The sequence below is a fragment of the Bos indicus x Bos taurus genome, chromosome 5, assembly GCF_003369695.1.
Source record: "Bos indicus x Bos taurus breed Angus x Brahman F1 hybrid chromosome 5, Bos_hybrid_MaternalHap_v2.0, whole genome shotgun sequence".
NCBI classification, from domain to species: domain Eukaryota; kingdom Metazoa; phylum Chordata; class Mammalia; order Artiodactyla; family Bovidae; genus Bos; species Bos indicus x Bos taurus.
Window position 1 is genome coordinate 43037010 of NC_040080.1, and position 144179 is coordinate 43181188.

At 38.4% G+C, this 144179-nt stretch overlaps 1 protein-coding gene, 1 non-coding gene and 1 pseudogene across 2 annotated transcripts; all 3 read right to left on the reverse strand.

The window, feature by feature from the left end:
• Positions 1 to 1799: 1799 nt before the first annotated feature.
• Positions 1800 to 5674, reverse strand: LOC113893442 (annotated as a pseudogene).
• Positions 5675 to 11371: 5697 nt separating this feature from the next.
• Positions 11372 to 11443, reverse strand: TRNAC-GCA. Its single transcript has one exon. It is a non-coding gene; the product is annotated as a tRNA-Cys (tRNA).
• A 7846-nt stretch (positions 11444 to 19289) lies between these two features.
• On the reverse strand, positions 19290 to 102591 carry PKP2 (plakophilin 2). The gene is made up of 13 exons (XM_027541701.1): positions 102258 to 102591; positions 87134 to 87246; positions 86066 to 86745; positions 76708 to 76843; positions 62335 to 62542; positions 53230 to 53407; positions 38718 to 38835; positions 37701 to 37865; positions 36661 to 36834; positions 29989 to 30142; positions 25724 to 25913; positions 23108 to 23195; positions 19290 to 22980 (listed from the first exon to the last, which is right to left on the reverse strand). The coding sequence occupies exons 1-13, from the start codon at positions 102469 to 102471 to the stop codon at positions 22912 to 22914; spliced, it is 2487 nt and encodes an 828-aa protein (XP_027397502.1). The 5' UTR covers positions 102472 to 102591; the 3' UTR covers positions 19290 to 22911.
• Between the last annotated feature and the right edge of the window lie 41588 nt (positions 102592 to 144179).

The window sequence follows — 144179 nt, forward strand, 5'->3', positions numbered from 1 at the left end:
GTTGAGGTGATCATAGCGATCACTCATTTTATTCTTTCCCTCAGTGATCAAAGTTCTGAATGTCTATTGTCTCAGGTCTAAAACCAGGTGTTTCACATATTTTCGTTTACTTTTCCAGTTGTTTACAGTGAAAGGACAAGTCTGCTAACAGTTATTCCATCTTTGTAGGATTAGAAATGCCTCCATAAATATTCTTGATTGAATGAATCATGTAATTTGAGAGGAAATATTAGAATATAATCTATGATTTTCTACCTAATTTCTTTTGTGGTCTCTCAGGTATTGAAGATGGCTCTTCCATTGGGGATAAAATGTTAAGAGATTCTTGTCCTTTTGATCTTTTCTCTGCAGCTGCTGGATCCCAAATCACCCTCAGAATGACACTAAGTTTCTTAAGATTAAAAAAAAAATGACTTTTAATTTCTCACTGCATACATGTAACCCTTCTTACTTCAAGCCTTAACTAACTTAATCCTTGATTTCTCTCTTTTTTTCCTTTGACTTTTGTTCTTTTGCTCACTCTTCTTATTCTCAGTCTTGTTTTCTCTCAGGGAATCTATTTTCCATCACCTTTTAATATTTATTTAAAGACATGCATTTACATTGATTTTTCTTTCTTTTTTTGTCTATGCTACATGGCTTACAGGATCTTTGTTCCTCAGCCAGGGATTGGACCTGGACCCTCAGCAGTAAAAGCACAGAGTTTTAACCACTGGACAGCCAGAAAATTCCCACACTTACACTAATTTTACAAAATATTGTTCCTGGAAAAATTGACAAGATATACATGCAAGTAAGAAAGAATGATTTCTTTTAGACATCACCTGGATTCAGCCCAAGATGGAAAGGACCTGGAAGCCACTCAAAGTCTTGGATAATTGCTAATTGGCTGGAATATTGGAAAATAACTTGGCATTTCCCACATGTAAAATATTTATATAAAAGAGACATGAATAGAAATAAAACATTTATTACTTTTCCCTAGAAAGGTGGATATTTTTATATTTTTTTCATTAAGATAAAATTTTATTTAAAAAGTGTTATCTTACACTGCAAAGATGTCCATTAAACCTTATAATTAAACATGCCAGAGAAGAACCATGTAATGAAAATGTCTACTTAACTCACCCAATCATTTCAAAATCATACTTTGCTGACCTCTATAACCCCATTTAAAAAATATTTTTTGTTTTAAGCAAAAGAAAAATAGACAGATACATGTTGGTAAATGCTAACTGCCCATATTCACATAGATACACAGTATAATCTCTGAGTCCAATATTCAGAGAAAGGAGTAAAAAAGCTAGAACTCTGTACACTACTATATAGGAGCTAGCACTCTCCAGCTTCCAACAGAACTGAGGGAGCAGAAGATTTTTCTGTTTTATCACAGAACATGGTGGTGTTGATCACATAAAGTTTTTATTGAGACTGGAAGGGATTAAAATGAATTTGGAACAGAAAGAGGGTAAAAAGTTTCTTTCAACTGAGTTCTGCTCAAGGTATCTACTCCCCAAAATAAGTTGTGGACCATGGTATAAAGGAGAAAAGAGACCTTAAAAACAGAACAACCAAGCACAAGAGGAGGAAAAAAAAAAAGGTTGCAACTTGCTTCCACAGACTGAAGAAAATTAAATAAGGAAGGGCTTCCTTGCAGCTCAGTCATTAAAGAATCTGCTTGCAGTGCAGGAGACCTGGGTTCGACCTCTGGGTCAGAAGATCCCCTGGAGAAGGGAATGGCAATCCACTCTAGTATTCTTGCCTGGAGAACTCCATGGACAGAGGAACCTGGTGGGCTGCAATCTGTGGGGTCACAAGGAGTTGGACATGACTGAGTGACTACTACTACTGGAATTCCATTTGTCTTCTCCTTCCACTTCCTTTCCTTCCTCCCACTCACCATCATCTTCATCTTCATGTTTATCCTCATCCACTTCAACAATATCTTCCAATCCTTCCTCTTCGTTATCATCTCCTTTTTCTTCTCCTTTCCGTTTCTCATCATCCTTGTCAGGAATCAAGTATTACTGTAATGGAGATTGGCCAAATATCATCTTTGGTGACCTCTCCTAACTCATCTGCACCTACATCAGAATGAACAGTAAACCAGGTGAAGAAACTCCCTGGTTTCTCATGCTGTCTCTTCCTGCTGGCTTTTTTCTGTGTTTGACTTGAACATTTCATCAGATTCTTTCTGGATTGCTGTTTGGTTTCAGTGGACTTTGAAGATGGATCACCACACTCATTCAGATGAAATTCTTTGAATAGAACTTTATTTTCAAGGTAAGCGTTTTCATCAAAATAAAAATCTATTCCATAACCTGATTTAATATCTTCAAATTCTGTCACTTCAGCTCTTGTCAAATAACGCAGTATCTCTTTGTCCTCCCCCCCAAACAGTACAGATACTTGTGGACGGTTAACAAATGTTGTCACCCTAAAATTTTGTATTTTGGCAATCAATTTTGACCTCTTCTGAAAAAATGTTTGGGAGAAGTTGTTATATTTCTGTTCTGCTTTGAAAATCTCCTCACCGGCTTGTTCATCAGGTCTGTTTTATTTTCTTCATCAGTATGTTCAATTGCTTCTTGCTGTTCTTTTCCTTCCTTAGGCAAGTTCAGAAAAGCAGATGTTTCCTTTGGCTTGGAGGCAGGAGTCAGTCTCAATTTCTTCAGTTTTTTCACTTGGGGTGGAAGTGAAGAATGGTGTTTGGGGTCTGTGCAACAAGAAAAGCCAAGAATCCACCCAAGGGAAGAGACACATATGAGGAGCTCTAAGAACTAGAAGGGTAACTCTTCACTGCATAATGAGGCCTATGATCTCAGCCACGTGGCCATTATTTCTTAGGATCAATGTAAAAACCTAATAGTCAAATTTGAGGCATTTAGATAGGTCCAGTTTTCTTCCAAAAGACAACCATTGTTATCAGTTTCTTTCACATCTTTTCAAATATACTGTATATAACACTGATAATGACGTTCTTCATCTTTCTTTTTTCATTTGACATTGTATCTTGGCAAAGTTGCTAGTCAGTACAGAAAGAGCAACACCATTATTCTTTTTTCATAGTCTAAGGAAAAGCTATAACCTAATTTGTTTTCTTTTTTAGTTGAAATATAATTGATATATAACTTTATATTAGTTTCAGGTGTACAACATGATGTTTTGATATTTGTATAATTTGTGGAATGATTACCACAATAAGTTAGCATCCAACACCATAGTTACAGGGCTTCCCTGGTGGTTCAGACAGTAAAGAATCCTGCAATGCGGGAGACCTGGGTTTAATCCCTGAGTTGGGAAGAACCCTGGTGGAGGCTATGGCAATCCATGCTAGTATTCTTGCCTGGAGAATCCCCATGGACAGTGGAGCCTCGCAGGCTACAGCCCATGGAGTCGCAAAGAGTTGGACATAACTGAGCGACTAAGCACACACCATAGTTACAAAGGTCTTTTTTTGTGTGATGAGAGCTCTTATGATCTACTTTCTTAGCAACTGTAACACATCCATTACAGTATTACTAACTGTAGCCACACAAGGAACATTACATTCTCATGACTTATTTATTATTATTATTTTTTTATTTGGCTGTGCTGTGTGTCATGCTGGATCTTAGTTCCCTGACCAGGGATTGAACCTGGTGATTGAACCATGATTCCCCTTCAGTGGAAGCATGGGGTCTTAACCACTGGACAGCCAAGGAAGTCCTGACATTTATTTTATAACTGGAAGTTTGTACTTTTTAACCCACTTCATCCATTTTGCCCACCCTCAACTGTGCCTCTGGCAACTATCAACCTGCTCTCTGTATCTATGCGCTTGGTTTTGTTTTTAATTCAACATATAAGTGAGATGATATGGAATTCATCTTTCTCTGACTCATTTTACTTAGTATAACGCCCTCTAGGTTCACCCATGTTGCTGTTGCCACAAATATCAAGATTTCATTCATTTTTTAAGCATAATTTTATTAATTTATTTGACCATGCCACAAAGCATGTGGGATCTTACTTTCCCAACCAGGAATCAAGCCTGTGCCCCTTGAAGTGGAAGCTCAGAGTCTTAACCACTGGACCATTAGGGAAGTCCCTTTTTAAAAAATGGCTGAATAATATTGTATCATATATATATATATATACCCCATTTTCTTTGTCATCTATTGATGGACAATTAGGTTGCTTTCATGGCTTGTCTGTTGTTTAATTTGTTTAACCAATACTTGCTGATGATCAATAGCATTAATCTTTAGACAGTATAAATTCTGCTGCATGAATCATCTTACACATGCTATTTTACATAGCACAAATACATCTGTAGTATGAATTCCTAGAAATTCAATTGCTAATCAGGGGATATGTAATTTTAACTTTTATAGTTATTGGCAATTTTTTCCAGGAATGTGAGATTGAATAATGGGTCCTTTACAATACTGCGTACAGTGCTTTATAGTTGTTTGAGAACTCATATATTCATTTGTTGAGCCAATTTACCTTTGTAAAATCACATAAAGCAGTATATGTGATGGAAATGTGAAATATACAATCTTTAAGACTAAAGCATTACGACTATTTTCAATAATAAATCCAATCAGCTCATGTTTGACAAATAAGTTTCTGGGTTTATTGCTTCCTTGTCCTGATGTGGGCACAGTGAGATAACAGAGATAAGCTATCCATCTAAACTCCACCCTAAACTGCAATGGCTCTGGCTTCAAAGTAACATTCACTTTAAGATAGAAGGGTAATGTTAGGTTTTACAACCCAAAAAGCAAAAATAAGTCATTTTCACTGGACTTCTTTGTTCAGATGAGAAACAAAACTTTGTTCTTCCAGGTGTGCATCTTTGGATAAAAACATATTCTTGTTAATGCCTCAAATGAAGTCAATGTACTTAGCAAACATACAGTTCAGCGTTCTCTCAAGTTGAAAGCATTTAGGGTGTAAATGAAGTCCTAATGGCAGAGAAGATGGCAACAGTATGTCCAGAGCTCTGAACTGAAAATATAGGAAGACTAAGGAATAGATTGTAGTTGCAATTATGGGGCAAGAAAGTTGGTGCTCTTACAATGGGGTTTGCATTATTTGTACTTTTACCCAAATGGTAAGGATTATTATAAATGTCATCTCTTTTATGGTTACATTTGTTCTATTAGAACTAAGACGGTTCTGCAGAAGACCAAGTCTTCTTTAAAGGGCATACTGAGAACCTTGCTTTGATAGCTGAACACATGGACTTAGCTGTATTCACCCACATATAATAGCAATTTAAAGTGACAGCAGAGGATAGAAAGACCCTGTTCTTGGGATAATGAGTCAACCCTGATGAATGTTACTTCTCAGTGGGTACCCTCTACTTTTTTAAAAGAGTCTGTGATGCTGATCCAAACAGGTCTAAACTCAATTCTACTCCTGTTTTTTCAGAGTTGGCTTAAGCCTTGTGTCAGCCTGCATCTTGCACCCCACAATAGGCTGCTTAATGCTGACCTCTTATCTATGATCCTAGTCTTAGGGGCTTTAATTCTTCACTCTGACCTGCTTACCCAGGGTTTGAATTTTGCAGGAACCTCAGATGAGGAGTAGCTTAACACTTGCTTTTGAATCTCTGCTTTTGCTGTTGGAAGTCAAGGTAACCATGTGCTTAGAGCTGGTGCATGCTGACCTCGGCAGCCTGCATCCTGTTCTAGCAGCTTTCCTGGCAGAGTTCTAATTAGAGTTCTTTTGAATCCGGGGAGCTATATAGTGCAGTTAAGAAGACAAACATGGTCTTGAATCTCAGCTTAAATTCTTTCTGGCTGTGACTTTGAGCAAGTTACTTAGCCATTTTGAGTTTTGCCTTTCTCATCTGTAATAAAGTGAGAATAGAGTCTATTTTCTGAGGTTTTATTGACAAGACTAGAAGCAGTAATATGCGATACACTTTTGGTAAAATACGGGCTATTATTTTATGCACTTTATTAGTTTATGCAGCCACCTTTGACCAGAGCCTGCTTTCTCCTTCCAATCACTGAGGGCTGTGACAGTCTTGATAACTTGTATGCCTCTAAGGAGATGAAGAGGAAGCATTCCTTTTTATTCTCTCCCAATATGACTCTTTCTCTTTATCAGTTCAGTTCGGTTCAGTTGCTCAGTAGTGTCTGACTGTTTGTGACCCCATGGACTACAGCATGCGAGGTCTCCCTGTCTATCAACAACTCCCGTAGTTTACCCAAACTCATGTCCATTGAATCGATGATGCCATCCAACCATCTCATTCTCTGTCATCACCTTCTCACCCACCTTCAATGTTTCCCAGAATCAGGGTCTTTTCAAATGAGTCAGCTCTTCACATCAGGTGGCCAAAGTATTGGAGTTTCAGATTCAACATCAGTTCCTCCAATGAACACTCAGGACTGATCCCCTTTAGGATAGGCTGGTTGGATCTCCTTGCAGTCCAAGGGACTCTCAAGAGTCTTCTCCAATACCACAGTTCAAAAGCATCAATTCTTTGGTGCTCAGCTTTCTTCACAGTCCAACTCTCACATCCATACATGACCACTGGAAAAACCATAGCCTTGACTAGATGGAACTTTGTTGGCAAAGTAATATCTCTGCTTTTGAATATGCTATCTTGTTTGGTCATAACTTTCCTTCCAAGGAGTAAGCGTCTTTTAATTTCACGGCTGCAGTCACCATCTGCAGTGATTTTGGAGCCCCCAAAAATAAAGTCTGACACTGTTTCCACTGTTGCCCATCTATTTGCCATGAAGTGATGGGGCCAGATGCCATGATCTTAGTTTTCTGAATGTTGAGCTTTAAGCCAACTTTTTCACTCTCCTCTTTCACTTTCATCAAGAGGCTTTTTAGTTCCTCTTCACTTTCTGCCATAAGGGTGGTGTCATCTGCATATCTGAGGTTATTGATATTTCTCCCAGCAATCTTGATTTCAGCTTGTGCTTCCTCCCGCCCAACATTTCTCATGATGTACTTTGCATATAAGTTAAATAAGCAGGTTGACAATATACAGCCTTGACGTACTCCTTTTGCTACTTGGAATTAGTCTGTTGTTCCATGTCCAGTTCTAACTGTTGTTTCTTGACCTGCATACAGGTTTCTCAAGAGGCAGGTCAGGTGGTCTGGTATTCCCATCTCTTTCAGAATTTTCCACAGTTCGTGATGATCCACAGAGTCAAAGGTTTTGGCATAATCAATAAAGCAGAAGTAGATGTTTTTCTGTAACTCTCTTGCTTTTTCCCAGGGGTTCCCTGGTGGCTCAGAGGTTAAAGCATCTGCCTGCAATGCAGGAGACCTGGATTTGATCATTGGGTTGGGAAGATACCCTGGAGAAGGAAATGGCAACCCACTCCAGTATTCTTGCCTGGAAAATCCCATGCACAGAGGAGCCTGGTGGACTATACTCCATGGGGTAGCAGAGTCAGACACGACTGAGCGACTTCACTTAATGCTTTTTCAATGATCCAGCGGATGTTGGCAATTTGATCTCTGGTTCCTCTGCCCTTTCTAAAACCAGCTTGAATATCTGGAAGTTCATGGTTCATGTATTGTTGAAGCCTGGCTTGGAGAATTTTGAGTATCACTTTACTGGCATGTGAGATGAGTGCAATTGTGCAGTAGTTGGAACATTCTTTGGCATTGCCTTTCTTTAGGGTTGCAATGAAAACTGACCTTTTCCAGTTTTCCAAATTTGCTGGCATATTGAGTGCAGCACTTTCTCAGCATCATTTTTCAGGATTTGAAATAGCTCGGCTGGAATTCCATCACCTCCACTAGCTTTCTTTGTAGTGATGCTTCCTAGGGCCCACTTGACTTCACATTCCACGGTGTCTGGCTGTAGGTGTGTGATCACACCATCGTGATCATCTGGGTTGTGAAGATCTTTTTTGTACAGTTCTTCTGTGTATTCTTGCCACCTCTTCTTAATATCTCCTGCTTCTGTTAGGTCCATACCATTTCTGTCCTTTATTGAGCTCATCTTTGCATGAAATGTTCCCTTGGTATCTCTAATTTTCTTGAAGAGATCTCTAGTCTTTTCCATTCTATTGTTTTCCTCTATTTCTTTGCACTGATCACTGAGGAAGGCTTTCTTATCTCTCCTTGCTATTCTTTGGAACTCTGCATTCCAATGGGTATATCTTTCATTTTCTCCTTTTCTTTTCACTTCTCTTCTTTTCACAGCTATTTTTAAGGCCTCTCAGAGAGCCATTTTGCTTTTTTGCACTTCTTTTTTTGGGGAATGGTCTTGATCCCTGTCTCCTGTATAATGTCACAAACTTCTGTCCACAGTTCATCATGTACTCTATCAGATCTAGTCCCTTAAATCTATTCCCCACTTCCACTGTATAATTGATCCTGATTAAAATGATTAAAAGTTTTCTCAAGTGCCATGTTGGGGTGTGGCTCAGTCAATCCTGTCATAAATTAAGAGAGATATCCTAGGGGAGGTCTCAGCCTGAATTCTCTTTTTAGTCCTAGAAATGGCCTTTAACAGGGGTCTTCCTGGCTAAGAAAATGCAAACTTTCAGCATGGAGCTCACATATGCATGTTCCTTATCATTATCTTTGTATTTCATAATACAGTATGAAGAGGGAAGCAAATTATAAATCATCTTTTCATTGTGAAATTCTTACATTGAGAAGGCCAATAAACATCAGTTAATGTACAGACCAAGAAAACTACCGATGACATCAGAATATGTTGTACAAAGGGTCATAAGGAAATGTAACGGGTTTATTTGCTAACACTGAGCTTCTTTGCTAACACTAAACTCTCCTCAAAAGGGGAGTTTTCTTTTTCTGAACCCAAGAAAAATACTAGATCGTTTGTTACTGTTTTTGGCAAAAACCTTTCAAGTCTGAGGACCATTATTAAGGCTACCTTCTGCCATTTCTTATAATGATTCTACTTTTCTCCAGTTTTATTGATCACTATTTAAGTTTTAGACATACAGAATCATGGTTTGATTTACATATATTGTGAAATATATTCAGCAAATATCCATTTTCTCATAAACATACAATACAAAGAAAAGAAAAAAAAGAAAGGAAAAATTTTATTTTTTTGATGAAAACTCATAGAATATACTCTTAACTTTTCTATATATCACATAGAAGTGTTAACTATAGTCATCATGTTATACATTATATCCACAATATTTATTTATAACTGGAAGTTTATACCTTTCTGCCACCTTCCTACACTTTCTCTCCCTTGAACCTCTACCTAAGGTACCCATAATTCTGGTTTCTTTTTCTATGAGTTTGCTTGTTCTTTTTAAAAAAGATTCCACACATAGATGAGATCATGCACTATTTTTGTCTGACTTATTTCACTCAGTATAATACCTTTACCATCTATCCATGTTGTTGCAAATGATAGGATTTCCTCATTTTCATGGATGAATAATATTTCATAGTATATGTGTATAGTATCTATATGTATCATGGCTTCTTTATCAATTCATCCAATGATGAATTAGGTTGCTTATCTGTCTTGGTTATTGTAAATAATGCTGCCATGAATATGGGGCAGCAGATAACTTTTTGAGCTAGTATTTTCATTTTCTTTGGATATATTCTCATTAGTAGAATTGCTGGCATACAGTAGTTCTATTTTTAATGTCTTGAGGATCCTCAATACTGTTTTATATATGAGCTATATCAATTTACATTCTCATCGACAGTGTACCGGGTTCCATTTTCTCCACATTCACACATTTGGTGATGGCCATTTTAACTGGAGAAGGGCATGGCAACCCACTCCAGTATTCTTGCCTGGAGAATCCCATGGACAGAGAAGCCTGGGGGGCTACAGTCCATAGGTTGCACAGAGTCAGACACAACTGAAGTGACTTAGCACTCACAGCCATTCTAACAGCCATGAGGTGACACTGCATAGTGGTTTCTTATTTTTCCAGTTTTATTGAAATATAACTGACATACAGTAAAAGTTAAGGTATGCTAACTGCTAAGTCACTGCAGTCGTGTCCGACTCTGTGTGACCCCATAGACGGCAATCCACCAGGCTCCCCCGTCCCTGGGATTCTCTAGGCAAGAACACTGGAGTGGGTTGCCATTTCCTTCTCCAATGCATGAAAGTGAAAAGTAAAAGTGAAGTCGCTCAGTCGTGTCTGACCCTCAGTGATCCCATGGACTTCAGCCTACCAGGCTCCTTCATCCATGGGGTTTTCCAGGCAAGAGTACTGGAGTGGGGTGCCATTGCCTTCTCCGAAGTTAAGGCATACAGAATACTAATTTGATTTATGTATATCATGAAGTGATATACATAATTTTATACATAAGTTTATACATAAGTTTAGTGAACATCCATCATCCCATAGAGGTACAAAATAGAGTAAAATAGAAAAATAGAAAAAAAATGTATTGTGATGAGAACTAGGGCTTATTCTCTTAGCAATTTTCATATATGACATTTAGCAATGTTAACCTATTTATGTTATAAATTATAACCTTTAGTTTCAGTTTAGTCGCTCAGTTGTGTCTGACTCTTCGCGACCCCATGAATCGCAGTGCGCCAGGCCTCCCTGTCCATCACTAACTCCCGGAGTTCACTCAGACTCACGTCCATCAAGTCAGTGATGCCATCCAGCCATCTCGTCCTCTGTCGTCCCCTTCTCCTCCTGCCCCCAATCCCTCCCAGCATCAGAGTCTTTTCCAATGAGTCAACTCTTCGCATCAGGTGGCCAAAGTATTCAAGTTTCAGCTTTAGCATCATTCCTTCCAAAGAAATCCCAGGGCTGATCTCCTTCAGAATGGACTGGTTGGATCTCCTTGCAGTCCAAGGGACTCTCAAGAGTCTTCTCCAATACCACAGTTCAAAAGCATCAATTCTTCAGGGCTCAGCTTTCTTCACAGTCCAACTCTCACATCCATACATGACCACTGGAAAAACCATAGCCTTGACTAGACGAACCTTTGTTGGCAAAGTAATGTCTCTGCTTTTCAATATGTTATCTAGGTCGGCCATAACTTTCCTTCTAAGGAGTAAGCATCTTTTAATTTCATGGCTGCAGGCACCAACCTTAGTACTTATTTATCTTGTATCTGGAAGTTTGTACCTTTGACTGCCTTCCTTCAATTCCCCTTTCTCCCACCCCTGCCTCTGGTAACCACAAATCTTTTTCTATGTTTGCTTTTGAAATATAATTGACTTACAACATTATGTTAGTTCTTAATACACAATATAATGATTCGGTATGTCTATTCACTTCACATTTCAAGTGAAGTGAAGTGAAGTCACTCAGTCATGTCCGACTCTTTGCGACCCCATGGACTGTAGCCTACAAGGCTCCTCTGTCCATGGGATTTTCCAGGCAAGAATACAGGAGTGGGTTGTCATTTCCTTCTTCAGGGGATTTTCCCAAGCCAGGGATCGAACCCAGGTCGCCTGCATTGCAGGCAGACACTCTACCGTCTGAGCCACCAGGGAAGCATTTCAAAGTGATCACCAAAATAAGTCTAGTTACAGTGTCACTGAAGATATTAAATAGTTATTGCCAATATTTCCTGCCGGGAGCTGGCATATTGCATATTGAGTGCATATTGCATATTGAGTGCAGCACTTTCCACAGCATCATCTTTCAGGATCTGGAATAGCTCAACTGGAATTCTATCACTGCCGGGAGCCAGCGTGAGGAACTCCGCCCATATGCAAAGGCGGGATCGAGCCTCAGGAGTCCCCCATCTACCCCCAAAACCAGAGTCTGCCAACTTTCTGCTTTGTGCTTTCACCTACACCTCTGACTTTACGGGGGACTGTCCCCCACTACCTCTCTGAAAAAAGAGTTAGCTTACAGCTCCAGTTAATAATTCCTGGGTGTGACAGTGTTTCAACCTACAAACTCCTTTGGAAATCCTCTAGCCTGCCTGAATAGGTTTTTCTAGCCACATGTGATTGTTCAGAGCCTCCCAACTGTGAGAGGCAGGAGATGTTCTAAACTGTCTAAACACAGATTCTTTTGAGTAGTTAAAAGATTGATTAGAAATTATATTGGTGAAGGGATTTTCACTTGTTGGGCCAATGTTTGCTGCTAAGTTTCCATATCCCTTACCTGCTGTGTCCCTGGCAGTGTATTGATTAATATAATTGCTGTAAGTAGTAGCTTTAATGTTTGTAACCTGGGACCCTTGAGTTAATTCTTTTTCTTGTTATAGCCCACCACACCTTTGCTCTGTAGGAATGCAACTTTATCTAATGCTTTTTGGAGGCTGGCGCCTGACTTTAGAATAATCACCTTTAGAGAAAAATAAGTTTCTTAAAATGTTAACAGGCCTCCGGGCCAGAAGATGATGCAAATCACCTAAGCTTTTGCATATGATAAGTTTGCAGGAAGAAAGCCTGGCTTACTGCAGGACTCTACCCCTTCCCCCATTATCCTCTATGCATAATTTAAGGTATAAAAACTACTTTGGAAAATAAAGTGCGGGCCTTGTTCACCGAAACTTGGTCTCCCCATGTCGTTCTTTCTCTTACCTTCTGGCTGAATTATTCAGCCTCTTTTCTTCACTGAATTTTCCTACTGAGCTATCCTTATTTCAGCCTCTTTTCTCCACTGAATTTCCTCACTGAGCTATCCTTATTCTATTACTCTTTATATCCTTAATTGACATTTAATTAAGCAATTGTTTCCTGATCCTCGCCGACGCCATCCCCGCTTCGAATTCCCTGGATCCACCGGGGCTGGACCCTGGCAATTTCCCACACTGTACATTTTATGCCCATGCCTTATGTCCTTTAAAACTGGAAGTTTGTACCTCTTATTTTAAAAATTATTCATTATTATTTAAATAATATTATAAAATAATTTATAATAATTATTTACATTATCTTTATAATATAAAATTTATATTATAATTATAAATTATTTATAAATAAATGTATTTAAATATGGGCTTCCCTAGTGGCTCAGAGGGTAAAGAATCTGCCTGCAATGCTGGAGACCTGGGTTCAATCCCTGGGTTGGGAAGATACCCTGGAGGAAGGCATGGCAACCCACTCCTGTATTCTTGCCTGGAGAATTCCATGGTCAAAGGAGCCTGGTGGGCTACAGTCCATGGGGTTGTAAAGAGTCCGACACAACTGAGTGACTAAGCAGACATATAAATATACATATTTTATATATGTATAAAAATATGTTTCTTAGGAGACATGTAAGGTGGTCTGGTATTCCCAAATAAATAAATACTGTGCAGAACTAGAAAGGTCAGTTTTCACTCCAGTCTCAAAGAAGGGCAATGAGAAAGAATATGCAAACTACTGCACAGTTGTGCTCATTTCACATGCTAGTAAGGTAATGCTCAAAATCCTTCAACTTAGGCTTCAACAGTACATGAACTGAGAACTTCCATACGTACAAGATGGGTTTAAAAAAGGCAGAGGAACCAGGGATCAAACTGCCAACATTTGTTGGATCATACATGGAGAAAGCAAGGGAATTTCAGAAAAACATCTACTTCTGCTCATTGATTTTGCTAAAGTATTTGACTGTGTGGATCACAACAGACTGGAAAATTCTTAAAGAGATAGGAATACTAGGCCATCTTATATGTCTCCTGAGCAAACTGTATGCGAGTCAAGAAGCAACAGTTAGAACTGGACATGGAACAACCAACTGGTTCCAAATTGGGATAGGTGAACAACAAGGCTGTATACTGTCACCCTGCTTATTTAACTTCTATGCAGAGTACATCATGCGAAATGCTGGGCTGGATGAATCACAAGCTGGAATCAGAAGACTGCTGAAACATTAACAACCTCAGACATGCAGATGATACCACTCTAATGGCAGAAAGTGAAGAGGAACTAAAGAGCCTCTTGATGAAGATGAAAGAGAGTGAAAAAGCTGGCTTAAAACTCAACATTCAAAAAACTAAGATCATGGCATCTGGTTCCATCACTTCATGGCATGGATAGGAAGAAGGGGAAAAAGTAGAAGCAATGACAGATTTTATTTCTTGGGCTCCAAAATCACTTTGGATAGTGAATGCAGCCATGAAATTAAAAGTCGCTCCTTGGAAGGAAAGCTATGACAAACCTAGAGAGCATATTAAAAAGCAGAGACATCACTTTGCCATCAAAGATCCATATAGTCAAAGCTATGTTTTTTCCAGTAGTCCTGTAAGAATGTGAGAGCTGGACCATAAAGAAGGTTGAGTGCTGAAGAACTGATGCTTTGGAATTGTGGTGCTAGAGAAGACTCTTGAGAGTTGCTTGGATTCCAAGGAGATCAAACCAGTCAATCCTAAAGGAATTCAACCCTGAACATTCATTGCAAGGACTGATGCTGAAGCTTCAATACTTTGGCCACTGGATGCAAAGAGCCAACTCATTGGAAAAGACCTTTATGCTAAGAAAGACTAAAGGCAGGAGAAGAGGGCGACAGAGGATGGGATGTTTAGATAGTATCACTGATTCAATGGACATGAATTTAAGCAAACTCTGGGAGATCATGGAGGACAGAGGAGCCTGGCGTGCTACAGTCCATGGGGTTGCAAAGAGTTAGACACAACTTAGTAACTGAACAACAACAATCACTGTTTTATTAAGTAGGAGCCAGACACTTGGAAACATCATGTTAGTTTATTTCCTCAACTATCTTATAATCAGTAAGTTTCAACTCCATTTTATCAATGACGTTAAAATTGACATTCAGAAAGTTAAAGTAACTCTCCAGAGTCACATAGTCATTGAGAAGTAAAGTCAGAATCGAAACCCAATTCTCTACTCAGCTAAACTAATGTCTCATTGAAGTAACTGGAAATTATCCAAACAGCTGATGCTGAAGCCAACTTTCTTCCAAGGTAATCTGCTCAATGAAGGTACAACTTGTGTTCCATAATTAGCAGTTAAAGATGAGGAATAGCAGCTGTCAAGAAAAGTAAGGAATGAAAAAAGAGGCACAGTAGTTTCTGAAATGACTTTATTCCACCCCTGTAGTTTAATTACACATCATCTTTTCTTGTTCTCCTTGAAATCATGATTATTGGTTTAACTGCAGTTCTAAGCTCACCTATCATTCTTTAACCATAAAATTTCATGAACTTTGTTCTGAATACAATGAAACAGCCATAGTTGATAATCTGTAGCCTTTGAAAGAACAGTTATCTTGAAAGTCAGATGAAATCAGTTTGCTAAAATTGTTGAATTCTTTTTGAGTGTCTCTACATAGGGCAGGCAATGTTGGTTGACTATTCTGCAGCCCCCTTTTTCCTTGCTCAATAAAACACTGATTTTGTTCAAGTAGTCACCATTCATGAGTCTTATGGAAGGTAGCCCCTGCCTTTGGTGAAATATGATTGGTTTAGTAAACGAATTGTAGTTTTATTTTTCTTACCATGAATTGAGTTAGGAATGGATGTGTGATTTAACACTGGATAGTATGAGTGATGTCTGATGAAAACTTCTCGGAAATTTTTCTTTATTTAAAAAAAATGCAAGAAAGGAATGTTTACTTTTCTGGCCTTTAAACATGGCTCTGTGAAGATGAGGTGTTTGGAATTGCTGTAACCATTTTGTCAAAATGAAGAAATCAACCTAGAGACAAAATCTAATACAGTGATAATGACCCAGCAGGCAGATGGAAGGAATCTGAGTTCTTGCTGACCGCAATGAATCACTAAATAACAAAATCTGAGCCTAAACCTGACATTTCTGTTTCTTAGGCAAAAAACATTTACTGTGTAAACCATTTTGAATTGAACTTTATTGTTACTCAGCTGCAAAATGAAGCATTTTAAGTGACAAACTGAAACAGGAGAAACACAACCTGAGATGAAGAGTTGGGTCACTTTAGATATGAGCCACCGAGAGTGAAAATATGTTACTATGCTATTAATATGTTCACGCCTAACCTTTAAAAAATCTGTTTTGACAATACCACTAAAATAGATTACTTCTATCTTTTAAATTTATGACTGCAAAAATCTCCAAGTCGAGCAAGGAGTAAAAGAAACAAGTTCCTGAGGAAAATAGTGTCAATTTTCAAAATACTAGTTTTCATGCACTCTTATTATCAGTTCAGTTCAGTCGCTCAGTCGTGTCCGATTTGACGACCCCATGAATCGCAGCACACCAGGCCTCCCTGTCCATTACCAACTCCTGGAGTTCACTCAGACTCACGTCCATCGAATCAGTGATGCCATCCAGCCATCTCATCCTCTGTCGTCCCCTTCTCCTCTTGCCCACAATCCCTCCCAGCATGAGAGTCTTTGCCAATGAGTCAACTCTTCGCATGAGATGGCCAAAGTACTGGAGTTTCAGCTTTAGCATCATTCCTTCCAAAGAAATCCCAGGGTTGATCTTCAGAATGGACTGGCTGGATCTCCTTGCAGTCCAAGGGACTCTCAAGAGTATTCTCCAACACCACAGTTCAAAAGCATCAATTCTTCAGCGCTCAGCCTTCTTCACAGTCCAACTCTCACATCCATACATGACCACTGGAAAAACCATAGCCTTGACTAGACGAACCTTTGTTGGCAAAGTAATGTCTCTGCTTTTGAATATGCTATCTAGGTTGGTCACAACTTTCCTTCCAAGGAGTAAGCGTCTTTTAATTTCATGGCTGCAGTCACCATCTGCAGTGATTTTGGAGCCCCCCAAAATAAAGTCTGACACTGTTTCCACTGTTTCCCCATCTATTTCCCATGAAGTAATGGGACCAGATGCCGTGATCTTCGTTTTCTGAATGTTGATTTTAAGCCAACTTTTTCACTCTCCACTTTCACTTTCATCAAGAGGCTTTTGAGTTCCTCTTCACTTTCTGCCATAAGGGTGGTATCATCTGCATATCTGAGGTTATTGATATTTCTCCCGGCAATCTTGATTCCAGCTTGTGTTTCTTCCAGTCCAGTGTTTCTCATGATGTACTCTGCATATAAGTTAAATAAGCAGGGTGACAATATACAGCCTTGGTGTACTCCTTTTCCTATTTGGAACTAGTCTGTTGTTCCATGTCCAGTTCTAACTGTTGCTTCCTGATCTGCATACAGATTTCTCAAGAGGCAGGTCAGGTGGTCTGGTATTCCCATCTCTTTCAGAATTTTCCACAGGTTATTGTGATCCACACAGTCAAAAGCTTTGGCATAGTCAATAAAGCAGAAATAGATGTTTTTCTGGAACTCTCTTGCTTTTTCCATGATCCAGCGGATGGCAATTTGATCTCTGGTTCCTCTGCCTTTTCTAAAACCAGCTTGGACATCTGGAAGTTCACGGTTCACATATTGCTGAAGCCTGGCTTGGAGAATTTTGAGCATTACTTTAGTAGCATGTGAGATGAGTGCAATTGTCTGGTAATTTGAGCATTCTTTGGCATTGCCTTTCTTTGGGATTGGAATGAAAACTGACCTTTTCCAGTCCTGTGGCCACTGCTGAGTTTTCCAAATTTGCTGGCATATTGAGTGCACCACTTTCACAGCATCATCTTTCAGTATTTGAAATAGCTTGGCTGGAATTCCATCACCTCCACTAGCTTTGTTCGTAGTAATGCTTTCTAAGGCCCACTTGACTTCACATTCCAGGATGTCTGGCTCTAGGTCAGTCATCACAGCATCGTGATTATCTGGGTCGTGAAGATCTTTTTTGTACAGTTCTTCTGTGTATTCTTGCCACCTCTTCTTAATATCTTCTGCTTCTGTTAGGTCCATACCATTTCTGTCCTTTATTGAGCCCATCTTTGCATGAAATGTTCCCTTGGTATCTCTAATTTTCTTGAAGAGATCTCTAGTCTTTCCCATTCTCTTGTTTTCCTCTATTTCTTTGCATTTATCGCTGAGGAAGGCTTTCCTATCTCTTCTTGCTATTCTTTGGAACTTTGTGTTCCAATGCATATATCTTTCCTTTTCTCCTTTGCTTTTCACTTCTCTTCTTTTCACGGGTATTTTTAAGGCCTCTCCAGACAGCCATTTTGCTTTTTTGCATTTCTTTTCCATGGGGATGGTCTTGATCCCTGTTTCCTGTACAGTGTCACAAACCTCAGTCCATAGTTCATCAGGCACTCTATCCAGAGCCAATACAATATTGTAAAGTAATCAGCCTCCAATTAAATTAAAAACAAACAAACAAACAAAGGTACATCTCACTGGTCCGCAGCTCTAGGAATAAGTGTTCAGTGTATGTGTGTTGAAAGATAGTCTAAATGAAAACGGAAATCCCTAACTTCTTTTAAACATAAGAAAACACCCTGCAGTGGTTCAAAGAAAATCTGCAACAGTTTGGACTCCATTTTAATTCAAAATAAAAATGCCAGATGTATGTTAGCAGCTTACAAGCAAAATTCAGGCTTCTGAGAGAATTAATTGCCTCTTGAAGTGGGTTCTTAGAAGGTCTGATCAGTCAAGATGAAGGAATGTCTGTGGCTGCCTCAATCTGTTTCTCTGGACTAATCTATATCTTCTGAGTTGTCTTTCCATCCACAGATGCAGCACTCCAGGTGGGAGTAAGACAAAATGTTCAGGAACTAATCCTAAATCTATTGAAATCACTGATTTTACTAAATCATGATTAGGCCCAGGTCTGATTTACCAGTAGTCCAGGCTTTAGCTGGATGAACTGGGCTAGACTGTTGTGTTGTTTAGTGGCTAAGTTGTGTCTGACTCTTTTGTGACCATATGGACTATAGTCCACCAGGCTCCTCTGTCCATAGGATTCTCCAGGCAAGAATACTGGAGTGGATTGCCATGTCCTTCTCCAGGGGATTTTTCCTGCCCAAGGATTGAACCTGTGTCTCCTGCATTGCAGGCGGATTCTTTACCACTGAGCCACCAGGGAAGCCTGGGCAGACTGCACATAAGATAAATGCCTTTTGTCCTCTTGACTATGGCTCAGATCACTGATGTCACAGTGTTTACAACAGAGGCACAGCTTCAAGAATCATCTAGGAAAAAAGGGGTTTATTGATTCAAAAAGATTGGTGACATGCAGCATACTCTATTCCTTCTTAGAGATTTCACAATGCATGCTGCATATTAGGGACTGAGAAATCTTATAATCTAGATCTTTTCAATCTTTGTATAACTGAGCCATCTTCTCACATTACATGTATAAATATCCTCAAAGAACCTGTGTTCTGAAGAACAGACTTTCACGAACACTTGTCTGGGCAATGTTTATCTTCCTCATTCTACCTGGCCTTCTGAGGGATGAGTCAAGTGTCTATGTGTGTATAAAATGGTTGACTGGGGGAAGATTGGGCTTTTATCTAAATCAACCTATCTAAAAAGAGAAATTCAAATAAGTAGATTAAAAAAGGAAAACAAAGGCCCATCCACACAGGAAACTCCAAATAATTTAGTCAGTGTTTATTGTGTAGATACTGTCAGGCATTAAGTGCTTTATAATTATGAAAATATTCAATCCTTAAAGCGATCCCATGAGGTAACTACCCCTATCATTCATGTATAACAGGGAAGCAAAGTATAACAGAGAAGGAAAGCTGAGGCTCAGAGAGAGTAAGGACCTTACCCCAACTAAGCCTAACCCTTACCCTCCCAGCAAGTGCAGCAATTGCAATTTGAGTTCAAGCTCGCTGGTCCTAGGATCAGTCCTCTTAACTGGCCAAGAGACAAACCAAAGAGAGCCCCCACATTTCCCCAGAGTGAAGACAGAGTCTTGCATTCTTGGCTCCCAGGGAACCCCCAGAGAGAAGCCATCTCACCTGGATTCACATGGCCCCTCTGCATTTTCCAACTAAGTCGCTTTGGAATGTAACGTAACCTTTCTCTGCTTCCGGTTATTTCACATGTAAAATGTAAAAAGAAAAGAAAAAAGTATATAGTTTTTTTATGAGGAGGCTGTGAGAAGTGCTCAACATATGTCCATTCTTGTTCAGTCAAAGATAGTCATACAAGCCTCCCCCTACTGACCCTAGTCTGTCCTCTACTCTGTCAGAGGAAGACCATGTCATCTTCTACACAGTGGTCTTTCAGATATTTAAAGACAGATAACATGACACTCTTCTTCCAGGCTGAATATTGCTGGTTTTTTAAAACTGTCTTCATGACTTTGAATGCTTCCCCCTTAACAAATTTTAAACAACTCTCATGCCAATGTGTGGTATTTTGATTTTTCTCTCCTGAATAGACCATAAAAAAGTTTTCCTTTTACTCATAGTCCTTAAAGGGTTGAAGTTTATTTCTTAAGAGATGAAACTGTCAGTATTACTATAAATAAAACATTAAAGTAGAATTTTATTTTGAAAAGTTTGTTTCCTTTTTAATGTATTTTCATTCCTATAACAAATACTTTAAAATGTAATTTACTGAATCTTAAGATGGGCCAGTTATAGGGTCATGTTGGGCATTAACTGAATGAATGATTGCACATTTTTCTTCTCTGTCCTCTTAATAAAAACTGAATCTTTTCTGATACAAGAAGATATTCTAAAGAGGACTTGACCAGATGTCCTCTAAATTCCCTCCCAATCCTCAGATTTTGTGATGTGAGGCTTCTTCTGCAATTTTTTTCAAAGTATATACATATTGAAGTCCTCACTCCGTGTGCTTTATTTAGAGGAAATTTCATTTGTAACTATAGTATGTAAATTGTATATACATGTTTTTATATATATCTCCCCTCCATTTCCTTCTTTATTCCAAAGAATTGCTTCTTTATAGGGTGATTAGATTGGTTTATGGTTTATCTACTCATGTTGCTTAATTTTCCCATTTGACACATTAATCCCCTCTTTATCCTGTCAGATAACCCTTTGGTTATTTCCATCATATAAACAATGTTTCCATTTAATAGAAATCCAGGGCAGCAACCTCCCCTATTCCAGAAAATCATGAAGAATTCTTGACACAGCAGCAAGGCCTTTAGATCTTTTAGCAGAAATAAATGCAGAGGTCCAGCTCAGTCCCTTTGATGACATGGACACAGTCTCGGACACACAGGAAAGAAAAGCTTTGTGTATGTAGCCCTGTGATCAAAGAGATGTTCAGCTGCATACAGACCTCCCTCAGATGTGTTCATAGACAGTAAAGTACTGAGGTTTTTGTAAACAAAGTAGGACATGGGGATCAAACATTAGTCTATATTCTCATGGCTGCAGACCCACTCAATTTACTAAAATCTAACAATATCTAGATTTGTATGTCTCTCCATCTTTAGTCACTAGCTACTCCCATCTTCCTTATGGGAAGTGTTTCTTGGTAAAGAATTTAGGACTAATTAGGGGAGAAATATAAGCAATTATATTTCTTATTAAACTCTTAGTAATTAAAGTTGAACTTTATAAGTCAAATACTCAAACATCATGTCAATCATACCACAGATACCAAGATACACAAATAAGTCACATATACCCAGCTACCAAGGCAGGCAATGCTATTTTGGCCTCATTTTGTGTTTAATATTATTGAAGGCTCTACTATGCCTTAAAAGCACAGAAATTTCTTAAATATACATTAATTATCTGGAGGAATAAATATACTCCAAATGCTTATCATCAGAATTTTGGAAAAAGAGATATAATTTCTCTCTTCAGCATTTTACAAATTGGTATCTAAATAATTTCATTTTTAAGTAGTAACCTTAGTCGTCTTCACTGAGCTTTTGAAATGGAAAAAATTTAAGTTCCAAATATAATAAAGACTTAAGTATACATTCAAATTGAAACTGGCAATTTATTTCCTATCACACTTTGCTGGCCAAAAGGAGCTGAAGGATTTTTTTCCTAGTTACTTACTAACTAACTATTATCAGATTCTTTTTAAAAAGAAAAATATAACAGAATTATGGTTAAGAAGGCTAATTCTATCTGAACAGTATTAATCACAGTCCAGTTAAAATAACACTTAATATAGACTCCAATAGATGATGCTGGCAACTTTTAAATGTTAGCATTTCTCATATCATTTCTGGATGGCCTAGACACATTATTTTCCTCAACATAACTTCATTATTTTTTTTCTCTAGTGTTTTCTTGACTTAAAATAATGGCTTAAGGAAGATCACATGAGATTTAGTGGTTCTGTACTATTTTTAAAATTTTGGGCAAAGTAGGCTGGTTGATAATGTAGTTCATTAAAATGAGCTGGGTTTTCACGGCCCTGGCTGGTCCAACAGATTGAGAGAGCTAGGTTCCTTTTGTAGCCAAACAGTAAAGTCCATTCTTCCACCAGCTCATTTCCTGGCTGATATCCAGGAAACCATATCGTGAATACTACTGTCAGGAGAAATTTGCATTTAATAGTGTTGTTAGAGGAGAAGTGTTTCCTTGAGTAAAAATCCTATTTATTATTTAGAGGGAACACCGAATTTCAAATTGTAGAAAAGATTTTTAAATTTTCTATGATCACGTCCTTTCAATTTCTTCTTATAGTCACGCATGCTCTGTGATCTAAATTTCTTACATTTATTGAAAAGCCGAGAAAAAAAATCCAAGAGGATAAAAACAAGCACAAAGTAAACAAACAGGCAGTGTTGCCATTATATTTTCTCCTGGACAACTCCACAAATATTTTTTGTTTCTGTTTCAACACTGCAGAACAATACACTCATGGCTCAATCGTGAAACAACACACATGTGAGTGACAAAACATGGAAATCAGAAAAGGAATATAAATGTAAGTCAAAATATAAAATCCTAGTGATACAACAGCTTTCTTCCTTATTTACTTAGTTAATGTCCATTCCATATAAATTCATATTTTAATTCCAGGAGGCCATGCACCATTAGCCCTGATTAAAAAGACCACTATTTGTAGAGGGTAAAATTGAGCCTGTTGCCAGTACCTACTGATGTCAAACTCACAAATGTCTTCTGGATTCAAGGACCATGGAAATAGAAAAGTATAGAAACAGGATATGGTTTTTTGAGGTTTCTTTAGCTGGGAAGTAGAAAAATAGGTGTTTTCCTTTGGGGCTTTTTGTAAATTTCTGAGAGCACTTTTTCACATTCCTCAGTCTTTCAGGGAGTGGTAGGCTTTGGTAGTCCGGCTGTTGACAAAATCTGTCTTCTTAAACTGAGCCTTTGGAATAAACAAACAGAAATGTGAAAGGTAACGTTTATACCCAAGACAATGTAAGTTTTAGTAACTTATCACCAGGGTCAAATCAAGTGGGACATTATTACCTGGCTCTTTTTAGCATTCTTACCTTCTTGTAGGCATTATGGAGCTCTGTATGGGTCCACAAAGAATATAGGAGAACAGAAGCAGCTTTACTTGCTTTGTTGGAAGCATAGCTGAAAGTAAGAAAAGCACATTTTTCCGTGATCAGTGAGAATGTGTGAGGCTTCTGGATGCTGCCCCTGGATGTTCTGTAAATCTTCTTTAATTGCTGTCGCTCAGGAGCCATCCATTAAGTCAGGCCACTCACCATGACAAGAGGTTAGGATGGAGAGCTTTAGGAGGCAGGAGCCACATGGGTGCTTTTGTTTTTTTTTCAAATCTTTTTAAACCACTAGCAAAGTGCTAACAAACAGTTATAAAGAAAATTCCTGATATTTATAAGGCATATATTCTTAAAAGTTTTATAAATCCTTGAATTTATAGAATAAAATTTATATTTGTATTTATATTTTTAGAAAATATTTGTCTATAATGCATATTTATAGAGAAACGCATGAAAGTATGATTGAAAAATATGTATAACTCAGACTTAGTGACTCCATGAATATAGGAATTATGTGTCTTTTTCAAATTAATAAATTCCTATTGGAGCATTTAAAATAGTTTAAAAATTTATGCTTTTTTGTATAACAAATGGAAAAAGTGTTCCTGTTATGAATCCGAGTCACCACTGATTTTGACACTGTGCTTACTTTTTTTTGGCCACACTGCACAGCATGTAGGAATTCTAGTTCTCTGACCAGGGATCAAACCCATGCTCCCTGCATTGAAAGTGTGGACGGCCAGGGATGTCCTCTTACTTTTTTTGTTTTAACTTTATTATTATGTGTTCTTAGTTTTTGATGTTCTTTTAAATTCATCTCAAAGTTCTAGTTTCTGGCTAAAGATCACTACTTTCATAGATATTTTTCTCTTCCATCACTTGAATTAGCACATGACTGTATTTTCTTCTTTGAACAAAGAAACAAAAGATTTTATTTTTCCTATCATAGGAATTTGTAAGTATGCAACCAAGAATAGAGAATGCAAAGATGTATGAAGAAGCCCATGTTGGGCTCATTCAGTATCTAGCTACCAGCATAATAGGGATGGTAAGTCAAATCAGCACTTCACAGATTCTTTAGTATCTCAGGGGCTTTTCAGAGTGACTTGCTAATAAATGAAGTATTAAGACATCCATGAAAGCTGTGGATCTCTAATATTTATTATTGAAAGTTCTTAAACTGCAAAGGTGTTATAAAGTCTGTTTGTAAGTTGGTTGCTTGGTACTTGGAACTCATTTACTCAAAGAGGGAATGTAATTGATGATTGGTTATCAGGCTAGTCTATAAATTATGGGTTAGCTATGCAACACTCTAGCAAGGAAGCAGACATAATGGTAGGGTGTCCTTGTTGGTTTTTTTTCTGAAATGGAACATGTGAGGACGAACTTACAAATGGATACTCAGCACAACAAAGAAGTAATAGAATAGCGCACCCCATAACTGGCTAAATACAAGAAATGTCCAAAAGTGATGGTATATTCCCATGTGCGTATTATCATGTCTGAATACTCATATAAAAAAGAGTCATATACTGTCTATGGAGGTTTGGTTAGAAGTTTAGATGACTATTTCCACAAAGGAAAGTCAAAGATGACTTTCCACAAAGGCAGAGAAACTGCCAAATGGGAACAGGTAAATATTTCCTGCTTTTGGGAAACTGACATTCTAACAGTGCTCTTTTTAATCATGTGACTCTGAATGGAGTCTCCCTTCCCTGTGAACTTTGCCAGAGGGAAATCACAGAGCAAAGGGGCTAAACTGGGTGGAGCTGTGGGAGAAGGGATGTGCTCATTCTAGGATACCACAGATCCCTATGCTAGCCCCTGTGCAGCCAAGCATACGTTTGTCTACTACAGGTCCCATTAGAAGTATGAGTCTGGATTATAATAACATTGGTTTTCTTTTATGGTTATTTACAAAACTAACTTTATTTAACAAGTCAAACAATTCAGAATTGTATAAAGAAAAAAAATAATAATCTTCATACCTCCTTGGAATCCCACCACTCTAAATTAACTAACAGTAATAATTAGTTACATTCTTCTTCATCTTTTTTTAAAAATGGAGAATAGTTAAAGACATAGAAACAAGGAGGTGAGATGACTTACATGCATTAAACTTTCTACTTTCAAAAGAGAGTAAGAGGTGGAAGAGATGTGATAAAGAAAACTGATGAAGCAAGAACTTCTTGTTATGCTGCCTCCTACTTCTCCTCCTGGGGTGACCCTGGTCTCACATAGTTAAGTGAGGATAAGGGCATTCCTTGTCCATAGGACTCCAATTTGCCTACATTCTTCTCTTCTTAAATCACAGCTGTGGCTCGGGGAAACAATTCATTAGGTCAATAAAATGCTGGAATGCATGCCTCAGATAAGTTATGAAGTTTGACTATTTTTGGATATTTCAGTAGAGAATGACCAACTATTTGGCTTAGAGGATTCAGGTTTTCACTTACCTGATCACCAAGGACTGGGCCACATGATCTGGCCCAGCTTTACAATCTTATTTTTTGGCCATAGTACTCAAAGACATTATTTATATATGGGATTGGTGGTGGGAAAAGGGGAGACATTGACAGGCAGTGCTAGAGGACTTACGTGTCACCTGCGCTTATGGTCATAATTTTCTGCAGGCCCCCAGTGTTTAGAAGATCCCGTGCATTCTGGTAACTATTTTGGATTATATTGTTCAGTGTGTAACAGGCAGAGGCTGTAGTTTCAATGAGAAGATCAGTACTTGGGACTGTGTCAGGAATTATGGAAACCAAATCAGGTAGAGTTTCTTTGGCTACAAATGTAAGAAAAAAGAACACTTGATTAAAAAGATTGTTTCTTAACCTTAGGATCTCAATAACATTTAAGAAGAAACATTTGGTTAATAAACATATGAAAGGATGCAACCATTTTAATATTCAAATTACCAAAAAAAAAAAAAGATTTTTAAAAAGATGATATTCTGTGCTCAGTGCACTGGAAATCTTTCCAGAAAGAAATCTGACAGAAATGTCAAATTTTTTTTTTAATGTTCACATTTTTTGATTCAGTATTTTCACTTTTGAGAATTCATCCTGAAGATACCACTTTAAAAACTGAAAAAGCAGAGATCTTTATATACTGTTATATAAAATGAAAAATTTACAAAGTCTAAACATCCCAGGAATATGACTATGATTAATTAAAACATATCTTCAAAGAATCTCATGTATCCCAAAACATATATATGAAGCATGTATAATAACAAGAAAATATGTGTTAATATTTCATGTGCAAATAACTGATATACTTAAAGGAAAACTCATACAGAAGAAACCTGAGAAGAAATATACTAAAATACTAATAGGACTTATTTTTCTACAGTACTGATGGTGATCTCAAAATATTCTTAAAAAATTATCTGTACTGTCCAAAGTTTCCTTAATGTGAAAATAACACCATTATTTAAAAAAAGATAAACTATTTAAAATTTGTTTTTTTACTACATATGTAAGATCCTGGTTACAGAGTTTTCATTTCGCTTTTTCTATTTTAACCAGAGGTTTTCTTTTTTCTCCACCTCTAATTACTTTGGACTCGCCTTGAAAGAGAGCATGTTCTATTGCTTTTGTTGTTTCTCACAGCTCTTTAATACAGTGCTATGTTTATCATGGTTGTACAAATACCAGTGCCTAACTTCATTGTTTCTTCATTTGAGTTTACATGGCACCTTGAACTGTACTTCTCTCTCTGATACATGCATGCATGCTCAGTCATATCTGACTCTTTGTGACCACATGACTATAACTCAACAGGCTCCTCTGTCCATGGAAATTTTCAGGAAAGAATACTGGTGTTGTGTGTGCTTAGTCGCTTGTCATATCTGACTCTTTGTGACCCACTGGACTTGTAGCCTGCCAGGTTCCTATGTCCAGTGGATTTTTCAGGCAAGAACAATTATTGGAGTGGATTGTCACTTCCTACTCCAGAGACCTTCCTTGCATCTCTTGCACTGGCAGGCAGGTTCTTTACCACTGTGCCACCTGGTAATCCCTCTCTCTAATACCAGACTGTAATTAGTCACATGCCTATCTGAATGCTAAATGGAGCCATGAGTTCCTTGAGGATAATTATTGTATTTATTTCTGGATTTCAACATTTATCACTATGCCTAAAAGAGAAACTCAATAAAAGGAAATGAACTGTATGTCTTCCTTTGATAATACCTGGAACTGATTGACAGGAAAAACATACCTTCTGCTCAAAGGCCTGAACACTTCCTTTTACACTGTTGTCTAAGCATCACAGCATAGTGTTGGAGCTCAGAGCTGAGTCTCTGAAGCTACACTTTTAAAATTTTAGTCCTGTCTCTGACACTTCATGGCTGTGTGGTCTGGGTAAGCTACGTAACCTCTTCTAAGCTACATTTTCCCAATATGTAAAATGGGATAATAATAGTATTTACTTCACAGGACTGTTTTGAGGGATTAAATGAGTTACTATGTGTGAACTATGTCACAGTTCCCTGCACACAGTAAGTTCTCCATAGATGTGAGCTATTACCAGAAGGCTTCCTCCTTTTAGAAAGATAAAACACAGAATGAAAAGCTTGAGAACCTGAATTTTCCTTTTGCTGAATTTAGGTTGACAGCATGAAAACAAGTGTGAGACAATGACACCAGAAAATGTCTAACTGATCTCTCTGCAGGGTGCAGCTATGGCTGGCTGAGACCAGGCTGCCCACGCTGAGCCGGAGGCCTGCTGAGAGAGCTTTACTTCTCCTGCCTCTGTATGACCATCAAGAAGGTCCAATTCTACAGATCAATTTTATGGTTGAAACTTTGGCTTATGTTTGAGGAGGAGTGAGAATTAGGGAAATTAGAATCTTTAACATTTTGTATCTTGTTTGTTTTTCTTAGAAAAGTAATATAACTGCTTACATCGACAAAGTTAAATATTACAATATAGTAAAAGGGTCATTCTGTCTTTATACACACAGACACACACCCCCTGTGGACCTGGGTAAATACATTCACTATGAGATAGTTAAAATTAAATCTTCAACAGTGAAATATAAAATTAAGGGCCCTATGATGATATTGGAGGGTCATAGCTCAATGTCATATTGTTGAGGGAGATTTTATTTAATGCTGGTGCTTTCACATACATTAGGTTGTTTGATCCCTGGAAAAACACTATTCATAGTGATTACTAATTTTACTCAGCTTAGGGCAGTTAAATGACTATCCAAGGTGACATGTGCCAAAGTAGCATTGGAAGACAGATCAGTGTCTTCTGCATGAGACGTTATTCTGTTGCCATGCTAAATTGCCTATCTTCAAGTTTTTAAGAAAATATAATTTTAAGTTGATTTCTGTAAATCAAAGTAAAATGTGATGACTTCATTCCAAGTTAACACATGGAAAGTTTTACTTGGCCTACAAATCTCAAGAAAAATAAAAAGCTTATCTTTCAAACTGATTTTTGTTTCTTCCTGGCTATTAATACTCTAAATCAAGACAGGTTATTTTACTCAAATTACATATTTGACATAATGCCAATATGGAATTCAAAAATTGCATTTATCTTACTGAAGCCTCTTCTTATGATGTCCATAAAACTTGGAGAGGTTTATCAGTGAAATCACCTTACGTAACTTGTGGGGCTACAGCTCTATTGTCCCAACAGCTGCAGGACCGTGGAACCTGAGACAATAGCATTTCTGCCCTGAAGGCACAGGCTCAGTGTGTAGAACACAGTTCTCACCAGCTGTGTTCTAAAGATGGAGTCAATCGTTCATTTGAGACAAAAAAAAAAAAAAAAAAAGGATAATACACCTGATTGAAGTACAGCACAAAAGTCCATAAAAGACAACAAGGAGAACACTTTCATGATTTTCAGACACTGCCTTTGGCAAAGTTTCTGTTAGATTTCACTGAAAATTTTCCAGGCTCTCTACATTTATAATGGGCACAAAACCATCGTATGAAACCTCCTGTTCAATGTTGTGCTGTTGGTTGTCTTTGAAAATGACATTATTAAAACACAACCACACTGTGTGAGTCTGTGTGTAGATTCCAAAGTAATCTAATTCATTAGAAATAAAAAAAATACTGAAATTTCTGAAAAATTGAATTTTAAGTAGTCTGAAATGACTAATTTATGGAACATTAGGAAACATGATTAATTTTAGCATTATCATCCTATTATCTCATTTTACAGCTTTTGACTTAATTCACAAACATTTACATATTCAGATATAAAGAAAATGAATAAAAAATTATGTTATTTGAAAGGGTAACATGTTATAATTTTTGTCAATAATACAGGCTTACAAAAAAGGGAGCAAATGTGTTTTATTGTATTTATTCTAAAACCTATGCCAAATCTGCTATATTCAGTGATTCAGTCTTTCTGTGATTATCTGTCCATCCATTTTTTCTAGTATAACAACGGCCAAGCTTCTTAAGTGAACAACCACTGTGTGTGTGTTTATTTAATGTTTTAGAAGGGTGGTGCTTAAGCAGATTACACAGAACATTCTGAAAGACATGGTTTAAAAAAGATGTCATCGGATGGCAGAGCTGAGGGCCAAGAAATATCATATATATTACCTATCTTGTTCATTTTTAGTATGGTTTAAAATTTCTCTTCAGTAGTAATTGGAACAAAAATGAAGTTGGATACTAAGAAAAATCATATTTGAAACCAGTGTGAAAGTATACTCTTGATGTCTCGGTACACAAAACCCAGTTCTATTTATCACATTTTGCTTTTTATTCACAAAACTCATCATTGTAAAAAGAATGGGATAAGGACAATGTTTTTGTTTTAGTGCATTTGTATTTTCAATACAGACACATTACATATAGAGACACATACTCACTTACCAATTTCATTCTGCAGAGAAAGATTCCGAGACAAATTCCTCAGCAGAGAGACGGCAGTCTTTTTCACACTTGGATCACCAACATGCAGCATCTTTCGTGTATGCTGAAGGCCATTTTCCTTCTGGACAACTGTCTGAGCTACTGATGTTGGCATCTGTTTTGTGAGACATGTCCTATAAATACTACTGTATTTCATTTCGGGGTAAAATTTCTAAGTTTCTATAGATTACTAGAGATTATAATATATAAGATGTTTATATAATATAAGATGTAAATATGTTTAAAAAGCTAGCTTCAAATTCTTATTGTTTTCAATTACTGGATAAAGATAGTTTATTTAGTATTTTAAAATAAAAATATTGGATTTGGTTAGCTACAATGTGTTTTGCATCAGTTTAGCTCAGACGGTAAAGTGTGTGCCTACAAAGCGGGAGACCTGGGTTTGATCCCTGGTTTGGGAAGATCCCCTGGAGAAGGAAATGGCAACCCACTCCAGTATTCATGCCTGGAAAATCCCATGGACCGAGGAGCCTGGTGGGCTACAGTCTATGGGGTTGCAAAGAGTCGGACACGACTGAATGACTTCACTTCGCTTCATAAATAAATAAAATGGGTCTGTCTTTCCCTTTCCTTTCTTTTTCATCATATTCTGCTTTTTACTCACATTTTCAGTTCATTGTTGTGAAAAGAAAAGAATGTTTTAGGATGAAATTTATACTAATGTCATAAAATTTATTACTTTTTTTTCCTTTTTCTGTTTTCTTAAACTATGTGTGTAATACAAAAATGCTTTCAACTTTGTGGCTCTGGTAGAACTTAGCTATAAAGCCAAGTGAACTGAGAAAAATTTTACAGGGAGATGTCTTTGATTACTATTTAAATGTATTTACTGACTGTTGGCTTATTCATCTTTTCTGTTTCTCTAGTTTAAACTTTGGCATTTTACATATTTTAATAAACTTATTCATTTCTAAAAAGCCAGTTTATTCTGAAAGATATATTGGACTTTAAAATAAAGGAGTATATGGCTAGTCAGATTACCTGTAACTCTATGCTCTGTAATGGGAGGCTGCATGTGCAAGTTTCTTGTTTCAGGTCTAAGTCCACCAAAAGCAACTCTTACTTGGAATAAGGTTGGTCACCTACTTTCACAGGTCTGAGTACCAAGTAGGCCCTACCTGGCATCAGCAAACCCCCAACAATACTGAGGCCTTAACTTGTGTCTGCAACTTTATGTATTTTTATTTGAAGCTAATATTAGGTCACCATGCCAAAAATCCATACATTCTTAACCATTCTTGAGGGTGTCTATCTCCTGTTTATCTTACCTAACACGGCTTGCTTCCCCTACCTCCTGCAGACTGTTCCCCTTATATTCTCCACTATACCTTCCAGAGAAGGAGTTAATATAGGAGCAAGGATAGGTTTCAGGGAGGGAACAGGAGGTCCTTAAAATTATTTTTGTTTATAATAATATTTCTCAAGGAAAGAATCTATCATTTTTATTAGATACTCAAAATATCCATGAGTATCTCATGGAAGTTTAATAATCACTATTTTGCAATGTTTATTCCAAAGTTACGCTCTTTCACTAATTTGCAAAACATTCCATTAGATTCTTTTCTCTTCTCTGAGAAAAATCCTTCCTGTGTAGGATTCTGTAAAACTCTTCCTCGAAGATGGAGGTATTCATCTCTCTTTCCAGTGGTCCATCTAAGTAACTACATCTTTCCTCATATGCAAAAGCTCTGCTCTTCTGAGTCACTGCCATTGAGCTCTATCACTCTCACAGCATTTTCTCTGTCACCTCAATGTCTAGTATATAAAAATGATTATGGAAACATGAATTCTGATTCATTGAAGGAAATGGGAGAGGCTGATGTGGAATGGCCTTTAGAATTTGTTCATTAAGGAAAATAAGCAATGAGATTTACCAAATAGAGATTTCATATTCCAGTTTTAGGGAATTTGTGAAAATGACTGCTATAACTGTTTACACATAGCAATTCTAGTTCATATTGTCCTGATTACTAATGAGGCTGAGCATCTTTACAAATGTTTAATGGCCATTTCTATATTATGTTTTGTGAAATGCCTGTTTAAATCTCTTGTTCATTTTCAATTTGGTTGTCTATCCTTTCATTGTTAAATTGATGAGTTTTTGTTTTTTAATATTTCCTAGATACCAACCTTTATTACTTTGTTACCGAAATCTTTTCCTCCTCTGTGCTTTGTCTTTTTACCATCTTTTGCTAGCATCCATTCAGTTCAGCCACTCAGTTGTGTCCTACTCTTTTTGACAGCATGCACTGCAGCACGCCAGGCCTCCCTGTCCATCACCAACTCCTGGAGTTTACTCAAACTCATGTCCATTGAGTCGGTGATGCCATCCAACCATCTCATCCTCTGCTGTCCCCTTCTCCTCCTGCCTTCAATCTTTCCCAGCATCAGGGTCTTTACAAATGAATCAGTTCTTCGCATCAGGTGGCCAAAGTATTGGAGTTTCAGCTTCAGCATCAGTCCTTCCAAATGAATATTCAGGACTGATTTCCATTAGGATGGACTGGTTGGATCTCCCTGCATTCTAAGAGACTCTCAAGAGTCTTCTCCAACACCACAGTTCAAAAGCATCAATTCTTCGGCGCTCAGCTTTCTTTATAATCCAACTCTCACAACCATACATGACTACTAGAAAAAACCATAGCTTTGAATGTATGGACTTTTTTCAGTAAAGTGATGTTTCTGCTTTTTAATATGCTATCTAGGCTGGTCATAGCTTTTCCTCCAAAGAGCAAATGTCTTTTAATTTCATGGCTGCAATCACCATCTGCAGTGATTTTGGAGCCCTGAAAAATAAAGTCTGTCACTGTTTCCACTGTTTCCCCATCTATTTGCCATGAAGTGATGGGACCAGATGCCATGATCTTAGTTTTCTGAATGTTGAGTTTTAAGCCAACTTTTTCACTCTCCTCTTTCACTTTCATCAAGAGGCTCTTAGTTCTTCTTCGCTTTCTGCCATAAGGGTGGTATCAGCTGCATATCTGAAGTTGTTGATATTTCTCCTGGCAATCTTGATTCCAGCTTATGCTTGTTTGCTAGCATAAGCTATTAATTTTTATGTAATCAATTCATGAAACTTTTACTTTATGTGCTTTTTATGTCTACTGTTAAGAAATCTTTCCCTATTTCAGGTCATGAATATATTCTATGTTAACATTTAGAATCTCTATTGTTGTATCCTCCACATTTAAATCACACTGCTGTTGGAACTAATTTGTGGCTTATGGTGTGATATAAGAAATATGTTTTGTTTTTTTTCAGTGGGTATCAAATTAAGTGCCTTTAGTGTTTTAGAAACTTGAAAACTGCTTATTTCAATGGATTTTAACTTTTACAATGTACTTTGAAATTTTACGTGTATACAACATAATGAGTTGATGTATTGATATACATTGTGAAGTAATTACCACAATAAGTGTAGATAACATCCATCATCACATATAGTCACAATTTTTTTCCTTCTGTGATGAGAACTTTTAACAAATACAGTATTGTTAACTATAGTCACCATGCTGTACACTACACCTCCAGGAGTTATTTATATTGTACTTTATACTTCACACTATATTTGGAGAATTTGCTAAATGGGCAAATTTTATCATCCCATCCCCTTTCCTTATATGTTTTGTGTCATTTAACTAATAAAGTTTACATTAAGGTATTCTTGCTGACAAGAAATTACTGTCATATTTTATATAAAAAATTCCATACTCTATCTTTTAGAAGCTATTCAGTCCGGTTCAGGTTCTTTGCCATCTAAGACACATGGCCATCAATTTTCAGTGATGTCTGTGTTATGAACACAGGTAGATGCACGAAATATTTTCTAGAACTATGTTTAATGGCCAGCTTTTCATGTTTTTCTGTTCAGTGATTCCTTTTATAAATTATAAAGCCAAGTATTTATCATATATCTAAACACAGAAAATCAGGGAATGCAATAATTAGAAAAGAAATACATATAAGTCAAAACTTTAATAAAAAGCATCTCACAACTTAAAAGAATAAAGAGTCCTCTTATCATTGTCTCATGCTGCTAATAATTTTCTCCTATAAATCTCTATTTAAATTCAACTCCAACAGCTTTGGGTACAGATTAATACCAGTTTAGTACAGGTCTCCTTTCAGAGGACCAGACTGGTCTAAGGTTAGGTATGATTTTAAATGCCTTCACATAATTAGAACAGTTGTGAACATATCTCCATTTCCTGGATTCCTTTTGACTTGGAACTCTCCTGGTATCTTAGATTTCTGTTTACTTATTTTTTTATCCCAGCTAGATTATTACCAAACACAGAGATTTTGTCTTATTCATCACTATATACTTAGCACTAGGCTAGTGCCTTTTAGTGCTGAAATACTGTTTAATAAATTAATAGAGGAATGAGAATCTAGGTAACAAACTACATATTCAGAATTTAAGTGGCATATTCCTGTATATTAGGTGGCAAATATTCTTGTTTTGATAGGAATATGGAAACACCTCTGAATGGTTTTGATTCCAACATAAAATTTAGAATGGAAGAGGCTAAAATCCATATTAAAGGATTAGCTCATATTGAACCACCCTCAGAGCACAGTGCGGAGAAGGCAATGGCACCCCACTCCAGTACTCTTGCCTGGAAAATCCCATGGATGGAAGAGCCTGGTAGGCTGCAGTCTAAGGGGTCGCTCAGAGTCAGACATGACTGAGCGACTTCACTTTCACTTTTCACTTTCATGCATTGGAAAAGGAAATGGCAACCCACTCCAGTGTTCTTGCCTGGAGAATCCCAGGGACGGGGGAGCCTGGTGAGCTGCCGTCTATGGGGTTGCACAGAGTCAGACATGACTGAAGCGAATTAGCAACAGCAGCAGAGCACAGTAAGCTTAAATCATAAATACACAGCAATGTAATTTCTGATCTTTTCTATTAATTTGACTGGTTGTTAGTTAATAAGAGAGCCTCTGTAGTTTGGGAAAATGAAAGAAGTGGTTTTGGGAAACCAAGCATGGGGAAGTGGAAAGATAAGATGATAAACTATGTCTCTCTGTCTGTCAGGGCTCCCTGGTCACTCCCAATTTCCTTCTCCTTGTGCACAAGTATGTTTTAAAGAATTTCAAAGAGATTAAAGTTTGGTTGTATTCTTAACCACAGTGCTAAAATTAAAGAAATACTGGTTTCAGTATTTCACAGTTTTATTCGAAGCTGAACAAGCTTTTGTATAAACACATAAAAGAATGAACATGTCTTCTCAAGTAAAGAACAAATAATATTTTTATTATGTACAAGAGTGCTTTCCTCTCTGATGGTGGATAATTAGGCTGGCCTTATAATGAACTATTGGAAGAGAGTTTACTCTAATCATTTTATGATCAAGGCAAAGAACACAAGCTTAGTTCAAATTATTAAATTTTTAGAATCCCTTACTATGTTGCAAATTACATGGGAGAAGGAACAAATTTTTACTCTTTTTTAAAATAATTTTTTAAGACTTCTCTGGTGGTCCAGTGATTAAGACTTTGCACTTCCAATGCAGAGGGTACAGGTTTGATCTCTGGTTGGGGAACTAAGATCCCACATGCCATGTGGGGTGGCCAAAGAATAAACAATAAATAAATAATTTTATTGGAGTATAGTTGATTTACAGTGCTGTGTTAATTTCTGCTATACAGCAAAGTGATTCAGGTATACATATATATACACATTCCTTTTCATATTCTTTTCCATTATGGTTTATCACAGGACCTTGTAAGTTTTTACTCTTTTTAATATTTTGATTTTGCTGGTGTAAAGTCAGTACATCTGAAAAGAGACGTAGCTCTTCATTTTGTAGTTGACTTTCTGGGACACAAAAGCACAGATGGCCTTTCCAACTTCAGTAGACATATGTTGTCTCTGCCTTCTGGCAGTCATTCTTCTTTTTGCTAACAACACTGACTTTTCCATTAGAGAGTCACTCTATATGGTACAAGTGGCAGTGACCGTTGCTCACTCAACCACATGCCCCTGAAATTCACATGTGAGCACACAACTCAGACTTGACCAGTTAGAACATCACAGACTCCTCGCCTCAGAAACTTGTTTGCAAATGGCTAAGTTCTTACAGCTATTGGGAAAATAGTAGCAATTTCTTTTCTTGTGGAGACACTGGGCTGGATGAAAGGTAAGCCTGAAATCACTGGTGGCTATCTTTGCTGTAATATGAGGATAGCCTTTGAGAAAGAAACCAACAGAAGAAAGAAAACAGAGGCCAGAGATAGAGAATCATAGTTACAATCCCTGGGGCACCAAAGTCCCACCAGGATAGAAGGAAAACCCACCCTGGACTTTTCAGTGATATGAGTCAAGAAATTCCTTTCTTTTGCCTAAGCCAGTTTAGGTAGGATTTTGAGACTTCTAACTGAAAGAGCTCTGACTAACACTGATAAATACTGAGTCTTTCACTTACAGTTTGACTTGGCTCTGCAGCAGCTGAGGCTGAAAGTCCTGGAAAGCCAAACTCTCTGGCAATTCCTGAGAAGTTTCTTGACTAAAGCGAGAAAACTGATGGTTTTACTTCACTATCATTTCTGAACTTAATGTAGGTGTATCTATAATGTCATTATTTTTAAAAGTAGCACGATACTCACTGGTCCACTTCCTGCTGTGAGATTCTGGAGAGCTCCCAAAGATGCTTCTTGAGTATAGTTTCGGACACTCTTGGCGATCAAGGACAAATACATTCGTATCACAATGGAGTGCCACAGCCACTCCACGCCCTTGGGGTTGCTCTTTTCCTCTGGCATTGGCATGTCCTGGTATTGCTAAACCACACACACAATGGAACCCAAAAGTAAAGACTTCAAGTGATTTCTACAATTCCATACCCAAACCAAGAGACCACAAGTATTGTCTTGTCTAGAGAGACTAATAAGACCTTAAACATTAAAAAGGCACACATGTATGATTTACAATCACTTAACTTTTAGCCCATGATGATTATTTTTCCTTCACCATGAGAGAGAATACAGAGAATTAAGCAAAGACTGTTCTAGAATATTTTTCAGGCTGCTGTTAAGCTAAAAGCTAAATTAGTCACAACTGCTCCGAAGATAAGAAAAACAGGCGTCTTCTCACAGAGTCTTGTGAAGTTGTCCAGGACAGCATCAGTATTCTAAATTTACCAAGTATTCTCTAAGTTCATCAACACTGTGGTACTCTGAGGAGTAGGAGAGATCACATTCCTTCAATTTTCATAAAATGCCAGTCTGGAAGGTGTCCTTCCTATGCGGTTTGCTTTTAGGATGTCTTGTTTGTTTTCTAGAACATTTAAAGCTGAATGTCTGGGCTTCTTTTAATGTTAAGATAATGCTATACCACTGGCCACACGGTATTAAGTTTACTTCCTAAACTGCGGGGCACAGAGCAGTATGGTTTGATGGCTAACAATGTAAATCTGGGGCCAGATTGCCTGGGATGGAATTCTATCTCCTCCACTAATTTGCTGATTATTTTGGAAAAATCAATTAACTTTTTTGTATCTCTGTTTCCTCATCAGTAAAGGAAGATATTAATACACACCTCATAGGACTGATACAAAGACTAAAGGAACTTAAAATAGAGCCTGACATACACTAAGTACTTAGAAACACACACGCACACTTATTCTTTCAAAGACTTCCCAATATACCTCTTTTACTTTTCTGCTTCGACTGCCAAAGCACCCAATACTTTTGTTGTTGTCAGCCTGGATATTCCGGTTTTGAATATAAATACTCTGGGAATATTTCTCTGGGAGCTCTGCCTCCAGCTGGTAGGAGAGGTTATGAAGAATGCACACACAGTTCTCTGTGGCCTGAGAAATAGGACATGAATATTGATTATATATATGTATATATAGGTAACTTCGCAGGTATCATATCACAACTTCTGAGGCTTTAGATCTTACAAGGTTAACTGGATGCAGCAGGGCATGCCTGGACTACAGGGTGCCTGGGGGAGTGACGTAAGTATGGCTAGAAAGGCTAGGGTTAAATCATAAGTGGTCACGAGCACAATGCTAAGAAATAGAGGCTGAATTTTTTAAAACATTGGTTTTTACAGTGTGCTCAGAATGATTTTGTATTTTAGGTATACTGCTTACCAGCCATGTGGAGTTGGAAAACAGGAGGAGATATTACTTATAGGGATCAATCAGGAGCTGACTACAATAATCAATACGAAAGATGCACAAATTAGGATAGCAGCAGTAGCATTAAAGAGGAGTGGTTAAACTAAAGAGTATTTCAGAAGTAGAATGCACATGATTTGTTGTCCAGTGGATGTGGCATGTGATGGAAGAGAGGAAGTCCTAGATTACTTAGATTTCTATTTTCATTTGGTAGATGGTAATAACTATTCAGAGGGATTATACAGAGGCGCAAGCTTGGGGATGAAGGAAGAGATGAATTTCATTGCTGAAAATGTACCATCTAAGCTCTTTCAAATATCTAGAGGTGTCAAACAGTTTGAAATTTGGGTCTGGAAAGTAGAAAGAAAAACCGGACTATATAGATTTTAAAATTTATGAGCATGTATGGGAAATCTTAAGCTCAACAAAGAGTTAATGAATAAAGCCAAACCCAAGCAGCTACTTCAAGAATACTCTGAAGTCTTAGTAGGACAAAATAAGTAATTTAATATGAGAGATATCTAACTCTTAAATCACCTTGTCATCTGGCTGGTAATCTGCAATGGTGCCTCTGACATAATGGACCAGTGAGTCAATCAGTCCATCACACCTCCTCATCACTTTTCTCCCTTCAGGGCCAGCTGAACTCATGTTTCTATTAGGAAAAACAAACAAACAATCAGTCATAAGGTTTAGGCTTAGGCTAAGATACACTTAGGATGTGTATCTAATAGGTTTTTGTTTCAAAGCTTTACTTTTGTTTCAAAGTTTCTTCCAAGGGAACACTGGAAAATTTGTCAAAGTATGGCAGAATTGTCCTAGACTCAAAAAATCACCAATTCCCTATAGTCATCAACTCTGGACACAACTTAATAAATATATTCATAACACATCATTGTGTAATATAAGCCTTCTGTCTACTTCATTCCAAGCAACAAGGTCAGAGCATTATTTACTTAATCTTCACCCTATTTTTGAAAGGGTATAAATATATGAGAAAAACATCTTACAGTTAAAAGTAGAATAAATGGCATATTAGCTATAGCAATACACTACATGTCCAAGTCTCAACTTATTCCATGCCTTAATTCTAATTAAACTAAAATTTCTTAAATTCTCTGGGCCTGAGTTTCCTCATTTGTAAATACAGAGTGTTAGACTATACCATTTGGAGGTTTTCCAGGCTTCAGCATAAACTGTTACTGACAAATATTAAACCAAATGCTCTAAAATGGGATGATTCTATAATTAAAATGACAGAGAGATGTCACGAAAAATGCAGTTTCACAGTGTATAAGATTTAAGTTACAAGCCTGACCTATAAACATCTTTGCACTTAGTCAATTTCTAATTTGGCTAAGCCACGACACCCTTCTATAAACAGTAACTAAATCTACAAGTGGAAGGTGCTTCCTTATAGACACTGAAGGTTATCAAATACAGTAAAGTAATATATTTAGGGATCATATTTCAGATTCAGATAATGTTTTTATGCTGGTATTACTATGTTCCTTTGCATTAATTTTTCTTGTCAACATTAACTATTTAAAAATATTTTTTTCCAAAAATGTTAACAGCTCTATAAACAAGAATGACAAAAGAACGATTTCAGGTTTTTAGAGTTTTGAGAACCACCCTTATTCTCTTTTGCTAACTTCATTGGCTAAGAGCTATTCCTATAAAATTTATCAGACCAGCTCCTTTCACTGTAGGCAGAACATTACAAAGCATATTCTTTTTGTGTATAATGTCTCAGTGTGATACTGAGCACTGAAAGAACTACAATTCTGAGAACTTTGGGGGTCATATTTTCTTCATCTTTAATATACGGCACTAAGTGATTTTAAAAAGCCTTTCTGTCCCCAAATACTGTTTTCAATACATATTGTCAAAGAACAAAAGTGCCTGGCATTGTATAAAGAACTGCAGGGAACAAGGAAGGAGTACCCAGCACTGCACCTGCTCCCATGGAAATCACATCTATATTCGGCTGTTTTACCCCGTGAAAATGCAGTTTCAGAATCCAACCTAATAGTTGAGGAGATAAGACAAGTACCCTAAAACTAAGCATGTACTAATAAGTTAATGGTTGCTGAAATAATACAATGAGTTTTTTAACAAAATCCCCTCTATGACTTTGGTTCTCATTTGATGTTTCTAATGTAATTATTCACTTCCTTATTTTCACTGTACTTGAAAGATTTTGATACTTTGTCCATTAAAAAAAAGATTATGAATTGGCTCATAGACTGTAAATAAAACCATTTTTTCCTATAATTTTTTTCTCAAGAAATGATTATTTGAACCAAGATCCTTTGTCTATTCTCTGAGGCCTTTAAGGTCATGGGATCTTAAGAAGCTTGACAAAACTGAAAAAGCATCTTTCACTGTCTCCTTATATTGCACACGGAGAAACCAAAGAGCTGAAGTTACTTTTACTGGTGAAATTAAGTTAGTGGTGAAGTCAGGATAGGAGAGCTGTTCTTTACTCTGTGCTGAGGGTGGCACCAGAGCAGAGCAAACCTTATCTAACATTCATTCAGTCTGCCATTTGTTTAGCAAGTACCGTATGTCCCCCAACTCCGAGACAGTGTTATCATATTTTAAAGCTTCCCTTTGACCTTTTCAACATCTGGCTTGGAGAATGGCAGTAGTTTTAAAATGGCTTTGACAAATCAAAAGGTCTTTCTTCCTAGCGAAGCCCCTTACACACCGTGCAGATGAATGACTCAGCTTTGTTTAACTTCAGCTGTTTATTTTGGGTGAGGATGGTAATTCAATTTGGCAGTACTTCCAGCTCACACACACTAACTGTTGTCTTGTAGTTTGGTATTATCCAGACTCTACTGGCTTGAAACGGGACTTATCAGGGGTTCCTGACAGCTGATACCTTTGCTGACAGAAAGTGCATGGAACACTACTACCTCAATATTTGTTCTTGCATATCAAAAATAGTTCCTACCTTACTCAGATACTCAGAAATATAAATGATAAGGGTGGATTATTTTACAGCAATACATCCATGAATAGAGGTCGCTAGTTAGAAAGGAATTTGCTATTGCACTCTGAAAATAATCAGTAATTATTAGGAAATTATTAAGAAATTCATCTTACAGTATTTTTTCAACAACTAATAGATAAATTTGTGGGAATGAGAGAATTTACATGGCTAATCTTAGGAAGAATCAATCCTTTTACACTGTGTCTCCTGAGTCCTGAGAAATACGTTTCACTGTTTCCTAGATGTAGCCCAATAGAGGTTTTTTTTTTTTTTTTTTTTTCCAATAGAGGTTTAATATGGAAAACTACCTCAAAACTGTTCACGAAATATATTAAAACAACTATCTTGTTGAAAAGTAAAAAAGACCATAAAAACCACAGTAGTTACTCGATAAAAGTTCATTATCAGAGTTACCAGTGAATATACTGGGTTGCCATTTCCTTCTCCAGGGGATCTTCCTGACCCAAGGATCAAACCCTGGTCTCCCACACTGCAGGCAGTCGCTTTACCTTCTGAGCCACCAGGGAAACCCAATGAATGTATTGGAAATGTTTAATTTAGTGTTTATGGTTTGAATTTGATTAAATGATGAATTTATTTCCCCTTGGTATAATTTAGCAGAAGTCTGAGTAAATATGTGAGCACCTTTCTGGAAATTAGAACTGTACCCTGTTATATATTAAAATTTAAGTATCAGGTCTTTGGGGCTAGAGGCTGGGGCCTCAGGAGGAGATGGGTAGAGAAGGATGTGAACTACTCTAAATATAAAGGCAGGGCTGGTTCATAGCTCTTCACCTCCACTGGGCCTGAGTAGGAGGAACCAGTGCAAACTTTAGCTGCTTGTGTTTGATATTAAGAAGAATTTTTTTGGTAATGTGACCTGTAAGGGGTGAGAAAAAAATAGAATCTGAATCTCTGTATGTCTCTAACCAAAACTTCACATAGGAGACTTCAGGTGATTTATCTGAAAGCAAATCAGTGATTCCTGATTCTCTCCAGGACCATTTATCTCACACATTCCTCAGTGTCACAATCAAAAGGAGGAAAAAAAAAAAAAACAGAAAACAAACACCCAGGACCTTGCTGGAATTAAAATAAAGAACTGTCTTTGTTAAGATTAATGACAATAAACTTTAAATTCATATGGCAAACCAAAATGTGAACAGTGTCAAATGATAAGAATAACTGCAATTTAGTGCATGTGCTAGACATTACTGTATACTTTGCAAATATTATGCTTTCACAAAATTCCTGAAATTAGGGTGTGCTGAATTTCATTCAGATTCCTGACCTATGACTATTCTTTAAAATCAGAATTACCCACTTCTAATGGGATTCTTAATGGCCCTTCCAAAAAAAGTTATCTGTGTGGGGCTATTGCAGGCAAGCTGTCAAATATAGTCTATCAGCATTGAAAGAAAGTTTGTTACAACACAGAACGTCCAAATGTCGTGTATTGACAACTGGAATTAAAGGCCGTAGTTAGCCACCAGGGCATGAGAATGGCAGGCAACAACAGGACAGGAGTGAATCTTTTCAAGACATTTCACCGACTGGTAATTCTAAGATGCAGAGATAAAAAAAACAAAAAACAAAAAACACGAGGGACTACTTCTGATAATAGGTGGTTTTCTACTAACACAAATTTACATGTGTGTTAATGTACCTATCTTAAAGGTCTAATCAGCATACTTAGTGATCACCACAATGGTTTTAAAAAAACTGTGGCCATATTTTCATTTTCACCAACAATTATAGGCTTCCTAATAACACGTTATAAATTGAATCCCAAGTGGTACCAGTCAATTTAAGAGCTTGGTCTGAGTCCATTCTAAGACCCAATAGGCACTTGATAAGACACTGGCTGATAAGGAGGCATCCTTCTTCCTGTTGATATTTGAGATTTAGGTCTGGGTTTTTGTTTAGCTCTCAGCTGATACATATCAAACAGTTGGGCCTTGTCTGTGATTAACCTAGAGAAAGCGGCAGAGGCAGCTTGTGGTTGCATAGAACAAAAGGGGAGCCTCACTTGAACTGGCAGAGGAACAGAAACTCTATGCCAAAAGAAGAGTTTGTCTGTTACTCTAAGTCAACATCAGATCCTGCAGGTATCCGCAAACATCAGCCAAAGTCAGCTGCTCATTCTGCAAACAGAAGCAACACTGGGAACAGAACAAAGCTGTACAACCTACATGTCTTGTTCCTTCCAGGACAAGGAACATCAACTTTACTAAAGATCTGTCTTACGAAAAAGGAAAATAGTTATTTGATAATAAGAGAAATTAGTACTCTCATTTAATTATCTAATTCTTAATTATTTGAGTAACTAAATAGGATTATGCACAGAGACAGACCAGATAAATCTTTTTGTCAGGAGTATTCAGAATAAGGGATAACTAAGCAAAGGTAAACAGAATGAAAAGCACAGTTAAGGAACCACAGATTCAGCAGAGTTCTGAAGTTTGATATCCAGGTATTATAAAAAATGAAATTCAAAAATACATGCTTTATTGTGCAGCAGCAGATATAATTGAATATATTAAAAATTTACATGGAGATATTCTTTTTCCAAAAAGTAGTTGGTATTGATATTACCAAAAAACTTGTCCTTAATCAAGAAGCTCATCAGGATTAAGGCTAATAATTATTGCTTTTCTTTCTAGAAGTACAGCTTGCTTCCTCTGATTACTCCCCACCCTAGCTAGATCTTCAGTGATAAGTGAAAATGGAATTTTCTTTTAAGACAGTTATAAATTTTAGTACAAATAACTATATTATACATTCATTAAAACACATTTATTAAACCATGACACATGTAGGAAAGAGTTAAGTTTTAATTCATTTGCAGGAGAAATGCATTACCAATTGCTTTTCTTCTTCAGCATAAAATACAATTAGGAAAAAGGAATATGTTTCATAATGTTTTGTCATTTTGTCCTATTATCCTAAACAAAATGGCAAATTCTGAAGTAGCCTTTACAATGCAGAAATGGTTGTGTGTGTTTTTTTTATTTTTATCTAATAATGGAGCATAGCTGATTAACAATATTGTATTAGTTTTAGGTTTACAGCAAAGTGATTCAGTTACATATACACATGCTGCTGCTAAGTCGCTTCAGTTGTGTCTGACTTTGTGTGACCCCATAGACGGCAGCCCACCAGGCTTCCCTGTCCCTGGGATTCTCCAGGCAAGAAAGAACACTGGAGTGGGTTGCCATTTCCTTCTCCAATGCAAGAAAGCAAAAAGTGAGTGAAGTCGCTCAGTCGTGTCCGACTCTTAGTGACCCTATGGACTGCAGCCCACCAGGCTCCTCCGTCCATGGATTTTCCAGGCAACAGTACCGGAGTGGGGTGCCATTGCCTTCTCTGATATATACACATGTATCTACTCTTTTTCAAATTCTTTTTCCATTTAGCTTATTACAGAATTGATCAGAATTCCTTGTGCTGTTGGTTATCTATCTTAAATGTAGCAGGGTGTATATGTCAATCCCAAACTTCCAATCTATCCCCTCCCCCCAACCACATACTGGTTCTCTAAGTCTGTGAGTCTTGGAAATAACTGGTAATCAGATGTGGAGATAAAATTAAGCAAATGGTTAACAAATAATAGGACTTCAGGAAAGCAACTTTTCAGACTTTTGTGAATTCATATTTTTATATGGCTATCCTGAAAAAGGACAGAGATGAACTAGTGATGAAATGATGAGGTATGATTGAGGAGACATTCATTCATACAGCTACTCATCCTTTACCACATGTGACTCTCCAGTAACATTTTCCCCAACTCCCAGGAAACATCAGTTAAGCAACTCAGTGCCTCCATGACAGTCCTTTCAGACCGCTTCTACACTTCTTATCAAATGGATTGTGGTTATCTCTTCTGGTGCCTTTCCCCCACTAAACCTGGAGTTCCTCCAGGGCAAAAATAGGTCCCATTCCCCTTTGAAATTTCAGAAATTTAAACAGTGCTTTGGATACAGCAGGCACTCGAGTACTGGACAGGGTTGGATAAGAGCAAGAGGAAAGACAGACCAAGTGGTAAAATCCCAAGAAGCATGGATTAGTTGCTTTTCTCAAATTTCTGATAACTGCTTCTATTATTGTGGAAGAGTCATTGGCACTTAATTTCTTCAACTGAAGAATGAGACTGCTAACAGCAGCTGCCTCAGAAGAGTCTGTGTTTGGCTTAAAGTGTCTTCCAGAACTTTGAATATTACTTCTCTTTGGGGTAAGCATTTCCCCCCCACTTTCTAGTCAGACAGCAGCCCATAGTCTTACACCTGTCCACTTAAGTGCCTGTCTGACCCCTGGAGGCAGGGGAAGGGGAGTGGGGAGAGTTCTGATTTGTAGCATTTGCAAATTTCTGTGGTGTAAATATTCCTACCATGGCTGATTTCAAGGGGGCAACATGATGCCACTGCATGTGGAGGTATGAAGAAATCCTAACAACTGCTTCTGACAGCTCTACCACAAATTGGAATGTACAATTTATTTTTCTTTTACTAAACTATTCATTATGCTATCATATTGTTTAAGAAAAAATTGCCACAGTCCATAGGGTCGCAAAAAGTCGCACATGACTGAAGTAACTTAGCATGCGTGCACATGGTGTAGTTGACAGTTTTCGAAGGATAACCCATGTGTGTTCTCCTATGTGAATGCCATCTCACAGTATGGCATTGGAGCTGGTAACAGCTCCAGGTGGGCCGAACTGAAGTCACTGTCACAAGTTCATTAACTAAACAAAGATTTTACCTGCAGAGCATATTCACTCTGACCCACTGCTACATAAAGACCTGGGTGGTCCCTCTCAGAACTGATCTCATCATCAAATTAATCAAGAGACAAAGTCACTGGTATGCAGAAGTTTTATTCTAAGGTAGATTGAAGGAATTTAGCCACACTAACCTAAGTCAACCACAATGTCAAAATACACTCAGGATGCTAATTCATTGTTGGTTCCACACTCAGCAGAGGAGACAATACCTCCAGTGAACTTGTAGAAATTATATTTGTTAACATTTATGACCTTTTTATGTAGTTAAGATTCATTTTTATCAGAGCTAGTCAACACCAGTCAAAATCTTTTTAGAGTAAGTTGGAGTCATAAAAACCATAATTCCTAAAGATATATGTACCCCAATGTTTTTTGCAGCACTATTTACAATAGTCAGGACATGGAAGAAACTTATATGTCCACTAACAGAAGAATGGATAAAGAAAATGTGGCACATATAATACAATGGAATATTACTCAGCCAAAAAAATGAATGAAATGGTGCAATTTGCAGAGACATGGATGGACACAGAGACTGTCACAGAATGAAGTCAGAAAGAGAAAAATAAATATTGTATATTAACACATATATGTGGAATCTGGGAAAATGGTACAGATGAACCTATTCGCAAAGCAGAAATATATGCACAGATGTAAAGAACAAATGTATGAACACCAAACGGGGAGAGACGGGGTAGGATGAACTGGGAGATTGGGCTTGACATATTTACACTACCATGTATAATACAGATAACTAATGAGAGCGTACTGTATAGCACAGGGAGCTCTATTCAGTGCCCTGTGGTGACCTAAACGGGAACGAAATACAAAAAAAAGAAAGTGGGTGTGTATATACATATAAATAGTTGATTCATTTTGCTGTATAGCAGAAAATAACACAGTATCGTAAAGTAACTATACTCCAATACAAATTTAAAAATTAAAAAGAAAAAAGAAGTAAGCAACTATTCACAAGACAGCTCTACCCTCATGGAAATCGAGTCTATTTGACTGAAGGTTCCCTATAGGTCTTTTCTTAGGTTCTAATTTACATCTCCTTACTGACTTTTATACCCATTGTGACATCTACCTGAAGTAGTCTACGAGGCCAACTCCTCTCTTGGAAAGACCTCCAACTTCATATGCTTTCGGTCTTTGTTAATAGGAAATTCAGTGCAGAGGTTCTACTTGCATAGTACTCTTTAAAAAAGACAATTACTGAAACACAGATATAATGCCCATAATAAGACAGAACATGACTGTACACTGGCATACCTGACTCTGTGGTTACGAGACTGTAAAGGGCAGAGGCTTAATCCACAGCAGAGCAGTTTGTAAACAGGTATATACAGTTTGTATACACTGATAAATGTCAGCATATCCAGGACAAGATGAAGAGCTCGGTTTTGGAGACAGGCTTCCTGGATGCGAATTCCAGCTTTGTCTCCTACTGGCTGTGTGATGTTGTGAAAATCACTTAACCTCTCTCAGCTCCACTTTCCCTATCCATAAAATGGGAAGGCCTACTTTACAAGGGTCACTCTGAGAATAAATTGAGGAAATTCTCACAAAGCATTTTGAACAGTTTTTACAACATAATATACAATAAATGTTAGCTATTATTATTATAAACTAGATATATAGATGAAATAAGAATAGATTATTTTAGTAAGCAAATACCATGATGCTCAATTTCCCAGTCTTTGTGTAATATTCTGCTTCTGAAAGTAGTTCAAACCAGTGGTTTGGATTGTCTTTGCAAACAGTTTAAAATGGTATCATTATGACGGGAGTAGATTTAGGATTAAATATATCTGAAAAATGTGCTTCATTCAAACCATGCAAGTCTGTTATTCCTTGTTCATAAAAGAAGACTACAGGAAGATTTGTAACCAATATCTTTGTCTTTAGATTTCTACCTTCCCAGCATACCTTTCATTTTGATATTATAATTTTTCTACGTCACACAGAACTTAATTTCTATTCTCCCCACATTATAAATTTTGCTTACAGAAGAAAAAAAATCAACTCATTAGCATGTTTTATAATGCCCCCAGTCTGGCCTTAGCTAATGTTTCTAACTTCTGTTTCATTACTTTCCATTACAAATTTGATACCTTGCCAGGCTTGATTATCCACCTAACTTATGATGGATTTTAATTTGCTCATTCATTCATTTACCCATTTCACTCAAATACTTTTCACTTGCTTACTATGTGTCAGAAACCTTGCTAGGTGCTAGGAATTAGAGATTAAAACAATGCATAGGCTTAGCTCTTAAGAGTTCACAATCTAATAAAAAAAGGTATGTAAATAACTTCCAATAAAAACAGTAATGGATGCAAAATCTGTACACAGGTGATTTACCTGTAAAAATTCCCATTTGAATTCTTAAAAACAAGTAATGGTGTTTGTCTGAGGAGGCACAAAAATGTTTTATAGAAAAGATGAACTCTATCTTTAGTGTTAGATGATTAGGAGCATTTAATGGGAAGTATTTAATGGAAATGTTTTTTATTTATATTTATTTATTTATTTTATATATTTTATTTATATTTATTTATCCATTATAAATAGATAATGGAAAATGTTTCCCAGGAAATAAAATTGAACAAAGCCTTGACTATATGAAATTACCTATAATATCTAAGGAAAGCAAGTATTTTGTAGTTTGCTTGTACTTTGATGTATGTTTGGAAAAACATGAAGTAAGACTTTAAAGAAGTTTGTAGACAGACCCAGAAAGGTTGCATATGCTGTAACTGAGGAAGGTGTCTTCTATTTTTGCTTTATTTTCCCAGCAAGTGTTCCCTTCCCTCTTGCTACTTTAACAAACCTTGTTGTCATCGTTGCCATGAAGCAAGTATCTGATTCAGGTCTGTCCAATCCAGGGGACAGAGGCTCAAATGATATGCACTTTTCAGAAGCAGGGCCAGGGTTAAACCTTCCCTGAGACTGACATTTGAAGAAAGAAGTGTACTTTTTCTGTTGGGTGGCCTGTGGTTTAGGGATCTGCTATGTGGAGAAGGCTTGTTTGCATTTTTAGACAATGAGCCCAGTAGTCTTCAAAGAAGAGTAAGCAGAGATGGTATGTACAGACATATCCTGTTTTATTGTGCTTTGCTTTATTGAGTTTTATAGACATTACAAGTATTTTTTAACAAATTGAAGGTTTGTGGCAACTCTGTGTTGTTAGATGATGGTTAGCATTTTTAGTAATTAAATATTTCTTTTAATCTTTATTTATTTTATGCCATGTGTAGCACGTGGGATCTTAGTTCCCCAACCAGGGATTGAATCTGGGCCCTCTGCTTTGGGAGCATGAGTCTTAACCACTGGAATGCCAGGGACGTCCCAGTAGTAAAGTATTTTTAAATTAAGGTATATATACTGATTTTTTCAAGACATACTGCCATTGCATACTCTCGCCTGGAAAATTCCATGGATCGAAGAGCCTGGTAGGCTGCAGTCCATGGAGTTGCTAAGAGTTGGACACGACTGAGCGACTTCACTTTCACTTTTCACTTTCATGCATTGGAGAAGGAGATGGCAACCCACTCCAGTGTTCTTGCCTGGAGAATCCCAGGGACGCGGGAGCCTGGTGGGCTGCCGTCTCTGGGGTTGCACAGAGTCGGACACGACTGAAGCGACGTAGCAGTAGCAGTATAATATAAACATACTTATATATGCACTTGGGAAACAAAAAAATTTGTGTGACTTGCTTCATTGCAATATTCACTTTATTGCAGGGGTGTGGAACCGAATTTACAATATATCTGAGGTATGCCTGTCAACAGGAGATTGAGTCCTAGGGATGCTGAATTTCTGTCCCAGTCCTTGAGGCCATGGCTCCTGGTGTACTTCTTTCACTTCCACAAGTGACTGTTAACATCTCAGCCACATGAATCACTTGGTTTAAGGAAGCTTGGAAGTCCCAGCCATGACAATCAAAGAAGAAAAAGAAATATAAGGAATCCAGATTGGAAAAGAAGTAAAATGGTCACTTTCGCAGATGACGTGATACTACACATAGAAATCCTAAAGATGCCATCAGAAAACTACTATAGCTAATCAATGGATTTAGTAAAGTCATAGGATACAAAATTATTACACAGAAATCCCTTGCATTTCTATAAACTAACAATGAAAAATCAGAAGGAGAAACTAAGGAAACAATCCTGTTCATCAATGCAACAAAAAGAATAGAATACCTAGGAATAAAACCTAGCTAAGGAGACAAAAGATGTGTATGGAGAAAACTATAAGATACTGATAAACAGATGGAGAGATATATCATGTTCTTGGATTTGAAGAATCAATATTATGAAAATGACTATACTACCCAAAGCAATCTACAGACTTAATGCAATCCCTATAAAATTACCAATGGCATTTTTCACAGAACTAGAAAACTTTTTTTTAACAATCTGTATGGAAACACAAGAGACCCCGAATAGCCAAAGTAATCTTGAGAAAGAAAAATGGAGCTAGAGGAATCACACTCCCTGACTTCAGACTATACTATAAAGCTACAGTGATCAAGATAGCATGATACTGGCAAAAAAGCAGAAATACAGATCAATGGAATACGATAAAGCCCAGAGATAAACCCACACACCTATGGTCACCTTATCTTTAACAAAGGAGGCAAGAATATACAATGGAGAAAAGACAGCATCTTCAATAAATGGTGCTGGGAAAACTGGACAGCTACATGTAAAAGAATGAAGTTATAACACTTCCTAATACCATACCAAAAATAAACTCAAAATGGATTAAAAACCTAAGTGAAAGACCAGACACCATAAAACTCTTAGAGGAAAACAGGCAGAATACTCTTTGACATAAATTGAGCAAGATCCTTTCTCCACCGCCTTAGCAGAGCAAAGGCAGTCATAAACAAGATGAAAAGATGACCCTTAGATTAGGAGAAAGTATCTGCAAACAAAGCAACTGACAAAGCATTAATCTTCAAAATACAAAAGCTTCTCAAGCAGCTCAAAATCAAAAAAACAAGCAAATCAAAAAGTGGGTAGAAGACTTAAACAGACATTTCTCCAAAGAAGACATACAGATGGCCAGCAAACACACGGAAAGATGCTCAACAAGGCTCATTATTTGAGAAATGCAAATCAAAACTACAATGAAGTTGGTCAGAATGGCTATCATCAAAAATTCTGCAAACTGGAGAGGGTGTGGAGAAAAGGGAACCCTCATGTACTGTTGATGGGAATGTAAATTGATACAGCCATTATAGGGAACAGTATGGAGGTTCCTTAAAAAACAAAAAATACCATATGACCTTGCAATCCCACTACTAGGCATATACCCTCAGAAAACCATAATTGAAAAAAATACACGTACCCCAATGTTCACTGCAGGACTATTTACAATAGCCAGGACATGGAAGCAATCTAAATGCCCACTGACAGATGAGTGGATAAAAAGATGTGGTACATATATACAGTGGAATATTACTCAGCCACAAAAAGGAATGAAACTGGATCATTTGCAGGGATGTGGATGAACCTAGAGTCTGTCATACAAAGTGAAGTAAGTCAGAAAGAGAAAAACAAATACCACATATTAATGTATACATATGGAATCTAGAAAAATGGTACTGATGAACATATTTACAGGGCAGGAATAGAGACATAGATGTAGAGAATGGATTTGTGGACACAGTAGGGGAAGGAGAGGGTGGTACGAATTGAGAGAGTAGCATTGACACATATACACTGCCATATTTACACTATCTGTGAAACAGACAGCTAGTGGGAAGCTGCTATATATAGCACAGGGAGCTCAGCTCAGTGCTGTGATGACCTAGAGGGGTGTGAAGGTGATTCACACTGTGATACTGCAGAAACTAACAGAACATTGTAAAACAATTATATTCTAATTAAAATAAATAAGCAAAAAGATTTAAAAAAGGAAGTTTGAATTGTGTACCTGCCATGTACACAATGAAGTGAAACAGTCCTAACCTAATCTGCCACACTAAGAACTCTGCTGCATGTGGTAAGGCAATGAGAGCTATAGAAAATTTTGCTGTAACATATTTCATTGCATTCTAGTTTATTTGCTCATCTGCATCCCTGCTAGATTAAAGGTTTCTTAAGAATTTTCTCATTCATCTTTGAAAAACTCTCAGTGGCTAACATAATTCTTCATGAAAACCTGGTATTTGATATGTAGTACTCTGTAATTATGGGCTTTCTAGGTGGAGCTAGTGGTTAAGAATCTGCCTGCTACTGCAGGAGACACACGAGATGTGGGTTCGATTCCTGGGATGGGAGGATCCCCTGGAGGAGGAAATGGCAACCCACTCCACAGCTCTTGCCTGGGAAATCCCATGGACAGAGGAGCCTGGAAGGCTACGGTCCACGGGGCCACAAAGAATTGGAAACGACTGAGCACGTGTGCATGCACACACAGTGTGATTAATTATGGAGATAAGATAAATATCTTACCATAATAAATTCCCTCCGTTATCATCCAAACAGATTCCCTCAAAATGTGAACTGTGAAACTAGAGAAAAGACCAAAAGGCAAAATATATCCCAGCTTCTTCTGGGCTGCCTAATTTTGATTACATATCTGTTTGGTTTCTTTTAATCTTTAGACATAAAGGACAATGATTATTTTCAAATATATGTAAGAAAGCCTGAGACACACACTTCTAGAGGAGTTAAGACTAACATTTCCTCTTCCTTCATGCATTTCTATTTCCTCCTGGTTTAGTTGGCACCTGACAGTCCAGGGCAGAAAACATTTCAAGCACCTTTTTCATCCCAATATTTAGAAATGCTGATCAAACTAACTTCTTTTGTAGCTATTCTTGTGGCAAGATAATCTATCCCTTTAGGTTTTGTTGCCTATTTAAAAACACCAGGTTCAAAACTATTTTTTTTTAACCATGTCATTAAATTATATTTTTGTCAACTGAAAAATAGCATGCAGACTGACTTAAATCCTGTGAGATAGGGAATTCCAGTCTGCACGGACTTGTAGGTGTTCAGATTGGATTTCCAGTTTACCTATCGGAAATTATATGCTCTCTTTCCTGAGCTACTGTGGGTACCTTTGGGAATCAAACATATCAGGAAAAACAGTACTCTTTTCTATATTGTGCTTCTAGTACTTAAGAGTGATCTTTATAATTTTTAACTGTATTTCCAGGTAATTGGGTAGAGTTTAAGACAGATCTGGATGCAGTATTTAGAGTCAACAGAGAAAATGTTGAGGGAGATGTAGACTGGCGTTACCTTAGGCATCCTGTGACATTGTAGAATATATCAAAATCAAGCAAACCATTTGCTTTCGGGTAGTCTCCTTCTGGCCATCCCGAAAAGGGGATGATGATATTCTCAGTGAGGATAAGCAAGGCTTCTGTTATCATGAGATTCTTAAGTTTGTCATTAGAGGATAAATTCCACAGCAAACCTAGAAAAGTAAAGAGTACCATCAAAACAGTGCAGGGCTAGGTCAAAATGACTGCTGAAAAGGTCAATTAAGACCATCACCCTTAGATCCATGGCTGGTTACAAAAAAAAACAAGGTGGGGGAGATGGTCCTTTTCACAAGGGAAAGAACTGGTTTAGACATCATTAGATGCCAATGGAAGCTATCCCATAAGAAAAATTAAAATATATATAAAACAAAGAGAACTTACAATGTGAAACTATACATATTTAAATTAATCAAGAACATAAATGAATGCCAAAAATTGTTAGTACTATTCTCTTAAAAGATCCTACCACAAAGCTGACCTCATTAGGATAATAAATTTTGGGCTCATCAACAGGAAAGCTTGAAACGATCCTACTATAATTAAGAGTTCAACATTTTAAGACTCATATTTTTCTCCCTTAGATACATATCTAAGAATATCTCTGCCTGCCTCCTGCTTCCCTACTACCCACAACTCCCACCTGACATTCGCTTTCCGATAACAGCAGGAAAAGCCTGTAGAAAGCCTTTGCCTATGCCTATCAAGAGTAGGCCGATCAATATCACCAATGAATATTTATTAACTCCTACCCAATGGTAAACTTTATGTCCTCCCAGAACTTATGCTAGCTCTGCTGCTGCTGCTAAGTCGCTTCAGTTGTGTCCGACTCTGTGTGACCCCATAGATGGCAGCCCACCAGGTTCCTTTGTCCCTGGGATTCACTAGGCAAGAATACTGGAGTGGGTTGCCATTTCCTTTTCCAATGCATGCATGCATGCTAAGTCCCTTCGGTTGTGTCCGACTTGTGTGACCCGGTGGACAGCAGCCCACAGGCTCTCTTGTCCACGGGATTCTCTAGGCAAGAATACTGGAGTGGGTTGCCATTTCCTTCTCTGATGCTAGTGCTACCTCATCTTATATTAGAGTTTAGCAGAGAAGGAGAGATAAGAGTATTTACTCTACTTGCCAACTTGCAGGGGCTAAGCATTGGTCTAAGACTGGTACCACATTTACTCACTTAACTTTCCTGTCCTCTTGAATCCCCTCAACCTCCAATTAAAAAGAAAGGCCGTATCAGCCAACTCAGGAAGAAATTAAGATAACAGAATACTGTACTTCCAGGGACATCCACAGGGACTGAAGCTGGGTATTGAGAGAGAATACAAAGTTGCATGCATTTACATTTAGGATTTGTTTTTCTCACAAATTTGGTGCTCAAATACCTCTGATTCAGTGGAAGGACTATATACCTACTGCTTGCTATTCCAGTGACTCCCAGCAGGTGTCAAGTTCCTGTGCCATCTTTCATTCTTCAGTAAATTACTATAACTCACTATCATCCAAGAAAGCAGAAAGAGAGAAGGGACAGAAAGAGAATTTTCTTCCTATTCATGCCCCACTGCCCAGTCAGTAATTTTGACTTCTTAAATGTATTGCTTTGTCTGCATGAAGAACAGAGGAAGCACAGATATATACAGGGCAGCCACTTTATGAATAAAGCAAACATGGTGGTCTCAGCTAAATTATGTGGTGATATTACCTCCCCTGATATCAATTACAGAAATACTAGCTTGTGATTAAAGCTTAGTAGTTAATCAACCATACTTGTATCTGGCCATTCAATTAGAGCATTCTAGGCCTGATGTAGTCTTTTGGGCCTTAAACAGTTTACTTTGCTGCTGCTAAGTCGCTTCAGTCGTGTCTGACTCTGTGCGACCCCATAGACAGCAGCCCACCAGGCTCTCCGGTCCCTGGGATTCTCCAGGCAAGAACACTGGAGTGGGTTGCCATTTCCTTCTCCAATGCATGAAAGTGAAAAGTGAAAGTGAAGTCGCTCAGTCGTGTCCGACCCTCAGCGACCCCATGGACTGCAGCCTACCAGGCTCCTCCGTCCATGGGATTTGCCAGGCAAGAGTACTGGAGTGGGGTGCCATTGCCTTCTCCAAACAGTTTACTTTAGCTGTGTACAAGTAACTAATTTTTTATTTAAATCACCAAATATCCACCACAGCTTACACCTAGCTTCCATTAGACAAAGCAATACGGGGTCTAGTGTTTCATGAGGACTAGAATTCTGGCTGATGAGGTCTTTTCCTGATCAAACTGGCATTTGGGGTTAGCAGTGTCACTCAGCCACAGGCTTTGCAACACAATGACTTCATTGGTCACACCTCATATTAAGAGGCCCTGGAAAGGGAGAGACAGAATAAAATTCCAGAAAACTAAGGTGGCTGAAAACAACTGAAGGGCAGGTCTGAGGTTGAGTTTTGGTTACTAAGCTGCAAAAGAAAGCTGAAGAGAAAAGAGAGAAAAGAAAATAAAAGCTTCCTGTTCTAAATAAGCAAACAAATTAACAGTCTCTGCCTGCCAGAAGCTTAAAAATGTGAAGCATAATGGCATTTCCTCTTTTTAAAAAGGACCACACAGAGCACTCAAAGGAAAAGTACACTTTACAATAAAAACCAGAGAGGATTAATTTGAACAAAGGGAATGGAATTTTCTTCCAACAGTCAATGTCCTTTGTAGTTTGGCATGCTATATTATTACTAGAGAAGTATATCGTTTGGGGAATTGCAGTATAATTTTTGAATTTTTAATGTAAGATATTATACAGAAATGTCATGCTTGCCAAATTTCTGTATGATACAAAGCTAGGAAAGAGCTTAAATGTTCACTAGAGATTCAGGATTGTACATCCTTACACACACCATAACACACACATACATACAAAATCAGTAAATGACCAATTACCAATTGGGAAAAGGTATATGACAATACAGGACAAAGGTTAAATACCATTAATATACAAAGTTCTTATAAATTTTTAAAAATTAAATTATTAGTAGGAAAATTAACCCAAAGCTCAGTTGTGTCTGATTCTTTGCGACCCCATGGACTATACAGTCCATGGAATTCTTCAGGCCAGAATACTGGAGTGGGTAGCCGGTCTGTTCTCCAGGGGATCTTCCCAACCCAGGTATCAAACCCAGGTCTCCTGCATTGCAGGCAGATTCTTTACCAGCTGAGCCACAAGGGAAGCCCAACCCAAAGCGAAAAGCATCTAATCCACATAAGAACGCAGGCTCTCTAGTAACTAAAAAAAAATGCATTATTTAACAACTACATATCATTTTCTGTGGTTACAGGAGGCAAAACCAGAGCAATGAGTGGAAATTCTGAGAAAGGAGATTTTGGCTCAGTGAAAGCATAAACTTCTAAAAGAACTTTGAAGAAGACAGAAAGATCTGCTTGTAAGATCCAGCATTATCACTGGAGCCAACAAAAATGAGCTCATCTTTTATGAAAATATCAACAAGGTGCTTTATCTCAAAACTAGAGTATTAGAAGAGACTAGCAGCAGCAGCAGCAGTGGCAAATTAGAATCACGTACTCTTGGGCCACACTTGCAGTTTTTTTTAGGCATACTCCTAATAAAAATTACTAAGCCTGACTCTCAGGATGGATTCCAGGAATTTCCATTTTAAAAATGATTCACATTTTTGGCATTGGGAAATTAATGGTTTAGATAACCCTGAATAGATGTCTCTTTCAATGATTACATTCTGTATTCCCTGATACTGCATTATATTTGGGGTTTAGATTTTCATTTGCTTTAACTTTGGGTCAGTTTATTCACAGTGCCTTCATTTCTATTATTACAGTTCTTTATTGTAGGTGTACTGTCTGTAATTTTCTGTCACTAAGCTCTCTTTCTAGCCAAAAATAAAGGAACAGGATTCTGGTAAGGGGTATAATTTGAATAATTAGCAATTTTAAGTGAGAGAATGATAACTGCATTATTGAGAAACTTGTTGCCAACTGATATTTACAAAATACAGTTACTGAATAAAGGGATCTAATAGATATTAAACCCCAGTTTTATTAATATTGCCCTTAGGACTAGAAATATAGCTAAACAAATCTGTATAATGTTAATAGCAAAACTTGTAAATTTTATGATTAAATCTTCAAGGAGCAGCAGGAGAAGTGATTCTTTTCAAATTTATATTTCAAAATGATCACAGAACAGGAGGAATGTGTTTCTGTAATTTCCCTTACATGGATCATTCCTTCTTTAACCTAACTTTTGTAAAACTTATTAGGAATATCATATTATAACAAACGTCATTTATTTAAAAATAAATCTCAAGAGAAAGAAATTAAAGAAGGCAAAATGGTTGTCTGAGGAGGATTTACAAAAAGCTGAGAAAAGAAGAGAAGTGAAAGGCAAGAGAGGAAGGGAAAGATATACCCCACTGAATGCAGAGCTCCAAAGAATAGCAAGGAGAGATAAGAAAGCCTTCTTAAGTGGACAATGCAAAGAAATAGAGGAAAACAATAGAATGGGAAAGACTAGAGATCTCTTCAAGAAAATCAGAGACACCAAGGGAACATTTCATACAAAGACAGGCAAAATAAAGAACAGAAAAATTGAGGACATAACTGAAGCAGAAGATATTAAGAAGAGGTGGCAAGAATACACAGAACGGTACAAAAAAGGTGTTAATGACCTGGAGAACCAAGATGGTGCGGTCATCTCACCTAGAGCCAAACATCCTGGAGTGTGAAGTCAAGTAGGCCTTAGGAAGCATAACTACCAAAAAAGCTACTGGAGGTGATGGAGTATCAGCTGAGCTATTTCTAATCCTAAAAGATGATGCTGTTAAAGTGCTGCCCTCAATATGCCAGCACATTTGGAAAACTCAGCAGTGGCCACAGGACTAGAAAAGGACAGTTTTCATTCCAATCCCAAAGAAGGGCAATGCCAAAGAATGTTCAAACTACTGTACAACTGCACTTATTTCATATGCTAGTAAGGTAATGCTCAAAATCCTTTAGCCAGACTTTTAACAGGATGTGAACTGAGAATTTCCAGATGTTCAAGCTAGATTTAGAAAAGACAGAGGAACCAGAGATCAAATTGCCAACATCTACTGGATCACCGGAGAAGGCAACGGCACCCCACTCCAGTACTCTTGCCTGGCAAATCCCATGGACGGAGGAGCCTGGTAGGCTGCAGTCCATGGGGTCGCTAAGAGTTGGGCACGAATGAGTGATTTCACTTTCACTTTTCACTTTAATGCATTGGAGAAGGAAATGGCAACCCACTCCAGTATTCTTGCCTGGAGAATCCCAGGGACAGAGGAGCCCAGTGGGCTGCCATCTGTGGGGTTGCACAGAGTCGGACACGACTGAAGCGACTTAGCAGCAGCGGCACTGGATCACAGAAAAAGCAAGAATTCCAGAAAAACATCTACTCTGCTTTACTGATTATGCCAAAGCCTCTGACTGTGTGGATCACAACAAACTGTGGAAAATTCTTCAAGAGATGGGAATACCAGACCACCTGACCTGCCTCCTGAGAAACCTGTATATAGGTCAAAAAGCAATAGTTAGAACTGAACATGGAATAACGGACTAGTTCCAAATTGGGAAAGGAGTATGTCAAGGCTGTATACGGTTACCCTGCTTATTTAAATTCTATGCAGAGTACATCATGCAAAATGCCAGGCTGGATGAATAACAAGCTGGAATCAAGACTGCTGGGAAAAATATCAATAACCTCAGATATGCAGATGGCACCACCCTAATGGTTGAAAGTGAAGAGGAACTAAAGGGCCTCTTGATGAAGATGAAAAAGAGTGAAAAAGCTGGTTTAAAACTCAACATTCAAATAACTAAGATCATGGCATCTGGTCCCATCAGTTCATGGCAAATAGATGGGGGAAAAAAGGAAACAGTGACAGACTTATTTTCATGGGCTCCAAAATCACTGTGGATTGTTGACTGCAGCCATGAAATTAAAAGACACTCCCTCCTTGGAAGAAAAGCTGTGACAAACCTAGACAGCATATTGAAAAGCAGAGACATCACTTTGCTGACAAAGGTCCATATAGTCAAAGCTATGGTTCTTCCAGTAGTCATGTAGGGATGTGAGAGTTGGACCATAAAGAAAGTTTGCATGCTGAAGAATTGATGCTTTCCATCTGTAGGACTGGAGAAGACTCTTGACAGTCCCTTGGACAGCAATGAGATTAAACTAGTCAGTCCTAAAGGAAATCAACCCTGAATATTCACTGGAAGGACTGATGTTGAAACTGAAGCTTCAATACCTGATGCGAAGAGCTGACTCATTGGAAAAGATTCTGATGCTGAGAAAGATTGAAGGCAAGAGGAGAAGGGGGCAACAGAGGATGAGATGGTTGGATGGCATCACTGATTCAATGGAGATGATTTTGAGCAAACTCCAGGAGATAGTCAATTGCTGCCAAAGGGAGCAACTTTGGACACTTTGATACAGCAAAACACTCAGATAATACTGGACTCACATTTAGGCTTTGTTGTTTTGCTAGCTGTGCAACGTTGGGCAACTTATGTAACCCCCTGAGTCTTACTGGTCATATGTAAATAGTCAATAATACCATGCCTTATGGAGCTGTCAGGCAGAACAGAGGTAAAAAATGGAAAGTTCAAGGTTATGACTAGGCATAGATGTTAAGGAATCTGCCTGTAATGCTGGAGACTTGGGTTTGATCCCTGGTTTGGGAATGATTCCCTCGACAAACGGAATGGCTACTCACTCTAGTATTCTTGCCTGGAGAATTCTATGGACAGAGGAATCTGCTAAGCTAGAGTCCATGGGATCGCAAAAAGTCAGACATGACTGAGCCCATAATAGAGGCTCAATAAAAAAAAAGATGTTTACAAAACAGACAAGAAAAGATTCATATATATGGCTACTCACTTTATGTTTCTAAACAAAGATATAAACGTGTCTAAATTAACAATTTATTTTTGAGGCCCACAAAGCACTTATTTAGCACTTCTATTAATAAAGCTAAAGGAGGTTATTTAGTAGTGTGACTCACTCAGCTGTGTCCGACTCTTTGGTACCCCATGGAGAGTATCTCACCAGGCTTCTCTGTCCATGGAATTCTCCAGGCAAGAACACTGGCGTGGGTTGCCATTCCCTTCTCCAGGGGATTTTCCTGACTCAGGGTCCAAAACCAGGTCTCCTGCATTGCAGGCAGATTTTTTACCAACTGAGCCACCAGGGAAGCCGGTTATTTAGTAGGATTTGTATCAAACATTCAAGTATCAACTTAGTTAAATGAATATGTAACAAGCACTTGCTGGGAGGGATGTTTGGCTTATACTAGAAACTCTGGGAATTGTACAAATTCCATTTATCAGCTCTGTAGATTATCTCAAGAAGCCTGAATGATTTCTATGGCATCAATACCACAGAATATTCTCTGTTCTTAGTTTCCTTCTTCCTACACAAAAGAAGAGGACGTTCACAAACAACAGATTATTTCCTTTACAAACACTTCCTCCTAAGTTTTCTGGCTATCATGCACCCTAACCTTGAACATTTTATTACTGAAGATTCCTCTAGATGAACAGCAGCTTCTTTGCTCTACTAGTGATTTTCACTATGCTGGGAATAACTTTCATTCTCTTTCAAAACACTAGTCCAAAGTCTATACCTCTTTTAAGGTCCACAATGAAACATATCTCCTTCATGAAGTCCTTTCTGACTGTGTATGTATCTGATTCTCTTTTGTGTTCACTACTGTAGTTTAATGAAGAAAATGTTAGGTTCTAAACGTGAGGTCTGTTTTTTGTTTTTCTTTTAAGGCCAACCACTGTATAACTGTTCATTCTTTAGTAGATGGAAAATAAAATTCACAACCTCTCTAGTCTGTGATGTGCCTTGCTTGACACTTGAAGGCTGCTCTCTAAATGTTGGCTGAATGAATGAATGAATAAGTGAGATTACTCTTAATTTCTGAGGTACTTTAATATAAGTTACGGATATGAAAGGAAATCTCTCATAAGACATGACAGCATGCTGGCAGAAGGGTAGTATGCTGCAACTCTTCATACAGTTTTATACAATTACAAAACTTCATGTAGTTTTATAAAATTAAACTATGTCAAGATAGAAAAATGTGATATTTTGAGATACAAATGGGTAGAGAAGATATAATGACAACATTTTTATAGGAAAAAAGACAACTGTTGTATAATAAAAGATAGCCGAAGTGCAACAGATATTCAGTTCAATTTAAACAATACTTATGGAGCACCTCTTTTCGATAAGTATGAACACTGTCAACTATATCACTAAGAAAAACTTTCATATATTAAAAAGGGTTAACTTCTTTGGACTTAACTTCTTCATCTGTAAAACTGAGATTTAGTACCCAGTACCTCAAAATAGCTCAAAACTAAGGTTTTTGTGAGAATAAATTAAAAATTTCTACTACCTAGGACACTGAAGATACTTAGAAGTTTCCCCAAGATAATACTACTGATGATTATACTCAGTAATGGTTTCTTACATTCTTTGTAATGAGTTCAGGGAGCTTCAGCAGAGAGCTGATGAATCATTTTCAATGAGTTATTTTCTATCATATGCACTATTCCTTTAAACAAAATTAAGCCACGTTTCTCCATGCTTCAAGAATTATTAAAAGCATTACTTTATTTCTGATTAGTTTTCCAACCCACACACAGAAAAGAGATATTTATTTTTCCAAATCAGTATTTAAATAGAAATATGAAATGGAGAACTGAAAAACATATCTAGTCATGTTTTCTTTTTAGGAGGTCAAGGGACAGGGAAGTTACGAAGCTGGTATTGACAGGGGTCCAGGTGATAAAAGGTGCATAGAATTTTTAATTAAAAATATTAACCAAAAGCTCCAGAAAAATTTCCCCTTTAGAAAAAAAGGAATTCAGACTTGACTTGAATCTGGGGTCTAAGCCAGCAGTAATAATGTTCCTTAAAAGCCATCTCACAGATAACAATGAGCCCATCCGTCATTTGCTTCAGGAAACTTCAGAAAAACAAATGACATTAACACATCTGGCTGGGGTGCACTATGCTACCCCTGTTAATAGTAAGCATTACCTGTTATTTGCTTCTTAGTCTCCAAGTCTCTGGTTTGCTTTAACACCTGGAGCAGCCGAGGCACTCCACTGAGTTCAGCTACCTCCAATTTATTGTCATTATCTTCAAACACCAAGTTTCTCAAGGCCCCACACACGGCTCGCTGGATATCTTCATTCTGAACTTTTAGGAGCTGTAGAAGCTTGGGGATGCCATGAAGCTGATAAACCTGGGAAGTAGATGCATATTTCAGATACTTTTTAATTTTTATTTGATAGTAAAGATATTCAATGTAATATGAATGAACAGATGAAGTTCATTGAATTTGCTGATAACTACCACCAATTAATGTGTGGTGCAACCTGACACTCCAGTGTACAACACACCCCAGCTCTAAGGCAGTAACTCTCATCAAGGGCTCAGGATAAATCTGTGAAGACTGAAACCCAGAAGAAAACTGAAGGGCAAAGTTAAGTAATAAAGGGTGAATAAATGATAGTTAAGTGGATGTTGTTGCTGTTTAGGCAGTCATGTCTAACTCTTTTGGGACCCCGTGGGACTATAGCCCACCAGGGTCCTCTGTCCAAGGGATTTTCTAGGCAAGAATTCTAGAGTGGGTTGCCATTTCCTTCTCCAGGGGATCTTCCTGACCCTGGGACTGAACCTGAGCCTCCTGTATTGTATGCAGATTCTTTACCACTGAGCCACCTGGGAAGCCCAATTAAGGGGACAGAAAAGCCTTAATCACAATAAAGATGAAGAGAACTAGGAATCCAAGAAGTAGAGAAGGTTTTATGGAAGAATACCATATTACACGAATTTGTTTTCCAGGACAGAGCTATACAGTCAATATATACAATGGAAATCACCTCCATCAGTAGTAGAAATAAAAATTCATTTTTCATTTACCACGGCCATTGTAGTAGCAATGCAAACCAACCCTAAATGCAATTTTTTTTTTTTGAGATATAAATGACATAACATTTATGTTAGTTTCAGGTGTAGAACATAATGATTCAATATCTGTATATAATAAGTCTATTACCACCACACATAATTGGACTTCCCTGATGGCTCAATTGTTAAAGAATCCGCCTGCAATGCGGAAGATCTGGGTTCAATACCTGGGTTGGGAAGATCTCCTGGAGAAGGGAACTCCAGTATTCTGGCCCGGAGAATTCCATGGACAGAGAAGCCTGGCAGGCTACACAGTCGATGGGGTTGCAAAGAGACAAACAGGACTAAGCAACTTTCACTTTCACCACACAGAGTTACAAATGTTTTTCTTTTGATAAGAACTCTTAAGATCTATTTTCTTAGCAACTTTCTATTGTTATCATGCTGTACATTACATTCCCATGACATTTATTTTATAATTAGAAGAATGCAAGCTATTTTTATAATCAATTGTTTTGGCTATTTAAAAACATTTAAATAAGTTATGCAAGCATTTTAAGTAAATAACATAACTTTGTAATTTTTAATATGCTATTTAAAAAATATTTCTTCTATACAAATATGCAAGAAAGGGCATGCTATTGGAGAAGGAACCTGAGGGTAAGAACTAGGAAAAAGAAAAAATGATGGCTTTGATTCTGAAACCTAAGGCTGTTTAAGAAGAGGCCAAATAATGACATTCTGAACAGGGTGACTTTGTGTTTTAGGCTACAAACATTGAAAGAAATCAGGAGGTGGATGCAGTATTGCTGAAGAGAAATGTTAAGTTACAGACTGAGGGCTTGCTTTCTCAGAGGCTTCCACTAGCATCTGATTAAAACTTTTTAGTTGGTAAGACCTTTTGGTAAGGATCTCAGTCATTTTTACTGTCTTAATGCAGAAATTTATAGGAATTAAGTTGCTGTGAATACATTTCCCCTTAGGATAAATTTCATCACTTTATGAATGATGTCCTAACTGCACAACCATTTCCAAACAGGAGAGACCTGCACACTTGGCTTGGTGGCGCATTTCACATTTTCTATGTATCTGATAGGCAGATAAACAGAATTTAAGACACCGTCTTCCAGTCTTACATCTTCCTTTGTCACGACTGGGGAGAGATTAGCAAGTCAGGAATAAAAGTCAAGGCTGTGAGATAATCTAGTAAAAATAATAACCACAATAATAAAACAAAAAATAACAACTCTTCCTCCTATGTCTATCATTAGGAGGTATTGGCATAGTATTAAAAATTTTATATATTAACATATACATTATCTAAGCAATAGGTTGCAAGAACCTTAAAAGGCTAGTACTCTTTGGGTCCCTTTAAGGCAATAAAGAACACTTCCACTTTTGACTCCCTTCCGAGGGAATAGTCAACTTGGGAGACTGGCTACAGCAATTTTGTTGGGTTATGTCTAAAATCATTCTAATGTGTTTGTAAGAAAATGCTAATGATAGCTATCAATTAGATCTGGACCAGCAGATCATCTATTTGATCATCTATTTCAAAAGCAGAAAGGCAAAACTTACTTGAAAACAGCCGATAACTCTTGTGTTTCCCTAATTCTGTCAATAGTTTTTATGATGGCTGAATTCCTATTCTATAAACTCCTTAAACGGTAGATTAACTATGGAGATATTTCATTTCTTAATTTATAACTTACAAGTTGCCTTCTTCAAAATATGATGTGAAATGGCTTACTGGCCCAATTTCATTTCTACCTGTGATGATAGCATGGGTCAGAAGTGGCTAGTGGAAACCTCCACTGCCTTGTCCGGGTGGAATGAATGGCTGGCTTCTGCTCACATCCCTCTGGCCCATTCCATTACCCTGTCACCTTTATCCCCTTGGCTTTCAGCACTTGCTCCAGTCTAGAAAGAAGAAACTTCAGACACACCATACTTGGATAAATGCTGAAATCCAGCTACAGCTTTGCTCACTGGAGAATGTGCCTCCCTAGTGTTTGGCACCTACCTCACATTTAAAAATAGATTTTAGCTATTTTTACCAATTTTATCAATTAAATGAATATAAGTCATATCAAGTGCAAGAAGCTGATGACATTCTGTGTATTGCCTGTAACTTGGACAGCTGGTAATGACTCCTATACACATTTGTTGTTGTTGTTGTTTAGTTGCTAAGTTGTGTTTGACTCTTTGTGAACCCATGAACTGCAGCCCATCAGACTCCTCTGTCCATGGGATTTCCTAGGCAAGAATTCCTAGGCAATTAATACCACTCCAGTATTAATTGCCATTTCCTTCTCCAGGGTATCTTCCCAACCCAGGAATTGAACCCATGACTCCTGCTTGGCAGGTGAATTCTTTATTGCTGAGCCACCTGGGAAGCTCTATACACGTTAGGTCCAATGTTAAATGCACTGTTCCTGCCCCTTTGAATTCAGGGAAACAGGCAGGACCAGAGAAGTTGCATATGTTTATTTTACACTGTATCCTCAGGGGGGAAAAAATACTTTGGGGAAAGGAAAAAAAAAAACAGAATTACACGAACATTTCAGAACTTCAAAAAAAACTTCATTTGAAATGGTTTCTAAATATATGAAAGGGCAGAACTGCATACTAGAATTTTAACTTTCTCCTTGATTATTCTGATTCTCTTCCCTGAAAACTCTTAAAGACTTAAATGATGAGGGTTTCTGATAGCAAATAAGTAGAGGGAACAGACAAATTCTCTTGGTATAAGGGCTTCCTCATGCCCTGGTGCCTTCACTCTCAATTCCTTTCCTGTCTGAAATGCTCTGCCATTCTGCCTTTCTGTTGGCGAAGTCCCACTTATCCTGCATAACCAGCTCAAATATTACCTCCCTCCGCAAAGTGCCACTCTTTCTTTCCCTCTCATTACAATTAATCACTCCTTGTAAACTGGCATAACCTTTCAGGAAGGCAATTGTCTATATGTGTTAAAAACTTCAAACATACTCACTTTTAGTAAACTTCATTAGGAAATAATTTGAAATGCATTTACAGATTAACATGATAATAGTAACTACATTATTTATAATACCAAGAAATAAGAAACCATAAAAGTCCAATGATGGGGGAAGACTGGCTAATAGTTAACTGTCACATATTCATATACTGAGGTATCCACAGAGGAGGCAGAGCAATGCCTGAACTGACAGGGATTTTATTGGTCATATAGTTCCCTCATCAGTTAAATGGGATTATATAAGACTGGCAATTGTGTGCTAGGCCCACAGTAGTTCTCAACATATAGTAGTTACTACTATTATGATGACTATGCCACCTATAAAAAAATATATATTTTGCCATGCAGTGGCATGTGAGATCTTAGTTCCCCGGCCAGGAATCGAATCCATGTCCCTGCAGTGGAAGCATGGCATCCAAACTACTGGACCGCTAGGGAATTCTGTTGAAAAAATACCTTTAATGTTATAAGAAGATGATTCATGCAATGTTACTGAAAAAAAGTTGAATATCTATGCATTTCTGCTCACAGATACAAGGAAGGGAATGTGACTAGGGAGTTTGGGAGAAATGGTGGGATTATAATGTATGAATGGGGATTTCTACTTTGTATTTTTTTTGAATAGCAAGCATGTATTTATGCATGCTTTTAAAAAACAAAACAAAAAATTCTCATAAAAAAGCTACATATTCAATTTGATGACAGCTATGTATATGCATGCATTAAAAAATGAGAGTAAAACCAAAATAATAACAATAGATGGACTGTGGGTTTTTTTCTTTCTTAATTTCCTTCTAAAACATTTTTTCTTTTTTAATTTCTCAAATTTCTTATAATAAACTTATAAAAAGATTTTGCAAAAGAGTTATGGCAGTCACTGCTTCAGTGATGAGATTTGAAGTAGCCATGGAAATAAAACCAGCCTAAGAAGGGTCTTACAGAATAAATTATGGGATTTGTTCTTTATAGTATAGGCAAGCAGGACAGATATTGGAAAGGTCTCCTGGATGCTATGAAGAGACTGGGCTTAGGTGTGGATAAGAATGGAGGCAGAGAGGCTAATTAGGAGTCAGCTGTATTAACAAAGATGATGGTGACAGGGATCAGCATGGTGGCACTGAATAGGGAGAGAAAGTGTAGGTAGATTCCAGACATGTGTAAGCAGCATTAACAGGACCTAAAGACTGCATGAGTATGAGAGGTAAGGAAAAAAGAAGGTTCAAAGTCTGTCCATATTTTGGTATCAAACTACCTGAGTGAATTACCACTCAGAGAGGAGAGAGCTATTATTTCAGGGCAAGTGTTATATGATTATCTAACTGCATTCTCACAACAACTCAGTAGTAGGGCTATTATTTTCAGTTTAAAGGTAGGAAAGCTGAGGTTGAGACTGGTAAAGTATAGGTAATTAGGGTACTGGGATTCAGACTCAGCCCCTAGCTACTCTTGAGAGTCAATGCTTGAACATCTCAACTCAGCAGAAAGAACAAGTTTAGAAGGAGGACTGGGAAGTTGAGAAAATGCAGCAAAGACGATGTGTTCTTTTTTAGATGAGCTGGTATTGAGTACAGCAGGATGCCTAGGAAATAGACATGTGGTTTGGAACCTGGGGAAAGACTGGAGATGCTGTGAGTCGTTAGCACTAAGATCACATTAGTGGAAGTCAGAGGAGTGGATGAGGTCGGTCAGGAGATGGTGTCAAATAAGAAAAGCCCCAGGAAAGCATCTAATAAACATAAACATTTAAGGTACAGGTTGAGGATAATTTTTTTTTTTTTTTAAATAGAGGAAACCTGAAGGAGCCAGAGAGATGGAAAAAGAGCCAGGAGACTCTGGGCCAAAAGAAGAAAGTTTCAAAAAGGAATGAGGAATTGATGGTGTTAAATGCTGAAACTTATATAAAATAATAACTGAAAAGTTGTCAGTGGTCTTAAAAGTTTTTAATTTAAAATATTGACCTTTATATCCAAATTGTTGTTGTTTTTAGTAAATACATTAAAAAAACTATATTATCATTCTTAATATTAATGGGGTTTTGTGAATGCCCTTGGGTTATATTGTCACAATTGTTAGATTTCCTATCAAGCATGTATGTGTTTAGGTTTCATATAGTTTTCATGTTTCATTATTCTCAAAACCTGTCTTTGTTTTAGCTTTATCGCACTGAATAAGAGCTAAGAAGGAAAGCACAGGTTTAATCTTACATGTAAGCAGAATGATATTTATAGTCAAGTTAGTAGTTTAAGAGAGTGGAAATCTAGCCCAACTTGGGTAACAAGAGAATATTTCATGTAATCCCACATTATAAAATGAAAGCATGTATAAAATTGCTCAGTTTTAAAAATTGGGAATAAAAAAAGATTTGTGTATAAAGAGGGTTTATTACTAAATATACTATTTTTTAAAAACAATCCTTATTTTTTTCCATGGAATAAACATAGACAAAGGGTCAGTGAGAAATACCCAAGACTTATATAACTTTTAAAAGTAAAAATATATGGAATAGATCTTTTGAAACAATACATAATAGATATCATGAAGAAAAAGACTGGCAAATTTACTTCATAAGAATTTAAAATCATGCATAATGAAAGATATCATAAGAAAAGTCAGGAAACAACACTGTCACATAGGTAGCAATGGGCTAATGTGCATAATAAAGAACTCTTACAACTCATTAAGAAACAGGCAAATGTCTTAGAAAAATAACGTAAGTTAAACAATGACAATCGACTGAATAAATATGAAGTCAAAAAATATAAAAGGTGCTCATCTTCATGAATAATTAATGACATGCAAGTGGAGAAAAAAAAACAGTGGAAGCTCTGACTTACTACTCAATCTGTAGGATTAATCACATGCTCTTTCTCCTCTGTGAAATCCAGATTTTGAGTACTGTCAAACTGGCAGGTTAGTATATGTTGGCCTTTGGACTCTTATTTATTCTGTTTACCAAGAGCAAATTAGGTATGTTACCCAATGCATTTATGCCAACTGTACTTGTTACTGTAATTATGTAATTTATTTACCTATTCTATGTAATTTATTTACCTATTCTGAAAAAGCTCTGTCTCTCTGAAAGCTAATTTGAATGCTTTAGAAAGACTAGATAAAGGTGAAGAGCTTTGAAAAGATCTGTAATTGGTTGTAACTGGAAGAAATTAACCTAAAAGGCTAGGTAAAAATATAAGAATCTAGAAGGATATGAACTCCAATGAATTAGGGCCATTAGGTTCTCATTTTACTCCAAAAAATCTAAAAATGGCAAATGAAACATAATGGGCATAGTTTATATATGAAAAACAACGACAAACTCTGTGTGTTTATAATTTTTTTAAAGGATTTTCTCTGTAATTCTGATAACCTGATCAGTGATTGTCTTGATTTCAAAAAGAGGAAAATTTATAATATAAAGAAATACCTTTCTTTCTGCTTATCAGATTAGCAAAAATGAACGAAGAAGGATCATATCTTGTGATAATGGTGCATGTAAATAGGCACTTTGACACCATGTTGGTGGGAGGGTACATTTGTATAATTTAGGGGAAGATTTATAGCAAGTTATTTGTCAAAATTAAAAATGATTCACCAGTAATGAGGACTGGATTTACCTAGCACTTAAATGGTTTTAAAAACCAGACAAAATATATAATTGTTTCAATAGCTGGACATGAGGCAGGGATGGACAGTGATCCCTAGGAGACGGCGAACAAGGAAGGAGAGCGCTAGTGCTGCCTCAGACCACAGTCTTGAGAGACCCCAGGCTGTGGCGTTGTAAGGGAAGTCTTAGGTGGAATTCAGCAAGCAGAGCTGAGAAGGAGAGTGACGAGTACAAGAAGAAAAGGAAGGATGAGTACTAGTAAGAAAAGGATTGCGCAAAGGAGAACTCCTGAGATCTGCAGAGGGTCCCCATTTAGTATTCAGCAGAGTATTTACCGGTTTTATCTTTGTGAGGAAACTGCCTGAGGCCAGGCAAGTAACTGCCTAAATAAAGTTACTGCTTCTCAGGCTCATAAAGGCCTGTGAACGGTGCCTATTCTCACCAGCCAGCCAGATAGACAAGGTTAGTCAAAGAGCTATTTTAACTGTCTTGCATATGTTGAGAAACATGTTAAGTATAGACACAGAAGATATAAAAAAAGACTAAAATTGGACTTCTAGATATGAAAACTATAATTTACAAAATAAAAAGTACCCTGAATGAAATAATGGCATATTCAACAATGCAGAAGAAAAGGTCAGTAAACTTAAAGCATAGAAACTGAATTTACCCAAAAAGAAACATACAGGAAAAACAACTAAAAAAGAAAAACAGAGTACACATGAACTGTGGTACAACTTCAAGCAGCCTAATATATATGTAATATATGTAATGGCAGTTCTCAAAGGCAGGACAGAAGATTTCCTAAATAAAATTTCAAAATTTGATGAAAAGTAGAAATCCACAATTTTGAGAAGTTTAATGAACTCCAAACCACAAGAATGGTCTAGTGGTTTTCCCTACTTTATTCAAATTAAGTCTGAACTTGGCAATAAAGAGTTCATGATCTGAGCCATAGTCAGCTCCCGGTCTTGTTTTTGCTGACTGTATAGAGCTTCTCCTTCTTTGGCTGCAAAGAATATAGTCATTGTGATTTTGGTGCAGACCATCTGGTGATGTCCATATGTGGAGTCTTCTCTTGTGTTCTTGGAAGAGGGTATTTGCTATGACCAGTGCGTTCTCTTGGCAAAACTCTATTAGCCTTTGCCCTGCTTCATTGTACTCCAAGGCCAAATTTGCCTGTTACTCCAGGTATTTCTTGACTTCCTACTTTTGCATTCCAGTCCCCTATAATGAAAGTGAAGTTGCTCAGTCATGTCCGACCCTCAGCAATCCCATGGACTGCAGCCTTCCAGGCTCCTCCATCCATGGGATTTTCCAGGCAAGAGTACTGGAGTGGGGTGCCATTGCCTTCTCTGCTATAATGAAAAGGATATCTATTTTGGGTGTTAGTTCTAAAAGGTATTGTAGGTCTTCATAGAACCGTTGAATTTCAGCTTCTTCAGTATTACTGGTAGGGGCATAGACTTGGATTACTGTGATATTGAATGGTTTGCCTTGAAAACGAACAAAGATCATTCTGTCATTTTTGAGATTGCATCCAAGTACTGCATTTCAGACTCTTTTGTTGACCATGATGGCTACTCCATTTCTTCTAAGGGATTCCTGCCCACAGTAGTAGATAATAATGCTCATCTAAGTTAAATTCACCCATTCCGGTCCATCTTAGTTTGCTGATTCCTAGATTATCAACGTTCATCCTTGCCATCTCCTGTTTGACCACTTCCAATTGGCTTTGATTCATAGACCTAATATTCCAGGTTCCTATGCAATACTCCTCTTTCCAGCATCGGACCTTGCTTCTATCACCAGTCACATCCACAACTGGGTGTTGTTTTTGCTTTGGCTCCATCCCTTCATTCTTTCTGGAGTTATTTCTCCACTGATCTCCAGTAGCATATTGGGTACCTCCTGACCTGGGGAGTTCATCTTTCAGTGTCCTATCTTTTTGCCTTTTCATACTGTTCATGGGGTTCTCAAGGCAAGAATACTGAAGTGGTTTGCCATTCCCTTCTCCAGTGGACCACATTCTGCCAGACCTCTCCATCATGACCAGTCCGTCTTGGTGGCCCCACACAGTATGGTTAGTTTCATTGAGGTTTGTGATATTGTACAGGAGACAGGGAACAAGACCATCACCAAGAAAAAGAAATGCAAAAAAGCGAAATGGCTTACAAAAAGGTGTGAAAAGAAGACAAGCAAAAAGCAAAGGACAGAAGGAAAGATATACCCATTTGAATGCAGAGTTCCAAAGAATAGCAAGGAGATATAAGAAAGCCTTCCCCAGTGATCAGTGCAGGCATCACTGACTCGATGGACGTGAGTTTGAGTGAACTCCAGGAGTTGGTGATGGATAGGGAGGCCTGGTGTGCTGCAATTCATGGGCTCTCAAAGAGTTGGACACGACTGAGTGACTGAATTGAAGTGAACTGAGAACTACCATATGATGCAGCAATTCTATGTATTTATCCTAAGGAAACAAAAACACTAACTCAAAAAGATATATGAATCCCCATGTTCACTACAACATTGTTTATAATAGAGACATGGAAACAACCTAAGTATCCACTGATGAATGAGTAGATACAGGAGTTGTGGTGTTATGTGTGTATACATGTATATAGTCCATATATACACAGAATATTATTCAGCTATAAAAAGGAAGCAATTGTGGTCACGGCAACAACATGGATGGACCTTAAAGGCAGTATGTGAAGTGAAATAAGTCAGGACAGACAAACACCCTATGATCTCACTCACATCTGGAATCTAAGAAACAAACAAAACAAAAAGAAAATCATAGGTCTATACAGAGAACAGGTTGGCAGTTGCCAGAGGTTGGGGAGGGGGTTTGAGGTGGGGTACACTGGGTGAAGGGGGTCAAAGGTACAAATTTACAGCTGTAAAATCAATAGTTCCAGGGATGTTATATACAGCCTGATGACTATAGTTAATAATATGGTACTGCGTATTTGAAAGTTGCTAGACAGTAGATTTTAAAACTTCTCATGACAAAAAAAAATCTCATAACTATGTGTGGTGATGAATGGTAACCAGATTTATTGTGGTGGTCACTGTACAATACATTCATATATTGTATCATTATATTATATGTCTAAAACTAATATGTTATATGCCAATTATATTTCAATTAAAAAAAAACACAAAAGACAAAACAAAAAGCAGGAAAAACTGTTATTAAGAATATTAAAGTATAAGCCTTTCCCTTTCTTCCAAAAAAAGAAAAGAAAAACAACAAAAATCCCCCAAATTAAATTCCTCAAAAAAAAAAAAAAAACAACTAAAAAACCTTATAGGTAAAAATCATACTTAAGAATGAAAGCACAACTGAATGCTTTCCCTTATGATCAGGAACAGGACAACATATCCACTCTTCTTTTTAACACTGTACTGGAGGTTCTAGCCAGCACAAAATAAAAGATTGGAAAGGAAAAAAAAAAACCTGTCTTTATTTGTAGATGGTATGATCTTCTATGTAGGAATATGATGAATCTACAAATATGTTACAAGAGCTAATAAGTAAATTTAGTAATAACACACATACAAAATCAACAGATAAAAATGAACTGAATTTCTATCTACTATCATGAAACTATCAAAAATTAAAAAACCATGACCATTTATAAAAGCATCTAGAAATATGGACTTTAAGGACAGATCTGACAAAAGACATGAAAGATCTCTAGAGTAAAAAGTAAAAAACACTGCTGAGAGAAACTAAAGACCAACATAAGTGGTAAAATATACCATGTGCAGAGGTCAGAAGACTTGCTTAGATGTCAGTTCTCCACAGATTGATCTATAGATTCAATGCAACCTCAAAACAAAATCCCAACAGTTGGTTTTAAAATATGGAAATTGACAAGTTTATTTCTAAAATTCAAATGCAACTGCAAAAAAACCTATAACAGCCAAAATAATTTGAAAAAGAACAAAGTCAGAGGACTAGCAGTACCTAATTTCAAGACTTAATATAAAACTATAGTAATTGAGACAGTATGGTATTTGTATAAAGACAGGGGTCAATGGGATAGAATGCATAGTCCAGAATTAAACTCATGTATATGATTAATTCCTTTTCAACAGAAGTGCAAAAATAACTCTGTATCAAAAGGATAATCTTTTTGACAAATCCTGCCTAAACAACTGCATATATTGATATATATGTTTTAACGAAAGGAACTTTGGTAAACATCTTGCAATATATACAAAGATTAACCACAAACAGACTATTCAACTATAAAGTCTTATACTTATAAAAACTTCTGGAAGAAATAGGAGATTATTTTTGTGACCTTTGAGAACAGAAAGATTTCTTGGATACACCATGAGAAGTGTGATCCACGAGGAAAAAACTGATAAATTATACTCCATCAAAATTTAAAACTGTTGAAAGAATGAAAAAACAAAACACAACTGAGTGAAAATATTTCCAAATCATACATATGAAAAAAGACTTATATCCAGAATCTATAAAGAAATATCAAAATTCAATAATAAGAAAACAGAAGACCCAAATAAAAAAACAGGCAAAAGATCTGAAAACATTTCACCAAAGATGGTATCAATATATAGATAACAAGCAAATGAAAAGATGCTCAACATCAGTCATTAGGAAAATGCAAATTAAAACCACAGTGAAAAACTACTACAAACCTATTGCCTCTAATTAAGACTGACCATATCCAGTGTTAGGACACAGGGGAACCAGAACTCTCATACATTGCTAATGGGAATGTAAAATGGTATAGTTACTTTGTAAAACAGTTTGGCAAATCCTTAAAAGTCGAACAACTACAATATCATCCAGGTATTCTACTCCAAGGTATTTACCTCAGAGAAATTAAAACATCTGTTTGTAAACATATGTTCATAGCAGCTTTATTTGTAATAGCCAAAACTCAAATGCCCATTGACAGGTAAGTGGATAAACACATTATGGTAACCACAAAACAAAATACTACTCAGCCACACACACCCACACCCACACCCATACCTTTTGATACATACAACCTTAAAAGATTTAAGCTGAATAAAAGAATTCAGACCAAAAAAATGCATATTTACTCTATGATACCATTTATATACAATTCTAGAAAATTCAACTAATCTATAGTAACAGAAAGCAGATCATTAACTGTGGGTTGTGGAGGGGTGGGATGTACTGATTACCAAGGGGCACAAGCAAACTTTGGAGGTAATGAATTTGCTCACTGTATTGATTGTGATGATGGTTTCACTGTATCAAAACATGTATCAAAAATTTTGTCATTTTTAACCTTAATAAAACTGTTAAAAAACTGAACAAACAAAATTAGTGCATTCATACAAGAGAAATCTATGTAGCAGTTTTAATTAACACACACACAAACATATATATGGAATCTAGAAAGATGGGACTGATGAACCTATTTGCAGGGCAGCAAAGGAGACACAGACATAAAAAACACACTTGAGGACACAGTAGAGGAGGGTGAGGGTGGGATGAATTGAGAGTTAACACTGAAACATATACACTACCATATGGAAAATACACAAGGAGCTCAAATCCAGTGCTCTGTGACAACCTAGAGGGGTGGGATGGGGTGGGAAGCATGTTTAACAGGGAGAGGACATGTGTATACTTACGGCTGATTCACGTTGATGTATAGCAGAAACCAACACAATATTGTAAAGTGATTATCCTCCAATTAAAAAGAAATAAATTAAAAAAAAAATCTATGTAGGTAGCAGTTTTAAAGAATGAAGGTAGGGCTAATACATGCTGAAGATTTTCAAGATATAGTGTTAAATTAAAACAAAGTACTGAGTATTGTAAGTAACCTGTTATTTGTGATTTTATTTTAAAACAAAAAGGATATTTAATCCACCCATCCAATAACTGCTTCTACATGCATAAACTATCTCTGATACCTTAAAATTGATGTGAGAGACAGAGAGAGAGGTGGGGAGGAGGAGGATAGAGAATGGGAGGTTGAGAGAAAAAGAGGGAGATGGAGGCCTAGACTGGGGTTTGGAGTAGGAGAAAAACTTCTTTTCACTATGTACCTTTTTAAACTATGATTTTTCCCCCCCTACAAATGTACCATTTAAAACAAAGTGACCTATTGATTCTATCTTGGAGTATCTGTCCTATACCAACACTGGTGGAAATGCCAAAAGATATATGTATAAAGCTATTCATTGAGTCACTGTTGTAATGTTAAAGAAACTGTTTAAGGAAAATAAAAACTTAGAACACATTGCTCACATTTAATATATTTTTTAAATATAGAAAACAATAGCCTAAAATGTACACTCATTTTCTCTCTCTCCCCTCTTCTCTCAAAAAAATCTGAAAGTACACAGACTGCTATAAACAATTATCTCTGGAGATGGTTCTAAAAGGAGAGGTCAGACAAAGAAAGGAGAGGTACATGTAGTCATTTTTGTTCTAATTTTCTGGATTGCAGAAAATTTTTTTGGTAATCAGTGTATATTTCCTTTTAGATTAAAAGGTCTCAATAAAAGATTATTTTTAATTATTTAATTACTTTAAAAAATAAGCTATGATTGACATGAAAAAAATGAAAGTTAAAGTCACTCAGTCATGTCCGACTCTTTGGGACCCCATGGACTATACAGTCCATGGAATTTTCCAGACCAGAATACTGGAGCGGGTAGCCGTTCCCTTCTCCAGGGGCTCTTCCCAACCCAGGGTTCAAACCCAGGTTTCCCACATTGCAGGCGGATTCTTTACCAGCTGATTCACCCGGGAAGCCCACAAATAATTCAATAATTTCAAATATTAAATTAAATTTGGTTTCAGTTTGCAGGGTCACCATCATAGATGTGAAAGTATGCTTGTTTTGCACTAGACTTGAGATGATATACTCACCCTTTTCCGTGCTTCAGATTTCTGGAAGCACTCATGCTGTATGAAAGTAGCTGCAATAGGAATCTTGGACGGTGGCGTGCGGTCTGCCTCAAGCATACTCACTGCTCGCTCCAGAGTCATCTCCGTGTCTACATTCCTAGACAAACAATCACAGATTCAGCAAGATTCCAAACCTGCTCCCTCCTGCCTGTCAACTTGATCCTCCAGGGGATAACCTGCCTAATATCAGGAAGCACCTAGAACATCTGAGCCTTGGATCCTGTTTAGGCAAAGGAAAAATTAGCTTCTGAGGTCAGAAGGTACAGGAATCCAGCAGCAGAAACACTCTACTTCTGGTAAGACTAGCTTCTGAGGACACTACTGAATTGAGAAGAAACTTCCCTCTATTTAAGATACATATATGTCTCACATGAAATATAAATGTATCTGACATGAAATTGAAAAGAAATTTGGTCACAGAAATTAACAATTATCCATACCTTGGTAATCTCATACCTGAAAGTTAAATACCTTCCCTCAAAAATTATTAGATTTTTCTCACAGCTGCTCAAAATCTGTTATTATACCTGAGAATAAGTTTTAAAAGAAGCATTCTAAAAGTGCTACTATTTAATGAATATATAGTATATAAACGGTATAAGACAGGAAAACTGAGTTTGGTTAAAATAGGTTATGACAGAATCCAATAGGAAAGATAATGATTAAATGCAATAATATTAATAAAAAGCCCCTTTTAAATACAATTTAATAAACATTCTGTTACCATTGTAAAGACATTCAGCTACAGTCTAAGTAACATACTTTGTCCTCTACTAATTGCAAATGCATGTATTGATGAAATCGGATATAGTCTGATACTGAGAAGATAATTTATAGAGAATAAATAAAATTGCTATGAATAAAACAATAACTCCCAAATGCCTCACAAAAGTGGCATTAATTCTCCTTCCCCTTTTATTTCCGCCTGGAGGGTGACTAAGTTTAGGCAGCCTATTACCAAGGTGTATTTGTACTTCCTTTTTTATTTTTTAAATTTTATTTATTTTAAAGACGCTTGCTCCTTGGAAGGAAAGCTATGACAAACTTAGACAGCATATTAAAAAGCAGAGGCATTACTTTGCCTACAAAGGTCTGTACAGTCAAAGCTATGGTTTTTCCAGCAGTCATGTATGATGTGAGAGTTGGACCATAAAGAAGTCTGAGTGCCAAAGAATTGATGCTTTTGAACTGTGGTGCTGAATAAGACTCTTGAGAGTCCCTTGAACTGCAAGGAGATCAAATGAGTCAATTCCAAAGAAAATCAAACTTGAATATTCATTGGAAGGACTGACGCTAAAGGTGAAGCTCTAATACTGTGACCACCTGATTGGAAAAGCCCACTCATAGAAAAGACCCTGATGCTGGGAAAGATTGAAGGCAAAAGGAGAAGAGGGGGGCAGAGAATGAGATGGTTAGGACAGCATCACTGATTCAATGGACATGAATTTGAGCAAACTCCCGGAGATACTGAAGAACCAGGAAGCCTGGCATACTGCAGTCCATGGGGCCACAAAGAGTCTGACATGACTTAGCGACTGAACAACAACAACAACAAAGAATCCCCTCAGAGAAACCACACTGAGCATGGCAACACCTCAGGACTGCGGCTAAAGACATGCCTTAAAAGTAACCTAGGATTCTCTTGGGTGTCAACGAGGATCACACCTGATTCATTAACAGAGACTTCTAAGACATTATGGGAGGGTATTTTCCAGCATCTGCTAGCAAGCATGGTGAAGAAATTCTCTCTTATATCAGGCTAACCCACCAATACATGCACCTATGTACCAACGGAGCATTTTTATGTTGTGAGGGGCATGTCTGTGTGTGAATGGGCGTGGCACAGGTGAGAGGATAAGAGTAACGGGCCTCATGACTAAAAACTAATTCCCACTGCTTCTAAAACACATGTTCAAACACAGAAGTGTTACGTCATGAGTATAAGGGTATTAAAAATGAAGCAGTCCTGGCATCTATACTGAGAATTATATAATGATCTCATATTTTAAACTTTTATGCCTCAGGAGTCAATTTAATTGGTAAAAATGTAGGCTATTACCATTAAAACTAGAATCTGAATCACTTTTATTTAACATAAACTCCCTTTTAAAAAGAGATGGAAATATTTCACAGGCATGGACTCCAATTACTTTACAGGGAAATCAAAAGTCAAAAAAATTGTAAGTCTTTCACCATCTACCACTATAGGTGTTTAAACTGATGAGACAGCATTCATAAGCTAAGAATAACCTTCTGTTTAATACTTCTTTTTTTAAGATTTAGCCATTAATCCATTTCATAAGTCATAAATGACTCAGGAAAGTTTGAATTTCCCAACAAAATTTCCCATCCAAACCAAAATTTCCCAACCAACAAATAATTCCATTACTCTAATCCTTTATTTTCCTGAACATGATTCACAAAGAAGTTCTTCATTCACTGCCAGCCAACCTAATGCTACTTCAGTTTATCACTAAAAACAATTCCCAAACAGAACAAAGACTTCCTCAACAAGAACGTCTGCCACAGCTGTCAGGGCATCAATTTTCTCTTTTGTTACTGTCTGTAAAGTCTAACCGTATAGCACAGCATATGTTCTGACCTCAGTCTGGCTCCGTCTCTTGCCATCCTCCACCCCATCTCCTCTCCCTCCCCTAATGGACTAACTCTTCCTCCAATCACACTCGACTTTTAACCCTTCTCTAATTGCTGCATGCCCTTCACAAGCCACTCTCTCTGATGTTTCTAGGAAACCCACCCTTCTACCTATTTCTTTTCATTCTTCAAGACTCAATTCAAATATCATCCCTTCTGTATTCTTATCCCCAGCTAAAGCTATTCCTTTCCTCCTCTATTCTCTCTTTACCCAATGGAATTGGAGTCTGCCCACCCAATACACAGTGAAGCCTATCTAATGACACTGGGTTGTGCTGAAGGAAACTACAGTGTTTGTTATAGGACACCAAGCAAGGAGAAAGGGCAGCTCATGCTCAAAAAACAGGATGGCTGTCAGGACAGGATATTTAAAAGGAAAACTAGGGGTGAGGGTTGCAGGGTGCCTAATCAGCTTGTGGATATTCTTCTCATTGATTCCTAGTGGGGTAACAGAATGATGTTCCAGGAATCAACACTCAGCCTTCCAGTTCCAACCAGTATGGGGTCAAGGTGCTGGTGGTGAGCATGTAGTCACCATCCACCATGATTAGGGGTCCTAATTTCTGCAAAACAACTCTAAGATACATGTCAGATTGTTATATCCTCAGGGTGAACCAGGAGTCCTGTGACTCGTGTTCTAATCATTAACTGCTTAAGCTCTTGCTCTTTGGGTCTTAGAGAAAGCCTAGGAGACTAAAGCCTTTCTTCAAACAAGAAACGGGGGACATGGAGGGAATTTTGTACCCAGGCAAGGCCCTGTAGGCTCCTTTTTGGTCTCCTTCAATCTCTCTCTCTTCCTCCCTACTTTCTTCTCTGCCTCCCTTTCTTCCCTCCTCATTCCCTTTCTGCTCACTTACAAAACATTTCTTGAAGCCTATAGAAATGTGGCTTGGAAGAAAGGGTTGGGGAGGGAAGGATCAGGACGAGCAGTTGTTCCTGGGTTCCATTATCAACTGAATGTATTCTCCAATAGTGAGTCTTTTCAAGCACTTTAGTTAATATGTTAATATGATGTCAATACATTCATCATAAAATGTAAACAGGAAGCAATGTAAAGTATTATTGGTCAGAATATGAGTAATTATAGGAAAAAATTAAAAACATGTACTTTTTTTTTTGGTATGCAATCCCTCAGCAACCACATTCCTGACAATAACAACACAGCCCTACCCCACGCTGGTTCACAGGTATCAGAACAGCTCTGAAGGTCAAGCAAACACCAGATGATGAATGAAGAGCTCCCCTGTGTTGTCAGATGCTTAGGAAATGCAAACCCTCCTACCTCACAAAGATTTTAGGTGTGATGAAAGCACTGCTTTACAAAGGTGACTTTAGAGTGGATATGAGCTTCTAGAGACAGTTTTGAGGGCATTACAAAAGTCTTAGCTGAAGCAATAAAGTTGTGAACTGGACTGTTAAAAATGGAAAGAAAGATATAGTTGAAAGAGACCTGAATAATCAAAGAACTAAAGAAGCAGGTAACTAAGAGGATGTGAAGGGAAGTTAATGTGACATCTTTTCTGTTCTGTGCTGCTCTACATCACAAACTTGACTGGCGATCATACCAGAGACACAGTCACTCACCTTTGTCTCCCTCTAGCAATGCAAAAGCATCACTCTTTTGTTCTCTGAATTCCTACAGACACTAGTACAATCTAGTACTTGATGTGTCTTATTTTTTTCTTTATAGACCTTCTCTAGACCTTCATATATCCCATTAAATTTTTATCTCTATGGTGCTTACTGAAGTGCTGGGTACAGCGGAGCACCCTAAGATTCATTTGCTGAACCACCAGTCCGTTACATGTACAGAAATCATATTTTCATAAAACCGATTACAGTGTTTTACTTAGTGATTTCTTAACTCTTTTTCAATAGTCTATGATTTAGAGCAGCTGTTGACTACCTATCTTCTACTCCAGTGTTTTGATTTTCAGCTACATTAGAAACTGACCAGCCATTCTTCTTTTAGAAACAAAGACCCATTGTTTAATACCTTCTGTCATTATGCAGGATTACAGTTTTAGAGAGTATAGTTTTATTCCTATTCCATAGGAATGTTCCACAAATGTGAAAGAACACTTCTTCACACATGGGACTTTGTGAAAAAATCGAATTCCAAATATAGGCACTAGATAGAGCTTGAAATGTGAGATACTGCAAGGCACAGGAGAGCAGAGCATGTGTTCTCAGGGGCAGCCTGGGGAACTGAAATGAACCATGGAACACATCAAAGGAGGAAGAGAATCAGATATGGATGCCACCTTGATCATTATAGGAAATATCCCTGACCCCATTTCCTTCCCATACATAGCAGCATTTTTAAGAAGTGGTTATTTCTATGATTTCTGTTCTCTAGGATGGCAACTTTGGGAATCATTAAGAATAGACTTCTTGCCCTTTATTTTAAATTTCTTGATCCCAAGTATTTATTCTATTCCTGGAACATGATTAATTATTGTAATAAAATTTTCTCTATTAAAACAATAACTCAAAATTAGAGGGAGAGCAGACAGGTAAATGAATAACCACAATGTATTATTCTGTAGTACAGACACCCACACAGTGCAACTATCTGGAGCACCTAGTTGGCGAGGCAAGTGGTCAGGTGGTAACTGAGATAAATCTAGAATCACGATTCAGTTCAGTTCAGTTCAGTCGTTCAGTCGTGTCCGACTCTTTGCGACCCCATGAATTGCAGCATGCCAGGCCTCCCTGTCCATCACCAACTCCCAGAGTTCACTCAGACTCACGTCCATCGAGTCGGTGATGCCATCCAGCCATGATTAGCCAGCCAAAAAATAGCTACAGGGAAGAAATAGATTAGATAGGTAGATAAGAAAAGAAGGAAGGAAGAGGGAAAGAAAGGAAGGAAAGAAGAAAAGAAGGCACAAAGATAAAAAGAAATAAAATAAGTGAATCAATACTTATTCCAAAGAAGGGCAATGCCAAAGAATGTTCAAACTACTATACAATTCTGCTGATTTCACATGCTAGCAAGGTAATGTTCAACATCCTTCAAGTTAGGCTTCAACTATACGTGAACCGAGTATTTCTAGATATAAAAGCTGGATTTAGAAGAGGCAGAGGAACCAGAGATCAAATTGCCAACATCTGTTGGATCATAGAAAAAGCAAGAGAGTTCCAAAAAAACATCTACTTCTACTTCATTGACTGTGATAAAGCCTTTGTGTAGATCACAACAAACTGTGGAAAATTCTTCGAGATGGGAATAACAGACCACCTTACCTGCCTCCTGAGAAACCTGTATGCAGGTCAAGAAGCAACAGTTAGAACTGGACATGGAACAATGGACTGGTTCAAAATTGGGAATATACATCAAGGTTGTATATTGTCACCCTGCATATTTAACTTATATGCAGGGTACATCATGAGAAATGCTGGGCTGGATGAATCACAAGCTGGAATCAAGATTGCAGGGAGAAATATCAGTAACCTCAGAAATGCAGATGATACCATTCTAATGGCAGAAAGCACAAAGGAACTAAAGAGACTCTTGATGAGGATGAAAGAGGAGAGTGAAAAAGCTGGCTTAAAACTCAACATTCAAAAAACTAAGATTGTGGCATCTGGTCCAATCACTTCATGGCAAATAGAAGGGAAAAAAAATGGAAGCAGAGACAGATTTCATTTTCTGGTTCCAAAATCACTGTGACTGCAGCCATGAAATTAAAAGACACTTCCTCCCTGGAAGAAAAGCTATGACAAACCTAGACAGCGTATTAAAAAGCACGGACATCCATTTGCTGACAAAGGTCCATATAGTCAAAGCTATGGTTTTCCAGTAGTCATGTATGGATGTGAGAGTTGGATCATAAAGAAGACTGAGCACCAAAGAATTGATGCTTTTGAACTGTGGTGCTGGAAAAGACTCCTGAGAGTCTCCTGGACAGCAAGGAGGATCAAACCAGTCAACCCTTAAGGAAATCAACCCTGAATATTCACTGGAAGGACTGATGCTGAAGCTGAAGCTTTAATACTTCAGCCACCTGATGTAAAGAGCCATCTCACTGGAAAAGACCGTGAAGCTGGGAAAGATTGATGGCAGGAGGAGAAGGGGGGTGAATAGAGGATGAGATGGTTGAATGGCATCACTGACTCAATGGACATGAGTTAGAGCAATCCCTGGGAGATAGTGAAGGGCAGGGAAGCCTGGCATGTTGTAGTCCATGGGGTTGCAAATAGTCGGACACAACTTAGCAATTGAACAACAACAAGAAAAGCAAGAGGTTCAAGGTGGTTTGAGTGTTCAGGCGTGTTTTTGGGGATGATGATGATGAAGGGTAAAAAAGAGTAGAAAGAGATCAGACTAGCAGAGGTCTAACTAGCAGGTTAGCAGAGGTGGAAACATGGGCTTTGCATGCCATGCTAAAAAGCACAAAGGTTTGGTGGAATTATGGGAAGATTATAAGTTGTGGAGAGGAGTCATCAGAGTTTGGAAGATCCTTCTAACAGTTTTAGAGAATGATTGACAGCAAGACCAGAGGCAGAGAGACCTATGGCAATAGAGACAGAAAGAGGGTAAAAATTTACAACCCATTAAGGAATTAAAAATAATAGCTTGGTGATATGTGACTATGAAGGGAAAAGACAAGAATGACTCCCAGGTTTATAAATGACAGGACTTTAGTATGAGGAGATGGTCAGGAATAGAAGGTAGGGAAGAGCTGATAAATTTAATTTTGAACATACTGAGTCCATGAGGTTCTTAGAAATACACACAAATTTAGAGTTGAGGATAGAGGACAGAGATGAAAATGAAACACTGGGAATCACAGGATGTAAGTGCAATATGCAGGGCTTCTTTAGAAGAGCACCAAGACCAAAACAGAAGGGTTGATGAAGATGACTTCCTTGCTGCTGCTGCTAAGTCACTTCAGTCGTGTCCAACTCTATACGACCCCATAGACGGCAGCCCACCAGGCCCCGCCATCCCTGGGATTGGAGAATCCCACTGGAGTGGGTTGCCATTTCCTCCTCCAATGCATGAAAGTGAAAAGTCAAAGTGAAGTCGCTCAGTCATGTCCGACCTCATGGACTGCAGCCTACCAGGCTCCTCCGTCCATGGGATTTTCCAAGCAAGAGTACTGGAGTGGGTTGCCGTTGCCTTCTCTGGATGACTTCCTTGGGCATGCAAAAAAGTCCTTGCAGGGAAGACTAAGACATGGCTAGAAGAAACCAGGAGAAGCTGGTGTCCCGACAACCCAGGGAAGAGAGAATTTCAATTTATTAAATGCTGCCCACAGACTAATATAGGTGCTAATTACGTGTCTGCTTCAGATGTAGCATTAGGGCAGTCTTTGGTAGATCTGTGGGGAGCCTATTTCAGAAATGTTGGAGACTAAATTCATACTGCAGTGAGTGGATGACAGACTGGGAAGTGACAAGGTGGTGGAAGCAGGAGGACAGAGAGGGAAGAAGAGAAGAGTGCCAGCTGTGGAGAACGTGAAGCAACAGTTCTGTTACTGTTAGAATCATTTCATTAAAACTGACCAAGCACAAATCTTACTATATAGTAGGCATTTAATACATCTTGAATTATCAATTTAAAAGAATTGATCAGCTTTTCCCTCCATAAATAATTACCTCATGCATTTTTCTTTTTATAAGTGTGTCCATATTGACAAAGATCTACTTTCTAAAAAAATGTTATGTCTCATATTCAATTTTGTTTTATAAAAAATATTTCTTGCTTCAAGATTAGATTAGCCCCAAAATCTTTTCTCACCGGTGCCTACCTAATCAATGAGTATACTGCACAATTTCACTTAAAGGGATGATTAAAGGTAATAATTTCCATTAACCAACTTCACAGTTTAAAAAAAAAATCAAATATTTAATGTTTTACCATAATGATACATCATTATTTTAGTAGTTACTAATGTAATCAATCATCCATCCATTTCTCAATTTTTCTCTTAGTGAGTTCCTCAGTTTACAAAATTTGTGCTCCAGCATTAAACTTGATGAAAGTTAAGTTCCAAACACTAGATTAGTCAAGCCATAACGTAAACAGGAGAGGCAAAGGAATGACTTTGAAACTTCAAGTATTTTAATTATTCAGTACTACAAAACAAAAACTCTGATACATCCCTTATACTACAGTCAAATAATATTGAATAAAAGTATCAGGTATATCAAAGGAAAAGAGACATTTAGCAATTAGTTGCCTCTGATTAGCTCTTCCTTTTTTGGTAGTGTTATCAAAATAGCATTTGTGGTTCACTTTTAACACCGAGAATAAACATTTTTGCCTTTTTCCTTCCTTTATTTCAAGGAATGATTGAGAAAAATGCATGTAATTATCCATTTCTTCGTCTACTTTGGAGTTAGCTCCATTCAAAGCAGATTTTCACATAACCAAGGGGTCAGGCCTCCCTTTAGCCATCATCTAATTTGAAACAGATGGACTAAAAGCCACATTTCTCCGCAGAGCTGCCATACAAGCAGGTAGCTTGGCCCCTGTCCCTGAGGTAAATAGCTAATCTGTCAATTAGGCAGCTGCCTGAGAAGTCATTATTTTAATCACTTATCTCTGGAAGTCTTTCTCTGCAGCCCCAGAAGCGCCAGCTCACGCAGTTGAGGGCTGTGGGAACAGAATGTGCTGGCACTGACAGCGCTGCAGATTGAGAAGGGGACTCACCCAGACTGGGCCTCGGTGAAAGTGCTTCTCTCGGCGGCGAGCATGATCCCACTTCCTCCTGCCGCCACCTGGCCCACGGTCATGTGCGGCCTCCTCCCGCCCGCCTCGGCTTCCCTCAGTGTGCGGGTGCTGTGGAAGGAGCTCTGATGCCAGGACGACCGCTCTGCCCGGCCGTGCGTGCCTGGCGGCATGGGCGCCGGCCTGGCCTGCCCCGCGGCGAGTCCCGCAGTCACGTAGTTCTCCTTCTCTAGGAGGTTGCCCAGGCTGTGGCTGGTCCCAGGCCTGGGATAGGTGAGCACTACAGGGTGGACAGGGGCGCCGTCAAAATCGGCTTCGTTCACAGACCCGTACTGGTAGCGCCTGTTGTAGGTGTCGTAGTGACGCTGCCTGCCCACCGCCCCGGAGTGGCTGAAACCTACAATTTCTGAGCGGGCGTAGCGAGGTGGCACGAGAAGCGTGGACCTCCTGCTCTCTTGGTGCCGCAAGGTGTGGCCGGCCTGGCTTCTCTGGCTGTAATGGTGCTCGCTGTGTGCGTACTGAGCCCTCTCAGGGCTGCTGTCTGGGGAAATCTCAAGTCTCCTTAGAGGCTGCCTGAAGAACCTTTCCTCCACCGACTTCTGGGAGCTGTACTGCGAAGTTCCTCTTCCCCAGCGACCTTCATAAGTGGGGGCTGTGCCTGTCTGCACAAAAGAGAAATAAAATTTAAATGAGGCATGAATCAGTTTTCATCTTTGTTGAAGATTAATTATCCTAGGACTATTACACAAGATGTTGGTTTCTCTAAATCACACAGAGAAGTCGACTCCTTTCTGGGTAAAGTCTGTTTTTAACAAGACTTGGTTGTCTAGTTATTTGTAATCAATCATCCATCCATCAAAACCATACCAGGATTTGATACGGTTTAAAGTTTCCAGTTTTCCATGATGTCCACACAAAACCAATCTTCTTATAATACATTTAGGAAATGGTAATACTTGAGAATGGTACACATTAAAAAACAACCCACAGAAGTTTAAAAATGTTTACTTGGTATTCTAATAACTATGGTTATATTCTTTGGTATCCTACCTTGAGCAAGTCATAGGTTTTAGTAACAGGGGAACGCACACCAGCAAAATCATTTTCAACCAAGTGTAGATTGTAGACATATTCAGGAACACTGCTAGTTCGGTGAAGATTTCCTGAAAGCAAGCATATAATAAAATAAGTGGGCCAATCAGTGGTGGTGGTGGTTTAGTCGCTAAGTAGTGACCGACTCTTGCGACCCCATGGACTGTAGCCTGCCAGGCTCCTCTGTCCATGGGATTCTCCAGGCAAGAATATATAACAATAGTATATTTTAAATTTAAGTAATTAAAGTCAGTGAGAAGTATTAGATCTATGTTAGTGTTTTTCAGTGTCAGGCTAACATGGGGCTTCCCAGGTGACGAAATGGTAAAGAATCTGCCTGCTAATGCAGGAGATGCAAGAGATGTGGGTTCGATCCATGGGTTGGGAGGATCCCCTGGAGTAGGAAATGGCAACCCACTCCAGTATTCTTGCCAGAAAGTTCCATGGATGGAAGAGCCTGGCAGGCTAGAGTCCATGGGGTTGCAGAATCAGACACAACTGAGCATGCATGCAATACAATGCAAGGTTAATATGACCCTTGGATGTGGCAATCAATCACAAGTTCTGGCAACATCCTTCACAAGCTCTTCAAAATAAAAGCTGAATTAAAAATAAAATTAAAACTTTTTTTTGAGGAAAGGGAAGAAAGGAGAGAGGAGCTTTTCACAAAAATCTAAATGTTTATTACAATGCTGAAGAATTTGGAAATCACTCAGTTGGCTTACATGGTCTATACTATAAAAGCTCAGTTTCTGTAAGTTAAGAGGAATACCCAAGGCCGGAACTCTGAAGTTTCCTGAGAGAATGTAGGTGAGGCAACAAATATAATGGGTCAATGTGGTCAGACAAAACATGGGTCAGTTTGAAAAATGCCAACTCTGGGCCTGGGGCATTAGGCAATGTGAGAGTTAGGCAGGCGAGGGAATCCACTTCCACACCAAAAAAGAACTGGTGACTGGTTCTTAGTTTGGGGTTTAACAGATAGCCTGTTCCTGCAAATGCTGCACAGGAGACAAGCCCTTCCTGCTCAGGTCTGTGGGGACTACAGGGACTCTCAAGTAAATTTGTTGTTGTTTAGTTGCTAAGTTGTGTCAGACTCTAACTGAGGCACATCTTAAAATACTCCTCTTTGAGCTTCAAATGTCTTAAAAAGCTTCCAGTTTTTTAATCAGTTCTTTTGTAATCTCCCACTGCTTTACAAAAAAATAAAAATAAAAAAGCCAAAAAACTAAACAAAATAATAAAATATCTCTAAAACTTAGGTAATTTCTAATTTCCTAATGTTAACCAAAATTACTGTCACGTAGCATTCTTTTAGAAATTAGAGGAAAAATAAAATACTCAATTAACTCTTCTAGTCACGAGTTCAGACACTCGTGAAAGATGTTGGTAATAAAATAACACAGGTAGACCCTTTCCAATACAACTGGAACATACCAACATATTTTCCCAATAAATTGTTAGAGTCTAACATGCTGGGAGGGATTTGGGGCAAGAGGAGAAGGGGACGACAGAGGATGAGATGGCTGGATGGCATCACTGACTCGATGGACGTGAGTCTCAGTGAACTCCGGGAGTTGGTGATAGACAGGGAGGCCTGGCGTGCTGCGATTCATGGGGTCGCAGAGTCGGACACAACTGAGCGACTGATCTGATCTGATCTGATCTGAACAATATATTCACAAGTTATTTTGAGGGAGAGGTGGAATGGAGAGTGTTGTTGTCAAAAAGCTAAAAATGTAAGAATCCATCCCAGATTATTTTTGTACATGTATTTTATTTCCTGGAGCCAAATAATCTGGCTAGTAAACATGTTTCAGGCCTCAAGGGGTCCTGGGGAAGACAGTACAGGCTTGTAAATATCACCCTAAAGATCAGGGGAGTTGAACAAAGGCAGACAGCTGTTTCCAGGGGCTTGATTTCTTCTCAAGGGTTAGCACAAGGTCAGGCAGCCTTTTAATTTTTAACTTCAATGTCAGAAGAACCCTAGAACCTGGACACTGAAAGGAATCTTCTGTACGACCCCATTTCAAAAGCTGTGAGAGGCTTAAGTACTCAGCTCTCAGTGTCTTCCTGAGGTTCCTGCTCAGGCTGTCTGTAGTCCCCAACTCAGGTCTCACTGTTCCTTCTCTCGCCCCTACCCCACCCTCCACTACACGGGAGATAATGTGCAAGGAGGAGTCCCACCCATGTGGGAGAGGAGGCTAAATGTTTGACTTAGATTCTTAACTCAACATTGTTGCTGTGGGTGGTAAGGCTTTTTAAAGCAACATAGATTAACACCTTAAACTGCAAGATTACTTTTAAGGAACTCAAATTATTTTATTTTATACTTTGTGATACACAGTTGGCTATTATCAAATCCCTTTAAAAGAGGGAAACTTAAATTCAGTTCAGTTGCTCAGTTGTGTCTGACTCTTTGCCACCCCATGGATTGCAGCATGCCAGGCTTCCCTGTTCATCACCAACTCCAGGAGCTTACTCAAACTCATGTCCATCCAGTTGGTGATGCCATCCAACCATCTCATCCTCTGTCGTCCCCTTCTCCTTCCACCTTCAATCTTTCCTGGCATCAGGTTCTTTTCCAATGAGTCAGTTCTTTGCATCAGGTGGCCAAAGTATTGGAGTTTCAGCTTCAGTATCAGTCCTTCCAATGAATATTCAGGACTGATTTCCTTTAGGATTGACTGGTTTAATCTCCTTGCAGTCAAAGGGACTCTCTCAAGAGTCCCAACATCACAGTTCAAAAGCTTCAGTTCTTTGGCGCTCAGCTTTCTTTATGGTACAACATCCGTACATGCCTACTGGAAGAACCATAGCTTTGACTAGACGGACATTTGTTGGCAAAGTAAATGTCTCTGCTTTTTAATATGCTGTCTAGGTTGGTCATAACTTTTCTTCCAAGGAGCAAGAGTCTTAATTTCATGGCTGCAGTAACCCACCATCTGCAGTCATTTTGGAGACCCCAAAATAAAGTCTGTCACTATTTCCATTGTTTCCCCATCTATTTGACAGGAGTTGATGGGACCGGACGCCATGATCTTAGTTTTAGATTCAGTTTAGATCTTAGATTCAGTTTTCTGAATGTTGAGTTGTAAGCCAACTTTTTCACTCTCCTCTTTCACTGTCATAAAGAGGCTCTTTAGTTCTTCTTTGCTTTCTGCCATAAGGGTGGTGTCATCTGCATATCTGAGGTTATTGATATTTCTCCCAACAATTTGATTCCAGCTTATGCTTCATCCAGCCCATCATTTTGCATGTTATACTCTGCATGTAAGTTAAATAAGCAGGGTGACGATATACAATTTGGAACCAGTCTGTTGTTCCATGTTCAGTTCTAACTGTTGCTTCTTGACCTGTATACATATCTCTCAAGAGGCAGGTCAGGTGGTCTGGTATTCCATCTCTTGAAGAATTTTCTACAGTCTGTTGTGATCCATACAGTCAAAGGCTTTGGCATAGTCAATAGAGCAGAAATAGATGTTTTTCTGGAACTCTCTTGCTTTTTTGATGATCCAGCGAATGTTGGCAATTTGATCTCTGGTTCCTCTGCTTTTTCTAAATCCAGCTTGAACACCTGGAATTTCATGGTTCATATACTGCTAAAGCCTGGCTTGGAGAATTTTGAGCATTACTTGGCTAGTGTGTGAGATGAGTGCAATTGTGCAGTAGTTTGAACATTTTTTGGCATTGCCTTTCTTTAGGATTGGAATGAAAACTGATCTTTTCCAGTCCTGTGGCCACTGCTGAGTTTTCCAAATTTGCTGGCATATTGAGTGCAGCACTTTCATAGCATCATCTTTTAGGATTTGAAATAGCTCAACTGGAATTCTATCACCTCCACTAGCTTTGTTCATAGTGATGTTTCCTAGGGCCCACTTGATTTCACATTTCAGGATGTTTGGCTCTAGGTGAGTGATCACACCATCGTGGTTATCTGGGTCATGATGATCTTTTTTGTATAGTTCTTCTGTGTATTCCTGCCACCTCTTCTTAATATCTTCTGCTTCTGTTAGGTCCATACCATTTCTGTCCTTTATTGTGCCCATTTTTGCATGAAATGTTCCCTCAAATTTTCTTGAAGAGATCTCTAGTCTTTCCCATTCTATTATTTTCCTCTATTTCTTTGCATTGATCACTGAGGAAGGCTTCTTCTCTCTCCTTGCTATTCTTTGGAACTCTGGATTCAAATGGGTATATCTTTCCTTTTCTCCTTTGCTTTTTGCTTCTCTTCTTTTCACAGCTATTTGTAAGGCTCTCTCAGAAAACCATTTTGCCTTTTTGCATTTCTTTTTCTTGGGGATGGTCTTCATCACTGCCTCTTGTACAATGTCACAAACCTCCATCCATAGTTCTTAAGGCACTCTATCAGATCTAATCCCTTGAATCTGTCACTTCCACTTTATAATCATAAGGGATTTGATTTAGGTCATACCTGAATGGTCTAGTGGTTTTCCCTACATTTGTCAATTTAAGTCTGAATTTTGCAATAAGGAGTTCATGATCTGAGACATAGTCAGCTCCCAGTCTTGTTTGCTGACCGTATAGAGCTTCTCCATCTTTGGCTGCAAAGAATATAATCAATCTGATTTTGGTGTTGACCATCTGGTGATGTCCATGTGTAGAGTCTTCTCTTGTGTTGTTAGAAGAGGGCGTTTGCTCAAAGCCAACTTAAATTACTTGCTTTAAATTGCAAAGAGACTTAATATCAGGTTTGAACTCTGGGTTCATCCTTTCCACTGATCTTTACTATTGATTCTACTATTTGATTGCATTGTGGCTCTTCTGAAACTGTCATTTATCAAAACCCTGGAGGAATTATCATCAGTTTTTTATGAGAACTAAAGCAATCATTCTCTTTCCTCTAGAACCTTTACCTGGACAACTCCAAATACTCTGTAAGTTTTTTATTTGCTGACATAAATCCTTATAAAGAAGTTCTTCTGTTTTCAGATGAATGGAGACTGATTTACTGGTTCCCAAAATAACTACAAGGTAGTTGGTAACAGGTAGTTGGTAATCTAATAAAATAAGATTAGACTTTAAACCACAGACTCTCTTCCTGTGCAAGAAAAATTGTAACTCTTGATATTCAAACTGCAGGATGGCTCAATAGATAGTTTCTCTGGTTAAAAGGCCAATCTTAAACAATAAATAATGCACATTAATTTGCCTAGGCAGTCATGAGTTTGAGATCAGTATAGGGGACTAATGAATTAGCAGCTGTGATCTAAGATTTTAAAGATATTTTGAACTGGCTGGAATTAAACAAATCTCTTTAAGGCAAGTCATTATTTTCTGTTCACGCAGAGGATAAAACACATAAAAATATGACTACTGAACATATAACTCAGCCATGCCCTTCCCCAAAAATAGAAATAAGAAAGCAACAAAAACATATTATACATACAGGTACATACTGCTTTAAATAAATCCAACATAAAAATTTGTATTTTCTAACATGGAAAATTAGGTCATGCCTTTATTTCAAAGGACTTGTTTACATCACAAAAGGACATGGGTATCTTCTTTAAACTGAAATAATCTGTCTGAGGCCCCCAACTCTACCACTTTCTGTGTATCTTGACAAATTATCTACATTTATTTCCCATAATTCCACCTATTAACAGAGTTGGTGAGAGACATTTACCCAAGAAAGCATATATTCAATGCTTTTAAAATTGTAAAGCAACATGCAAAAATGAGATAAGGCTTTAAAAACAGAATTTGGATAACAAAATTTGTATTTCACACATTTTCATGAATTAATCTGTTGTAGAAAGAGGGATAAACTGGTTTGCATGCTTTAATTCACACTGTATTGTATCTAAGAGTTTTTATTCAGGTATTGAATTTGGCATTTTCCTGGTTATTTTGATTGACCCAGCCATTGAGGATGATCACAATGACATTATTGTGGTTTTAAATAGTCATTCATATGATGTGCTTTTGCTTTTTCCTAAAAAGGCAATGATTTATAGGCACTATTTCAAATTAATACCGACTCAGGCAACATTATCCAAACTGTTTCTTCTAAGAACACTGCAGACATCTATGGAGCCCAATTTAAGGAAAATGAAGGAGGAAGTTACAGAACTCAGTCCTCCTCAAATAAGAAGCAATTCAGATCAAAGCAGTTGCGGGGGCAGGGTAGGAGGGTGAGAGTTGGGGCGGTTGGTTTTGATTCCAAATGGCTTAGAGGATTGCAGAGGTGTAGACCTCACAGGAAATGTAATTTTCTCTCTTTTCAATTCTGAATGTTAATCTGAATGATGTGATCCCTAAGCAGCTGTTCATGGGAAAATATCTTGGTTTCTGGTCATCTATGCAAGTATTGTCTAAGATAATGAAATACTCTTAGAGTTAAAAACTGAAAATTAATTTCTATAATCAGTTCTTTCTTTGTAGCTTTTGTGACCAGCTTTATTACCTAATTGGTTTAATTTAATAATTTACTTATATATATTACATATATATAAATATCCAATTGGTTAAATTTAATACATTGATTTGTATATATTATAGATAAATAAATCTAATACATTTATTATGTTGAAGGACAGGATAGCCTAGTGTGCTGCAGTTCATGGGGTCGCAGAGTTGGATATGACTTAGCGACTGAACAACAACAATATATTTATGAAATTAAATTGACAAGCCTCTAATTATGACTCTATTACCTGTATCTGGGACATTAAAAAAAAATCAAACACAGCTTCCTTTATGGCAAGCATTAACAGGTGATACAGTTGCTAAACAAACACCTTTAAATAACTTGTGTTTATTAGAGAGATGAGAGTAGCATTCACATTCAGAAAAGCATCTTTTTTTCAAGCCTCCAGCACTCTCTGCTGCTGCTAAGTCGCTTCAGTCGTGTCCGACTCTGTGCGACCCCATAGACGGCAGCCCACCAGGCTCCCCCGTCCCTGGGATTCTCCAGGAAAGAACACTGGAGTGGGTTGCCATTTCCTTCTCCAATGCATGAAAGTGAAAAGTGAAAAGTGAAAGTGAAGTCATGTCCGACTCCTAGCAACCCCATGGACTGCAGCCTACCAGGCCCCTCCGTCCATGGGATTTTCCAGGCAAGAGCTAAGCATGGTTGAAAAACTGATTTGGTTCACATTCAGCTCTAAAAGAAGAATGTAGAGATGGCAGTATAAGAAATTCCCATGAAAACAGGTACTCATGGAAATCAGTATGTGTTCACTACCGGTGTTGATTTAAATGCTACAATTTATTGTGCTCAATCACAAACAGTTGCCTTCACTGTGTGAATTCACAATGGGCTTTTTGATGGAAAGAGACTAGACTCTGGAAGTCTAAAAGCTATCACCTTCTTCTCTTTGGTCTTTTCATAGCAACCTCTGGGTAACAACATCTCTCTTTCTCCACATACCTTAAAAAGGATTTAACTACATGACGTCTTGAAACTTATTAGAAGGAATCTGTATAGCAATTCATATTTAAAAAGCTCCTTAAAATCATTTACTAACAAAGGTAGGTACTAAAAGAAAACACAAAATGGGACCCTTCAAGAACCAAATGGACTTCCCTGGTGGCTTGGATGGTAAAGAGCCTGCCTGCCAACGCAGGAGACATTAACAGACTCAGCTTCAATCCCTGGGTTGGAATGATCTTCTGGAGAAGGGAATGGCTACCCACTCCAGTATTCTTGTCTGGAGAATTCCATGGACAGAGGAACCTGGTGGGCTACAGTCCATGGGATTGCAAAGAGTTGGACACAACTGAGTGACTAACTCTTTCAGTTTCACTAAGAACCATACATCAGTATTCCTGAGTTAGTGAAGAACTTTTCTTTGTCTGTGTGGTCATGTAACACAGAATTCATTTCCCCTGAGTTAACATTAAAAAAAATTATTTCTTTTACCTTCTGTTTTTACTTTCTAAGAAAAATATATTCATGAAAACCACAGTTCCACAAACCTGTATACAACTCAGGTAAGCACTTGCTCAGGCTGGAAAATGAGTGTAATTTGTTGGTTGAAAAAACTATGGTGAAGAATTGTTTTAAAGAAGACTAGAGTCTATTAATGTCTTGCATTATGAAAAAGTTAACAAAATGTGGTGGTGCTGTAAATGAGCAGTTAAGAAAGCTCACATGATCAACCATGAGGAACAACTCAGTGTATTGAGTATACAGTTGGAAAGTACTGGCTATGAGTTCTTACCAAGTGGAATATGCCAGGAGTCAGTGTTGGCAGTACAGTGGTGACCACAGCCTGCTTCAAAGTTGAATATGCCAGAGACAGACCAACAATCCTGGCAGAAAGGGCCCTGAACTCCAAGTGCCACTGTGTCACTAGTCAATGGCTATCACCCACTAATATACTAACCAGCCACCAGAAGTCCTTATTTTTTAGGAGTCCCTTTATGTAGTTTATGATATCAGTTTATGACATTTTGGAGGTATTCCTCAAATTATTGCTTTAGATAACCACAAAACACACATTTAAAAGTTCCTTCTACACTGCAGGCATCTATATCATATACTTTGAGTAGCCATAATATGTGATTATAAAATTTGTGATTATAAACTGGTAATTTAGCATATTAGTAAAATACTAAGTTGATACATCCTGGAATTTTTTAAATCTATAGGAATTTTTTAAATCTATAGGAATTCCTATAATTTATCACCATACTTTGGCATTCCTGCCAATTCATTTGCTGAGATATCTCATAATGATTACTCATAAAATTTTAGAACTGCAATGACAAATAACACATTATACTCACAATGATGCAACTAATAGTCAAATAGATGAATTTATAGAACTTTTTCCTTTAAAAAACTCTACAAGTTTTGGTAGTAACTCTTAAATCATGATATTTCCACTGCCTCTCACTTGCCAGTGCTAACCTCTTCTCTCCCAGCTGATTCATAACTTCTGTCCCTTCTTTAAATCCACCAAATCTGCCAAATGTATTTTCAGAAAACCCTGCATATTTTATGTTTCTCCCCTATTGAAACATCTTGTTTGACTCACAGTGATCAAATCTTTAACTTGGATCTTTAACTCGACACTATGAGGTGGAGGGATGAGGGAAAGCTGCCTATACAGGGGAACAAACTGAGCTGAGTTTTCAGGGGCATTTAAGAGTTAAGCCAGCCAAGAGAAGGGAAGGGGGAATCAGAGTAGTAGTAGGGAGAGGAACTGAGCAAGATAAATTGCTGGCGTTTGGTTGTGTGCCAGAATAGTGGTGATAGGACCAAGTTTGAGAAGATGCAGGCATCAGAGCACAGAGAACTTGAAATGCCATGCTGAATAAGGAATTTCATTCCTGTAGAGAACAGCAAGAAACTGAAGGCATTTAAATCAGGAAATGGAGCGCTGAGATTAGAAAGTTTACTACCTAGGTGGAGAATGAATTGGAGTAAGGCCAGTATAAGCAGGAAGAGGTCTTATGTTCCAAGTAAATTTTTACCTTCTTAACATAGAATCCATCTTTTACTACCATTTCTGGCAGTCCTACATCAGCACTTGACATGTTAGTGGATGATCAGTCAATATTTCCTTGTACATTCAAAATATCCTAGTTACACATATTCAATCTGCATTTAATCCTTCCTGTGGATCACCACAGTGGAGCCAAAATGGGAGGATGACAGTTGCATATACGCTTTTGTCTTAGAGTGGATAGAAGGTGCTCAAATATTTCCTATTGTTTCTCTGTCATTCTGGAAATAAAGAGAGAAGAAAAAAATTTCCCCGAAATGTAGGCAGACTCTTTCTAAGTCATTAGAAAAGTGGACTATGTTCATTGTGGCAAGGTTGATTCTACATTTGCATAATATATATTTACTGTCATTCTCTTATCTTTTTGGTGTGTCTATTTATCTGTAATATTTTGATATTCTATAATAAGTTCCTATGATCTGTCAAGAAAAATTTAAATTTATATTCCTCCTTCAAAAGAAAAGGTCATCAAGATACAATAATTACGATGTGATCTTCCTCACCACCATCCTGTGACCATACTAGTGAGATTTAAAGATTTAGTGGGAATAATTTATTAAGCTTCTAGTGAGTAGTATTTTCTTCTGGATATCAAGGAGTTGCAGAACTTTGGTTATGATGCTTGGGCCAATTAATACTTTTAAGCCTAAAGCTGACTATTCCAAGAACACAAGTATGTGAATTCTTTTAATGGTAATAGCAAACTGTGTTTTCAAATGCTCAAGTTCTTTTTTCTGAATATGCATTTTCATTTAAGTCTACATATTGAATGGGCTCCTTGGCTCATCTTTAAGCACTTTTCTTAATAACAGAGCAACTGTTTTTATGTCCTATATCCGGTCACAATTAATGGAATTATACAAAAGATACACAATAGATTTTTCAGTAATTCTATTATAAGAGGACCTGAAATTCTGCTTATTGTTCTTATCCTAATAAGTCAGGGGATGGTTCACTCTAATACAAAGATTAAATATTCTATTAATTGTAATTCTACTAATTGTCTATTCCCATTTGCAACACTCTTTTTACTATTTACTCTCCCAGGAGTATGATATTTATGTCTTCATACATTTGTGTACATGCACAAAATAGCTGGAGTCCAACATTTACCTCAGAATTGTATAATTTAAAATTCTTGAATATCATCTGAGATAGTACCAAATGATCTTGTTATAGACAATATTAATCAAGTCTGATATATAAATTCCAGAGGTTTTAGCAACATATTTGTTATTTGTATTTCATTATTATCAAAGATATGCTTGTTCTCTCAGAAAATTTTTTAAAAAGTTTTTAATAATTTCCATTGATCAGACCAGAAATTCAATTTGAATGTAAAATTAATGTTTGAAGATAATATGTATAGCCTTATTTTAATACATAGGAAAAAAATTTAAAGCTGATATACAAAACAGTTAGGAGAAGGTGAACAGCATATGCCTAGAATATCTATCTCAAGTGAGCTACCCTCTGTTCTCATGACTGGAACTTACTAACACAGGACATAAATAACATTAATGCAGTCTTTAAAAAGTCTAAGTGAACAGCTGTATTCTCTTAAGGTAATTTCTGATACCTTATCTGGGACATAGAGCAATGTACTTTTATAATCAAACACTGTTAAATATCAATTGACTCTGAAGCATTGCTACTCATGCCCTCACTCAAGACCTTGTCCATAAAAGATGTGTTTTCACCATTATCTAGGGATGAGGAGTTAATTTTTTTTGTAATCACCATGTTGTTAACATTCTATTTCCTTTGACTAATTATAATTGGAAGAATTTCTGGAAAAAAATAAAAACACCTTTTTTAATCCTTGCAATTGATCTGCTAGACACTAGGCTATATTATATATTAGGCAGACAAGGAAGTACATTAAATCAGGTGGCACTACTGATACTTTACATTCACAGCAACACGGCCATGTTCCTGCCACCCCACCATCTAACTTTTTTTCCTTCTCTCCAGAATTCTCCCACTTTGTAAAGGACTAGTCGCCTTGCTTCCAGAATTGCTTCATTCCTGGAATTCCTTTTTTGGCAACAAATAATTCACACAGGATTTAAACAATGTCCAATAACCCTCACCTTCAACCCCAGCCCCAATAATACCTATTAATTGCCTTTTTTGCTACCTTAGCCAATTTTCAGTCCTTTCCCCCAAAATCCTTCTGATCACAGATATTCAAAACATCTTGGCAAGGAAAACAATTTAAGTAAACAGCATGCCTTTGGTTGATTTCCAAAGTTGCAAATTTTATTAGGATATTGTTCATTGTGTTTATAAGTATTACATATGGTAACTTAAAACATGACTTCCTTACCCAGGCACCCAAGGGGGAACTGTTATAATAAGTAAAGTAGTCGTATTTTCAAGGTAAATGTAATAAATAGGATATGGACACTTAAAATTCTTCTCTTTGCTAATATAATAATGTACTTGCAATTCATAAATGAGTTCTAACTTTTATAAAAAAATTAAAATTTTCTACAATACAGACTCATCTTAGAATGCTGCTATAGACCTCAGTTGTCTCCCCAAACCCCAAGAGTTACAGCCAATTTTAAAATGTTCAACACAATTTAAAAATAACATAAAAAGTTAGAGTAATTTACAATGAAAACCACTCACTTATATAAAGGCATTAGAGAGAAGCTGACAAGTTAAAGAACCCTGCAGGGTATTTATCAACAAATCGGTCATATTTATCTCATCTCTGCTTTCAGTAGATTATCTGCTGCTTCAATCTTACAGGTATGTCAACAATTCAGAATTCTCCAGGGCCCTGGAGCTAAAAGCAGTTAACATTAGGGTCACTTCTTCCTGGAATTTATGTTGATACAGGATTCTTTCCAGACCACCACAGTTTCAACAATCCCCTGACTGTTTCAACTTTAGAGACAGGACAGTAACACTGAAACAACACTCACAACCCTAAGAAGCCCCCAGACTTTTTCAAAGAATTTTAACAATATACACAAACCACCCCTGGTAATTGTCCCATAGTATGTTAATGCTAAATTCCTCTGAAGCTAATTTCCTCTTTGAGTCTCAGAAGCTTTGTTCCTTAGTTGGACTCAAGCAGTTACAGCAGAAGCATCATGACAGGGCCCTTTGTTCTACCATATCAATTCTGTGAACTGTGTAATATTCATGCTGTTCCCCCTTGAACACTTTTCCTTCAACCCATTACCTATGTCCAATCTTACTGATTTTTTGAGACCTAAAATCCCAATTCCTCCAAAAAACTTTCCAAAATTCCCTCCAGATAACAGTCTAACTCATACTTTTAAACTCCATAATTTGTAGGCTGTTCTTCCTTTGGGTAGCTTGCCATTTTTTATTTGATAAACACATTTTTTAGAGACCATTTTCCTTCTACAGACTTTGAACTCCTTGCTTGAAAGCAAAAAGAGTGTATGTTTAGTTCAGCACCTGCACAATGCCCTGAATGAAGACTAGACACAACAGAAAAGTTCTTGAATTCACCACACAACATGAATGCACCATTTTCAAGAGAACAAATCATGTGTGGGTTTGGGACTAAGCGTCCAAGAAATGTTGAGAGACTGACAGACTTTTCATATGTGAAATGGATCCTTGTATCTATCTCATATAACTATTTGAAGGATATAATAAAATGCAAATGTAATCTTGAACAGGGTTAGGCACATAGTAGATGCTCAGCAACGCTCCCTTTCCTTTTGTTCATTTCCTGTATTTACTGAATAGTTGATGTCTGGTTGCTCTTCCTTGCCATTCTCAAAGGGTAGGAAAAACATTTCATGAGCCTTCCTTGTGTTCCCCTATGCAGAAGCAGCTAGTCTGGCTCTAGTTTAGCACTGGATCTGCACAAACTAAAGGGGTATAACGATCTCAGTGGTCAAAAACTGGCCTCAGTTGTCCTGGGGTCTTTAGTCAGATTCCTAAATGTAAATTACGTTCTTTTTTTCCATGTGCTATGGCAGTTCTGTGTCACTGAGATGTCTCTGCTCTCTCAGAACTGTAACAATTATATTTAAAGGAAAAATGGGAATGGACCATAGACAGGCTTGGATCTAATAAAAATCCTACTTTGTATTAATTACCAAAAAGCTTAACAATGTAACTGATGAGTAGTTTAAAAATTAAGGCTTGGGAGTTTTTCTGCTACTTACTATCTGTGGGAAATTAAGTGTTACTTAACTGCTTAGTAAAGCAACCTACCTCACAAGCACTTTTTTTCCCTCCCCTGGAAACATGAATAACATAATGAATACACACCACAAAGTCCAATTCTTGGCACATAGTAGGCATACAATTAAATCAACTCTAATCATTAAACAGCTTCTCTTTACCTTTCAAGTATGTAAATATTGATTGCCTGACCCTTTAAAATTATTTTACACAAATGGAAAACAATACAGCCTCTCAGTTTCTGCTATTTTAGATCTCTGATCTGATCTGCAAGCATTTTTCTTTTTCCTAATCAATTCTACATTTGTCATTTCTCAAGTTAACTTCCTAGAGAAACAGTTCAACATTGCATAAAACAACTGGTAACCCAACTTAACTGTTTCTTTCCTCTTCTCTTTTCCACAATAAGCCTAGAATACTTTTATATTAAAAAATTAAAACAACTAATAAAATAATTACTGGGGGGCTCTGATCATAATGACTTTTAGCCAGAGAGAAAAGGTATTTCAGGTTTTCTAATTTTCAGAACTGGTTTGCCATCTTCTCCCCCTTCCACTTCCTTGACTATCAATTACTAATATAATTAAAAAACAAAACAAAACCAAACCTTGTTCACTTCCAAAGTTTAATTTTTTTGGAAATAACAGCGCTGTGTTCACGAGTGCGTTGGCGGGGCACAGCAAGCAAGGCAGGGGGTACTGCTGCTGGCCGGGTCAAAGTCCCCTTCTTTCTCCTCCTCCTAGTCAACCCGCGGGGTGGTGTGATGGCTCCCCAGCCCAAAGTCTCCTACCTTTCACTTCCTCGATGAAACCACTCGCTCCATACACTGGGTGGAGTGCCCCGAAGTATCTGGGAAAGGCCCACAATCCCAATTTATAGGTTGTAGGAGAGCCAATACTTCCAGGTTTTCTTTTTAAAAATATCTATGGAGGTCACAGATCCTTTAAAATTTTTAATAAAAGCTAGGGGCGCTTTCTCCCAGAAAAAAGTGATCATATCAAATTTCTGCACAGAATTTCAAAGCGTTTACAAATTCCTGGAACCTCCAGATGAAGTCCCCTGGGGTGGGGGGTGGGGTGCCTAGGGGAGTAGGTTAAGGAAGGGGTGAAAATCTTGGACTGAATTCTTTTCAAATATATATATACACACGTATATGCATTTAATATACGTAGATACATACATAATAAATCTGAGTAAGACGTTATTTTAAGAAAGAGTGCTTTTCCAAAGTAAGCTGGTCTGAGTCTGGAGGCGCGACTGGCCGTACAATGGGCCGGCAACCAACAGGTGTGCAGAACACCGGGTCCTGCACCCTCAGGAAGAAGCAAGAGGAAGCCACTGGGCGCTGGGGTGAACGGGGGTTAGGGGAGGGATAAAGGGCAGGATGAGGGCGGTGTAGGGGGCAGCGGGGCTCCACTTACCGTTGCCCGCGAAACTGCGGCCCTTCCGGGCCAGGGTCTGCTGCACCTGCTCCTGGATCCGCAGGCTCTTGACCGCCTGGCCGCTGCTCCCCGCCAGCTTCAGCTTGGCCTCGGAGGGCAAAGCCAGGCTGGAGCTGTCCAGCTGCCCCAGGATCTGCTGGCCCAGGACTGTCCGGATGTAGCCGCACTCCGCCGAAGAGCCGGGAGCAGCCATGAGGCCGGAGCTGGGGACCAAGCCGCTTGCCTGCCGCGAGACCTGCGGGAGAAGCTGCGGCGGAGCCTCGGGCACCAGTGCAAGCCCCGCCCCACCGCCCCAGCCCCTCCTCCGGCCCCGCCTCCGCGCCGGTGAGAGGCCCGAGCTGAGGAGAGCTGGGGTTCTGGAGGCCGGAGCTGGGTCTCAGGCCGGAGAGGGGCGTGGCTCTAGCGCGCCTAGCAGTCGGCTACGGAGCTGGGGCCCAGCGGACCTCGCGCGCCGACACCTGGCGAGTTGAACTGCTTGCTCCCAAGGAAGCTGGTGAGGGGCGCGGTCCGCCGTGGGGCGTGCACGCTCTGCGAGTCACCTCGGATCCTGCGGGCCGGGGCCGCACCCCGCTCTCTATGTCTCGCCCGGCCTCCGCCTAGCCCTCGAGAAGGATGTGATTTCCGTCTGACTGCCGGGGCCGACCTGCAGGCACTTGCTCCCTGGAGGGTCAGTGCTGTTCTTGGGCCGAGGTCTGCCTCTGGGATCTCCGAGGGAGTAGTCTGTCTGGTTCGTCAGGCTCTGTCAGACTGTTCGAAACATTTCCTGGATCTGAGATGAGAAGGGCTATTTGATCAGGCATCAAAAGGCAGTAGGAGAGAAATGTGCCGAGAAGACGACCTGTGTAAAATAATGACTTTTTAAAATAGTTTTTTTTCCCCCTTAGTACAGTTTCAGGGACTATGTCCTTTTTGCGCAGATGCAGTCCCGGAAACATATGTTCTTCCTTACTGAGAGTTTCTGTTTTTTCTTGCACATACACAAATTGTACCCAGTACACTCTTGCTCACCCACTCCTCTCTTATGAACACTCCCACACAGAGAAGCTCCGATAAGAGAGCAAGCAAGCTTTCAATAGCTGATACTTTTAAAGTCCTTTTTGTGATAGGGGTCCCATCCCTTCCATAGGAATCCCATGGAAGGAGTCTATGACTCTTCAGTCGTGTATTCCACAATGTATTGCTATTAGTTGTGTTTCACACTTCGTTAACTACAGGGAACATGATGAGCTAAACTCAACAGAAAGAGCCCTTGACCTTAAAGCTTTCAAATTAAGTCACTCATCCTGCTTTCCCTCTTTGGACTTGAGAGGCAGAAGGAAAAACATCTATCCCCAGTAATAAGGTAAATTCCATTTGATTACTTGGGATTCTATGTCCACTCTCCCTCAAATCACTCAGTTATTACAGAAACTCACTTATTCAGTTTTCTGGTGGCTAGAGAACAGAGCTTCTCCTGGCTCCATTTTCCTACGGCATATCCTTCTGTCTCTACACGCACACTTAAAGCACACTACAAGTCCTTCCATGGGATTTTCCAGGCAATAGTACTGGAGTGGATTGCCATTTCCTTCTCCAGGGGACCTTCCCAACCCAGGGATCGAACCTAGGTCCCCCACATTGTAGACAGAAGCTTTACCGTCTGAGCCACCAGGGAAGTCCTATCCTAGTAGGACTAGCCTTAAAGTAGATTATGTTTTGGGAGGGCTTCCCAGGTGGCGCTATTGGTAAAGAACCTGCCTGCCAACGCAGGAAGATGTAAGAGACATGGGTTTGATCCCTGGTTTGGGACAATCCCCTGGAGTAGGACATGGCAACCCACTCCAGTATTCTTTCCTGGAGAATCCCATGGACAGAGGAGCCTGGCACGCTACAGTCCATAGCGTCGCAAAGAGTTGGACACAACCCAAGTGACTTAGCACACAGGTACGTATACCTTGTGAAGAACTTAATTATATAGCCAGATGTAAATATCCAAACCTGATGCTGAGATTCAGCTGAAGAAGAGAGGGGTGAACTGAAGGGGAAGTGATGATGGAGACTTCCAACATCGAATTTCCCTCCTGTCCCCTTCTTCTTCCTCCCCCCACCGCCCACCTGGTAGCCTCCTCTGGCAGCTCTGTAAATGCTGCTTTGAAAGATAATTTACGTACCTGTCCCACAGGGTCAGCTGGGCCATTCCTTGGTTTTTGTGCCTAATAAAGTCAGCTCTGCCTCCATATAGATCCTTCAGTGGGGGAGTGGAGAGGAATGTTTCTCATTTATTTATTTGATTGGTCCAAACTTCATTTACTTTCTTCCTCTCAAATTGATTTTTTTTTTCAAGTATGATGTTGTAGTTGACTAGCCTAATATCCTATTGAGAATGTAGAAATCTTGGTAATGGGTAGTTGGGTGATTTGACAGGATGGTTAAAAACACCAAGTTGTGAATGAGGCATATCTGGGTTCAAATCTTAGCTTGTCCTTTTATAGTGTAGCCTTAAGCAAGTGTCTTTACATTTTTAAGCCTTAATACTCTTACCTATAAAGTGGGAGTAATAAAAGTACCCACCATGAAGTGCTGCTGTGAGAATTAAATAAGTGGTTCATAAGAAAAACCCAGTGAATCATTGTTCAATACTCTTTAACAAACATCCCACTGAGTTCCACTTTTGTATTCCTCACCTCCTTCAGGTCTTTGTTCATATATTAACTTATCATTTGGGTGAGATGCTTTGTTTCTCTGTCTCTCTCTCTCACACACACATGTGCTTGCACACACAGAGTCACTCATTATCTCCCTTCTCTGCTTCATTTTCCTTCACAGCACTTATTTTCATACATATGCTTTATATTTATAACTGTGGATTATTATTTTCCAACTGGAATGTAAACTCCTTGAAAACAGTTTCTTTGTTTTGTTTATAGTTGTCTCCAAGACCTAGAATAGTGCACATAGTAGATAATAGAGATATGTTGAATGAATGAATGAATCATGTATAAAAGCACTTAGTATAATTACGTGGTATATAATGAGTGTTCAACAACTGTTAGTATTCTAGGTATTCTATTAGTTAGCTATGTAATAGTCCCTGTAAATAAAAAACAACTAAAATGAGGTCATTTTGAATACTTTCAGAATTCAATGATTCATTAGAATAATTCCTTTGAAAATAAGACAAACATATAAAATAATTGAAAGAATATCTATGGAGATGAGAACCCTATTGCAACATCAATAATTAATTATAGGGTAAAGGAATGCAGACTCTGGCACTGTGCTCCAAGACAGTCTTAAATGTGCTTCTATTCCAGGAGAGTGCAGGCCCTTTCATGTTCTTTGTATTTCCTGGGAAAGTTGCCTAGGTGACTTCCTAAATTGTGAGCAATCTCTGTGAGATAACTATTAAATGTAGTTTCTACCCAACAAATTGAAGCATGGAAATTAAATGCTATGAATACTTTTGTGGTATATGGGTGTTCTACAATCTGCTACTATTTAGTATTTAGGTTCAGTTTTGAAAACTCTTCCATCTCTTCTGTTTTTCATTTACCAACAGAATCTGATAAAAGAAAAAAAGTAAAACCGCAGGAAGATTGAAGTGGACTATAAATAACAGATAACAATTATGAGGCTACAGGTTCCATCAAAGAAACCTATGATAAGGATTCAAAAATTCTTTAGTTTTAAACTTGCATTTTATTTGATTTACATACTATAGCCTTAAAACACTACTCTTTTATAGTTTTCAAAACTATAGTTAGGTCTTCCTCAGCATAATCTTTACTGTTTTTAACCGTAAATAAATTCCAATATGCAAAAATCCAGAAAGTAAGACTAAACACCGTATATCTTCTATGGCAGAAATAAAATTTTCATAGAGAACCTCAGTGGCACCCAAACTCTTTGGTTCAGATTTAAAAAATAAACTCTAACACATTTTCATCAATGTCTTCTCTTGTGAAATATTTTCCTGTTACTGTTTGTAGGCTACTGATATCTATTGCTTAAAACATATTTTCCCAAATCCCCTGGTGATCCAGTGGTTAGGACTTGATGTTTTCAATGCCATGGGCTTGGGTTTGATCTCTGGACAGGGAACTAAGATCCCTGCAAGCTGCCCAGCACAGATTAAATAAACAAATAAGTAAAACATTTCCTAAATTAGTGTAAGAGACCCAGCAGATAGAAAATGTAATATAAACCATGGGTTTTAGCAAATGGATATGCTGCCAAGGCAATGGTAGCAGGCTTATCAGTAGCCACATGCATTGAGGCTGAATCAGAAGAGGAGAAGGAAGCTCTGAACATGTAAGTGTTGAACACCACACTTTGAAGGGGACTTTCAATAACAGTGAGGGTTAGACTATTTATCTTTAATGCAGATGTTCATTTTTATCTGTTATTTTGGATATATTATGAGTGTGTTTATTTTTAAAAGACACCAAATATGGTGTGGGAGATGGAAACCAGGTGGATAACCATGAGGGCTAGCAATGAGCAATTTGTTCATGCAAAACAGTTCCTTTCATGACTGTTTTTCATGTATGCTTTTGGTACATCAGTTAAAATATTATGTTCTTGGTGGATGACTCCAGCTGCTACATAATGTTGTCAGATCTTTTGTCTCATGGCCAGAGAAGCTGAAGGGAGGGAACAACTTCGTGGATTTTCATTATACATTCTTGGCTTCATATGAGATGAATATTAAGATTCTTTCTCTCTGCCACAGAACCTAGCGATGAGATTTTTAGTAAGTGCTCAATAAATAATTAATTGAATGTAACCTCTCATCTATAGGCATTTTGATTAATTAGCTTGCCTCTGATTGGACCCAGGTTCAGCTGAGCAAAAGGATCCTGAAGGTGGTGGCCTGACATGAAACAAAAATTTCAGAGTGACTTGAGTGCCTAAGGAAGCACAATGTTTAGTGCTTTTTAAACATGAATGTATCAAAGAAATTTGGTAGAATTGACTTTTTGTAACTTTGTGGAGAATCTAGTGCCTTTGTATCATGCATTGTGTAAATTTTAAAAATTATTGCACTATACACTTTTTGAAGTGCTTGAAAATTATTTGAGTATAAGATGTTGATTGATATATGAATATACATATTCAATTACAAATAAATTATCTGTATTTAAAGAAATATTTATTTATTTATTTTTGGCTGCACTGGGTCTTCATTGCAGCACACAGGCTCTTTAACTGTGGTGCATGGGCCTGAGACATGTGGAGCCTTTGCTTCCTAATCAGGGATCGAACCTGTCTTCCCTGATTTGGAAGGCAGATTCTTAACCACTGGACCACCAAGGAAGTCCAAAATTTTCTGTGCTTTACATTTATCTCCTTTTCCCATGCACATTACTATGTTTTTGCAATTCCAGAAACTGAAGTATTATATTCCATGTAGAAAAATAATACTGGCTTGGATTTAAAATCCTCATCACTTACCTTTTTCTCTTTCATAAACATTGTCATGGAATGATATTTTAAAACGTTCTTATAGAATGTGTGTGTGGGTGCATGAGTGCATGCTTCATCATTCAGTTGTGTTTGACTCTTTGCAACCCCATGGACTTGTAGCCTGCCAGGCTCCTCTATCCATGGGATTTCCCAGGCAAGAATACTGGAGTGGCTTGCCATTCCCTTCTCCAGGCCATTGTCCTGAATAGTAAAGTGATGTAAATAGGTTCTTGAGGCCAGACAGAGCTTGATTTTATTTGTTGCTTTATTTTTTTTTAAAGTTTATTTATTTTAATTGGAGGTTAATTACTTTACAATATTGTATTGGTTTTGCCATACATCAACATGAATCCGCCACGGGTGTACACGTGTTCCCGATCCTGAACCCCCCTCCCACCTCCCTCCCTGTACCATCCCTCTGGGTCATCCCAGTGCACCAGCCCCAAGCATCCTGCATTCTGCATCGAACCTGGACTAATGATTCATTTCTTATATGATATTATACATGTTTCAATGCCATTCTCCCAAATCATCCCACCCTCTCCCTCTCCCACAGAGTCCAAAAGACTGTTCTATACATCAGTGTCTCTTTTGCTGTCTCGCATACAGGGTTATTGTTACCATCTTTCTAAATTCCATATATATGCGTTAGTATACTGTATTGGTGTTTTTCTTTCTGGCTTACTTCACTCTGTATAATAGGCTCCACTTTCATCCACCTCATTAGAACTGATTCAAATGTATTCTTTTTAATGGCTGAGTAATACTCCATTGTGTATATGTACCACTGCTTTCTTATCCATTCATCTGCTGATGGACATCTAGATTGCTTCCATGTCCTGGCTATTATAAACAGTGCTGCGATGAACATTGGGGTACATGTGTCTCTTTCAATTCTGGTTTCCTCAGTGTGTATGCCCAGCAGTGGGATTGCTGGATCATAAGGCAGTTCTATTTCCAGTTTTTTAAGGAATCTCCACACTGTTCTCCATTGTGGCTGTACTAGTTTGCATTCCCACCAACAGTGTACTGGGTGACCTTGAACAAGCTGCTCAAGTTTACTGAGCTTCCAGTTCTTTATTTGTATTGTGGTGTCTTTGGCCACACAGGGTTGTTGAGATCAATTAGGTACTAAATAAAACACTTAGCTTTTCTAAGCCATGTTTAGGGTATCATTTATCAATGATTGATCTCATAATTTTTGTTGACTCCACAATTCTTATATGGGTTTTGTCTGGGTTCATTCATGTAGCTGAAGTCAGCTGGTGGCTTGACTGGGGCTGGTTGGACGGTGTCGGACGGCCATTCTCATGAAACTGAGGCCTGTACTTCTATGGCTGGAAAAACTAGGATGATTGCCTCTCTCTTTCCATGTGGCCTCTTATTCTCCAGGTGGCTGGTTTGGTTCTCTTGCTAGAGAGCAAGAGCAGAAGCAATAGACCTTTTAGGCCTAGGATCTCACACCTGTCCAGTGTCATTTGACCACATTCTGTTTGTTAAAGCAAGTCACAAGACCAGCCCAGATTCAAAGGGTGAAGAGTCACTTCTTAAGAGAGAGATCACAAAGTTTTATTGTGGCCAACTTTGCAGACTAACATCCTTACTGCTCAATAAATGGTAGCTGCCATTATTATCATTATTGTTTAGAACTGGCTTATGTCTTGAGGGTTGACAGAATTGTTGTCAGGATTGTTATTACCTTTTGATGGCTGGAGAAATGAATCTAAAGAAAGCACCTGTGATTAGTGGATATGTGTAGCTCTCTGTCTATTATATCAGCGCAGTTTAAACTCTATTAAGAGGAAGCTTGGCTACCCTTAGAAATCAAGTGCTGTTAATCCAGACTTATTTCACTGGATTTGAAGGATTCCCTGTTGGTCCTCTGCTGGTTCAAAAGTGGATGAAGTTCCAGTTTGTTCACCATCTCAGTGATGTCACTGGTGCTCCAGTGATCTTCATTTTGGATTATATGTAGAGTATACTTAATTATTAAAAATGAAATATTGAATCTCAAAAGTGATTAATAGCATTATTTTATTGTGGCACTCCTACTTATAATGATAAAAGAAAAATACATAACACTTTTACAATAGTAAGAAGGACAGTATACTATTCACTTGGAATATTGTTGCTGTGATCCAAAAGAACAATATTTACCAAGAGAACATGTGGATAAGAAAAGAGAGTCAACTGTTAGTCCAACCCCATTTCACATTGCTTTTCCATTATTGTCACAGCCCATTCATACTGCTATACAAAATACTATGAAATAGGTAGAATAACAAACATTTATTTCTTAAGTTCTATCTGGGAAGTCCAAGATCAAGATACCAGAAGACTCAGTGCTTGTTGAGAACACACTTCCTAGATCATAGATGGTATCTCCTCATTGCATGCTCACACTGCAGACAGGGAAAGGATCTCTCTGGGGTCTGTTTTATGAAAACACTAATCTCATTCATGACTTCACCTCCATGACCTAAGCACCTCCAAAAGGCCTTACCTCCTAATACTATCACAATGGACATTAGGTTTCAACATATGAATTTTAGGGGGACATTTAAACCATAGCAATTGTGTTCTGTTGTCTTTTATTAGGTTGGAAGCATGGACTGCAATTTAAAAATTCTTCAGGTGAGGTTGAATGATGTAGTATCCTTTTTCTTTCTTTGTGAAATACACTTGTGCATTAGCTTTTTCCTCTTCCTGAAAGACACTTTCTCACATCTTCTTTAACAACATCATCTTTTAGGATTTGAAATAGCTCAGCTGGAATTCCATCACCTCCACTAGCTTTGTTCATAATTACACTTCTTAAGGCCCACTTGAATTCACGTTTCAAAATGTTGGCTCTAGGTGAGTGATCACACCATCGTGGTTATCTGGGTCATTAAGACCTTTTTTGTATAGTTCTTCTGTACATTTTTGCCACCTCTTCTTAATATCTTCTGCTTTAGTTAGGTCCATACTGCTTCTGTTCTTTATTGTGCCCATCTTTGCATACCACGTTCCCTTGGTATCTCCAATTTTCTTGAAGACATCTCTAGTCCTTCCCATTCTATTGTTTTAATCTGTTTCTTTACTTTGATCACTTAGAAATGCTATCTTATCTCTCCTTGCTGTTCTTTGGAGCTCTGCATTCAAATGGATGTATCTTTCCTTTTTTCCTTTGCCTTTCGCTTCTCTTCTTTTCTCAGCTATTTGTAAGGCCTCCTCAGACAACCATTTTGCCTTTTTGCATTTCTTTTTCTTGGGGATGGTTTTGATCACCACCTCCTGTACAATGTCATGAACGTCCATCCATAGTTCTTCAGGCATTCTGTCTGTTAGATCTAATCCCTTGAATCTATTTGTCACTTTCACTGTATAATCATAAAGGATTTGATTGTCATACCTTAATGGTCTCATGGTTTTCCCTTCATTCTTCAATTTAAGTCTGAATTTTGCAGTAAGGAGTTCATGATCTGAGCCACAGTCAGCTTCCGGTCTTGTTTTTGCTGACTGTATAGAGCTTCTCTGTCTTTGACTGCAAAGAATATAGCCAATCTGCTTTTGGTATTGACCATCTGGTGATGTCCATGTGTAGAGTCATATCTTGTGTTGTTGGAAGAGGGTGTTTGCTATGACCAGTGTGTTTTCTTGGCAGAACTCTGTTAGCCTTTGCCCTGCTTCATTTTGTACTCAAAGACCAAACTTGCCTATTACTCCAGGTCTCTCTTGACTTCCTACTTTTGTATTCCAGTCCCCTATGATGAAAAGGACACCTTTTTTTTTTTTGGTGTAAGTTCTAGAAGGTCTTGTAGGTCATCACAAAACCATTCAACATCAGCTTCTTCAGGATTAGGTGGTTGGGACATAGACTTGGATTACTGTGATATTGAATGATTTGCCTTGGAAATGAACAGATATCATCTGTTGTTTTTGAGATTGCACCCAAGTTTGCATTTCGGACTCTTGTTGACTATGAGGGTTACTCCATTATTTCTGAGGGATTCTTGCCCACAGTAGTAGATACAATGATCATCTGAATTAAATTTGCCCATTTTGGTCCATTTTGGTGCACTTATTCCTAAAATGTCAATGTTCACTCTTGCCATCTCCTGTTTTACCACTTCCAATTTACCTTGATTCATGGACCTAACACTCCAGGTTCCTATGCAATATTGTTCTTTACAGCATCAGACTTTACTTTCACTACCAGACACATCCACAAGTGTCTAATGTTTCCTCTTTGACTTAGCCTCCTCATTCTTCCTGGAGCTATTTCTCCTCTCTTCTCCAGTAGCATATTGGGCACCTACTGACTTGGGGATCTGGCCATCGAACCAAAGTCAAATAAGAATTCTAGTGATGGCCCTATGAGACAGAAGAAATGGTAAGAAAGCAGTCCCTCTGAAGTTGTGACTGTAGCAATAGCTTCTGATATAATGGTTCAGAATGATTTGCCAGGTGTTTTGATTGACCCTGCTAACATTTCAGTGTTGTAGCTTTCAGCAGAAATATCAAGCTTTCGGGTCATAAATAACAAATCAATTGACTCAAATCAAATTTCCACATTATTAGGAAAGCACATAAATGAGGAAATTATCCCATTAACAACTGGTTGCATAAGGGATTAAGAGAGCTTTAACTTCCGGGTATTTTAAGATCTTTTACATCAACCTCTCTCTACCAAGCTCAGTTTACCTCACAAGTATGGGACTCTCTAGCACAAACATTCTGAAGTAGCCAAGCTCAAATTCTCACTCAAATCACTCAAGTAGAGTGATCACACTCTAAAAATTGATGGTGCTCATTCTCTAATTTTCAGTGGCTGCCTAGTTTATTTCTACCCATCTTTTAAGGTCCAATTCATGCTTCCTCTTCTTAGCAAAGCTGATTTCATTTGCCCTTTTGGGTTTCCCCTTACTCCACCCACTAGGCTCTTTAGAATCATTTGTTTTTGCTCCTGAGAAATACAGATGGCATTTTTAAGAGCTCAAATGTATTCCTGAATATGTAATATACTTAAGATAAAAATTAAGGGATAAAAAAGTAAATAGTAATGGTATGAGATATAAAGAAATATAGCATAATAACTCAGAACTTAGCTTCTGGAATTAGATAAACCTGGATTATTTTTCATACTCTTCCAATTAACACTTATTTAACCTTGGTCATATTTTAGACTTCTCTAAGCCTTCAGTTCAGTTCAGTCACTCAATCCTGCTGACTATTTGTGACCCCATGTACTGCAGCATGCCAGCCTTTCCTGTTCATCACCAATTCCCAGAGCTTACTCAAACTCATGTCTGTTGAATTGGTGATACCATCCAGCCACCTCATCCTGTGTCATCCCCTTCTCCTCCCACCTTCAATCCTTCCCAGCATCAGGGTCCTTTCAAATGAGTCAGCTCTTCGCATCAGGTGGGCAAATTATTGGGGCTTCAGCTTCAGCATCAGTCCTTCCAATGAATATTCAAGACTGATTACCTTTAAGATGAACTGGTTGGATCTCCTTGAAGTCCAAGGGACTCTCAAGAGTCTTCTGCAACACCACAGTTCAAAAGCATCAATTCTTCATGTTCAGCTTTCTTTACAGTCCAACTCTCACATCCATACATGACTACTAGAAAAACCATAGCTTTGACTAGATGGACCTTTGTTGGCAAAGTAATGTCTTCGCTGTCTAGGTTGGTCATAGCTTTTCTTCCAAGCAGCAAGCGTCTTTTAATTTCATGGCTGCAGTCACCATCTGCAGTGATTTTGGAGCTCAGAAATAAAGTATCTCAGTTTCCACTGTTTCCCAATCTATTTGCCATGTAGTGATGGGATTGGATGCCTTGATCTTAGTTTTTTGAATGTTGAATTTTAAGCCAGCTTTTTCACTCTCCTCTTTCACATTTATCAAGAGGCTCCTCAGTTCCTCTTCGCTTTCTGCCATAAGTGTGGTGTCTGTCATCTGCATATCTCAGATTATTGATATTTCTCCCAGCAATCTTGACTCCAGCTTGTGCTAATCCAGTCCAGCATTTCACATGATGTACTCTGCATAGAAGCTAAATAAGCGAGGTGACAATATACAACCTTGATGTACTTCTTTCTCAATTTAGAACCAGTCTGTTGTTCCATATCCAGTTCTAACTGTTGCTTCTTGACATGCATACAGATTTCTCAGGAGGCAGGTAAGGTGGTCTGGTATTCTCATCTCTTTTGGAATTTTCACAGTCTGTTTGTGATCCACACAGTTAAAGACTTTGGCGTAGTCAATAAAGCAGAAGTAGATGTTCTTCTGGAATTCTCTTGCTTTTTCTATGATGCAACAGATGTTGGCAATTTAATCTCTGGTTTCTCTGCCTTTTCTAAATCCAACTTGAACATCTGGAAGTTCATAGTTCACATACTGTTGAAGCCTAGCTTGGAGAATTTTGACCACTGCTTTGATAGGATTTGAGATGAGTGCAATTGTATGGTAATTTGAACATTCTTTGGCATTGCCTTTCTTTGGAATTGTAATGAAAATGCCTTTTCCAGTCCTGTGGCCACTGCTGAATTTTGCCGGCATATTGAGTGCAGCACTAGTAGCATCATCTTTTAGGATTTGAAATAGCTCAGCTGGAATTCCATCACCCCCACTAGCTTTTTACAAAAAGATACTTCCTAAGGCCCACTTGACTTTGCACTCCTAGATGTCTGGCTCTAGGTGAGTGATTACACCATCATACTTATCTGAGTCAAGAAGATCTTTTTTGTATAGTTCTGTGTATTCTTGCCACTTTTTCTAAAATCTTCTGCTTCTGTTAGGTCCATACCTATCAGACATTAGATCCATACCTATTTATTGTGCCCATCTTTGCATGACAGGTTCCCTTGGTATCTCTAATTTTCTTGAAGAGATCTCTAGTCTTTCCCATTCTGTTGTTTTCATTTGTTTCTTTGCATTGATCACTTTGGAAGGCTTTCTTATCTCTCCTGGCTATTCTTTGGAACTCTGCATTCAGATGGGTATATCTTTCCTTTTCTCCTTTGCCTTTACCTTCTCTTCTTTTCTCAGCTATTTGTAAGGCCTCCTCAGACAACCATTTTGCCTTTTTGCATTTCTTTTTCTTGGGGGTGGTTTTGATCACCACCTCCTGTACAATGTCATGAACTTCTGTCCATAGTTCTTCAGGCATTCTGTCTGTCAGATCTAATCCCTTGAATCTATTTGTCACTTTCATGGTATAATCATAAGGGATTTGATTTAGGTCATACCTGAATGGTCTCATGGTTTTCCTTACTTTCTTCAATTTAAGTCTGAATTTTGCAACAAGGAGTTCATGATCTGAGCCACAGTCAGCTCCCAATCTTATTTTTGCTGACTGTATAGAGCTTCTCCATCTCTGACTGCAAAGAAAATAACCAATCTGATTTTGGTATTGACCACCTGGTGATGTCCATGTGTAGAATCATCTGTTGTATTGTTTGGAGAGGGTGTTTTGTATGACCAGTGTATTCCCTTCCAAAACTCTGCTAGCCTTTGCCTTGTTTCGTTTTGTACTCCAAGGCCAATCTTGCCTATTACTTTAGGTATTTCTTGACTTTCTACTTTTGCATTCCAGTCCCCTATGATGAAAAGGACATCTTTCTTGGGTGTTAGTTCTAAAGGATCTTGTAGGTCATCACAGAGCCATTCAACTTCGGCTTCTTTGGATTAGTGGTTTGGGGCACAGACTTGGACTATTGTGATAGTGAATGGTTTCACTTGTAAACAAACAGAGATCATTCTGTCATTTTTGAGATTGCACCCAAGTACTGCATTTTGGACTCTTTTGTTGGAATTCTTGCCAACAGTAGTAGATATAAAGGTCATCTGAATTAAATTTGACCATTTCAGTCCATTTTTGTTCACTTATTTCTAAAATGTCTATGTTCAATCTTTCCATCTCCTGTTTGACCACTTCCAAGTTACCTGATTCATGGGCCTAACATTCCAGTTTCCTATGCAATATTGTCCTTTGCAACATCGGACTTTATTTCCATCACCAGTCACATCCACAACTGAATGTTTTTTTCACTTTGGCTCAGTCTCTTTATTGTCCGAAATGAGTACTTGGATGCAATCTCAAAAATGACAGAATGATCTCTGTTCATTTCCAAGGCAAACCATTCAATATCACAGTAATCCAAGTCTATGCCCCAACCAGTAATGCTGAAGAAGCTGAAGTTGAATGGTTCCATGAAGACCTACAGGACCTTTTAGAACTAACACACACAAAAAATGTCCTTTTCATTTTAAGGGACTGGAATACAAAAGTAGGAAGTCAAGAAACACCTGGAGTAACATGCAAATTTGGCCTTGGAGTACAATGAAGCAGGGCAAAGTCTAATAGAGTTTTGCCAAGAGAATGCACTGGTCATAGCAAACACCCTCTTCCAACAACACAAGAAGAAGGCTCTACACATGGACATCACCAGATGGTCAACACTGAAATCAGATTGATTATATTCTTTACAGCCAAAGATGGAGAAGCTCTATACAGTCAGCAAAAACAAGACTGAGAGCTGACCATGGCTCAAATCATGAACTCCTTATTGCCAAATTCAGACTTAACTTGAAGAAAGTGCGGAAAACCACTAGATCATTCAGGTATGACCTAAATCAAATCCCTTTTGATTATACAGTGGAAGTGAGAAATAGATTCAAGGGACTAGATCTGATAGACAGAGTGCCTGATGAACAATGGATGGAGGTTTGTGACATTGTTCAGGAGACAGGGATCAAGACCATCCTCAAGAAAAAGAAGTGCAAAAAAGCAAAATGGCTGTCTGAGGAGGCCTTACAAATAGCTGTGAAAAGAAGAGAAGTGAAAAGCAAAGGAGAAAAGGAAAGATATACCCATTTGAATGCAGAGTTCCAAAGAATAGCAAGGAGAGATAAGAAAGCCTTCCTCAGTGATCAATGCAAAGAAATAGAAGAAAACAACAGGATGGGAAAGACTGGATATCTCTTCAAGAAAATTAGAGATACAAAGGGAACATTTCAGGCAAAGATGGGCTCAATAAAGGACAGAAATGCTTTGGACCTAACAGAAGCAGAAGATATTAAGAAGAGGTGGCAAGAATACACAGAAGAACTATACAAAAAAGATCATGACCCAGATAATCAGGATGGTGTGATCACTCATCTAGAGCCAGACATCCTGGAATGTGAAGTCAAGTGGGCCTTAGGAAGCACCACTACAAGCAAAGCTAGTGGAAGTGATGGAATTCCAGTTGAGCTATTTCAAATCCTGAAAGATGATGGTGTGAAGTGCTGCATTCAGAATGTCAGCAAATTTGGAAAACTCAGCAGTGGCCACAGGACTGGAAAAGGGCAGTTTTCATTCCAATCCCAAAGAAAGGCAGTGCCAAAGAATGCTCAAACTACTGCACAATTGCACTCATCTCACACGCTAGTAAAGTAATGCTCAAAATTCTCCAAGCTAGGCTTCAGCAATACGTGAACCATGAACTTCCAGATGTTCAAGCTGGTTTTAGAAAAGGCAGAGGAACCAGAGATCAAATTGCCAACATTCTCTGGATCATCAAAAAAGCAAGAGAGTTCCAGAAAAACATCAATAAAGACTATGCCAAAACTTTTGACTGTGTGGATCACAATAAACTGTGGAAAATTCTGAAAGAGATGGGAATACCAGACCACCTGACCTGCCTCTTGAGAAACCTGTATGCAGGTCAGGAAGCACCAGTTAGAACTGGACATGGAACAACAGACTGGTTCCAAATAGGAAAAGGAGTACGTCAAGGCTGTATATTGTCACCCTGCTTATTTAACTTATATGCAGAGTATATCATGAGCTGGGCTGGATGAAGTGCAAGCTGGAATCAAGATTGCCAGGAGAAATATCAATAACCTCAGATATGCAGATGATACCATCAGTATGGCAGAAAATGAAGAAGAACTAAAGAGCCTCTTGATGAAAGTGAAAGAGGAGAGTGAAAATGTTGGCTTAAAGCTCAAAATTCAGAAAACTAAGATCATGGCATCTGGTCCCATCACTTCATGGCAAATAGATGGGGAAACAATGGAAACAGTGGCTCACTTTAGTTTTTGGGCTCCAAAATCACTGCAGATGGTGATTATAGCCATGAAATTAAAAGATACTTGCTCCTTGGAAGGAAAGTTATGACCAGCCTAGACAGCATATTAAAAAGCAGAGAAATTACTTTGTCAACAAAGATCCATCTAGTCAAGTAGTCATGTATAGATGTGAGAGTTGGACTATAACCAAAGCTGAGCACCAAAGAATTAATGCTTTTGAACTATGGTGTTGGAGAAGACTCTTGAGAGTCCCTTGGAGTGCAACGAGATCCAACCAGTCCATCCTAAAGATCAGTCCTGGGTGTTCATTGGAAGGACTGATGTTGAAGCTAAAACTCCATTATTTTGGCCACCTGATATGATGAGCTGACTCATTTGAAAAGACCCTGGTGCTGGGAAAGATTGAAGACAGGAGCATAAGGGGATGACAGAGGATGAGATGATTAGATGGCATCACTGACTCAATGTGTATGAGTTTGGGTAAACTCTGGGAATTGATGATGAACATGGAGGCCTGGCTGTGTTGCATTCTTGGGGATGCAAAGAGTTGGACAAGACTGAGCAACTGAATTGAACTGATCCAAACTGAATGTGAAAAATGAAATAACTGATAAAAATTTCTTAGCAAACCCTAAAGCATTATGTGAATGTGAAAGGTTGTTGTTGAATCACGAAGACACCGGGATTCTTGGCCCCCGGAGGAGAAGAATTCAATCCGGGGCCAGAGACGAGGCTTGATCGCTCAGAGCTTTTGTGTAATAAAGTTTTATTAAAGTATAAAGGAGATAGAGAAAGCTTCTGACATAGGCATCAGAAGGGGGCAGAAAGAGTGCCCGCTTGCTAGTGTTAGCAATGAAGTTATATACTCTCCAATGAATCCAAAGAATGTCTGGAAGTTATAAAGACCTCACCAGACCCACTCCCATAATTTACATTTTAAGATATCAGAATTAGCCAGAAGGTTTAATCCAGAGACTGTCCTCAGGCAGGATACATCCTTGTAAAGATCAGGTCTACTCCCATAATTTACATTTTAAGATAACAGAATTAGCCGGAAGGTTTAATCCAGAGACTGTCCTCAGGCAGGATACATTATTGTTATATAATCCTAAGGAATGTAGAGAAGGAAAAAAAGTTTGTCCTTTCTTCCTCCTTGAGAATTCCAGACCTATCTCTCCTTGGGGACCCCTAGACTCCTTATCAACCTGCCTAGGAAATGACTCTCTCAAGTGTTAAACATTATCTTGCATATCTTAGAATGTTTGATATGTGCCATCAAATAACAGATTGTTTTAAAGCTAGCAGTGTGAAAGACAGTAACTAGGAACTTGGTATCAAAAGAATGAGACACATTCTTGTGCTGGAGGTTTTTCCATTGTAGACAGGAACATAAAACAAACAAAAAAAAAGTCAAAAGTTATTCAAAGCAACAATGAAGGAGGTGATACAGTATGATGTGTCAAATAAATTGAAAGACAAACAGTATTTCTTTTCTTTTTATTTTTTAACGGGAGTAAGAGGTTATTTTCCAGTTGTTGCAACCAGGAAAGATATTTGTAGAGACTGTGACTGGGTATTAATTGAACTACATCTTGAAGGTGGGCAGGACTTGATTAGGTGGAAAGAGGGCAGAGCGTATAAGAAGATGGGCAGCAGACACATGGAGATAGAAAACTGTGATAGTTGGAAGGCTGACTAGGAAAGCAGAGTAACTCCAATTCATGTTCCCAGATCCAGGTGGACATTATAATCAAAGAAGGAACTTTAAAAATTATACAGATTTCAGTTAAAATGTAATCTTTTAGAATACAAATTAAATCAGAATCTCAAGGGGTGCCATCTGGTGTCTGTAGCCTGAAAAATTTTCAAGGTGATTCTGATGAACGGCTAGGTTTGGAAACCACAGGTAAGCACGGTTAGTGAACTATAAAGCAAGAAATTTAGTTGAGGTATAAATTCCAAAGACCTTAAATATTAAGAGTAGGTTTTGTCTTTTATATAATAGCACTTCTTAAATTTAATAATGTGTGAATATTTTTAAAAGGGAAAAATATCTCTGGGGACTCTACGATAAAACTGTAGGACTCAGAGAGAATCATAGAAAACTGCCACCAACTTGTAAGAAGTGGATTGACAAACTATAATTACTCAGATTTGGGTAATTGGCAGGTATTTTCTTAAAAATCAGCGAGTAAGTGTGCAATTCAAGGACACCAGCTGCAAGCGTTTGTTGCAAATGACAAGATTCAAACTTTTAAGTAAAACTTAGAATTTTGGAAAAATGTTTCTGCCACCATTGGGACTTTGAAAGCTTTGCATATTTTTCTAATGAGATTTATTATGATATTAACAAGTAAATATTTTTTGCTATTGTGATATATGTATATGTGTGATATATGTTATATATATTTGTGTATGTATGTTATATACATGTGTGTAACATATATATGGGATAAATGTTATTATGATATATATATATATATATAACGATATATCAACAGTTTGAGGAGAGACGTAACTCAGTAAATCAACATTTTTAAAATCATGCATGGATGAAAAAGCTATTCAAAGTGCTTAAATAGAAAAAGTGGATTTTAATGTAAGCAGCTAGGAAAAATTCATTAATATAGTTTCAGATTCCACATCACAAGTAACCTTTAAGATTCTATCATTTGTTATGGTTTCATGTAGTATCAAAGAAAATGCCTATAAATATCTGAACCTCTTTTCAACTACATATCTGTGTGCGGCTAGATTTTTTTCTACACTTCAATAAAACAACTTATCATAACAGGTTGAATATAGAAGCAGGTATAAGAATCCAGCTGTCTTACATTAGCTGTGAATATATAAAAAATTCTCTTGTCACTAAATATTTTCATTTGGAAAATACAGTTATCTTCCTAAGACTTACTTTATGTTAATACGGAATGGCTCCACTATTTTAAAAAATCCTTGATTTAAATTTCTTATACAATAAATATTGACAGATATGACCAACAAAATCAAAAGCTCTTTAGGTTCTTTAAAATGTTTGGGGTCAGAGTGGCAGCTACTTCTGCAGTGAGGCTGAGCTGGGGACTGGCCTTCCCCTGTATCTGAAGGATGACCAGGAAGGTGCAGAGCCCAGTGCCAACTCTGTGTTGGCCCACAGCCTGCACTGCTTGGCTTCATGGGCCACAAAGACTGGATGGACAACTGTGTGTGCCTACTGACCACCTCCTCTGAGCTCATGCACCATGTCCCCATGGCATTGCCTAAAGTTGTCTGTGCCCTCAGCCTGCCAGAAGACCCTCAAGCAGATTTTGATCTGTGGGGACCCCCAGGCCAAGGATACCAAGGCTCTGTTGCAGTGTGTCCATTCCATCTACATCCCTAACAAGGTACTGATTCTGGCCCATGGGGACCCCTCAAGCTTCCTGTTCCATCAGCTGGGTACCAGGTATGAGAATAAGCCCTACTAGATGCCCACCACCAAACCCTGTGAACTACAGAGACTGCTGCATCAGTGACTGCCTCCCCTACTTCAGGTTGGGGCAGAAGGAGAAGGTTCCAAACAAACCAGAGACTCAGGCCCTGCAGGGCCCCTGCATGACCTGTGGCCACCCCTGGGCATCCTGTCACCAGGTGACCTTGGCCATCCTTACCTACCCTCCATGGGAACCCACTCACCCTGGAACAAAACTAACAACATCCTGCGGTTAAAAAAGAAAAAAGTTTGGGAGTGTAAAGTGTTATGGAGACCAAAATGTTTGAAAACTGCTGGTTTAATTGAAGTTGTCCCACCAATTCCTGTCATTTTCTATCTTAATGGGGGTTGATGGCAGAAGAGATGTGCTATAAGGAATATTAGTTGCTCCTCAAAAAGTTAAACATAAAATTACTATATGATCTAGCAGCTCTTATTCGAGCTACACCAAAAATAATTAAAAACTGCTACTCGAATACATGTACACACATGTTCATTACAAAGCAACACTGTTCATGTTAGCCAAGAGGAGGAAATAAATCAAATGCCCATTAACAGATGAATGGGTAAACAAATTGTGACAAAGACACACAGTGAAATGTCACTCAGTCATAAAGAAGAATGAAGTACTGATACATGCTGTAACATGGAGAGACCTTGAAAACACACAAAGTGAAATAATCCAGACACAAAAGGTATGTATGATTCTGCTTATATGAGATTTCTGGAGTAGGTAAATCCATAGAGATATAAAGCAGATTGGTGGTTGGTGGGGCCTTGGAGAGAGAGGAACAGGAAGTAACTGCTTAATGGGTACAGAGTTTCTTTTTCAGTTCAGTTCAGTTCAGTTGCTCAGTCATGTCCGACTCTTTGCCACCCCATGAACTGCAGCACGCTAGGCCTCCTTGTCCATCACCAACTCCTGTAGTTTACCCAAACTCATGTCCATTGAGTTGGTGATGCCATCCAACCATCTCATCCTCTGTCGTCCCCTTCTCCTCCTGCCTTCAATCTTTCCCAGCATCAGGGTTTTTTCAAATGAGTCAGCTCTTTGCATGAGGTGGCCAAAGTATTGAAGTTTCAGCCTCAGCATCAGTCCTTCCAATGAACACCCAGGACTGATATCCTTTAGGATGGATGGTTGGATCTCCTTGCATTCCAAGGGACTCTCAAGAGTCTTCTCCAACACCACAGTTCAAAAGCATCAATGCTTTGGCACTCAGCTTTCTTTATAGATCAACTCTCACATCCATACATGACTACTGGAAAAACCATAGACAGATGTTTGTTGGCAAAGTACTGTCTCTGCTTTTTAATATATTGTCTAGGTTGGTCATAACTTTCCTTGCAAGGAGTAGGCGTCTTTTCGTTTCATGGCTTCAATCACCATCTGCAGTGATTTTTGGGGTGATGGAAATGTTTTGAAACTAGTTAGAGGTGGTGGTCATACAACACTGTGAATCTAATTTATACCACTGAATTGTCCACTTTAAAATGGCTAATTTTATGTTATGTGACTATCACTTTAATTAGTGAAAAAATCATGACTGGGTCATAATGAGATACAAGATCTCTCACTTGGCCTTGATTCAGAATCTCTTCTTCCATAGTACTTAAGTAAACAAAATCAATGATGTCTGTTTCTGCTGGAAGTATTTCAAGGATCTGTTGCTAAGTAATCATTATTCTGGCTATTATCAGAATTAGCAGTGCAATTTCTTCCTTTGATATCCTTCCTAGTTGTTTTTTTTCAGGAAAAAAGGCAGAATTAGGCAGTGTGCTAAAATTGAATCAGTGTTTCTTATATAAATAATTCGTTTGGGCAAGTCTGTTTTTAGTCACAAATCTCCTTTGAAGTCTGAAAACAAGCAAGAAACTTGATATTGCTCACTTTTTTTTTTTTTAGAAGAGCTGTAGAAATGAACTGAGTGTTACTGAAAGAACACAAGAAAACATAATCTTCCTTTTATCAGCCAAAGTGGGTTCAGTAATGAGGTTATTTGTCCAAGAGGTAGGTTCTTCTGTCTCTCAGTCAGCAGAATTTTGAGAAATGTCCTATATGTGATGGATTGGAGCAGAGTTGCCAGCCCACAGTTCTGGGGTTTGCCATTGGCCCTTCTTCCCTGGTAACCAGAAACAGTATGACTCATCAAGAAGACTGAATATTGCACCATTATGTGGGACTCTTTGTATTTAACTTATGTAATTTCCTTGAGGTCTGCACATCAAGCACTTCATAAATTGGTTAGCAGCAAGGTGATCATATTTCTGATAAGACAAAGCAGTATCTAAAGGAGAGTGCAAAAACCTGAGAAGGTATTTGGGTTAGAATTTCTGACCTTCAGATTAAGGTGCAGGGGTGGAGGAGGCAATATTCTGGATTCAGTTTCTTCATTTGTAAAGACACATTAATGGTACTGTTTACACATGGCTTTATGAGAGAATGCATGTATGTATTAATATGTCTTGTTAGGATTAGGCATGTAATTGGCCAGTTTAGTGAGTGTTACTATTGTTGTTTTTAAAATATATTTGACATATAACATTGTGTAAATTTGACAAGAGAGTTTGTTTTTATTGTTTGTCATAAAAATGAAGATCAAACTAGTCAGCTTTCCTTCATCTGAAAGATACATCAGCAAAGCAAAATAAAAAATTATGGCAATTAAGGGAATGTATGTGTGTGCTCAGTCGTAGCCCAACTCTTTGAGACTCTATGGACTGTAGGCTGCCAGGTTCCTCTGTCCATGGGATTTTCCAGGCAAGAATACTGGAGTGCGTTACCTTTTCCTCCTCCAGGGGGAACTTCCTGACCCAGGGATCAAATGTCTCTTCATTGGCAGGGGGATCCTTTGCCACTGAACCACCTGGCAAGCCCCAAGGGAATGTATGCTGTGTAATATTTAAAGAAGGGAAAAATAAAGAGGCAATATGACAAAAATAAGATAAAAGAAGGTTGAATGAGAAATGGAGTGCAACCAAAAAGTTCATTTTGGTGACACATGAAGATGTGAAAATATAAAATTGTTCAGTTATATAGAATATCAGGTCAACTTATGTTCTCTAACGTTATAAATCAGAAGAGGTGTAGGACAGAATTGGAACAGAGATTTCCAATCCCTCCTGAAGCTGAAACTTGGCACCTGTGCACCAGTGCCAAACTGAATCTTGGAGACAGAGTTTTTGGTGCTTTGCCAGGCAAAGAGGGACTCAGCAGGCTCCTGCCCTCAAAATCTGTATGTCCCACCTGGGAGGATCTGGTGAGGAGTCTTATAGCAATAATTCAAGGGTGGTGTTGCTGATAAGATTAGGGTGTGTGCAGGGCCTGCACTCCTTTAATTTGGTCTCAGGCAATCTCTTGATGAGCTTCTCTGTTTCCTTTTAATCTGGCCCCAGGTTGTCTTGTCAGAGTGAAAAATTCTGACATCTTCCATTTAGTGGGGGTTTTAGTTCTACCAAAAACTCGAAAGATACTGCTATGTGTATCCTTTGGGTTGGAACCTGAACCCTGCCCTAAGATTGCACTATTATTTCTTGGCTGCTCTTTCCTTGTCTCTGAATCCCCTCCTTTCCCTGATTAGCAAGTGTTTGAGCCTGCTCCTTGGGACTCAGGGAGGGTCATGGAGGCTGGAGTCTGTTCCCTACAAACATGGAGCAGGGGGCACAGAATGGCTTCTGTGCCCAGGAGCCATACAGGGCCCTACTCAGTTTCATTACTGATATTCGCAATTACTTTGAGAAATTTAAAATATAAATCCCTATGCTTCGTTTCAGAGATTCTGATTCTGTAGTTCTTGGGTGGACTTCAGTGATTTGTGTTTTAAAATGATCCCCAGATGAATTTTCATACATAACTACATTTGAGAACTGCTGATATGGGAATTTCAGCAGATGGTGACTGCAGTCATGAAATTAAAAAATGCTTGCTCCTTGGAAGAAAAGTTATGACCAACCTAGAGTGCATATAAAAAAAAAGATACATTACATTGCCAACAAAGGTCCATCTAGTCAAAGCTATGTTTTTCTAGTAGTCATGTATGGATGTGAGAGTTGGACTATAAAGAAAGCTGAACGCCAAAGAATTGATGCTTTTGAACTGTGGTGTTGGAAAAGACTCTTGAGAGTCCCTTGGACCGTAAGAAGATCCAACCAGTCCATCCTAAAGGAAATCAGTCCTGAATATTCATTGGAAGGACTGATGTTGAAGTTTAAACTCCAATACTTTGGCTACCCGATGCGAAGAACTGATTCATTTGAAAAGACCCTGATGCTAGGAAAGATTGAAGGCGGGAGGAGAACGGGACGACAGAAGAAGAAATGGCTGGATGGCTGCACCGATTCAATGGACGTGAGTTTGGGTAAACTACAGGAGTTGGTGATGGACAGGGAGGCCTGGTGTGCTGCAGTCCATGGGGTCACAGAGTTGGACATGACTGAGCGACTGAATTGAACTGAACTGATATCTTTGTCCAGTAATGTTTGCCTCAGTCTCTTCACATAATTGCTTTCTTTCTGCAGAACAAGAAAAAGAAACAAAATGGAATATCCCAATTTAAAACTGAAACAACCACTACCTTTTAAAGAAGTCCATAAAAATATTAAAAGTACGTTTGTCTAATTTTTCTTTTCTGGTGACTTAAGAAGGCAACTTCTATTCCTCTCTAAAGCTAGAGAGAAGCTAAAGTAGTGACATCAAGTGGTTGTTATAGGGTATTTCCTTTTTTATTTGGTATTTTGATATTAAACAAATTAACTTAAATAGAATTGTTTTCCTTTTTCTCCTTGAAACAGTTAGAGAATGCATTCTTTAGTTCTTATACATTTTACTGCTGGAAATGCTAAAAGAATGAAAAAAACAATAAACAAAATTTGATCCTGCCATGTGATCCTTTGAGTGCTGATCCAATATAAACCTTTGTTTAGTTGTTTATAGAAACAGGTAGTTTCAGTGAAGCGATAGAAAACCTAAACTAAACTCAAAATGCAAAAATTGTTGCATGATGATGCTGATGAAACTGTCACTGTGTTTAAAATAATAAGACACACAAACAAGAGAGCACTATGAACTTGACTAAAGTGAGAATACTCTAGACTGATGTCAAGAACTCAATAGACTATCATGAAGGGCAAAGCTCCCTTCATAATAATTGTGGTAAGCTAAATCTTTAGTATTCACAGAACAATATTCAAAATATCTCAATTAAACAAAGTAAAAGTAGATTTCAAAAGCCTTTATATTCTAAAGGCCAAAAACGTTTATTGATACATTCCATTTTATGCAACTCAGTTAGTGGAAATCAGATTTTATAGGAGATAAATTAAGAGGTGGCTGTTAGGATTTTTACTTTATAATAGCATTTGTCAAAGATCTCCTATAAATAGTGACCTCTGTTACAGTAGCAGTGCCCAACCTTTTTGGCACCAGGGACATATTTCATGGAAGACAATCTTTCCACAGACCAGGGTGGAGGGTAAGATGGTTTGGGGATGATTCAAGCACATTACATTTATTTTGCACTTTATTTCTATTGTTATATATTGATATATAGTGAAATAATTGTACGACTAATAATAATGCAGAATCAGTAGGAGCCCTGGGCTTGTTTTCCTGTAACTACATGGTCCCATCTGGGGAGGAAGGGAGACAGTGATACCTGAAGTGTGTTGCTTATGTCCAGTCTACTCTGTAATCTCATTTTGATTGCTGTCACTGTAGAAAACCATGGCCTGGTGGGCTGCCGTCTATGGGGTCGCACAGAGTCAGACATGACTGAAGCGACTTAGCAGCAGCAGCAGCAGCAGCAAACGTACTTTTAAGGCCACCATCATTTGTGATCTCAAGCAGATGATCCCCCTCTAGCACAGACAAAGTTGACTCACCTGGCTTATTCACAAAAAGGTTGCAGATTAAGTCCTTCCCAGTTCAGGGGTCTCTCATGGTTGGGAAGTAAAGCTCAAACTCTTTTGAAAGATGAGATAGGTGATGATGCACCAGCTGGGAGAAACAAGGCTCTACCTCAGTCTCTTTCAAAACCTCTGCTAATGTTTGAAACATGTCAAAAATCCCAAGTATTCACTTGTCACCTCCATAATTCCAGTTTGGCTTTGAACACAGCCACTTTATCTGCCGACTTGAACTTAGCTGTTGTTCTCCCCTGAGGTGACAGATTGAGTTCATTGAGCAGGTTGAATATGTCACACAAGTAAACAAGTTTTGCAACCCATTCTGTGTCACAGAAATGTGCTGCCAGTGGTGACTGTTTTTCTAAAAGAAATCTCTGAAGTGTCTTGTAACTCAAAAACTCTGGCCAGTGATCTACCTTTAGAAAGCTATCTCACTTCTGTGTATAAGAGAAGATGTGCGTGCTTTCTGTCCATCTCCTCATAGAGCTGGGCAAACAGACGTGAGTTAAGAGCATGTACTTTAACATGGTTGATAATTATAATCACATCCTGCAAAATGTTAAGTTCAGCCAGCATTTCTCTATGGATGACACAGTGCATAGACTCACATTCAGATCCATCTCTTTGACCTGAGTAGTGAAACCAGAAAGCCGTCCAGTCATGCTACCTGCTCTGTCCATGCATATACTCACAAAAAATGACCAAGTCAGTTTTCCTGATAAGTAATCATTCAAAGACTTGAATAGTTCTGTACCTGTGGTGTTGGTTGGCAACAACAGTGCACACAACATATTCTCATGCACACAACATCCTCCAGAAAAATATATCGCATAAAAACATTCCATGTTGCCCCGCTGTTAACATTGGCAGACTCATCAACCTGGATTGCATGCCGTGGTGACTCATGAATCCTCTTTAACAATCATGCCTCAAAATCCTCTGCTATCTCAACAGTTTGTCTAATTATGGTGCTAACTGAAAGAGGAAGATGTGCCACTTTGAACTGCAGCCTCTCCTAAAAGCTCATGGCAAATGTCCTTAGTGGCAGGCAGGATCAACTCTTCACCAATAGTAAAGGACTTGTTAGCTTTAGCAATGCACTTAAGCCACTAAGAATGATGCTCTAGTGCAGACACATTTGATGAAATGGTGGCCTTCAGTAATTAATTCTTTTTTTTTTTCTCACACTTTTTCCTTTTGAAAAACTCCAAAGGCTTGTCTTTTAATGCAGAGTGCTTAGTCTCCATGTGGCAAAGCAGTTTTGAAGGTTTTGTGGCTTCATTGGATAGCCAGTTATCACGTATTATACAAAACAGGCTTTAAGAATGTGAATCACCTGTTGCAATGAACCCATAATTTAAGTAGGATTCTTTAAGTATTTTCTTTTAAATGCAGCTTTTTTGTTGTTGTTGTTGGCAGTCTTAGAGTCTTCTGATCTCTCATCATTGGATCTTCCCCCCTTTCAAAGAAGCCCTACCGTGATGTTTGTTTTTTGCTCATTTTGGCTAGGGTTAGCCTATGGGCTTAACCAAAACTGTGACTGAGGCAAGTGCACAGTGTGGGAAAGAGGCATGGATGGAAGTGGTAAATAAAATAATGGGCAAGCCACGAGCAGACTGAAATGTGTCAGATTCTGACTGAAAGCCTGCCACCAGATGCAGCTTAATTGTCACTTGCCACTCACTGATAGGGCTTTGATATGAGTCTGCAAGCTATTGATTTATTATGGTCTCTTTGTAGTCAAACCTCTGCTAATGATAATCTGTATTTGCAGCTGCCACTCAGCACTAGCATCACCTCCTCAGCTCCACCTCAGATCATCAGGCATTAGATTCTCATAAGGAGCAGGCAACCTAGATTCCTCCACGTACAGTTCATAGTAGGATTCGGCCTCCTATGAGAATCTAATACCACCGCTGATCTGACAGGAAGCAGAGCTCAGATCATGTGAGCAATGGGGAGTGGTTGTAAATACAGAGGAAGCTTTGCTTGCCCACCTGACACTCACATCCTGCTGTGCAGCCCAGTTCCTAACAGGCCATGGACCAGTGTCAGTCTGGCCTGGGGGTTGGGGACACATGATTTATACTATAACTAAGTTTATAAACATTTTATATAGATACTTAAACAGAGTCATGAATGCATGCATGCTCAGTCACTTGGTCATAGTCACTTCTTTGCCACCCCATGGGCTTCAGCCCTCCAGTCTTCTGTCCCTGGGATTTTCCCAGAAAGGATACTGGAGTGGGTTGCCATTTCCTTCTCCATGGTATTTTCCTGACTCAGGGATCAAACCTGCATTTCTTGCAATGAGAGGTGGATTCTTTGACACTGAGCCATCTGGGAAATTAAACAGAGTAAGACATTCCCAAATTATGAATAAAAGAAAGAAGAGGAAGTTAAGCAATTAATTGTAAACAAGAGAGTTGTGTTTACTTACTCTGGACTCTGATTCTTCCAAACACTGGCAGAGGAGAACACTTAATTTTAAGGAAGAAGCACAAAGGCAATGGGATCACTCTTGGTCTCTTCATCTCAGGGACCATCATTTTGTATGTGGAACCAATGAATAGATTTGGTTAAAGAATCAACAGCATGGGGCTTCCCTGGTGCTGCAGTGATTAAGAATCCACCTTGTGATACAGGGGACACCAGTTCAATCCCTGGTCCAGGAATATCTCACATGCCTCTGGGCAACTAGGCCCATGGCTGCAACTGCTGAGTCTGTGCTCTGGAGCCCACAAGCCACGACTACTGAGCCCACATGCAGCAACTACTGAAACTTACGTACCCTAGAGCCCATGGTCCGCAACAAGAAAAAGCACTGTAATGAGAAGCCAGCACACCACAGGTAGAGAGTAGACCCCACTCTCCGAAACTAGAGAAAGCCTGGCACAACAATGAAGACTGAGTGCAGCCAAAAACAAACATTTTTTTCAAAAAAGAAATAGCAGTATGCATCTAGATTAGCCACCGATCCCAGGCTCCCTGTGCTAGTGTGAGAGCTGTAGAATAAAGTCACCAATTTACAGGACATGTGCTTTACTTTTGTATTTCTCAAATGTCATTTTTCTTAATTTTTATTCATTATGTCTATCCTATACTTCTAAAATCTGAAAAGCAAAGGAAACATATCTTATTTAAAAAGGATATATTTAACCACTTTATAAGTCAGGGAAAGGACTGGTCCTTAGTTTAACTCCTGATGCTTACTCATTTTAAGTCACTGGTAGAAAGCTGTCACATTTAGAAAATTGGCAGGAGGAAAATATATATAAAACCTAAAAACAGCAGTAGGCTGACATGATGTGTCATGAACTTGCTGCCACAGACATTTTAATAATCAGAAATAATAAGTATGGAGAGAACTTTTAGGAGTTATCATCTATTTTTGAGCTGAATGTTCTAAAATTTGTGAATGACTAAGTGATGAGGCATCCCTCTGCATTTCACATTCATATAATGAATAATAGGGAGAGATTAATGAGTATTTTTCTTTAGCTTTTGAGAAATAAACAATTCAAAGATGAGGAAAAGTGCTTTGCCCTGCTTTAAACCAAGTTTGTCTCTGGATTGATATACTGGGAATTTTATAAATCCCTATGAAATTATCTAAAGGCCCCAAATAAGAGGACTGAGTTTTCACTTTTATTTTACCCAATCAGATGTTACAATGGATTGAACAAAACTATATCTACTTGAACAACAGAGGTAGCATAAAAATTTATATTGTAGCCAATAATAGTTGTCCTTTTGTCAGGTCTTTCTATACTTTTTTCCCTCCAATGAGTATGTATTAAGCACTGACTGAACATGAGATAAAGCTGGAAGAGTAGACTGGTTCAAAACATAAATGATCCATATTTTCTTCAGCAATAAATGGATATTTTCAAGAAAACAAAAGAGATTATCAGGACTTGGGAAGAAATAACAGGTAGTATGTAAGACATATTGGAAGAGGATAAGGCTGAAGGTAGGGAAACTGGCAAATATCATTGCTGGGGAAATGGAGAGGAAGATAGAATTAATGGGGTTGCCTTGTGTAAACTACTGCTGTGTCTTTTAATTTCACAGGCTTGTGTCTTATAGTCTTCTATTATTGTCTTCCATAAAAAGTCTTGGGAGCTAAGGTGCTTTCCTAATTACTTCAATTTAGTTAATATGAAAGTCTAATGGGCTAAATTCTGGTAAGCAAAACTGGCATTGAGGAATGAAGAAGAATATTACAAACAGTGTTGGATCATCTACATATTTTAGGGCAAAATTCAGAATTTCTTCCAGTATCTCCTTTTATTTAGAGAAAGGCTCTTATTTTATTGGAATAAGATTCTATGTTTTAGGTTAGATGAACTGGAGTAGTAGGTTGTAGACTAAGTAACTTCTAACAGTGTTTTCTTTTCTGTTCCTGTCTGGCAGAACAATAAATTGCCTGGAATCGAGTAGTCAACTAGGAGGTGAGGTGTAGAGGCAGTGTGGAGTGACTTTATGAAATAAGTTTGGAAAGAATGACAAGAGGTTGCTGCTGCTGCTGCTGCTGCTGCTAAGTCGATTCAGTCGTGTCCGACTCTGTGCGACCCCATAGACGGCAGCCCACCAGGCTCCGCCATCCCTGGGATTCTCCAGGCAAGAACACTGGAGTGAGTTGCCATTTCCTTCTCCAATGCATGAAAGTGAAAAGTGAAAGTGAAGTCGCTCAGTCGTGTCCGACTCTTGGCGACCCCATGGCCTGCAGCCCACCAGGCTTCTCCATCCATTGGATTTTCCAGGCAAGAGTACTGGAGTGGGGTGCCATTGACTTCTCCGCAAGAGGTTGCTAGGAAAGGAAAATATTGGCATTAAGGAAAAAAGGGGTAACAACAGAGTTTTTACTGGACATTCTTGATTCCAGTTCAGTCATTCCACAGGTGCTCTTCTCACTCATTTTTTCAGTTGTCATTTTCTCTCTTCAGACACCTTTTGAAAACTCATGATTCTTAAAAAGTCTTTCCTAAAAGTAATCATCACATCATATACTACTATATACTGCATATATAATGTTTTAGCTATAAGTATTAATTATTCTATGTCTTTGTACTCATTATGTATTTTTGTTCAGTTTTTAAAAAGTCAGTCTTTCAAAGATCAATGTGACTCAAGTATTTAATCTTAATACCTCTTACTACACAAACACAAACACCAGACATACAGATACTAAAATAATATTGTTCTTATTTTTGCCACCCTACTTACATCATCTTTAAGTGTTTCATCCATTCAAAATATTACTGAACATCCTATGTGCAGAAATAATGGATATAAAGTGGGGCAGATAGGATTATGCTCACTATGCTGCTAGTTCCTGCTCTGAGAGGTGAAAGGTCATTGTTGTGCCATGAAAGATGCTGGGATTCTTGGCCTCTGGAGGAGAGGAATTCAATCCGGACCAGGGATGAGACTTGATTGCTCGGAGCTTTTGTGTAATATTAAAATCAAGCCTCATCCCTGGCCCTGGATTGAATTCCTCTCCTCCGGAGGCCAAGAATCCCAGTGTCTTGAATGGCTCAACAACAACCTCTCAGAGGCTTGGGTGGCTTTGTGGCCTATGCAGCTATTCATTTATCTAGCAATCAATGCCTCTTTTTCTCCTAGCTAATTGATCCTTGCTTTTGTTGATGTATTAGACAGAAAGCAATTGACTTAGAGAGATTATACCTGTCACTTGGTGTAAGAAGTGAACCATAACCAATTAAGCGAGTTATATTAATCTTGTTCTTCTTTGCCAGTGGGAAAATGTTGGGCTTAGTTCTATTTATGGCAATGGAATATACTTGGTAGGGAAGTACTTTCTTATTTCTCTCTATTTTTGCTAGGTATACCAGTAGGTAGAAGTACTGACTGGAACTATAGTAGCCATCTTGACTCTCTTGACTTAGTCAAGAGAATCTCACAGACTTAAACTTGGAACGCTGGCAGCTTTGAGCCACTAAAGTTTTTGGAACCACTTACCTCTACATTTTTTGTTAACCGTAATTTAAACTTTTCTGGTTTCAGTTCAGTTCAGTTGCTCAGTCATGTCCGACTCTTTGAGACCCCATGGACTACAGCATGCCAGGCCTCCCTGTCCATCACCAACTACTGGAGTTTACTCAAACTCATGTCCATTGAGTTGGTGATGCCATCCAACCATCTCATCCTCTGTCATCCCCCTCTCCTCCTGCCTTCAATATTTCAAAGCATCAGCATCTTTTCAAATGAGTCAGCTCTTTGCATCAGGTGGCCAAAGGATTGGAGTTTCAGCTTCAGCACCAGTCCTTCCAATGAATATTCAGGACTGATTTCCTTTAGGATGGACTGGTTTGATCTTCTTGCAGTCCAAGGAACTCTCAAGAGTCTTCTCCAACACCACAGTTCAAAAGCATCAATTCTTTGGTGCTCCGCTTTCTTTATGGTCCAACTCTCACAATCATACATGACTACTGGAAAAACCATAGCTTTGACTAGATGGACAGTATTCCATTAATCAGGATTTCTGTTGTTGTTGATACTTGTATCTGAAAGCATCCTAGTAGAAGCTCTGATAAACACCCTGTCCATGAGGGAAGGATAGCTAGGTGGTACAAAGGCAAGTTCCATTGTTGAGTCAACTGAAGAGGTTATTTGTTAAGGGGAATGTGAAATGGTGCAGCTGGAGGAAGAATAATTATTGAAGGTTGAAAGTAAAGAGCTTGGAGAATGTCCCCCAAATTGAGTCACTGTCTGGAATGGAAAGTCATAATAAATACTTACTAAATGTTGAATGAAGACAGTGCTGATGATCAAGTCTAGAATATGTGATTGGGGTAAGGAAAGTCAGATGAAACATATTTTTAAGGAATGGCCTTCTTACAAGGAAACTAACCTCATGATGTGTTTCCCACTCTCACGACCTTATCCAAATCTAGTTCAGTTCAGTTCAGTCACTCAGTCGTGTCTGACTCTTTGCGACCCCATGAATCGCAGCACGCCAGGCCTCCCTGTCCATCACCAACTCCCGGAGTTCACTCAAACCCATGTCCATCAAGTTGTGATGCCATCCAGCCATCTCATCCTCTTTCGTCCCCTTCTCCTCCTGCCCCCAATCCCTCCCAGCATCACAGTCTTTTCCAATGAGTCAACTCTTCGCATGAGGTGGCCAAAGTACTGGAGTTTCAGCTTTAGCATCATTCCTTCCAAAGAACACCCAGGACTGATCTCCTTTAGAATGGACTGGTTGGATCTCCCTGCAGTCCAAGGGACTCTCAAGAGTCTTCTCCAACACCACAGTTCAAAAGCATCAATTCTTCAGTGCTCAGCTTTCTTCACAGTCCAACTTTCACATCCATACATGACTACTGGAAAAACCATAGCCTTGACTAGATGGACCTTTGTTGGCAAAGTAATGTCTCTGCTTTTCAATATGCTATCTAGGTTGGTCATAACTTTCCTTCCAAGGAGTAAGCGTCTTTTAATTTCATGGCTGTAGTCACCATCTACAGTGATTTTGGAGCCCCCCAAAATAAAGTCTGCCACTGTTTCCACTGTTTCCCCATCTATTTCCCATGAAGTGATGGGGTTGGATGCTGTAATCTTAGTTTTCTTAATGTTGATTACCACCCCAGAACTCCACCTCCAAATACCATCACACCACAAGGTAGGGCTTACACATATAAAATTTGGGGAACACAAACATTTAGTCCATAACACTCTAAGTTTTAATTTTCTGACACCTTGTGGTGTAAAAAGAGGAGGCTCACAAAGTTTCTGTTAGGATTAATGAGTTAATATATGTAAAGCATTCAGCCAAATAGTGACTAGTCAATAAATGCTAATTATTATTATTACTATTATTACTGCTACTACTTATTGTTGTATTTTTATTTTAATTTTTGGTGTTACCTTTTTAGTATTTGTCCTCTTCTTACCTCTCCAATGTTACATGACCATGGCTAGGATATCTCAGTCAGGAGGTGGTAGTCATTGGCAGATCAGTGAGCTGGGAGTCTGGGACCTGGTTCAAATACTAACACTAGTGTTCTGAATGCTTACTTTGGATATCTTATTCAATATTATCTTCTTGGTCATATCCAAGAAAATGTGTATACACATTTTGACACAATTGTGTAGGCTGGGCCAGTAATAACATCTCCCTAACAAAGGGACAAATATGTATTAAGTGTGCTATGTGCTATGTAAAGGACTCACTATTTATGGATGTTTTGTGTGAATAACTGAGAACTGCACCAAAATAGAACAAAATGAGATTTCAATTCACTTTAACTTAGATAAGTCAAAACCAACAATAGCAAAAGTATTGAATATTTATTTTATGATAAACATGCTGAAAGGCACTAGAACTATAAAGATATAAAATTGTGAATTTATCTGTAAAGAAACAATAGACTGAAAAAAGAGAAACATGCAAGCAAATAGTTATAAAGAAAGTTGAAGACACAGGGATAGGAAGAAACATTACAAGTAGAATGGCACCACATCATAGGATAGGGGGATCAGATTGACCCTCTGAACAGGCCAGTGGGGACTTCTTAGGGATAGTGACATCTGGTCTCAGAACCAGACAACTGGAAATTACATGAAAGGAATTCCAGAGAGTTTTGCATGTATATGGGATTAATACTGAGATGCCAGCTAAGAAGTTAGAAATGAGAAAAATAGATTGCTATTTTAAGTTTTAGTGGTAGGTCAATACACAATGGACTGGAGAATAGTTTGAATTCAATACATCTGGGATGGATTCTGAATTCTGAAAAATCTCCCCAAGTCATATGGCTACTCATGGAAAAAGCAAGAGAGTTCCAGAAAAACATCTATCTCTGTTTTATTGACTACGACAAAGCCTTTGACTGTGTGGATCACAATAAACTGTGGAAAATTCTGAAAGAGATGGGAATACCAGACCACCTGACCTGCCTCTTGAGAAATCTGTATGCAGGTCAGGAAGCAACAGTTAGAACTGGACATGGAAAAACAGACTGGTTCCAAATTGGAAAAGGAGTACGTCAAGGCTGTATATTGTCACCCTGCTTATTTAACTTCTATGCAGAGTACATCAAGAGAAATGCTGGACTGGAATAAACACAAGCTGGAATCAAGATTGCCGGGAGAAATATCAACAAGCTCAGATATGCAGATGACACCGCCCTTATGGCAGAAAGTGAAGAGGAACTCAAAAGCCTCTTGATGAAAGTGAAAGTGGAGAGTGAAAAAGTTGGCTTAAAGCTCAACATTCACAAAACGAAGATCATGGCATCTGGTCCCATCACTTCATGGGAAATAGATGGGGAAACAGTGGAAACAGTGGCAGACTTTATTTTTTTGGGCTCCAAAACAACTGCAGATGGTGAAATTAAAAGACGCTTACTCCTTGGAAGGAAAGTTATGACCAACCTAGATAGCATATTCAAAAGCAGAGACATTACTTTGCCAACAAAGTTTCGTCTAGTCAAGGGTATGGTTTTTCCTGAGGTCACGTATGGATGTGAGAGTTGGACTGTGAAGAAGGCTGAGCACCAAAGAATTGATGCTTTTGAACTGTGGTGTTGGAGAAGACTCTTGAGAGTCCCTTGGACTGCAAGGAGATCTAACCAGTTCCATTCTGAAGGAGATCAGCCCTGGGATTTCTTTGGAAGGAATGATGCTAAAGCTGAAACTCCAGTACTTTGGCCACCTCATGCGAAGAGTTGACTCATTGGAAAAGACTGTGATGCTGGGAGGGATTGGGGGCAGGAGGAGAAGGGGACGACAGAGGATGAGATGGCTGGATGGCATCACTGACTCGATGGACGTGAGTCTGAGTGAATCTCGGGAGTTGGTAATGGACAGGGAGGCCTGGCGTGCTGCGATTCATGGGGTCGCAAAGAGTCGGACACGACTGAGTGACTGAACTGAACTGAACTGTGCTAAAATAATCTGGTGTATCTCTTATAGGGAAGAACAAAATTTGACTCTACCTTGGATCTGTTTCTTTTTCTTTAACTTTGCTTCCTTTTGCTTTTGTTCACTAAAACAATACTGTCTATACGTAATGGCCTGCCTTGGGGAACCCTGCCCCTCTGCCTGAATGTTAAATCAAATTACCTTGGAAGGAAAGCTATGACAAACCTAGATAAAAGCAGAGATGTCATTTAGCTGACAAAGGTCCATATAATCAAAGGTATGGCTTTTCCAGTAGTCATATATGGATGTGAGAGTTGGATCATAAAGAAAATTGAGCACTGAAGAATTGATGCTTTTGAATTGTAGTGCTGGAGAAGACTCTTGATAATCCCCTGGACTGCAAGGAGATCAAACCAGTCAATCCCAATGGAAATCAACCCTGAATCTTCAGTGGAAGGACTGATGATGAAGTTGAAATTTCAATACTTTGGCCTTCTGATGAGAAGAACTGACTCATTGGAAAAGACCATGATGCTGGGAAAGATTGAAGGCAAAAGGAAATGAGGGTGGCAGAGGATGAGATAGTTAGATAGCATCACTGACTCAGAGGACGTGAGTGTGAGCAAACTCCGGGAGATAGTGATGGACAAGATGGCCTGGTGTGCTGCAGTCCGAATGGAGTCATAAAGAGTTGGACATGACTTAGTGACTAAACAACAACAGGGAAACAGCCTAAGCCGGTCCACCTTTAAACTGCCACAGAAAGAAAGACATTAACATATCCCCTCCCTAAGGCTGGCGGTACCAGGAGATATTTTCAAGACTTCTGATCTTTTTACTTTACTTCTGCACCTCCTCTCCCTCTGTGTTCTATAAAAAAAGCCTGGCATCCAGACCATGAGAAGATTTTTTTTTTAAAGAGACACTAATCTGCCATCTTCTCAGTCTGTCTGCTTTCTGAATAAGATCTTCCTTGCCTCAACACCTCATCTCCAATTTATTGACCTGTCATGCAGCAAGCAGAGCAAGCTTGTACTCAGTAACATACCCACTTCATGGATGATTTTACTGTGTCCTACAGAAGACTGTTTCTTGCAATGCTAGTAGCAGTGTAAAGAAGATTTGTGTTCAAAAAATTTTGGAAAATTCTAATTAACTTAATCCAGTTTCTTGACATAAGATCCCTTAAAGCAAGATCTGAATCTCTAAGGGAGGATACAGTGTATAGCAATTTTGTATAGATTTTGAACACTTTGTAAGTCTGCTTATAAGAATTTCATTGTGTGTGGATGAGGAAAAAGGAAAAAAATTTCCTCTGCCAATCTACGTTTTACTAGCTGGTCTAAGAATTAAATTGACACAAGGCAGATTAACAAGAGTAATCAAGTTTCTTATATATTTATGAAGATTCCATAAGAATATGAGGCCCAAGAACAGTTGAAGCTTATAAAACCATTGAAGGAAGGAGAAGAGGGTAGGGGTTTGAGACTTCAAAGGGAAGGAAGGCAATAATTTATGGAAAGACAAAAAAAAAAGATCAAATATTTGGTGGACAAGTATTTGTTGGGCCATGCAGAGATGATGGGACACAGAGAGAACTTTGATCAAACAGACCTTGCTAAGTTTCCCCCAGTCTACCATAACTAGTTCATATTAGGCTTTAATTTTTTATGGTGACAGTTCTTCTTTCTGAAACAGGCCTTTTGTCTAAATTGTTTTAGACAGTTAGGGGAAGGAGGTATAAGGTCTTCCTGAGCCTTTGTTTCTTGAAAACAATCAGCCCAAAATAACCCTCACACCCAAGAGACACATTTTGGACTGGCATGCTTTGTTCCCCTCCAGTGTCTTTGTTTAAGTTTGTGTATGTTCACCTATGTTTATGTGTATGTGTCTGCCAGTGTGGGTTGTGTTTCTATGTATTTGAGTGGTATGCATGTTTGTATGTGTGTGGATCCCCATGCGTATATACATGTACATGGGTGTGTCTGGATGTTGCATAAAGTAACAGCTTCCCTGGTGGCTCAGATGTTAAAGAATCTACCTGCAATGCAGGAGACTCGAGTTCAATCCCTGGGTCAGAAAGACCCCTTGAAGTAGGAAATGACAACCCATTCCAGTATTGTTGCCTTGAGAATTCCATGGACATAAGAACCTGACAGGTTACAGTCCATAGGTCACAAAAAGTCAGACAAGACTGAATGACTAACACTTTATATTCTATTTTTAGTCAGTTAGGGGGAGGTAAAGAATGTTTCTTGCATCTGCTGGTTCTCAGTGACCTTTAGCTCAAAGCTGTCTCTACATCAGAATATTTTGGAGTGGCACATTCTGGTATTGTTCAATGTGCTCCTGTTTGTCCTAGGGTAATGTCTGAGTGTATTTATGAAGGATGTAAAATTGGGAATAAATGTATAGAAAAAGGAAAGCAAGTATCACCATGAAATTGGAAAGTTTCAAAAGAGTATTGTAAAATGTATGGTCATACTGAGTAAAGTTGAGTTTGATGTTCAGCATGTTTTTGTTTAAAATCAATAATGAATCGGAGATAATGCAGTCAGTTCATTGAGTACTGTTTGTAATAATATTTTTACTTCTAAAATTAAACTCTTTCCCCTTAAGTATGATAAAATAATTGGGTCTAAAATAATTGGGTCAAAAATAATTAAACTCATTTCTCTGAATAACTGTTTAGCAAATAATTATTGAGTATCTACTGTATGTTAGGCATAGTTCCAGATGTTGAATATATTATAATAAACAAGATGGATTTCTTGCTATCATGAAGCTCATTTCTTTCCAGGACGTGAAAAAGACAGCAATCCAATAATTATATAAATAAGTGAAATGTAGTGTTAAGTAGTGATAAGAGCTGTGAAGAAATATAGCAGAGTAAGGGGTAGGGAGTTCTAGAGTTCCTATTTTATTTATTTAAAGCATTATGTAATGTCTTGGAATAATTTTCATGTTTCTTGTTCTTGAATTCTGTTGACTTTTTTGGATGAATGAGCTTATAGAGTTCACTAGACTTGGAAAAAATCTTAGCCATTATTTAAATAATTTTTCTGCCTACTCCTCTTTTAGAAACTTCAATTATGTGTATATTAGGGTGCTTGCAATAGTCCTATAGTTCACTGATGTGCTCTTACAGTTTTTTAACTTTGAGGTATATTGACATGTAGCATCTGTTCCAATTTTGGGGGTCTTTTTTTTCTGTTGGTGATTCATTTTGAATGGTTCATTCATTTTGAATGGTTTCTACTATTATGACTTCAAGTTTACAAAGTTTTTTTTTTTTTTTTTGGTAGTGTCTAATCTGTTATTAATTCTGACTTGTTTGCAAGCACGCTAAGTTGCTTCAGTCATGTCCGACTCTTTGCGACCCTATGGACTATAGCCCACAAGGTTCCTTTGTCCATGAGATTTCCCAGAAAAGAATACTGGAGTTGGTTACCATTCCTTTCTCCAGGGAATCTTCCCAACCCAGGGATCGAACTTGTGTCTCTTACCTCTCCTGCATTGGCGGGCAGGTTCTTTACCACTAGCACCACCTGGGAAGCCCAACTTGTATATTTTTTACTTAAGACATTGTATTTCATCTCTTAAATTTCTCCAAAGAAGACATACAGATGGCTAACAAACACATGAAAAGATGCTCAACATCACTCATTATCAGACAAATGCAAATCAAAACCACTATGAGGTACCATTTCACACCAGTCAGAATGGCTGCAATCCAAAAGTCTACAAATAATAAATGCTGGAGAGGGTGTGGAGAAAAGGGAACCCTCTTACACTGTTGGTGGGAATGCAAACTAGTACAGCCACAATGGAGAACAGTGTGGAGATTCCTTAAAAAACTGGAAATAGAACTGCCTTATGACCCAGCAATCCCACTGCTGGGCATACACACTGAGGAAACCAGAAGGGAAAGAGACACGTGTACCCCAGTGTTCATTGCAGCACTGTTTATAATAGCCAGGACATAGAAGCAACCTAGATGTCCATCAGCAGATGAAAGGATAAGAAAGCTGTGGTACATATACACAATGGAGTATTACTCAGCCATTAAAAAGAATACATTTGAATCAGTTCTAATGAGGGGGATGAAACTGGAGCCTATTATACAGAGTGAAGTAAGCCAGAAAGAAAAACACCAATACAGTATACTAATGCATATATATGGAATTTAGACAGATGGTAACAATAACCCTGTATACGAGACAGCAAAAGAGACACTGATGTATAGAACAGTCTTTTGGACTCTGTGGGAGAGGGAGAGGGTGGGATGATTTGGGAGAATGGCATTGAAACATGTATAATATCATATATGAAACGAGTCACCAGTCCAGGTTCGATGCATGATACTGGATGCTTGGGGCTGGTGCACTGGGACGACCCAGAGGGATGGTACAGGGAGGGAGGAGGGAGGAGGGTTCAGGATGGGGAACATGTGTATACCTGTGGCGGATTCATGTTGATATATGGCAAAGCCAATACAATATTGTAAAGTTAAAAAAAAAAAGAATAAAAAAAATTGTTATTTCTCTACTTAATATGCTCAGTCTTTTCTCTACTTACTTCAACATATGGAATATATAATATGTTAAACATACATTTTAGTATCCTTGTATAACCAAGCAGGACCCTATGGGGCCTTCCTGGGACAGGCCTTCCCCCATATCTTCTGCTTTAGCTCCTCTTTGAAGTACCTGTTGAATAGGTAACAGTATTTGATACACATTTCCTGAGTTGTTTACAGATATGAACCCCCCCCACCCCCACCAAATGGAAGATTTAAATACTTGATGACTATGAGCACAAAGCCCCAGGCCTCCTGGAGCTTAAGGACTGTTAAAGTTAAGCTCTGTGACGACCCTATTCCATCACCATCAGCCAATCAGAGAACTGTGCACAAGCTAATCACAGACCCTGTGACCCTGCTCCCTCACATTTTAAAAATGCTTTGCTGCTGAAACCCTTTGGGGGAGTTCGAGGCTTTTTAGGGAATGAGACACCCATTGCCTTGCATGGCCCTGCGATAAAACTTTCTCTGCTTCAAAGTCTGATGTTTTGATTTGTTTGGCCACACACTTGCACTAACATGTGTCTACTAATTCTATTACCTGCATCTTTCTGAGTCTTTCTGTTGACTGATTTCCTCATTATTGGTGCTATTTTTCTGCTTTTTTGCATGTACAATAATTTTCATTGGAGTCAGACATTGTGAATTTTACCTGTCCAGTGCTGGATATTTTGTATTTTCTATTAATATTTCCTGAGCTTTATTCTGGAATGCAGTTAAGTTACTTGGTACAGTTTGATTATTTAGATGCTTGCTCTTGGCTTCTGTTGGGCTAGATCAGAGAAATCTTTGTTGTTGTTCTGTCTCTCAGTCGTGTCCTACTCTTTGAGACCCCATGGACTGCAGCATGCCAGGCTTCCCTGTTCATCTTGCTTGCTTCCCTGTCCAACTCCTGGAGCTTGCTCAAACTCATGTCCATCGAGTCAGTGATGCCATCCAACCACCTCGTCCTCTGTCATGTCCCCTTCTCCTCCTGCCTTCACTCTCAGCATTAGGGTCTTTTCTGATGAGTTGACTCTTCGCATCGGGTGGACAAAGTATCGGAGTTTCAGCTTCAGCATCAGTCCTTCCAATGAACACCCAGGACTGATCTCCTTTAGAATGGACTGGTTGGATCTCCTTGCAGTCCGAGGGACTCTCAAGAGTCTTCTCCAACACCACAGTAAAAGCATCAGTTCTTTGGTACTCAGCCTTCTTCATGGTCCAACTCTCACATCCATACATGACTACTGGAAAAACCATAGCTTTGACTATATGGACCTTTGCTGGCAAAGTGATGTCTCTGCTTTTTAATATGCTATATAGGTTGGTCATAGCTTTTCTTCCAAGGAGCAAGCATCTTTTAATTTCATGGCTGCAGTCACCATCTGCAGTGATTTTGGAGCCCCCCCAAAATAAAGTCTCTCACGGTTTCTATTGTTTCCCCATCTATTTGCCATGAAGTGATGGGACCAGATGCCATGACCTTCGGTTTTTGAATGCTGAGTTTTAAGCCAGGTTTTTTGCTCTCCTTTTTCACCCTCATCAAGAGACGCTTTTAGTTCCTCTTTGCTTTCTGCCATAAGGAAGGGTGGTATCATCTGCATATCTGAGGTTATTGATGTTTCTCCCTGCAGTCTTGATTCCAGCTGGTGTTTCATCCAGCCTGACATTTCATATGATGTTCTCTGCACGTAAGTTAAATAAGCAGAGTGACGATATATAGCCTTGATGTACTCCTTTCTCAATTTTAAATCTACCCTTTGTTTCATGTCCAGTTCTAACTGTTGCTTCTTGATCTGCATACAGGTTTCTCAGGAGGCAAGTAAGGTAGTCTGGTATTCCCATCTCTTGAAAAAATTTCCACAGTCTGTTGTGGTCTACACAGTTGAAGACTTTAGTGTAGTCTTCAGAAGTAGTAGAAGTAGATGTTTTTCTGGAACTCTCTTGTGTTTATGATGATCCAACGGATGTTGGTAATTTGATCTCTGGTGCCTCTGCCTTTTCTAAATTTAATCTGAACATCTGGAAATTCTGTTTACATACTGGCTTGAAGCCTGGCTTGGAGAATTTTGAGCATTACTTTGCTAGTATGTAGAATAAGTACAATTGTGTGGTAGTTTGAATATTTTTTGACTTTGCCATTCTTTGGGATTGCAATGAAAACTGAGAGCTACCTTTAGGTCAGGGCTAATTTGACCCAGTGCTGAAGCCTTTTGAGCACTCTACTAGATGGGAACATGAACATTTCCCAGCCCTTTGTAAGCTCTGAGAATTGTTTCTTCTTCTGCTTTCTGATTGTTTTCCCCTTAGCCTCAGGTAGTTTCTTATACACATGTGCTAACTGGTACTCAGCTGAAGATTTGATAGGCACTTCTTTTGATCTCCAGAGTTCTCTCTCTATATAGCTCTATCTTCTCTGGCCCTCTGCCCTGTGAACTATAGCCTTGGCCCCTCTGGATTCCCAGTTTTCTCTCTTCAACTCCACCTGATCCCCAGTCTTCTCAGGTTTCTTTCTGCCCGTGTTATTGCCTGCAAACTCTTTAGGCAGGAAGCTGGGGAAATTATAGT

Excerpts from the sequence above, each read along its gene's own strand:
- PKP2 (XM_027541701.1), bottom strand. The coding sequence starts at position 102,471 with ATGGCTGCTCCCGGCTCTTCGGCGGAGTGCGGCTACATCCGGACAGTC. Across the intron at positions 62,543-76,707 it reads AATCTGAAGCACGGAAAAGG|GTTTATCAGCTTCATGGCAT; the intron begins GTGAGTATATCA and ends TCTACTTCCCAG. Across the intron at positions 25,914-29,988 it reads TTCTCTGCAGAATGAAATTG|CCAAAGAAACTCTACCTGAT; the intron begins GTAAGTGAGTAT and ends TTACATTTGTAG.